The sequence below is a fragment of the Lissotriton helveticus genome, chromosome 5_1 (assembly GCF_964261635.1).
Source record: "Lissotriton helveticus chromosome 5_1, aLisHel1.1, whole genome shotgun sequence".
In the NCBI taxonomy this organism is placed as follows: domain Eukaryota; kingdom Metazoa; phylum Chordata; class Amphibia; order Caudata; family Salamandridae; genus Lissotriton; species Lissotriton helveticus.
In genome coordinates, this window is record NC_136065.1 from 239,071,814 (window position 1) to 239,215,992 (window position 144,179).

The window sequence follows — 144,179 nt, forward strand, 5'->3', positions numbered from 1 at the left end:
TAGCCAAGAAGCGCGTGAGAGTTCCGCAAAACGAATACGACAGAGTGGAGCGCGGCGCTACAAATCCGCTGCACACTGACTGCAAGCCTAGTGCTGTGGTGGGAGGTCTAAAGAGACCTTACAGAGCTACAGCAGTTCGGAAGTCCACTCAGGCTTTATCCAAGCCCCGTGCTGAGCCCGGGAAACACATTGGGATAGCGCCAAACATTTGAGACTTTCTTTTTGGGGGTGGGGGGACATATACAACAGACACAAGAAAGTGATAAGTAAAAGTGCTGCCTTCAAATGGTAACATACACATGTAGATGAAAAACCTAAGGAAAAAATGACCATTTTCAAAAACACATCTAAAAAAAAGCATTGGCAAAGCCAATTGGTCTCGCCTTGTTGACCTAATGGTTTCTCAATGCTATTTACAGAGAAAAGAAAAGGCACAACGACGCAACCCCTGCTGGTGGCATGCGTGGACATGCATCACCACGCATACAAACACTTAAAACCTGACAGAGGCACCATTTTCTTTTCTTTTTACATTTACTGATCAAAGGTGGCAGACGGTAGACAAAAGAAATAATGTTATTGTTGCAAAAGCGCTTTTTGCAATGTGGATCACACCAATAGCAAAGTTAAAAGGACTGCAAGTATCAGGAAACAGTGGAGGGTGAGAATGAAGCAACAGGGGGAGGCGTGGGGGGAGTAACAAAGGCAGGAAATCGCTTTTTGGACTGAGAAGCTGCCTGGAAGTAAATGGCAGCTGACTGGTCCACCCCCCCCACAGACACTTTGCAGTGCTACACCAACAGTGCCGAGCTTTGCAGGTAGCACAATTCTTCCAGTCTCAGCTGGTAACTCCGGACCAAAAGGAAGTAATAGATAAATCCTGAGTTTTTTTTCTGCTTGGAGGAGAGAGGGTAAAAGAGTAAAACAAGAGCGCAGGGTACCAGGGAAAAAGGATGTGATGTGTAAACGGGGGAAGAGGGAGAATGGGGTGCAAACGACGAGGATGGGTAGAAGGTAAATGGGCAATTAACGGGGATGGGAGCAGGATGCAACAGAGGAGCAAATGCAGACTGCAAACGCCAAATTAAAATGAAACAAGCATTGTTAAAGATTAAGGGGCCCATTAGGATGGCGGGCGGACTTTGTTGCCATAAGGGCGGCAGTCCCGTGGGGGCCATTAGGATGTGCCTGCCACACTGGCGAGCGCAGCCCGCATTTTTAACATTGCGGCGGGCGGTGCTGACAATGCTAAAAATGCACATTGTGCACTTCAATGCACAACGTGACAGGCACCCGTGCAACCCCCACCCCCCCACCGGAGTCCCTGGGGGCCCGCAACGGGCCCCCACAAGACATTCCTGCATGCCTTTCCGTGGCGCCACGGAAAAGCATGTCCCCACACACACCCTAATATGGATGGCGGTGTCTAACCGCCACCATATGAAACCCTTTTCCACCCGGTCAACTCGTTTACCGGGCGGAAAAGCGGTGGACGGTCTTTCCGTCCGCCGCGATCCCCGTCCGCCATAGTAATGTGGCAGGGGGGAAATGGGTGGCGGGTGGGGAAGGATGTTGTGCGGATCACCACTGCCCACATGGCGGTGGCGATCCGCCTGACATCCTAATGGGGCCCTAAGTTTGGCATATGTGTGAGGCTGTCTCGGCCCCGTACAGCCGCTGTGTGAAAGTAAATCATAAAAAAATTAACATGAAGCTCGGCATCTGTCAGTGAAGCTGCATTTTCCAACCAATAGCCTGTGTAAACAAACTTTCCTTTGTTACACTGTGCCGGCTTCAGGGACAGCTGTTGCGCTTTATGTTAATTATTTTTAATGTTTTCCTTTCGCACAGCCGCTGTACGTGACCGAGACAGCCTCACACACACTCCACACTTTGTTAAAGATGAAGTGCAGTGTAAGTGTGAGGCTATGTTGGCACAAAACGCCAAAAATAAAGAACAAGCGTGGGCGCCTCGCGCTGAAAGGAAAAGAAAACAAGTTTGAGGAGGAGGCAGCAGGGGGAGGGGGGAGAGGAGGGGGCGTGCGCCTGTTTCCCTTGCGGGAGTGAGCAGGAACCATCTGTTAATCACAAACAGATGCTTTCAAAGCTCGCTGCCGCAAAGGGAATCGCCAAACATGCACGCGTTGCCAGTCAAAGCAATGCAACGCGTGCACGTTTTGGGCTGCAAAACGGAATCGATTGCTAAAGGTCTTTTCCTATGCAGTGCACTGCATGCGCACTGTGTAGGCGAGACCTAAACAGGGCAAAACTAAATTCTGGTAAAAAAATGCTAACCTCACATTTCCCAATATTATCTTATGGAGATATGAACTTTTCGGTGAGAGAAAAGGCTTGCTTCTAGTTTCCTGGAACAATGTACGATACTACAGCATCTTTAGCACACTTTTCAAACTTTGAGCCCTGAGGAGATGCTTGATTTTTGACTGTTCTGATTTGAACCAAGGATGGAACCCCTATATCAGCTAATTTATCTAACCTTTCTAGAAGAAGACTAGCCATAACCACACACTCAACGTTTAAAAGAGCTGCAGGCAAACTAGGAATAATATAATGTGATTTTCATGGGGAGAGTGGTTCCCACTACATCAGGGTAGATATATGTTCTTTCCAATGAAGGGCAGACAACAACAATTGCATGTAAAACACATCTCCACTCAGCTCGAAACAAAATGCTTGCACCTGTATAAAAAATACTGACGGCAGAACCAACAGCTCTCACAATTAAAGACCCACAGATCAAGAGAAAACTATTATCACTGTGTCACCAATGCCTTCTTTAAGAGCTGCCACAAAGACTAGCATTCCTAATTCTAAAGTATTATATGTGTGTGAGGTGTAGTGGGTGTCCATGCAATCTGCATTAGACATATAGGGCCCGATGTAGGTAGGCAAATACCGGTCGGAAACGGCCGAAAATACCGATTTTCTGCCGTTTCCGTCCAGTATGTGGACATTGAGATGTAGGGGCATGTAAAATTACAGAATCGGTAATTTTACCGAATCTGTAATTTTACCGATTCGGAAAAATGCCGAATTTGTAAAATTACCGATTCTGTAATTTCAGATGTAGGTAGCACTGTTTTCAGTGCTACAAGGGTTTCAGAATTCGTTATTTACCACCAACTAGAAGTTGGTGGTAAATAATGAAACCCCTTTAAAAAGCATTTTTTTGCTTATTAAACAGTGCCATGTTGCAGACATACATGCTCTAAGGGCATGTATGTCTGCAACATGTGCACCCATGCACAATTGAGGGGTGCAACAGGGTGTCAAAGTGACACCCTGCCACCCTTCAATGTTTCCCCCTTTTACCGAATCAGTATTTACCGATTCGGTAATTCCCATTCATTCCTATGGTCTGAATGGCAATTACCGAATCGGTAAATACTGATTCGGTAATTACCGAATTTTACCGATTCTGTAATGAAATCGGTAAAATTACCTAAATCCCGTTTGCCAGTTCTTAAATACTGAATCGGTATGATTCGGTATTTAAGAATCGGTAATCTGGGATTACCTACATCGGGCCCATAGGCTCTGTGCTGCCTCCTGCTCTCTCTCTTACCACTTCTTAAATACCGAATTTTACCGATTCAGTATTTAAGAAGTGGTAAAATAGAGGGGGGGGCATTTAAGGTATTACAGAATCGGTAAATACCGAATCGTTAAGATTCGGTATTTACCGATTCTGTAAATTCCAAATCGGTAATGCCCATTGATTCCTATGGGCATTGAAGCCCATAGGAATCAATGGGCTTTACCGAATCGGTATTTACCGATTCGGTAAATACCGATTCCAGCAAGGGTGCAGGGGGTGTCACTTTGACACCCTCTAGCACCACAAATACAGGCATGTGTGCCATGTGGCACACAGACATGCCCTAAGGGTATGTCTGTCTGTCACATGGCATAGGTGTGCATGCACACATGTGCATGCACACCTGGATTCGGTATTTTACCACCCAATTGGATTGGGTGGTAAAATACCGAATCTCAGAAGAGTCCCACCTACATCTAGAAGTTACCGAATCGGTAAAATACTGATTCGGTATCGGTAAATTTATTGATTCGGTAAATTTACCGATTCGGTAAAATTGGCCCCCTACATCCCAATAAACCATTTACCGGTCGGTAACGGCCGAAATCGGCCGTTACCGGCCGGTAAATGGCCACCTACATGTGGCCCATAGTTTTAATATAATACCACGCTCAGGATTCAGGAGTTTTCCCAGTTCCAAACACTCTGAACATTCTGTCCTTAAAATCATACCAACCGGTGTTTTACATTGACTGGTTGGTGCAGCCCACAACAGGCACAAAACATTAATACTCTGCTGCTTGAGAAAGAGTTAAGAGGAGAATTTCAGACTCTGAATTTAAACCTTTATACAAATCTAGTAAAATAATAGGTGACACAATCACCCAAATAGCAGAGAAACAGCCATTACTATTGATCCAACAGAAAGCAGGTCTGGAAGTTCCCACTCGTTGTTTCAGATTCAGCTTTTTGTGTTCAAGAATTTAATATTAGCTTAAATCACTGGCAGAACAATGACTGCAGTTGTACGACAATTGCAGCCAACAATATTTGTGAAAAAGAAGCTCTGCTACAGAATAGTCTGCTTCTAAGGCATATGCTTACATGAAACATCAAAGTGAACACATACACACGGATGTTAATACACTGGTTGATATGACTGTATAATCAATAGTGTTATTATGAAGATGTGCAGCTGCAATTATGTTTGCAAATAGAAATTACTCAAACATTAGCTTAGCAACACAGGCACCCTTAAAAGCACAGAACCTCAGTTCAAATCAACTTTATCTCTCTCTTGAGTTGAGGAACAATACCTTCTAATTGAAAAATGCAGAGAGTGCGTGAGTCACTGACCTCAGCTGATGGTGGCACATTTGCAACCTTATTACTACTTCAAAAGTACTGGGGACATTTCAAGCAGAAGAGTTCTCCAAAATCTGTTGTGCAATGCAAAGTTTGACAAATAATTAAAACGTCTACTATTATACGACATAAAAAGACCCCCATCTATAAGGTTTCCTTGTCCTTTGAGGTGATACAAATAATAATAATAATATTGCCATTTATAGAGCGCCTGGTTACACTAAAACAGTGTGTCCCCGCGCTGTAAATTGCTGTAAGACCCTAGAAGGCAGAAGACCGGAGGGAGGGGGAAAATTAAGCTAGAAACAATAATTGTAATTGGCAGGGAAAAGATGGGTTTTAAGTTTTGAACGGAATCTTGTTTCTGAGGGCTCCATACGAAGATCTATGGGCAGTTCGTTCCAGTGTTTACTTGCCAAAAACCCAAAGGAACGGCCTCCCATCCTGGCCTTGCGAATGCGAGGGAGTTTAAACAGCATTGCTCCGGCCAATCTTAGGTTCCGGATGGGGCGATGGACGGTAAAGAGCTTTTGCAGGTATCTTGGGCCCTTTCCTTGGGCACTTGAATCATATTGCCCACTTCCTCCTGTCAACCATTGTGAGTATGTAGTTGGGTGCAGACGTCTTTAACTCTATATTTATCAGGCTCTGGCTGCAAAACAGTGCCATAGCTCCCAGTGTTGCAAAAGATTTGCTGTCCTTTGTAGTGATAAAGAAAATGTGCATATTTCACTCGGATAATGGACCACCTTTCACTTAGAATGCATTGGTTGAAGCTCTATTAAACAGGACTTTTAAGCAAGCCTTGACTTTTTTAACACCTAGCATATCCGTGATAAATACATATTAAAAGGTATAGCCTGCCCTCAATAACCTGCTGAAAAATGTTCGCCAGTGCAAGACCTCATACCAAATACTTATTGGCATTCCATGGCTCCCTGGAGGGCCAGAGTCTCACGAACAGTTATGTCTTTAACACTTATAGTACCGATAACAAACCAGAGAACATTTCCCATAACAGCAAGACTCTACACGTGTCGCCCTCAAAGTTGCAGAAGATGCTAGCTGGGCTCCAAAAAAATCAAGCACTCATACAAGGAACTCCATGAAAGCTATACATTTAAACTAGCCTATAGATCACTTGTTATTGTCACAGGAGTGAAAGCTACATGCACTGTAATTCTGCCGGTATTGCCAGGGTCCAAAAAGAGTCCTCGATTTCTGTTGACTTTGTTAAACCAGACCATGTGGTGGCATTTCATCAGAAGCTCACCATCATTGTCTAATCTCCAGCTCAGTCCTCTACAGTTTAGGACACACAGCAGATGGACAGATATCACAACTTTTTGCTTTCTATTAACACTATTTAAATACCTCCTTAATAGTCTTTCATCATAAAGCTGATCGGTTTATTCTGACAACCTACAACAAAGGAAGTCTGCTTGAAAAAAAGCATGTGTTAAAGCCAAGTGGCCTTCAAGGGTGGAATATTATTACACTGTGTTAACAGAAGAGAGTCTGTGGTGACAAGTACTTCATTACATGGAACCTCACTGATTACCATAGTAGGCTTTAGTTTTGGTGTTGGTTAATCTCTCTGCAAACCTTGGGAGTAGACGATTTGCACTGTCATATTCTCTATTACCCCCTCTTATGAGGGGTTGTTTACGTTTCTGAATAATGTAATGGTGGAACGTGCACTTTCTGGTTGGCTGAGGCAATACCTCAGCCAAGCAGACCCTACAACTTCTGTCAGGGGCAGGTGAATAAAGACTCTGTAGAACCTGCCCTTGGGCTTAGCTCGCGCTCAATAAATCTCACTTTCATTCATTCATTCATTACTCTTGGGTAGCTTGGCACTGAGCAGTCAGGCTTACCACAGAGGTAATGTGTAAAGCATTGGCACTGCACTCATTCAAGAGAAATACCTTGCACGTAACAAAAGAGACTTCACAAGGGCTGTATGTAAATAACGCTTATATCCCACACAACATGAACATCATGTACTTCTAGACATAAATCACAGTTGGAATTATTTCTAGCAGTATTAGACCCCTTCTGGCAAGAAATCAATGTATAAGGCAAACCGCCGGACAGTGTCGTTAATCATAGGCGGTTCACTGACTGTCACTCACACACACACACACACACACTCTCCGCACAGATACTCGGTGCTGTTAGATTTGAAATGTTATTTCCGTAATGCCCAGAATCGAAATGTCCCCTTTGCTATGTTCAAGCTCTATTCTGTGTTAAGTTAGCAGTCATGGCGCCATCTTTATTGGCGCCATCTTGTTTTGTAACTGAGATTGAGCTTCTGTCTCTTAATGCTTGCTTCAGCAGGCTGCCCCTGCGCCTCTTGCTTGTACTTCTCAAGGTTGAAGCTTCACTGCACTAATTAATGTACTGTCTATTGTTGCATCCTTGTGTTGTTAGATCGACCCGTTCCCTCATCTTAGAATGGTAGGCACCGGCCGAACGACCTTAGGGTCGAGAAAGCATGTACCCAGCCCTGAGCCATTGCTTATCCTTGTTTGCCTTATTTGTTCACCATGGCCTGAGTTGGAAAATTCCAGTTTGGGTGGGACTTTAGAGGTGTTGGAAATTCATATTTTGTGTTACCATGTGGACAGGAGTCAGTCACTCGGCAGCTATCCCATGAGGCTGGTCAGACCGGACTCAGCTGGAGCACACTTTTAATTAAATTGCTTGGTTTGTATTCTCCACTGTCTTCTCGACTCTTCATTTATTGGGAAGGCAGAGTGGTGGTTGTGAGTGACCCGTGTGACTCTAATCAGGTTACTTCCTTTATTTGGCGCCCGAATAGGACCTCCATCGGTTGTACCATCCTCGCCCGCAATTGGGTGTGGAGGATGGGGTCACGTCAGGTCTGACAGGCGGATTGGGGATCCCCACACGACCAAGCTTAGTTCTCGCAGCTGCCCCGCCTGTCTGATCGGGTGGCGCCTTGTCTAGTGGTCATCATGGCTGGGGTCCTGGAAGGCAAAACCCTTGGAATTGGTTGTTTAGTCCGAAGAGTCGGCAGTGGAGAATAACTTTGTTTGACCTGTGTGCGGTCTTGACTAATTTGGATTTGGTCTGGGGACCATTTCTTTGGTTTTTTGTGAATTCAATAGGTCTGCAGACTGCTTTGGAGACACACGGTGTCTGTGGACCCACTGCCAGGTGACTTGGTAATTTGGCTTTTTCTTGAAAACTCCTGGGGTTTGACTAGTGTTTGAGACTTATGATGCTGAGTCTGATTTGAGGAATCGGTGTGGTCTGCAGACCGGTTTTTGGTTTTTGAGCTTTTAGTACGGTCCGAGGACGGACCTGTGGGGAGGAATTGGTAAGTCACTTGTCGGATACAAGTAGCAAATTTGTCTCTCTACATTCCTGAAGATGCCTTGTTTTAGCAAGTTTTGCTGTTTGGGGTGCCTTTCTTGTTCTGCTGATGCTCGATTGGGAGAGAGGCAGCCTGCCCCTCCAGAAGGCACCCCAAACTTCGACATATATGTGAAGCATGGCCTTGGCCCTGTTCTGTTTAATACATTATGGCACATATATACGAGGGACAACACCGAATTACAGTTGCTTTTAACAGGTATTTTTGATGAACAGAAATTTAACTTCCTGCAGGATAAATTGTTTGCAAAAAGAAGCAGGCAGTCCATGTTTGACAATCTTCAGGTATAACAATACTGAGAGAGAAAGGGTCATAGGGAAATTTTAAAGACCTGCCCAGGTTCACATCCCCAAATACTATAATATGATCAACAGAAAACAACGGGGGCCTAAAGGCCAATACTATGGCGGGCTAACCTTAACTCCTCATAAGTAAGTTGGTACCCAGGTCACAGAAAAGCCCAAGAAACAGAATTCACGCAAGGAAGAGAACGAAAAAGTGATAAGTGGTAAGATTCAAGCCTGTATGACTGGATTGCCATCAACGTATCATTGTGATCATAGTATTGGCCTTTAGACCCCCGTTTTTTTCTGCTGATCACAATCTTCAGGTATGGCAAAAGGAAGCTAAGCAAAGATGGATAAGAGCGGGGAATGAGGCCCGGAGAGGGAAGACGCAGACAGTAACGCAAAAGGCTATAGCGTGCAAGATGGAGAAGATAGAGAATGGTATAGAGTATGCTGACCGGAAGTTTAGATTGCTATGTGATATGTCTTATGTGATACGCGAAGAAGGCAATCTTTTTGGGGAGGATCTGTTAGATGTGCGCCCACCACCTTCCTTATGCCCCGCAAAGGGTATATACAGCAGCCCCACTTACCCCCAAGCTGCCGCCTCTGGTTCCCTTTCCCCTGACTCGACCTTGGTGGATGGAGCACCCCTCATCTCCTCTTCGGCTCCATCAGCGGAGACTGCAGCAATTATAGGCAGATCTGCTGTGCCCGTTGCCCCTGGCCCTTCCCTACCTCGCTCGCTTACACCCACCACAGAGACATTAGTGTACCCAGATCCCGTAACTTCTACGAGTGTGTCCTCCCCTCACTCTTTTTCCTTGCCCTTGTTGTATGCTGGCACACCGGTGCGGGGAAGGGATGACGGGGATCGGGAGGCTGCTAAGGAGAGAATGGGGCAAGTGTTGATTCGGTCTGATGTGGGTGATGTAGAGAAGAAGATGGTGGCTGACCAGGCCTCTCAGTGGACCTCGAATCCTATTTACAGTGTGGACGATGTGTGGAGTGTACTGAAAGATTACAAGCCGTTTATGCTACAGCAAGCCCTCAAGCATATGTCGGCTACTCTGTTTGGGCTATGGGAGCAGTGCTTTAATGGTGCTGCCTCCCAAATTATTTATGATATTCGGGACAGTGTATATGCGGTTGGCATGGCTCCTAATGAAGTTTTTAGTAATGTTACCACGTTGATTGGATACCGAGGCAGGTTGATCCAAAAGAGCCAGATTGCAGTGTCTCAGTTCTCAATGAGGGAAGTACATCCCATCTACCACCCCAAAATACCAGAGTTTTGAAATGCCCGACCCTAGGAAAAATCCGATTGCTTATTACAAAGAGTTTACAAAGGCTGCGTCTTCGACGGTGATGATGCTGGCCGACATTGAGATGTTTTTCGGTTTGCTGGTGCCGGTTGATATTTGGCGACAGATGCACACTCAGGACCAGGTAGTGCAGTTGGGTGGCACTTGGGATGAGATTAGGGCATAGGATAAAGAGAGGAAGCCTGGCGAGAAGCCTAAAGCTAAGGTACTAGCTTTGCAGGGTCGAATTATCATGTATATGCACTCCTTGATCCCACCTAGAAGAGTAGATTGGGATAAGTTAACAGCATGTTATCAGAAGAAAGATGAAAGTTTATCCAACTTCTTCACTAGGTTTGAAGGGGTGTTTTGGGATTTTAGTGGACAGGATTTGTCGATGGAGGGAGGAGTCCAGCTGTTTGTTAACAGATTTGTTACAGACCTGCTTCTTGAGATCACGACTCGGTTGCAGGCTTTGGAGAGCACTTGGACTACCTCCTCCCCACCAGTAATATTAAGTATGGCGCAGTATTACGAACACAGAGAGAACGAAGAGAAGGAGACGGTAGAGAAGAAAAAAAAGGGGTTGAAGACGAAGTTGTTGATGCAGCTGGTGTCCCGGGGCAACGGTAGAGGACTGGCATTGGTCCAGCCCGGCAGCTGCCCTGCACTAGCAGGAATATTACGCCTGTGGGGCCGAACCAGTGTGCGTATTGTGAGGAGGGGCATTGGTGTAGTGAGTGTCCTACGCTGTTGCAAAGGGTTGAGGCTCCAAGCGGACGGGGATCCCAAGGACGGGGTGCAGGTGGCTATGGCAGGGCCGGGGAGGTGAGGAACAGCCAGGTCGGTCTGAACAGAACTATTTTGATGATCCGAGGGACCGACAGTATTAGTATGATGATTATGATTTGGGCAAAGTGACAGGACTTACCCACGGCTAGGGCAGCCATGGGAAGGGTAAGTTCAAATCCCTGTGGATCAGCGGGGACCCTATGTTAATGCTGATCTGCAGGGCTCAGCGAAGAAATTCTTGGTGGACACAGGCACAATGAATAGCTCTGTTTCTCATTCACTGGTCCCTGAGGCAGTACAAGATACCAAAGGCAGGAGAACTGGCACTATTGCAGATTACACAGGATTTGAGTGTATCTGGGGTTGTTGAGGAGACAAATGCTTATGTGAGCAATACCCCTTTTCTTTCCATTTTAAAAAGGGCACCATCGGGTTCCCCAGATGATTATCCCGATGTCTACTGCTTTTTGATTGATCTGCATGATGTGAATAAGCTTGTGGTCCCTCAGTTTCCTGTTGTTTCCGACATCACTGCTCTCCTGACCATGATTCCTCCCTCTGCCACATACTTTTTAGTCATTGATTTGAAGAATGAGTTCTTTAGCATCCCCATACACCTAGGTAGCAGGTATCTGTTTGGATTCTCCTTGGCCGTCAGAAGTTTTAGATTCTGTCGGGCTCCTCAGGGCTATACTGAAAGCCCCAGTATCTATAGCCAAGCTTTAAAGGGTCAATTGGACTCCCTCATCCTTCCCTCAGATAATGTCCTATTGCTGTACGTGGACGACCTTTTGATAGCTTCAGATACTGAAAAAGGTTGCAAGGATGCAACGGTTAAATTATTGTTACATTTGGCCCATCATAGACATAAAGTATCCTTTTCTAAATTTCAAATATTGTTAACAGGAGGTCACCTACTAAGGTCACCTACTGTCGAAGGAGGGAAGGAGACTTACACCTGAGCACATTGCTGCTATAACTGAGATGCCCATCTCTAAGATGCAACAGGATGTGCGAGCCTTTATCAGTATTACTTCGTATTGCCGCTACTGGAGCCCTAACTTTGCTTTACTAACGAAGCCCTTACTACGCCTAACCACTGAAGATGTGCATGAACCCCTGCCTTGGACGCATGATTGTCAGCTTGATTTTGAGCAACTAAAAATAGCGCTCTGCTCTGCAGCTGTGCTTGGCCCTCCAGACTATCAGAAGCCGTTGGTGTTGTATGTTCATGAAACGGCTGGCTGCGAGCTCTCTGTCTTAACACAGGCCTTTGGATGTAAGCAAAGGCTGTATGCCTACTTCTCTGCTCTGCTTGACTACGTCACCAGAGCCCTCCCGAGCTGTCTGAGAGCGGTTGCGGCAGTGGGCATTTCTATATGACAATCGGCAGGGCTCGTCCTTGATACTGATCTCAGAGTCATGGTCCTGCATGCCATGGACACACTTTTGAACAGAAGGAAGACGCAGCACCTTACCAGTTCACGTCTGACTGGCTATGAGATGACCCTGTTTATACCACATGTCACCATTTAAAGCTGTGCCACCCTGAACCCAGCCACGTTATTACCCCTCCCTTATGAGAGTGAGGAGATTGACGTGCATGATTGCATCTTCCGTACAGAGGAAGAGATGAAGGGATGGGCAGACCTGACTGATGTTACCCTATCTGTACACCAAGGGGAGCTATATGTTGATGACTCTTGTTTTGAATTACCAGATGGCACAACAACAGCAGCCTATGCTATCACCAATTTATGCACTGTAGTTGAGACATCACGAGGTCACTATCAATCAACGCAAGCTGCAGAGTTAGTGGCCCTTCTTTGTGTCCACTAATACACAGACTTTGTCAGCCCTGGCACTCCCTAATAAATTAGCAATAGTGAAGTGCAGTGCTCACAAGGCAATAACTGATGAAGTTGGGAGGGAGAACGCATTTGCAGACCAGATAGCGAAGGAGACGGCATGGACTAAAATGAAAAGGATGTTTGTGGCAGGTCCAGCTAGATGGGTGCCTGAAAATGGGATGTTTGAGGATACCTTGGAGAATGTTAAGCAACAATGTGAGGCAACAATTGAGGAGTTAGCAATATGGCAGGAGAGCACAGCTTATTTGGATGAAGATGGTGTTAGACGGACAAATCCGGATAGCAGGGATGGATGCTACTGTATGCATATATCCTCCCTGTGGTTACCATGGCACACGGGCCTGCACACATTAGTGTGAAAGGGCTTTGCAAGCTGCTAGATCCCGTATGGCGGAATGACAATGCCATTAGGTTGGTTTAAAAGGGTGGGAGAACCATTGATTAAAATAATTTTCTTTGGTACTCCCTGACCTGTTTTCATACTTTTTTACAGGTTATACACCTTCACATTTTCATCTACACTGATTAGGCCCCTCACCCCCACGGCACCAAACCGCATTTGGAATAAAAGATCTCCGCCAAAGAGCCCCTCATAGGGAGCCTGTCAGGTATTTAATCGCCGACCTGACAAGAAGCAGCCCATATGATGAAGCATGACACCTTGCCGGCCGTGTGAGGGCCCTATATTCCAAGAGGAGGAATACTCATCCTCCTACACTTCATGACCACACAAAACCAGTTTCCTCTTGTCTCAAAATTAGGAACAGCATACCTTTTGTATCTTCATTATTGTTAGGGCATGTATGCTGGACCTGTCTAAAAAGCCCTTAGTCCCTCCTTTGTGATCACTTTCTAGTAGTGGCATTTCAATACAAATCATGACAAAGTCGTCTTTACCACTGGAAAGGGGTTGTCACTGCAAATCCAATGATAGGAAACATCATGAAGTTGCTCCACTGCAAACCGCTATTGCAGCCTGAAGTAATTCCAAATATTCCCCATGTTAGTTTATAAGAAGAGCAAACCTCATAGGTAGCAGAAACTCACATGGGTACTCCTCACTACCTGGGCAGGGTACACACCTGTGTACATGCCCTCCTTTTCACCTACCACTCGCTTCACCCCTTAAGACATACCCTAAGGGTGCTCTGGTGGTCGTGAAAGGTAATCTCTGGATGGCTAGTAATTTAAACAGGCCAGCCTGAGTGGTCGCATAATTGCACCTGCACAGACCTGCACTGACAGGTTGGACACATATTTAGAGACACCATTGGTGCAAGTGCACACACCAAAGGAATTACGCAGCTACTTATAGTTAAAAGTTTTCTTTTCTTTATTCGGGTAATTATACCCAGAGAAACATACACAGCCAACGCGTTTCGTTACGTGTTGTAACTTCGTCAGGGCTGAAAACAAAACATGACATAATAACAGTTACTTACATTTGTTATAAATAACACATACTATACAAAATTTACAAAATCATTTTTACATCCTAACGTTAAAATACCAGGTTCTAGATGGAAGACAAAACACAAACTGTGTGTTGTGGATGGAAATTAACATTGATACACATCATATGACCAGATCTCAACAGATCTTCTGGTGGACCTTTACACCAATACAGGACATATATCAATTCATATGTAATTATAGAACCTTCATTGTAGTTCACTTGGTGACTTGATTAAAAACAATAGATCCTTTATACAGTAACATTTAAGAACTCCAAAACATACCGGGAGACTGCCCCAGTGGGCTTACGAATAAGGCAGGGGAGAAGAGAAAAAAGAAAAAAAGAGAAAAAAGAGCAATAGGCAGGAAGAACAGGTGTGAAAAAAGATGTGTCGTAATGGTTATCATCTTGATATTTTAGAAAAACGGGCAGAGATCATATACGTCTATTTAGCTTGTTAAGAGGGTGGCATCCTCGTATGGGTGACTGCTAGGAAATGGCAATTACAGTTGCAATTGTAATAAATAAAGTTAGAATTGGTTTTAATCTGTATATTTTGGTTTTAGACTTCGGTACTTAACGGCACTAAGCAAGTCGGCAGGCCACGATTCACCTTACTTTGGGAACCAGGCACACCGAGCAGCCTTACCTAGTATATTACGTGGTAAGTGCTCTCTTTTTTCGGGTTTGGTTCATTGAAACATAGCATTACCATTATAGGCTGATATCTCTATAAAATCGCGAAGTTATATCAAAAACTTATCATATACTACAACTTATGTTTCAGTGCATATTATATCCGTCCAAGTTAAGGGCCCTGAACTTCCTGGTTTTCCCGTCCTTGCACGTCTGAGTGCTTGTCATCCAGGGATTGGGCCGCAGTTAATTTTACCTAAAGATAACAGATAGGGTAAGCTACGTTTGACCTATCCCCTCATTATTTGTTAGGTCGTTCATCTATGTTCCACTATGGATAGAGACAGATGGGTGCAGACCCGGTGTTTTGGTGTTCCACCTACTGTGATTTTCAGGAAGGGGAAGGCAATCCGTCTAGCTACATATTGGTTATTGCCACTAAGGTTCGGGGTCTCTACATATAGTAGCATTTTTTGGAGACCACATCATTATATGAAATGTTTTTTCTCAACTACATATTTTCATCTGTATTTGGGTATTAACATGGTCGTTCCACGTTGTTTTGTGTTTCTGTCGGCCCATAGGTTTTTTCCTGTCCCCTGCTATTGTGCCGGTTTCAACTACGCCTACTCTTGATACCATACCGGTCCCCCATGCTGTCTATATCAACAACATAGATCTAGGTGAGCGTTTGGTGGACTGAGAGTTGATTATGGACATTTTGTCCTTGTAGGGGTATAAATAATTATTTCGCTATGGGTATGCATACCAGGATGCCACCCTCTTAACAAGCTAAATAGACGTATATGGTCTCTGCCCGTTTTTCTAAAATATCAAGATGATAACCATTACGACACAGGTTAAAATATCTTTTTTCACACCTGTTCTTCCTGCCTATTGCTCTTTTTTCTCTTTTTTTCTTTTTTCTCTTCTCCCCTGCCTTATTCGTAAGCCCACTGGGGCAGTCTCCCGGTATGTTTTGGAGTTCTTAAATGTTACTGTATAAAGGATCTATTGTTTTTAATCAAGTCACCAAGTGAACTACAATGAAGGTTCTATAATTACATATGAATTGATATATGTCATGTATTGGTGTAAAGGTCCACCAGAAGATCTGATGAGATCTGGTCATATGATGTTCATCAATGTTAATTTCCATCCACAACACACAGTTTGTGTTTTGTCTTCCATCTAGAACCTGGTATTTTAACGTTAGGATGTAAAAATGATTTTGTAAATTTTGTATAGTATGTGTTATTTATAACAAATGTAAGTAACTGTTATTATGTCATGTTTTGTTTTCAGCCCTGACGAAGTTACAACACGTAACGAAATGCGTTGGCTGTGTATGTTTCTCTGGGCATAATTACCCGAATAAAGAAAAGAAAACTTTTAACTACAAGTAGCTGCGTAATTCCTTTGAGTGCGCCTTCCATTCCGTTTCCATATCTCTTTGTTGCTTGTGCCTAGGGACAACGGGCACGGGAAGTGTGCTGCACCATCCGTATTCCTATCTAGACTAGTGTTTTGGTCGTGCTGAACCTTGGTCGTGTTGTCCTGTTGCTTCTGTTAACAAGTGCACCCACCAGCCTGCAATGGCAGGTTGGACACAGGTTTTAAAACATCAAAGGAGCAAGTGTGCACACTGGGTTGCAATGGCAGACCTGACCTATGTTTAGAAAGCTCAGGTGTTGACCCCTTCCAAACATGTGTAGGAAGGACACACAAACGTTCACACTGCATTTACTGTGGGAAATGCCCCAGGCCCTAAGGCCACAAGAGAATCAGCCACTCCCAGGAGGTGTATCATGGGTAGGGAAAACCCACATGGGGTTTCGTCCCTATCCTGGCATGTGTAGGAAGAGCACACGCACTTTCCCGCTACAGTACAGTGGGTATGTGCCCAGAGTTCTAAGGTCATGAAACAAGAGTTGGCAAAATCCAGGAGGATAAAAAGCAACAATAAAAATTTGGAAAATCTCACTAAGAAGGACCATGTTTGTAATTTTATAACTATTTGCTGACGGCTTCCTTGTGAAACAGGTTATACTCAATACAGTAGGCCTGAATTGGTTATCGTGACAATGATAAAGTTTTTTAGTTTGATTGGTTACCTGGTAAACATTTTGGCAGATGTCAAGGTCTAATCCGTTTATTATGAAACATTATAACATAGGCAGTGCGATTAACTTTTTTATAGTGAAAATATATGTTAAAGGCAATAAGTGTTGATTGCTATTACACTGTGTTAAAATGTGTAGACAGTGAATTTGTTACAATGGAACTGGTAGATTACTTTAGTAGCAAGGGCTTTCATTAGGCTTAACCCCTCTGACAATCCTGGGATAATCTGCACTAGGCTCTAGTAAGGAGGGTTCTATATAGTTTTGGAACCTGTAATTTTGTACATATTTGTAATTGTATGAATATTATTTAGCTATATTTGTGTTCCATATTTTGTTCTGTCCTAACAACGTCAGCTGTCTGCCAGACTTTTGCAATCATAAACATTCATTAAAAAATAACATGCATACACCTACATTCTTGGAAGGGCTTTGGGTCGGCCCTCTTCAACAATTAATGTATTTGAATGTCATTCAATTTCTGTTCCACCAAAGACAGCGTTTAGCATGGGGCAGTGGATCAGCCCATTTTAGCCATTGGCTCTATTGCCCTCTCAGTGACAGCCATTTGTCTTTGTCACATGGATCCGTGCGTCTGAATTATGAGTGTGCTTCTGTGCCAGGGTTTGTGCACAAGTAACTTCCGCTTTCCATATTCTCTTTTTATAGGCTACCTTTTTCTTTACTTCTGGTATTTTAATTTTGTTAGTTTTTCACGAGTCTCCAACAGCTCATTAGAGAGTGCTACGAGGCCATTGACTTCCACTCATTTAATCTGTATTGCGTCACAACCCGTGCAGACACTAGTTCTAGAGCGATGACCATCTTGACGGGTATTGTCCATAGTTTATAAATGTCGTTGTTTCACCATTTCAAGATGAACGCCACATTTAGAAGTCACGTCAGTGAATTTGACTTGATACAGAAGTTAATCACTAGCCACAAAATGATTCCAAGATGGGTCAGCGCTGCTATGTTTACTTAATTACCTCTGTTTAGTTGCCGGCGCATCCCCACCATACAGTTTTCTTTTTTTAACTTTTATTCCCTTAATATATCTAGCTTATTTCTGCATGGTGAGTTTGTGTATTTTTTTTGTGGGTGGCAGGATGAATGTTAGAATGAGTCAGTGGGTACATGATCAGATGCAAGAATGTGTGGATGAGTGACCATAAATTAATGAGTGTCTAACATCAGCAGGGACTGAAGAGACACGTTCAGCTATGAGCCAGACCTTTTAGCATTACCAATATTTGTTTTCCATTGTATTGTGGCACTTGTCCCCTTCATGTTTTCATTACAAACACAAAACCTGACCCTGAATGCAACCAAACACAGTACTGGTGAGTTTTAACATCTCTGTACTTTCCCGCCTGCATTAAAGAGCCTCTCTTAGGAGCGCTGCAACAGGGAAATGGACCACTTACGAATATAGAAAACCCGGCAGCCATGTTTGACTCACCGGAGTTACGTGTCGCTCCTCTCTGCTTTGCATGAGCTTGAAGAGTCGGCTGGGCTCCCCTATTTTTCCTGCAGGGACTGGTGTGCCTTCTTTCAGTACTTCTGTTGCATGGCCCCGGCGCAAGCGTGTTTTAATGAGATCCTGCGTGAGTTACTGGAGTTCGGAAGATGAGGTTTCTGCCTGTGGTAAGGAGTCTGTATGTTGTGGATGAGCTTCTTCGACTGTGAGCAGCATTGTGCAGATGCCATAGTGTTCAGCCGTGCTGGCACCGTGCTTGTCACACTTCATGCACTACCTGCAACTGGGCACATTGTTCCTGTTCATTGTGTTCAGAGTTAAATGAATACCAAGAATCGGCAAAGAAACCCAAATGTAATGAATGCATTGAAGAGCCAATAGGATTGGCTGATAATGCATGGGTTTGGTACCAGAATATTGTTGTCAAAATATTGTCTGACAAAAATATTGTGACCTAAATATTGTTTTAAAAAATATCATCCTACTGGGTGAAATAAAAGACAATGTACACCCAAGGGGGCAATATTTTTGTAAACAATATTCAGAATGCAAAATTTGTGGCAGAAAATATTTCTGATCTATTGCCTTGGCCAGTGGTGGCTCTTCCGCTAAGGCTGAGGAGGGTTGCCCTACTACTCGTGGAGAAGTAAAAGCAAAAATAAAATGATAACAGAAGTTATTTCTGTTACTATCATTTTATTTTCAGTATTAGTCAGGTTGGACAGGGCGGGGCGGGACGGTGCTGGGCTCCCATGACGTCCGGTAGGAGGAGTGGTTGCTGCACTCCAAAGTGGACATGACTGCTTGGCCGCAAACAGTCCTGCGCACTCTCCATGTTCCCCACCTGGCTGCATTACACAGCCTGGTGGGGAACGTGCCCAGCCTCCCATTCCCCATCTGAGAACTGAGCCTTGGTGCCCAGAGCAATCGCAATGCTGCATTGCAGCATTGTGATTGGCTTAGGGGAAGGAGCCTGTGTGCTTCCTGGTTCTGGTGGCGATAGAGAGATGACAACGGCAAGGAGGAGATATGTTTGTATTTTTAATTTTTTTTGTAAATTACCACCCACCTCCCCTATTTCCCCCCTCCACTCTCGCTCTCTGCCAGACGCTACTGGCGCTGGCCAATGATTGGCAGTGTTGGTGGTAGTGATAATTGTGCTGTTGGTGGTGATGACAGTTTTAATGGTGCTATTGAAAATGTGGACTTGTGATGTGATATTGATATTGTGGTGGTAATACCGTGGTATCAGTGGAGTATCAGTGGAGACAATATCAGTAGCGGTAGTATTTTTGTTGAATTGTGTGAATTGGTGTTTGTCGAATTGATGGCGGTGGTAGTACTGATAATATTAGTAATGGTGACCTTTGTAGTATTGGTGGTGATGCTATAATGATTTTGATTGTATTAGTGACAGTGGTATTGGTGCTGTTGGCAACAGTATTGCTGATATCAGTGGTTGTGTGGTATTGATGCTGGTGCAGTTTTGGAGGCGTTGCTGGTGGAATGTTATTGGTGTTGCTGTGGCACTAGGGGTGCTGAATAATGTGGTGTAGGCTTCGATGGTGAAATGATATGGGTGTTGATGTGGTATAGGTCGTTGAGACTGTGATATTGGTAGGGGTGTGGAATTGGTGGTGGTGTAGTATTGATGGTACTGGTGGTGGTGGTGGTGGTGGTGGTGGTATCAATGGCATTGTTGTGGTATTTATCCTGCGTTTTTTTGGGTTTGAGATATTGCAAGCATTGATTGTGGTGGTGCTTGTATTGTTGCAGTGGTTTTGGAGGTGGTGATATTGGTATTGAAGGGATTGGTGATGGTCATTTGTTAACTCACTCTTCATACACAAATGTATTCACATTTTAAATGGAGTGTGTGTGTGATCGCTGGAGACAATGAGCACTCCTGATTTTTTCATGTTGATTTTGTTTTGCTTAACAATGTCATTGTGCATAGTGGGGTTATCCCGTGCCATTCATCTTCAACACTTTGATCACCCCTTCCTCACAAAGACACTTTACAAGTGAATGGTGTCCACTGCGTAGCTTTTATTACTTGTCCAAAATACCATCTTTATTTGTTCATAAAACCTTCAACATTGACCATTTATTAAACCTACACATAATGATGCGCTTCATACATATGCGCCACAGGTTACCATGTATTTACAATTCAGCATCTCTTGAGGCGTGTTGTACCAGCAGGACACAACAACACCCCTTTTTCCACTATTTCCATTTGAGGTAACAATATGTCGTCTAACCATTAGACGCGGCCAACAGAGCCTCCAAGCACTGGCTACTAGGGTAGGGCCAGAGAGTCCAGGACCACCAGCAGGTCGGCCCCCTCTCCCACCAGCCCAGAGCTCCAATGACTGCCTCCCTGCTACAGGGTCATCCAGTTACTGCCCAAAAAAGAGTCCCCGGCCTTTTTCTCTTTTCCGGGACCCCGCCAATTCTACTATTAAAGTTAGGGATGGGTGGGTGGGCAACTGCTCCGGCTGCACCTTTCCGGCAACCCCCAGAGGCAAGAGTACAAAGAGGGCTACTGCCTCGAGACCCGCGTTTTTTATTGCCTTCGGGGAGGGATCGCAGACGCACCTCTCTGTCGTCTCGCATTACCTTGCGACCCTCCCCATGACTAATCGTGAGGAAACAAAACTGTTCCTTCAGGCCCGGAATTCCCACTAACGGCACCCCTCCCCTAGGCGCGGGGGTGCCTCTCATTGCATTCAACATTAAATGGTATCCTTCACATACAGAGGCTTGTCAACGCTTCTGACTTCATTGAGTGCTGGCCGTGGTCCATTTGCTACTCGAACTGCTGAAGCATTACTAAATGAGTTCTTGGTTTACTATTGTTCTCTGTACTTATGATTACCCGGATTCCCTGTTGCATATAGGTTACCTTTGTATGAAAGTGGAAACAAGAGCGTTCTTGCCATGCTGTTTTTTCCACTTTCAAATGTGTATATCTGTGGTGGTCCAGGGCTCCATTATCAACAAAATACGGTGTTTAGACAACATTTCAGAAAAAAAGTATTGTGTGCACAAAATATTGTGTCAAGAATATCGAGGACAAAACTATTGTGAAGGTAAATTTCTATAGGTAAGCAAAGATTTAATATAGATAACTCCACACATTGGCGATGTATATATCTTTAAGGTAAATCTAAACTTACCTATTTGCACTTACCTGCTTGATATTTTGATCCTTCATATTTTTGAAACAATATTTTGTTCACACAATATTTTGGTTTTACTATTCTGTCAGTGACGGCAAGTTACTGTTCTACTACATTTACTGTTTTCATTTCTTTCAGTCAGAGTTCAGCATGAAGTGACGTCATCTCTCCAACAGTAGGTGTCTTGCTGGTGAATGTGTTTTTCTTCTGGTGCACTTCAACCATTACTCTCAGGGAAAGGCATAAGGAGAAGGTACAGCAACCTCCGGGGTGGAGCGCGGGTGTGTAATGCAATGTAAAAGAGGCACCATGCAAGAAAAATCCAAGGAAATTGTCGGTTTAACAATTAAAAGAGGCGAAAAGAATGCATGGCAGAGAGAGAGAGAGAAAGGGTGTATTATAATAATAAATGGGTTTTCAAAAATTTGCTTAATTCTTTGGATGTTTCTAAGTGCTGAACATAATGCATGTTATTATTACCAAATTTAATGCTATTTAATTTACTGACCTCGGAAGGTTTGTTTAATCTCGCATGAAAACATGTGACGTTAGGTTACAGCTGATGCCATAAGCGAGCATTAACATGCTTAGTGGCTCAGGGAAAGGGGGACAAAATTATTTACAACAAGGGGTGGTGAGGGACAGAGTCTCTGAATTAAGCAGAATACTCTCCCCAGTCAAGAGATCAGGGCTAGATCCAACACCGTTTTTTAGCTCATTGCACCATCCCAGTTTCAGAACCTGGCTGTATGCAAATTAGTCTGTTCCTGTCCCAGTGCATGATGGGAACAGGGCAAACCAAACTACAAAAGCCAATTCTTACACTGGGAAGGAAACAAGCTTCCGGGGACCGGTTTCTGGCATTACAGCCGTCTTCGGCCCGGCTTGCTTGAATCCTGATGGTTCAATGAGCAAGGGACTCATGTCTGAGTATACCCTTCCACGCTTAGGGTGGACAAAATTATTTACAACAAGGGGTGGTGAGGGACAGAGTGAATGTGTTTTTCTTCTGGTGCACTTCAACCATTACTCTCAGGGAAAGGCATAAGGAGAAGGTACAGCAACCTCCGGGGTGGAGCGCGGGTGTGTAATGCAATGAAAAAGAGGCACCATGCAAGAAAAATCCAAGGAAATTGTCGGTTTAACAATTAAAAGAGGCGAAAAGAATGCATGGCAGAGAGAGAGAGAGAAAGGGTGTATTATAATAATAAATGGGTTTTCAAAAATTTGCTTAATTCTTTGGATGTTTCTAAGTGCTGAACATAATGCATGTTATTATTACCAAATTTAATGCTATTTAATTTACTGACCTCGGAAGGTTTGTTTAATCTCGCATGAAAACATGTGACGTTAGGTTACAGCTGATGCCATAAGCGAGCATTAACATGCTTAGTGGCTCAGGGAAAGGGGGGCCGCTTGCCCCCCCCACACATATGGCGGGGCACCGCCCCCCCCCCCCTTCCCCCTGCGCCCTCGGTGGTAGGGCATACCCCTTCGCCACGTCTTGATGACGCGGCAGACGCGCCCCACCCCCGATTGGTGCCGGCTCCTGCATTGACCCGGAAGCAATCGGATTGCTTCCGGGTCAAGAGGTAGGAGCTAGGGGGGGCGGACCAGTGGGATCTGGTCCGCCCCCATTAAGGTTAAAAGGCCGGGAGAGCGCGGGAGGCGCCCTCTTGTCCCCGTGCTCTCCAGGCCTGCACTGTGCCCCCAAAGGGCAAAATAATCTTTCTCGTTTCTTTTTCCCTCTACAGGAAACGCGCGTCGGTGTTTGCAAGTCGAAGAAGAAGTCGGCAGAGCGGAGCTCCCTTCTTCGAACCCGGGAGCGCTGGAAGCAGGCGAAGGGACGCTTTCGGTCAGGCACGCAGGCTCGGTACTGCTGCCGCCGCGGGGCATAGGGAGGTGCTGGTTCTATCGCGGTAAGGCAGCGAGGAGGGACAGGGCCGAGCGGGGCACTCGAGCACAGCCCTGGTTAGTACTTGGATGGGAGACCAAAATTAAACGCTCGTTTATTTTCCCTTTACAAAGCGTTATGAAGTCACTGTTTTGAGTAATGTTACGCGCAGCAAGGCAGTTTGTAGGGACTGTGGGCAATTTTGGTAAGGAAGCGAGCGGGGCACTCGAGCACAGCATTGATTGCCGTTAGGAGTTTTTTAGAGAAGCGAAGCAGGGTCGCCCCTGGTTAGTACTTGGATGGGAGAGCAAAATTAAACGCTCGTTTGTTTTCCCTTTACAAAGCGTTATGAAGCCACAGTTTTGAGTAATTTTACGCACAGCAAGGCAATTTGTATGGACTGTGGGCAATTTTGGTAAGGAAGTGCTGGCAAACAATGGAACATTGTGGAAAACACTATTGGGCTACCCCTTAGTTAATGCTGGTCTGGTATTTTGATCACAGGGGACTAAAATATTTTACTAGCAATACTCCAAAGGTCTGTTCTGCCCCCACGGGCTGATTTTAAGGGCGCTATGACAACCCTAATTTTTAAATAAGTTTGCACTCCGGTGCTGGGGAATTTTATGCTGATGCCCTCCAATTGTCATTGAACCTGCATTCGGTTGCTGGGAGTACTCGCTAATACCTTTTCTTTTCACAGAAACACCGTGAGGAGGGCCTTTATGTGCAGGGGTGACTGGCAGTGAACCGGTGGACAAAAGAGGACAGAGGACACAGGCAGGCCTGCATTTCACTGCTTCTGGAGAGCCGCCGGGCTAGAGTGCGCTCGTCCAACACCCAGGCTCGCTGGTGTGTCGTGGTCACAGTTGCGTGGTGCTTATGGCCAACCTGTGTGCCTCCAACGTTGATACAGGTACAAGAGCACATTGTGCTCACAAGAGTGGCATAAGTGTAGGTTGTTTATCTGTTGCAGGTAAAAGGGGGAATGTCTAGTGGGCGTGGCGCTAAGCGTTTCCGCATTGAGCTTATGCTGCAGGGCATGATGCGCAAGATGACGGCTATGGACAGAAGAATGGGGAAAGTGGACCAGTTGGGTAAGAATGTGGCAGAGCTCAGACAGAGGTTTGATGAGCAGGTGGGGCCATCTGGGAGACCCAAGCGAGTAATAGTGTCCCCACAACCCAGGGGGGAATTGGAAACTTTGCCCAAGCGGGTTAGGGCAAAGAGGGGTAGTGGTCGGGTCCACAAACCACAGCTAGTAGGGGGGTCACCTGGGATGGCCCCTGAGGGAATGCTTACACCGCCAGTGGCACCCATACTTACTCCTCTAACCCTGACAAGTTTACAGGTGACACCGGCTCCGGACACACCAGCGCCAGCCCCACCCATAGCGCCCTTGGTGGTCCCAGCGGTAATTCCAATGGTACCAGTGTTGAACCAGGCACCTACCCCGGAACCCAACATGGGATCCCTCACCCCGGTTATTCCACCTCCTGGGGTTGGTCAGGTACCCCATGAGCTGGCAGTACAGATAGTGGCAGTACTCCCATGGCTGGGGATTGGAGGTATGTTACCTTCCTCGGTGGGCGCCAAGGAGGCAGGGGAAGATCCCTCCGCAGAGGCACAAAAGATGGTAGCAAAAATCATGATTGCTAAGGGTAGCGGTGGGGTGCCAAGCGCGCCTATTTCTCCTCAAGCAACATGTTCTGGCAGCAACGCTGGAAGAGACAAGATTGTTGAACCAACGAGAGTCGCTGAAAGTGGTAAGGAGGTGGCATTGCCGGTGCAAGGGGAAGGTACAATGCCCTCCAGGAGAGAAAATCTGTCCCAGTATGTTCCACAAACAGTGAAAGAGTTGATCTGGGCGGGCAAATATGTCTATATGTGTTCCTTGCTGGTTGATAACAGGGAAATGGAGTTTGCTAAGAAGCAGAAGGACTGGATGTTGCCTAGCGAATGGCGGAGCCAAATGTCAAGATTCAGGATAGAAGAGACACTGATCAACTGGATTAGAGCTTTTTCTGTGTTTATGGCGGTCATAGCCGAGCGTTGCCCCAATTTGCAGGCAGAGATGGCATGTTACTAGAGTAGAATTACAAATTCCAGTGACAAATATGGAGGGGCTGGGTGGAAGGAGTATGACATGACCTTCAGAAAAGCAAAGGAGTTTGACCAAACACTATCCTGGGATAGGGTCGATTCCATTTCTTGGTATGGCCAGTTTACGTCAGGGCAACCAGGGAGTGCGGGCCCAAGCTGGAACAAAGGTTACCCTTCCAAACCCCAGCAGCCCTTTCGGCCAGCGCAAGGGGGGATGCGTCAGGTAGGGCAAGGGGCAGTGGGGATCGAAAAGTGGTGTGCTGGGATTTTAACAAAGGTAAATGCACCAGGGCAGCAGGCAATTGTAAGTTCAAGCATGTATGTTCCCAATGTGGCCACCCTTCCCACCCAGAAACAACATGCCGTTCAGAAGGTAGCACCTCTGGTAACAGGGGGAGAAAGAAGCAGGACTAGGGGGGCAGGCCGGCGGGTAGCTCATTCACCCATTGACGTTCTAGCTATGACTCCTTGGCTGAACAGGTACCCAGACCATGCCTCTGCGAGGATGTTGCAGGAAGGTTTCTCACAGGGCTTTAGGATCCCAGCGGTGGGATATACCGGGACACCAGAATGTAGGAATCAGCTGTCAGTTAGGCACAACCCAATTGTAGTGACCACAAAAATCACTAAAGAGCTGCGCCTAGGGAGGATAGCGGGTCCTTTTCCTGACATCCCTGTACCTAATTTTGTTTGCTCTCCCCTCGGTGTGGTCCCAAAGAAAGAGAAGGGCGAGTACAGGCTCATCCATAACCTCTCAGCACCTAAGGGTGCATCGTTAAACGACGCTATTGATGAAGACATTTGTAGTGTTAAGTATGCATCTTTTGACCAGACAGTGAATATGTTGAGGAGTCTCGGACCTGGGGCCCTGATGGCCAAGTTAGACATTGAATCTGCTTTCCGGATACTGCCAGTACATCCCCGAGATCAGCATCTGCTGTGTTTTTCATTTCAGGGGAAGTTCTATATGGATATGTGTATGCCCATGGGGTGTTCTGTCTCTTACGCCTACTTTGAGAAATTCAGCTCCTTTCTGGAATGGGTTTTGAGGCAAACAACTGGACATCATCATGTTATGCATTACCTGGATGATTTTCGTTTTCTGAGCCTGCGGGCTCACAGGAGTGTGCGTGGGCATTGCAGGAATTTTGCGTGCTCATGCGGGATTTTGGGGTCCCGCAGCACCTGGGAAAACGGTAGGACCAGCAACATCCTTGGAATTTCTAGGCATAGAGTTGGACTTAGTGGAGGGCTGTTTCAGGTTACCCAAAGGAAAAAACAGGAAATTCAGAGCAGCTCTTCAGCAATGTTTGGTTAAAGGAAAAGTGATGCTTCAGCAGCTACAGCAGACTGTGGGTCAGCTGAATTTTGCACTAAGGATAATACCCATGGCACGCCCATTCTCCCGCTCAATCTCACAGGCCATGACGGGCCTGTGGGAGAAGCACCATCGCACTAGACTGTCGGCCGAGGTTCGCCAGGACATGAGTATGTGGATGGCATTCCTGGAGGATTTCAACGGCAGGGTAGTGTGGTGCGGTCCCCCCACTATGTCGGCGGAGTTAGGTCTATGGACTGACACTGCGGGCAGAGTGTGGTTTGGCGCCATACTTAGAAACAAGTGGGTGGCCCAACAGTGGCCGGTTTGGTGGGAAGAAAGCGGATTGACAGCTAATATCGGTTTCTTGGAGCTATTTCCAATATGGGTTGCATTGACAGTTTGGCCTGAACAGTTGTGTAACCAATCTGTGATCTTCTGGTCTGATAACATGACCGTAGTTGAATGTATCAACCAACAGTAAGGTGTAAGTGAGGTGTAAGTTTATACTCCGCCTCCTGAAGGAAATTGTGCTGATTTGCATGAAACTGAATGTGCAGTTTAGGGCCAAACATGTCCCAGGGGTGTTGAATAACGCAGCTGACGCACTCTCTCACTTTAAGATGCAGGTATTCAGGGAGCATCTACCATCCGCAGAGGCAACACCGGCACACTTCCCAACAACACTCTGGCAAATTGGTGCCCCCAGCTACAGAATCTCGTGGCAGCTAGCCTAGCGACAGGACCAGGACGGCATGCGAAGGGGCATTCATGTCTTGTTGCTCCCTTTTAGGACAGGACTGGGCCGAGAAGTGGGAACAGGAGGGGAATTTTACCCAGTACATGGATACATTACATAAAGAAGGGCGCTCAGCAGCCACAGCTAGCAGACACAGGGCGGCCATTTCTTTCTTTGCGCAGCTTAAAGGGGCCAAAGATCCCACGAACAATTTCGTAATGCAGAGGGCGCTGAGGGGGTGGCGGGGCATACGAACAGCTGCCACTGATCACAGACAACCAATAGGTCTAGAACGGTTGGCATCATTATTGAATGCCTTGTCTGACACCTGTAGTTCATCAGGGGAGGTACTCTTATTCAGAGCCGCCTTTTCATTGGCCTTTTATGGGGCATTACGGGTAGGCGAATTGGTGGCTAGCAGCAAGCTGGACACGATAGGGGGTCTCAGGCTTGAACACACGAGGATACCGGACGATACGCTATTGATCACCATACTTAAATCAAAAACTGATCAGGAGGCCCGGGGGGATAGTTTGGTACTCCATCGGCACGGACTAATCCTTGCTACCCAGTGTTCCATGTAGAGTCCTTTATCAAGCAATGAGCAGGCGCAGCAGAGGAAGCATTGTTCATGCATGCAGATGGTACCCCATTGACCAGGTTTCAGTTCCAAAGAGTGTTGGCAATGACAATTATCAAGGCTGGTTTAAATCCTAAAGATTTTGGGACGCATTCATTCAGAATAGGAGCGGCCACTGAAGCAACAGCTAGAGGGTTGCATGCAAACAGTGTAAAAAGGATTGGGAGATGGTCTTCCAACTGTTATAAACATTATGTACGACTGCACATGTTGTGAGGTAACAAGTAAGTTACGCTGACGCCTGTCGTGTTGTTGTTTGTTTGTATTTCAGTTTCAAGAGCCTGTCACGCAGGGCGGAAACTATTACCGGGTCATCAACAGCAAGTAACCTCAGCACGGCGGAGTCAAGAACGAAGGAAGGAGACACAAGTGGTATGGGTGGTTGGTCACTCATACGTAAAGCGTGCTAAACCGGTTTTCTTTTCAGGCGACTATAGACAGATGGTGGAACAGGCAGGTTTCAAGGTTTCCTTTCATGGCAAGGGGGGCCTTTGCCTCAGTCTACTTAGGGGGTTCTTTACAGATTTGCTTGATAGGTACACCCCACCGCCCTCAGTGGTTATCTTACACGTGGGTGGCAATGATTTGGTTAAACTGGGCAGGAGGGTCCTGATGGAAGAGATAATCTCAGCAGTAGGCTGGTTAGCAAAAATGCGCCCAGGCTGCAACATGGGCGCAGATGATTCCTAGGCTGCAATGGAGGGGGGGACTCTGTCAGGGCGTTGAATCACTCGGTAAAGAGGATCAACAACAAGTTAGACAAATTATTTGGTCACCTCAATTGCAGAATATCCCACATGGGTGCATCTGGGTGGAACATTTCTTCTTACAAGATGGGGTTCACCTGACCAGGGCAGGCAACGAATTACTGGCAGACAATATTCTGGCATGGCTGGAAGGTTTTTCTAGGTAGGCATGACCTTTCAGTGTAGGAGGTTTGGGGGGGCCAGATAGTCGGTCAACTATGCTGGCCTGTGGCGGTAAGGTCATGATCAGTGAGCAGTCAATGTAACCCCTTCGCTGCTAACAGGATTCCCCCCACCTGGGGGGTGTGCGGGAGCGCACAGCACCCCGGTGCTCATGACGAGCTCAGCTCGTCATGACCGTGCCCGTTTAATGGAACGCTCAGCACAGCAGGGGAATCAGCCCAGCGTGCGAGCGTTCCATTAAACGGGCGCGGTCATGACGAGCTCAGCTCATCATGAGCACCGGAGCGCCGTGGCTCATGACGAGCTCAGCTCGTCATGAGCATAGGAGGGGTTAACCCCTTCCCTGCGCTGCGAATACCGCCGCAGCCGCGGGGGGCTAGGGGGTGAGAGCGGCACTTCCGCGCTCATGACGGCTTCACGTTGTCATGAGTCAAGGGCGGCATGTGCTCATGACTGCTTGGTTCCATCATGACCATGCCCGCTCATTAATATACCCGCACATTAGTGCCACGTGGGCGGAGCGGCAGCAGCATGACGGCTCCACGCCGTCATGAGCAAACGCCGCCAGTGGCTCATGACGGCATGGAGCCGTCATGAGCATGCAACGGGTTAAGGTCCTTAGGGGGCGTCACCATTCTTGAATGGGGTCGCTCAGGGGGAGGGGCCAATGGTCTCTCCTAGAACTCCAGGGGCAGGATATCCGCTTGGTTGGATGGGTGCGGGGGAAGGGGGAGTAACTCTTTCTTTGTACTAGTTAGCCACCCCACACGTACACTATGACGTCAGTACATGGCACAGAGTGAAAGGGCCCCCATCTTTAATTAATGGAGTTCAAGGAGCGTACGGGGGTAACCAGGAGGGGGGGAAGTACTCTCCCGGTAAACGGGCCCACTGCACATGCGCACTCGGACGTGAGTGTGTAGCTGGTTAATAAGGATCTGACACCGGTTAGCGACCTTGCTGTAGACCCAAAAGCTAGGATATGCAACAAAAAAAATTCATACGCAGGATGTTAGATTTGGTTAGAAAACACGCTGTATTAGACATTTGTTAAGGTTAGCCCTTTGATACCTGTCTACATTGCTTGTAATCTAATGTTGGATTTTTGCATATTAATGGTTGTATAAATATTGTTCATTTCAACAATTTTTAATTTGTTTTCATGTTTTAATAAATACGGCCGGGGGGTCGCAAGACCCCCTGCCTTCCAAAGAAAATTCCTCGCATGTCTAACTGATTTAATGGTTTAATGTTGGTGGTGCACGAAACAGGGAGGGGGTGGTCGGTAGTCCCTGACCATATGGGTTTGGTGAAGTATTTCTGCACCTGGCATTACTGATACAAAGAATGTGATAATAAGTGGGTGCAGTGTTACTGGGTCAGCTTTTCCATGTGGAAAGAGGCATTACGTACAAAGTCTGTGCATTGCTCACCGAATACCACAAGTACCGCTTCCTTCATGGACAGTGTTCTCCATTCATGTTTCGCAATGCTTTTACCGGCAAAGAGTAAACCGCCAAAACTGCCCGATGGGCGGGTCTTACCCACACAAATTCTAATCCCGCCAAAATCTGGACTGCAATGAGAATGAGCCCAAAATGATCCCAATAACCATATTGACAGTGTTTGGAGAAAGAACACTGCAAACTAACAGATATGGAAAGACAGATAGCAGAGGTTATGCAAGAAAAAAGAGAGGACGGGCTTAGTAGAGATAAAAGATCAAGATCGAATAAGGGAATGTTTTGGGAAAGAAGTTTGAACAAGTACAAATTCCTCCAAATGTAGCAGAGAGTCAGCATGGCAGTTGTGGTGGGTATTTTGCATGTTGTGAGGAGGCGTGTGCGGGTTGCATGGCATTGCATGTTTGCACAGTAGCCCATGAAATCCTTGGTACACCACTGTAGCAGGGACTTTAATGGAGTGACATTATATGACTTGGGCTCAATTGAGTAGTTTGGATGTGGTGTGCAGTTTGAGATTATACAGTGGTGGTTTGCACTTTGCTGAAACCACGGGGTCAGCTTGGCAAGAAATTGTAAATAATCTATTGCAATTCTGATTACTGAGAACTGGGCATCATTCTTTGGGGAATCAATTTAATACATGTCAAGGAAAAACACTGCACATTCCACGGAGCAAGAACCCAGATATGTAAACATCAGACCATTGTTTTAAGGTTGGTCCTCAAAGGGTCATTCATAATCCTTTCAAGAGGTGCATCATAACAGGTCGGTGAAGGGGGTAAGATGGAGTCTGTAACCGGACCATTAGTCAGATCAGAGGCAATTCCTCCCCACCTATTATGATGTGCAATCTGTCTGTGGCAGGGACAGAGAGTCCAACGCTTATTCTGCTTATAATCACCACGATGAGGGGGGTGAAAGGGAGGTTTATGCGGTGAAGGGACCCGCAATTTTAAAATAAAACTGCTACATTGATTTTTATAATATTGTGTTGTCAAAACGTAATGAGAGCACTTTTAATTGATTGCCACTGTGTACTTTGCTTCCACTTACCTACTTCCTTAATCTTTCTCCTGCTCCGGTCCGCCGCGTCCATTGTGGGCGTTTGTGCGGAGGGCGAGGAATTCTACACTTCCTGATGACGCTGCGCTCGGGTTAGCGCTCTAGTTTCTGTGGGGCTGAGGGGATATAGGGAGGAACGTGTGGGCTTGCGCGTTTGATGTGCAATCTGTCTGTGGCAGGGACAGAGAGTCCAACGCTTATTTTGCTAATAATCACCACGACGTGGGGGGTGAAAGGGAGGTTTATGCGGTGAAGGGACCCGCAATTTTAAAATAAAACTGCTACTTTGATTTTTATAATATTGTGTTGTCAAAACGTATTGAGAGCACTTTTAATTGATTGCCACTGTGTACTTTGCTTCCACTTACCTACTTCCTTAATCTTTCTCCTGCCCCGGTCCGCCGCGTCCATTGTGGGCGTTTATGCGGAGGGCGAGGAATTCTACACTTCCTGACGACGCTGCGCTCGGGTTAGCGCTTTAGTTTATTCTCTCCTGTCCCCTATAACATGACGTCTGGGTCGCGACCACGCAGCAGACGCGCCGAGTGCGCGCCGAAGGCGCGCACAAGGCAAGCACGTCTGCGCGCGTCCGTGACCGAACGCGGCTAGGGGCTAGGAGTCCTACTACTATTACCTCGAGGATACAGACTAAAACCATCAGATATACAGGTGAGCAATTGCTCAATCTGCGCACTCCTATTAAGGCCACTTGTAACCACAGTATTTATTTTATTTATTTATTTATTTACGTAATTTTTTATAGCGCAACAAATACCCTGGGGTGTCTCGGCGCTGTGGAGCTACTGGAGTCAGCCATCCTCTTACTGGTTAAACAACCATGTTTTTAAGAGCCTGCGGAAGCTCATCAAGTTCGGGGCAATTTTGATGGCAAGTGGCAAAAGATTCCAAAGTTTTGGAGTGGCCACAAGGAAACGCCTGTCTCCCCAGGTGGCCGTTCTTGTACGTGGCACAGGGAGGAGACTGGTGTTGGCCGATCTTAATTGCCTTCTGGGAGTATACAGCTGAAAAGCTTCGGTCAGGAACCTGGGTCCTATGCCATGTACTGCCTTATATGCAATGCAGAGGGCCTTAAATTTAATGCGGCTCTCAACTCTCAGCCAATGTAGCTGACGAATGCCAAGAGTGGTGGATTTGCGGCGAGGAATGTTTAGGAGGATCCTAGCAGCCGCATTCTGGATGGATTGCAGCTTAGTTATGACACGCTTCTGGGTGTGAAGAAAGAGAGCGTTCCCATAATCTATTTTAGAGAAGACTAAGGTGGAAACCAGAGTCTTCCCGGCTGAGGGGGGGAGGTAAGGTAGTAATTTCTTAATTTTTTTCAAAATAAAGAATGATGACGAGACAACCTTGTTAATGTGGAGGTCTAAAGCCAGCTTGCTGTCAAAAATCACTCCCAGATTTCTGGCTTTTTCCACTGGGACAGGTGGATGGCCGAGCTTTTCCGGCCACCAGCTAGGGGACCATTCAGGGGAGAGTTTTCCGAAGGTCATAATCTCGGTCTTATCCGAGTTGAGCCTGAGACAATTCGAGGCCATCCAGGTACTGACCTCAAGCATAGCTCTCTGGAAGTTGGCTGCCACAATGAGGCCGTCCCTGTGGATACCCAGAACCAGCTGGGTATCATCTGCGTAAGATGTGAGCCGTACCCCATGGGCCTTTATTACCCTCGCTAAGTCCGCTACATAGATGTTGAATAGCATAGGACTTAGCGAGGAGCCTTGTGGGACTCCACAAGGGAGTGCAGAGATAGGAGAGTAGAAATCTCCCAGCCTCACTGTCTGGGTACGGTTTGCCAGGAAGGATGAAATGAGATCCCTGGCCGAACCGTTAATCCCCAGGGCTGTGACACGGTCGACTAGAGTGACATGGTCGACCGTGTCAAAGGCCGCTGACAAATCCAAAAGAATGAGGACAGCCGCCCCTCCCTGATCCATGATTGCCCTGATCTCATCAGAGGCCTTTATCAAGGCGGTCTCTGTTCCATGCCCTTTCCTAAAACCAAACTGCGTTTCATCGAGAAGTTGGTGGGTCTCGACGAACTCTGAGAGCTGTCTATTCATCAGGAATTCGCATACTTTGGCAGGAAAGGGCAGACACGCAATGGGCCTATAACTGGCGACAGCTGTAGGGTCTAGGGAAGGTTTTTTTAAAAGGGGTTTTATCACAGCCTTCTTCCAAATACTGGGAAATTGGCCTGTCTGAAATGCAGTATTACAGATCTACATGAGGGGGCGTGAGATCACTTCTGTGAGTTTTGGCATCACAGAAGGAGGGCCCGATTTGATGGTGAAAATGAGTTTAGTAACATCATCATGTGAGGCAGGTGAGAAACATGAAAAGGACTCATGATTATGATGGGAAAGTAGTTCTTTCACAGTACCACCTCTGTGTTCAGTTTTAATATCCCCTTCAAATGAAGCATAAATGTCTGCCACCTTTGTAGTAAAGAAAGGGGATAATTCATTACAGAAGGTCTGTGAGGGCTCGACTCCAGGGCCAGAGGGGGGATGGACAGAGTCGTGACAACAGAGAACAGCTCTCTAGCGGAGTTAGCAGCGGTCTCAATTTGCGCCGAGAAGAAAGCCGTTTTTCGAGCCATAACCGCCTTTTTATAAATCATAAGGGCATCTTTATAAATTTGTCTGGCTATAGGGCAGTAGGCTTTCCTCCAGCGCCTTTCTAGATTCCTACAGTGTTGGCGATGAAGTCTGAGATCTTCATTATACCAGGCAGCCGAAGGAGATGCTCTGTTAGGTCTCGTGAGTTTCTCTGGGGCCACTAGATCGGCGGCACTACGGATCCAATCCTGGAAATCTGAGGCTGATAGTGCAGGAGTATATCCTCCCTGAGAACAGGAGGAGACCAGGGAATCTAGCATCTGAGGGATGTCTGCGTTTTTCCAAGCACGAGTACCCACCCTAATTCGGGGCCTGGGAAGTGAAGGGTACGCGGTCCGTATATCTAGCTGAAATATAATAGCCCTGTGGTCTGACCACGTAATGGGAATAATGTCCAGCACAGAGATGTCGGGGTCATTAGTGAACAAACCATCAAGGGTGTGTCCAGCTTGGTGTGTGATGCCCTTAACTAATTGGTGCAGTCCTAGGTTAGAAAAGTCAGTAATGAGTTGAATAGTATCAGAGTTGTCCTGCTCTTCCAAATGGAAGTTAAAGTCTCCCAATATCGTATATTTTTCTGAACCTATAACGTTATCATTCAGGTCAGAGAAAGTGGAAAGAAAAGTGTTACGGGGGCCAGGGGGTCGGTATAGTATTATACCCTTTAGAGCTTGCTTGGGGTTAATACTAATAGCAAAGGCAGCTGATTCACAATTGGCAGAGTTTATGGGGTCGAGTGTGGTACGATATTTGTCCTTGTAAATATTTGCAAGGCCACCACCTCTTCCTATAGGCCTATCATGTCTAGCGACGCTATATCCATCCGGGGTAGCGTCGCAGAAGTCCGGACCTGACCCAGCATCTGCCCAGGTCTCAGTGGCAAATAATAAATCCAGGTCATGGGCGAGAATAAACTCATTAATCTGAAAACTATGACATGGGAGTGAGCGCGTATTAATGAGCGCGGCTCGACAGCCATGCAGAGGAGCGTTATCTGGAGCATATGGCGGGACATAATTAAGGTCTAGATGGGCTAGTAAATGAAAATGGGGGAGTTGGTAGCTACAACCTGGACACGGGGGGGAACGAATGCCCATCACAGTAGTAAGAGAGGCAGTAGTACAATCCTGATGTATCTTACCAGGATTCAGCTCTTTTAAATAATGAGATGAATACAGCAGTCGGGGACCAAGGGTTATGGCCCTGGGCCGTGTCCGGCCGCTGACGGGCGCAGACGGGCTTGGCTTTGGCGCGGCTTCGGCGCGCGCCCGCTGCGCCAGCCCGCTGCGCCGTCTGGTCATAGTGTTCCTTTATTGGCCGTGAGGAGGGTGGGAGGCCAGCGCGACTAGAGCGCAGCCCCAGCCCACACCCAAGATGGCGCCCGCCGCCGCCTACACTCAACCAGAGCGGCTAGGCAAGGCGAAAGAGATCTGAATAGCGTGAAGAGGGGTGTTAGAGTGCCTCAAATACAATTCCCAATTAATCTGATAGAGTAAAAGTCCCCAAACAGAAATATTCCAGCACGAAGTAAAAACGTTATTAAAATACAAGGTCACAAGATTAAAATGCAGCAATGCGTGTGAATGATTCCAGATAGCTCGCAGCCTTAGTGCTCACACAGGGAGAGCTCAAATAGGCAGCGAGTGTCCTAAAAACGGCAAGCTAAATACTCTGGGAGGGCTGGAGGCCAGCGCGACTAGAGCGCAGCCCCAGCCCACACCCAAGATGGCGCCCGCAGCCGCCTACACTCAACCAGAGCGGCTAGGCAAGGCGAAAGAGATCTGAATAGCGTGAAGAGGGGTGTTAAGAGTGCCTCAAATACAATTCCCAATTAATCTGATAGAGTAAAAGCCCCCAAACAGAAATATTTCAGCACGAAGTAAAAACGTTATTAAAATACAAGGTCACAAGATTAAAATGCAGCAATGCGTGTGAATGATTCCAGATAGCTCGCAGCCCTAGTGCTCACACAGGGAGAGCTCAAATAGGCAGCGAGTGTCCTAAAAACGGCAAGCTAAATACTCTGGGAGGGCGGGAGGCCAGCGCGACTAGAGCGCAGCCCCAGCCCACACCCAAGATGGCGCCCACCGCCGCCTACACTCAACCAGAGCGGCTTGGCAAGGCGAAAGAGATCTGAATAGCGTGAAGAGGGGTGTTAGAGTGCCTCAAATACAATTCCCAATTAATCTGATAGAGTAAAAGCCCCCAAACAGAAATATTTCAGCACGAAGTAAAAACGTTATTAAAATACAAGGTCACAAGATTAAAATGCAGCAATGCGTGTGAATGATTCCAGATAGCTCGCAGCCCTAGTGCTCACACAGGGAGAGCTCAAATAGGCAGCGAGTGTCCTAAAAACGGCAAGCTAAATACTCTGGGAGGGCGGGAGGCCAGCGCGACTAGAGCGCAGCCCCAGCCCACACCCAAGATGGCGCCCGCCGCCGCCTACACTCAACCAGAGCGGCTAGGCAAGGCGAAAGAGATCTGAATAGCATGAAGAGGGGTGTTAGAGTGCCTCAAATACAATTCCCAATTAATCTGATAGAGTAAAAGCCCCCAAACAGAAATATTTCAGCACGAAGTAAAAACGTTATTAAAATACAAGGTCACAAGATTAAAATGCAGCAATGCGTGTGAATGATTCCAGATAGCTCGCAGCCCTAGTGCTCACACAGGGAGAGCTCAAATAGTATTGCACCGGGCAGTGGGGTGTTGAAGTGTATGACCTGTCATCTTAACTATGCTCCTGCCTCGACAATTGGGAACAACAAGGATCTATTAAAGGGGTTCCTACTTAATTGTCGATCTTTTAAAAAACATAGTTTAGACATCCATGATGTCCTTATAGATTATCAGGCAGATTTTATGTTTCTAACTGAAACATGGTTAGACGACTCATCGTCACCTGAGATCCTGGAGGCCCTTACTCTAGCATACAGTGTATTGAGAATTGATAGAGGAGTCCAGAGGGGGAGGTATTGCTATGATATTTAAAACCAAGTTTGAGTGCTCTTTGGAGCCTTTAAAAATGAGTAACTGTGAAGCTGGTCTTTTCTCCATTAAAATCTCACCTGAATGTACAATCATGGGATATCTCATCTATCGCCCCCCTGGGGGCTCGTCAGTAAGCGCAGGAAATGGAACAATTTTAGTAAACTTTTGAATCCATGCTGGTGCTAGGAAAACCGCCTCTCAGTAAAACTCTCAAGGAAGCATGGATGGAGTATGAGGATTGGGTATCAAAAGCCTTAGATGAGGTGGCCCCTTGGACCTATAAAGCTCCAGCTCGCAGGACACAGTCCTCCCCCTGGTATAACGAGGATCTATGTGCCGAAAAAGCCAGATGTAAAAGACTTGAACGTCTGTGGCGTAAAGACTATGACGCTGGCTTGAAAGAGCTATACATGAGTAGTCTGAAGGAGTACCATAGGAGTATCAATAAGGCGAAAGGATTATTCTTTAAAGAGAGGATAGAATCCGCTGATAACTCCTCAAAGGAGCTTTCTCTATCTACAAGGAGCTTACGGTTCTCACTAGGACGGAGACCAAAGACCATATCTCTACTGAAATATGCGAGTCCATCGCTGATCATTGTGTACATAAGGTGGAGAGGATTTATTTGTCTTTTTTGCAGGGTACACCTGATAAAACATCGGCTAGGGATATTACCATTGGATTGGATACTAACTCAGGTCTTAGCGAGTTTATGGTCTCCCCGCAGGAGGAACTGACTAAGTTAATCTTGACCATTCAGTCAGGTTCCCCTCTGGATGTGGCACCACCGAGGATCCTTAAGAATCATGTTCATCTCCTAACAAATTATAGAGGTAATCTGGCTTCGCTTTCTTTTCAAGAAAATCTAGTGCCTGCGGAATGGAAACTTGCACAGGTTGTACCAATTAAAAAGAAGCCCGCTTTGAGCATTTCTAACCTGGATAATCTTAGGCCCATTTCTCTCCTGCCTTTCTGTGCCAAAGTGGTGGAAAAACTGGTGACCAATCATTTGGTTAAATATGTGGAAGATAACCAGCTTCTACACCCCTCCCAGTCTCGCTTTAGGGCTAGGTAATCGACTGAAACTGCCCTCCTGTTTTTCCACTGAACTGCTTCGGCAGAAAGCGGATGAAGGTCAGACGGCCGCCTTGTTATTGCTGGACTTAAGTGCGGCATTTGATTCTGTGTCGCACCCGAGACGGCTAGCTCGTCTGAGGGAAATTGGAGTGGCCGGCCCGGCATATGAATGGATGGCTTCCTTCCTAGCGGACCGACAATTCCAAATACATTGCCCCCATTCAAATCCACTCCCCGAATTCTCAATCAAGGGGTCCTGCAGGGTTCCATCTTAAGCCCTGTATTGTTTAATCTCTACATGGAACCTCTGGCCAGGTTAGTGAAATCGTATGGAGTGGATATCGTATCATATGCAGATGATACGCAACTGGTGGTTACTCTATCTCATAACCCAGTTGAGACGGCCGGTAAGTTTACGGAATGTCTTGCGGCATTAGCAAGTTGGATGAAGCATAACTGTCTTCGCCTTAACGGCAATAAGACGGAACTGCTTGTGATTGGCCCCTCACCTTCAATCTGGTCATCAGCTTGGTGGCCTACCGACCTGGGTCCAACTCCGATTCCCTCTGACACAGTGAAGAACTTGGGTGTTCTTCTGGATTCCAAGCTTACTTACTCCCAACACATAGGTAAGATAGCGGGGAGATGCTATGGCATCTTGAAAATCCTGCAGAAGATCTTGGATCTCTTACCTATGAAAGTTAGGAAAACTTTGGTCCACGCATTGGTTACGTCCCATCTTGATTATGGGAACGTCCTACTTTGTGGCCTCAGTAAAAGGGGATTGACCCAGCTACAATGCGTTCAAAACGCCACGGCCAGGCTTGTGCTGAAGCTACCGAGAAGGTCTTCAGGCAAACGGACGCTCAGGCGCCTGCACTGGCTCCCTATGAGGGAACACATTAGGTTTAAGACCTTGTGCTTTGGTCATCGTATTGCACATGGCAGGGGCCCGGCCTATCTTCAAAAGCTGCTAACCATCCATCGCCCTAGGCGACTTCTGAGATCTATGGGCAGCATGCAGTTCACGATACCTCGCATATATAAAACACGGATGGGAGGTCGCTCTTTTAGATTCCTGGCCAGCAAACTATGGAATGACCTTCCTGTCGAATTGCGTATGGAGCCGTCGGAACCCAGGTTCCGGCAGAAGCTAAAGACTCATTTATGTCCGGAAGAATAGCTTTTTTTCTCTGAGTCGCCCCCTCTCCGTGGCCTGCTGTTGGCTCTCTGTGTTGGACCGCATCTTAGCGCGGAGACGCACTGTTCTAGTGCATTCAGGCGCTTAATAAATGTTTTTATTATTATTATTATTATTATTAGGATGGGGAGTAAAAGAGCATTACTACATGGGCTATAATGTGGGATCCAATTGACTATGTTATCTATACTAATATAATAAAGAGAGAGCCCAAATCTTTGAGGCGGGTAATCTCAGGAACCACAGCACCAATCACAACACCCAATACAGTGTTGGAAAGGGCAGTTGCAGCAGAAGGACATAGGCTATGCAGACGCCCACCATATACATTTAAAAGGTAAAAGAACCGTGCCAGCAAAGTAGTCCCTTGTGGGCGTGTCTGCGTTGTGCTGTGGGCGTGTGCTGGGGGCGTGACAAACGCTGGGGGCGCGTGGTACGTTCCGCCCTTAATGCCATTTCTCATATTGTGTGCTGTGGGCATGTGCTGGGGGCGTGGGCGTGTGCGGGGCGCAGGATTACGGAAAAAAAAGCCAGCGTTGTGCCCAATATTTAATTGTTTTTTCTTCCCAGGTTCTGTACATTCCAGCTCCGGGTGTCCACCCTGCTCCCTTTAAATACCCCTGCACACCATAATCATAACCCACCCTTACTCCTTAAAATACCCCAACACCCCTAAACACTAACCCATCTTAACCCTATAAATATACCCCAAAACCCAAACCTATCCCTAAACCCTAAAAATACCCCTGTACCCCAAAACCCAAACCTAGCCCTGAACCCTATAAATACCCCTGTACCTCAAAACCCAAACCTACCCCTAAACCCTAAAAATACCCCTGTACCGCAAAACCCAAACCTAACCCTGAACCCTAAAAATACCCCTGAACCCCAAAACCCAAACCTACCCCTGAACCCTAAAATACCCCTTTACCCCAAAACCCAAACCTAGCCCTGAACCCTTAAAATACACCTGTACCCCAAAACCCAAACCTACCCCTGAACCCTAAAAATATCCCTGTACCCCAAAACTCAAACCTAGCCCTCAACCATAAAAATAACCCTGTACCCCAAAACCCAAACCTACCCCTGAACACTAAAATACCCCTGTACCCCAAAACCCAAACCTAGCCCTGAACCCTAAAAATACCCCTGTACCCCAAAACCCAAACCTAGCCCTGAACCCTATAAAAACCCCTGTACCTCAAAACCCAAACCTACCCCTAAACCCTAAAAATACCCCTGTACCCCAAAACCCAAACCTAGCCCTGAACCCTAAAAATACCCCTGTACCCCAAAACCCAAACCTACCCCTGAACCCTAAAATACCCCTTTACCCCAAAACCCAAACCTAGCCCTGAACCCTTAAAATACCCCTGTACCCCAAAACCCAAACCTACCGCTGAACCCTAAAAATACCCCTGTACCCCAAAACTCAAACCTAGCCCTCAACCATAAAAATAACCCTGTACCCCAAAACCCAAACCTACCCCTGAACCCTAAAATACCCCTGTACCCCAAAACCCAAACCTAGCCCTGAACCCTAATACCCCTGTACCTTAAAACCCATACCTATCCCTAAACCCTAAAACTACCCCTGTACCCCGTAACCCAAAACTATATCTGAACCCAAAACTATATCTAAACTATACCCAAACCCCCAAAACATTTACCTCAGTACCCCAAAACATATACCCCTATACCCATACTTACCTTATCCAAACATTAAAAAAAACATGCTTTTACCATTCATGCATTTACAACGAATTTCGTTGTAAATGTATGCGTGGTAAAAGCATATAAAATGTAATGCCATGTGTTATAATGGCATTGCGGAGTCATGGTACTTTCGTAATGAAAGTATGCGGAGTGATGGTATGCAGAAAGAAAGTTGCGGAATAATGGGTGTTTACCCTCCCCCGGTAAGTACATTGGTAGCACGGCGGCCCACATCTCCAGCAACATACTCATATTTTTTCACCACCGATTTGAAAAATGCACAGGTCTCTCTCATTGATGGCCAGCACCGACATACACTTTTAGACACACCTCCAGCCACAAGTTCTAGAATTGCGAACTTTAGAGCTGGGGAGCTACGTTCAAATCTCGGCATCAGCTCAACCTCCTTCCAGGCAAATCGCTTTGTCTCCCCGTGCCTACCACAAACAGGGCCGGACTGGGAACCAAAACCGGCCCTGGCAAAGTGCTCGGCCGGCCCCCCCGCCCCCGGGCGGGAGGGGGGCGAGCGCTTTGCCAGGGCCGCTTTTCAGCCGATTTTGTTACAGGGCCGATTTAGCTGCAAAAACGGCTCTGCAACAAAAACGGCCCCCAGGGCCAAAAACCGGCCCCCACCCCTGCGGCCGACCGGGGGATTGCCCGGTGCCCAAAATGGCCAGTCCGGGCCTGACCACAAATGAATGTGTTCTTCTGTAATGTAAATTGTGCTCATGCCATGTTGTCGAGTTCGCGCTATATAATATTGCAAGGAAAAATAAAGTAGGTAAACTCGAGTTCGCACACTACTGAACGCTCACTCTTAAATGCATCAGCAGTGCACTGTGAATCGGAGTGTTTCACAGGCCTGTCACAGATAAGAAATGCTATCAAAACGAAATCCTACAAAACAATATACTACTGGCAGGCAGCAATTCATACCCGGACAACGTCGGGACGGGCTGCTAGTTTAATAATAATTTGTGTAGACCATAAGGTACATATATTTAGAAATGGGTACATTGAGCTGACACAATATTAATTACAGTTCTTTTTTGTCTGTGACCATGGCCCCAATTAACACATTTTTCTTGCAAAACAGCACAGCAACCAAAGCTGCTGGGCTACTTTGCAAGAGGAGAAAACACAGCCGAAAGCAATTCCTATAAGGACATCATGGTGCAGATGTGAGTGTGAGCTGCCTAGCAGAGGATTTGTACTGCAGGCATACCCTTCCAGAGCTAATTCCTATCAGTACACAACCTCAGAAGGTTCCTAAGCTTTGGATGTGTGCTGTGCTCTGCTGTTGCTGAGCAAAATGTGTTTTTTTGAGAAATGAACTATTTCCACTTACTTTGGACTGCTTCAAGTAGGAGTTAGTTTTTGATACAATGCCGATCTGGCTCACTTATTAAATCGCCCTTTGTGTCAACACATTGAGGTGTTTATGTTGATCTGACCCAGCAACCGCCTGAACACACAACAATGCAATGTCAAGAGTTAACCTTTGCAACACAAAACACCTTTTGTTCTGATTAGTAAATGCCACCTTGCATTACTTTGCATCACACGAGTGCTGGCACAAACGTGTAATAAAACATTGGAAATAAAGAGGGTGGTATAAGAAGAATATAGGAAGTGCTTACGTGGGTAGAGGTGATAACATTGTGTACACTCATTCTTCACTTATTGTCTGGGCAGTATTGATACTGTCAGATTCCATTGCCAGTATTTCCAAAGTTGAGAGTCAGATATTCAGTGGAAGTAAGGCAGAAAATAGGTACAAGGATTCAAATGCAGGATACAATGTTGGGTTTCCTGTAAGGTGTGTTTCCTGTAAGCTGGATGAATTCTTATTTATTTATGTTTGTGTTTTATAGAGCGCGAACCTGACCTGTTAGGGTACCAGAGCACTTTACAGAGTCGTAGAGTTGTACAAAAGGCATGAAATAATAAGAGTATACCATCAATAGGGAAAGGGCGGGGTGCCGGGTACATAAGGGATGGAGGGATAACATGGACAGGTTACATTACAGCTACTCAAGACAAGGTCCCAGGTTACATGGTGGGGTGAATAGGTCATCAGAGGGAGGCAAAAGCAGTGAGTTGATAAGTTAAGAAAACTTCCCATATTGTTTTCAAAAACTTCTGCTTGCTCATTTAGTCTATGTAGCAACCTTTCATGCAGTACCATGACCATCATTTCCATCAGGGTTGTATTTCAAAGCATCATTAACAAACATATTGTCACACTGGGGGTAGATTCTCTACTATGAACTTCTATGGGGTGATTTTTAAAAAAACAATATTTAGTTTTCCACTGAGTAGTTATAGTTAAGACCACGTTTCCATAGGAAATTGATTTTTTGGTAATAATCTTGAAATCCTTTGCAGAATCTTCACAAAACTTCCCCCCCCCCCCAAAAAAGTCTATTCCACCTCAGCTCTGTCTTGGAACGTTTTGGGATGATCAGTCAAGCTGGAGCAGAGAAAAAGGAGGGATCCCTAAATGCATTTTCTCTATGCAAATTTCGATGGGAAAATTGAACAGCAATACAGGAAAAAATGGCTGAATGGAAATAGACTGAAATTTCAGAAAGCAAAGCGTGCTTTTTGTGATTTCGGTGTCAATCCGTTCAGAGGTTTTTGAGAAATGTAGGTTCAAAATGTATGAATATTTCAGTCTGCAGAGGAACTGTGGACACAGTAAATCAAAAGATTAGATACGATTAGCTTACATCAACCTAAAGAAAGATGTTTCAGCAGTCAATTTAAGACTCGGGGACTCAGTCAGCTCTCCTAAATTGTTTTTTTTTTAACGTATAGGGGGAACAAGGTAGGAATACCCTAACTGCTAACCTGATTTGGGGATCACAGAGGGACCCTCACCCCAATGGGGCAGTAATGGAAATGAAAAATGTTGACCCTCAGTACCGCAGTTTTGCTGCACCACAATAAAAATGGTGGGCCTGCCCTATTTATCAAAAACAATAATAGATCAGAGAAACTCACTCATATGTTCACATCTGTATATTCACCTCATTTTTCCTACCCCTGGTTTTCTTCCTGTCCTCTGTTACTGCGCTGGCTTTCAAATGGCTGCCATGCCCCAGCGCAGGCACTCTTGTACCATGCTGCAGGGATGATTGCTTTTGTGCAGGAAGGAATGCCTTCCTGGACAAATACAATGAATGGAGCCAATTCCTTTCTATGTGTGCTGTAAAATGCATCACACATAGAAAAAGGGAAAAACGAGGAGGAATTATGTTATTTCTCCTCGTTGCACCTTCCCTATGCCTTCCCTGGGGAGGCGTAGGCTTTTGACGCATTCCACGGTTTACAGCTTGCTGTAAATCTGGGAATGTGTCAAAAGCCATGGGTGTTACGTGTATGCCGTGTACACCACAGGAACGTCACAAAAAGTGGCATTCGGCACTGCACAGGGCTTGTAAATGAGCCCCTTGCACGTTATGCTGTCTTGAAGACAATGGGCCTTACTTTTTGTGAAGTTTCGTTGGTGCACAGGGCTTAACCATGTCTACAAGGCCACGTAAAGCCACCCTGTGTGGTTTTTCATGGCCTTGTTAAAGATAGAGTGAGGTAATGCAGCACAAGTCGCTGTGTTTTCTCTCCCTTCGATCAGGTGGTGTGCCATGGACTTCACAGTGGGTGTTCCCATGATAAACCCATGGCATTTGACAAGCAGTAAAACAGGGGAATGCTTCAAACCCAACTCCTCCCCAGGGGAGTCGCAACAAGGAGAAATAACACTATTTCTCCTCGTTTTTTCCTCTTTCTTTGTGTGCTGCATTCTGCAGCACACATATAATGTGGAAACCGCCTCCATTGATTGCTTTTGTGCCGGAAAGTGTCCCTCAATCATCCCTACAACACGGACACCCTTGCACTATGGTGCAAAGTTGCCTGAATTGGCACATGGCAGCCATTTGAGTGCCAGCGCAGTAACAGAGGACAGGAATATGCAGTATCTCATAGATAAGGTGCATTTCTGCCCTTTTCTTTTGATATAGGGCAGCACAGTAGAAAGGTTTGCGGCTCTGCCCAGCGCCAAAAATTTGTAATTGAGAGAGCCAGGTTTATCAAAAAAGTCCAATGGAGTCCAGACCAGGATCAAAATCCGTATGCTAAGAGGCAAGATGGTTAGTTTTGGGGTGTTATATATCACTCAAGCCTCATGGTATCTCAGTTAAAGCAGGCTATGGTTTAGGTTTTTATATAGGACCAAGTTCCCAGGTTATCAAAGCCTAAGAGATAATGAATAAGTCGGGCTTGGGAGAGGTTTGGCAGATTCAGTAGAGAGACTCTGTATATTTAACATGCATGATGTGCAGCACATGTATGTAATTCAGAACCACATACATACATGCCATGCCAACAGACCCAGTTCAGGCAGGAACTCCTGAATTTTTAAGTCAAATATGGCTTTCTTTGAACTTTCTCCCGCCTAAAACTGCCTATGTTTCAGTATATGTCACTGGGAAAACCCCATTCCCCAGTTTGTTGTCAAAGGCATCCACCTTCTATTTGGAAAATGTTGGCATGTATGGGACCAGCATCAAGTGATAAATGAGTTTCCATACTCTAAACAAAATAACACATGGGCACTTTTGCATATTTCCTTTTGAGGGCAATGGAGGTTGGAATTTCTCAATGTAATGTCTTATCTCACTCCTTTTGTTTCAATACAAGTAAAGGAGCAGTTACAAAATACAATAAGACTATACAGTGTGAGTTGTCACCAATAACATCGTAACACTGCTCATATATGACACACTATAAACATCCCTTCTGCCCAAAGCATTCCCACATTCTCACATTTGCTTATATCATCATATCAAACTTTATTTCAGCAGATTGTCATAAAAGCCCATACAATCAAATTCATCAGTGCGATGAAACATTAAAACATCACAATAAATACAATTAAGAAATCCGGGATCAAATATGTTAAAAAAGCAGCAATGAGTGATAGTCATTCGATAAGGCCAAGAATGAATATGTTTGAAAAACATACATTGACTGGCAATCCTATAGTCCCTAGCACCCAGATTGCAGCACAGCAGCAGGAGCCAAAGCCTCCTAAAAGCGTGGTAAAGTGGGCAAAAGAATAGGACATGGTCTATGGATTGCTTGGTTTATGGACAGAAGAGGCAGCTGGTCGCTGGCTCTGAAAAGAGGTGATGCCATGTCACAGTAAATTTTCAGAGAGGCAAAGTCCCAAGATTAAATTTAAAGTACAGAGTTCTAGCTTCTGGGGGCTCAATTTCACCTGTGTAGTCCTCCAGGTGGTAACTATCTTTAAATTCCAGAAAAGCTGGGTTCAAGGCGCCTTTCCTGACAGTCACAAGGAAATCACCATTTACACGGCTCCAGTACATCCTCTTTAGCCTGGACTTGGATATGCTACATGCATTTCCAGTGTGGACCTAGAGATTCTCACTCTCAATCTGTATTAGACAATGTTTAATGTACCCCAGCCATGGAATCCTAACAGCCCCAGGGAGCTTTAAGATTTATTTTAGTCCCGCTCGATAGGGCTTTTAGTCAACTGAGGGCCAGATCCTTCTACAGTACAACAAGGGTCTGAGTCTAATTCTTTCGATGAGAGATCTAATGCCCTGATCTAGCCGGAACCAGACAAGCAGGGTATTGACGGGGAGGTTGGTACGGAGACATATAAAGCGATTATCAACCAGCTGTTGAGCATTAACATTGTTGTGGCACCAGAGTTTCCCTCCATATAATGCACCCCCGGGGCTTGTAGATTGTACATTTGCAAGATAGGGGTTACCAGGCGGAAGCTAGAGCCCTGTAGAGCTCTCAAAATGCCTCATGTATAGTGCTCCAACCTAAGTTTAAATTTTTTGATCTGGGGAGACCAGCCAAAATGTTCTTTAATGTGTATCCTTGATATTCAATGGTGTGAACCCTCTCCAATGGAACGCCATTAAAGACGGTGCGACCGAGTTGAATGACACAGGTTCAAAGCCATATACTTGGTCTTGTTAAGGTTGATCTCCATCCCTCACTGCAGAAGTCACAAAACTGGCCCAGTTTTTATTTTTTAAGAGTTTTATATAGTGCAAACTAGATCTGAGACATCGGGTATCAGAGCGCTTTACAGAAGGACACATTAATTTTTGTTAGGCACATGGAGATTAAGTAATTTTCCCAGAATCACAGGATGTTGAGCATCGTTGCTGAGACACAAACACGGTTCCCCAGCTTCGAGGTCAACCGCTCTAGCCATAAGGCTACATCCTCTCCCCCAGCTTATATTATATCCCTACTCCACCTAGATTCCCTTTTACACTAATCTATAGAGCTCACAAAGTTACTACAAACTGGCCTTATCTCACATCTCACTCATGCAAAAAGTCAGGAAAAAAACTCCTCCTGTGCGTGAAACGGTGTTGTTTCAATATTCTCCATCACGTGTGACATCCCGAGTCAGATTGACCTGTTTGTTTCACTAACGGGCCGCCCTCTTAGAAAGGGCTATTTGTGCCCATGTCACATCCTTGAGCTTTAACCCGTTAAGTGCTGCCGTTGGCCGTTGAACGTTCGGAGCACTACCCGGCTGGTGCTGCGCACGTTCAACGGCCGACGCAGCCCCGCCCGTTTTTTAAAACGGCAGCACTGCCGCGAAAAAACGGCCTCGGTTAACAGGTTAATACAGTGAAACAAGGGGGTGTTTTCGCCATCCCTTTGTGGAATTACACATCCACATTTATTACCTTTGGTTGTACGTGATACACAAATTCACGGACCATATTTGGAAAATCACTTTTCTGTAAACCAATAAGGTTCACGCAATTACTTCAATAACGGGCCGCCATTTTGAAAGGGTATAGTGGCATTGCAATAATGCTTATAATACATCGTAATGCTAAAGTTAAAAGGGGATGTTTTATACCTTCCTATTTTGAAAACCACCTCCACATTAGTTCTATTTAAGATATTTTACTTTAACAAGCGGTGATATATGAATAATCATTTGTTGTAGTACGTCAGATACAGAATACATTATTCCTTAAATAACGCCCGCCATCTTGGATAGGCCTATTATCACTGTATCGGTGCACATACTACATTATAGGTCCTCAATTATAGGATTCACATCCACAATGGATCTATCTGTAATACACCACATATTTCGGTATTATAAGGAGATACCTGGTATTTTGAGGTAAAAGATAGCAATCTGCTAGTAATACCTCCTTTCTTACTGAATTTAAATTATAGTCTACTTCAACGTATATATATATATATATATATATATATATATATATATATATATATATATATATATATATATATATATATATATTGTTAGATCCCAGATTCCAGGTATTGCAAGGGTTGCAATCAGTAATTTCAGACTATACATTACATTTAGGATCTCTGAAATACCCATAGATTTCTTTTATTTATGGATACTACGGGATCAACCTCCTTCTCTTAAATTCAGTCCATTTCATATAGAATTCAACTTGGAAATGTACCATTGTTCTCTGGCTTTACGTTTGTCATTTAGATTGCCACCCCTTCTCCCAATGGTTACTTTTTCCAAGATGAACAAGTTAAAGTCACTGTGTCCCTACTGTTGAAAATGCCCTACCAGGGGAGCGTTAGGTTTCTTAGTTCTGATAGCCGACTTATGTTCCTGCACTCTGGTTCACATTTCCCTGCTGGTTTCCCAACATAGCCCAACCTACAGAGACATCTCAACACATAGATCACATTCTTACTTAGGCAATTATTTAAGGTGTGGGAGAGTATACATACCCCATTATGTGCGGTTATGTTCACCTGTAGGCATAGGGCACAGATGTTACAGGTCCCAAATTTTGTGTTCCCTTTCGCTATATTGTTATCTATAGTCCTTTGAGTATTCTTTTGTTCATCCCTATACATGTGTACTAGTTGGTTTATTAACCTTCTGTTCTTCTTAAAAGCAAAATGGGGTTTTCCAATCTAAACTCTTACTCATCAGTAAGGATTTGCCAATTTCTGTTGATTACATTCTTGATTTTATTACTGATTAGGGATAATTGACTTACAAATACTACCCTGGTCATCTGTTTTTATTGCCTTACTGTCATGTTGGTGCCCTTCCCCTTTGGGATAGGAGTGCCCAGCTCATCCTTGTTTGGAGCAATAACCCAATGGTACAATGCCTGCAGTTGCTCCTACCTTACCAGGTGTATATCTAGATTTAGTCAGGTGAGCCAAAAGTTCTTGGTGGGAGGAAACCAACAAGCCATTGCAACTGCAAGTCGATGCGGTGCACAGGGGTTCAGTTCCAGCGGCTCCGACGAGGGATACTGGCCTCAAACACGATGAGAGGACAGGGTAGGCCTCGGGGGATGTGAAGAACCACCACCAGAGTTGCTGAGCCTTTAGGAGTCTGTAGGAGCCCAGGATCAGCAGACTGGTCAGCTTAGTTGGGGTGCATGCAGATGAAGGGAAGTGACTCCTTCACTTCAAAGGAGATTCCTTCAGGTGTCTTGGATGTCCACAGGCCCTGGACGGGTTCCTGTATGGAGAACAGACGTTGCAGCAGAGGAGTAGGGTGAAGAGATCAGGAGCAGAAGGAGTCTTCCCAGTTGTAGCCTTGATACCTAGAATGAAGTCCAGCGAAGTCCAGAGTGCCCAGATGGTCAAAGATGAAGTGGTGTCTGAATTGTATCATGTCCCACAATGAATCTACGGACCCACCAACAGGTAAGCCCTAAATACCCTAAGGGAAGGGTTGGCACGATACAGGGGCCCCTCCCTAAGGAGGGGCTGGACAAGGGGGAGAACACTCCCCTGCCCTTTGTCCAGTTTGCGCCCGAGCAGAAGCCAACGGCTCCCTGATCTGTTTTGAACTGGACTATGCATGGACGGTACCAAATGTGCCCTGCACGCAGACTATGCGGCTCTTGCAAGGGCTCCCACCCTGCCCCAATGCACTAACCCCCGTCTGGGAGGTGGCCACACCTCCCTGTGATAGGATACTTATTGTTCTGCCTTCCCCTGCTTGAGGTAGGGACAAGAAGGCTGGTACTGGTGCACTGAGGGCCTTACGGAGGGCCTTTACAGTACTTGGAATCATACCTCCCACACCGTTTACAGTGTGAGGATATGATTCCAACATGTTTGATACCAAACACGACAGGGTTCGTTACAGCCAGTTTCTAGATGGTCATCGCATAATGAGGCGGTGCCCCTCTATATGTTTTATGGCTGTCTCACTTACAACCCGGGAGAATGGACTCCTAAGTCTGTATAAGTGTCCTGTTCATGCAGGGGCACCCTCACACTTAGAACCAAGCACCCTACCCTCAGGATTGAAAAGGCCTGCTTTAGGAGTGACTTACAGGTTTTAAGGGCAGTGAGCTTAGATATATGGAAACCTATATCTTTCTTAAGTCGTGCTAGCACCAGCTTACACAGGCTGCAATTACAGGCCTGTAAAGATAGGTTGAATCATATCCCATAGGTGGCATAATACCTACTTCAGCCTATGGGGGACCTCTGGGGTACCTATGCCCTGGGTACCTTAGGACCATATACCAGGGACTGGTAAGTGTACCCCTGTATCCAATCTGGGATGTACCTAAGTATTTGCCATAAGCCTTTCTGGGAGAAATCAGATGGACTGGGATCCTTATTATCAGGCTCCTAGTCAGACTAGTCATAAACTGCACTACATCAAGCAAAAAGTGGAGGTAACCATAGAAGCAGATACTACTTTCCTACAGAGATTGGGGATTATGAGATCATTTCAACTGTGCTTTTCTGTAGTTCATCATCCATACTCAATACAAGGTTTGTGAAAGAGCAAATTCATCAAACAAAAAGAGAATTGTCCAAAAATACTACTTCTCATAATTGGGATGTTGTGACCCCCCCTTGCACTCCTGGATTCCAATGCAACTGCACTTGCCACTCTGATAATAGCTGCGGCCCTGAAAAGTTGGATATCTTCTCATTTAGCCCTTCCCCATCACTTCAATCGTGAAACAGGCTTGCTGCTCCTTTAAAAAAAAAAAAATATATATATATTCCTGCATTTAAGCTCGATTTTGGGACAAGGGTGCCCTCTGCCTTAATGCTAACAGGAACATTAGCCCACATAGCCCCTTTTTTAAGTAAAACATATATAATTGTTGTTGGACTTTGGCCCTTAGGGCAGGTTCACCCCTAGACTTTTTGCTTGAAATGGTGACCTGGAGATGGTGATTTTTGGATTCTGCGCACTTTCACTGTGTCCCAGTGGAAAGTGCGTGCGCACTCTGAGTGCATGTGCTGAGCTAGGCCTGCCCGCCCATAGGAATGCATGGGGAATGTATGTGTCCCTGGCAGTTCCTGATGCGGGGGGTGTACAGGCTTGAGTCTGGTATGTGTGAACTCGTGAGAGTGAATGCTGCGAGATGGTGTATGCAGCATGTATGTGTCTAGTAGCGAAGCGCCATTTCTAGACATGGCTGTACGTGTGCTGTGAGGGTGCTGGCGTGTGATTGGCTGGAGCTGGCTGGCATGCCAGGCTCCAGGAAGTCTGGATGGGTCTGCCCGGTGGTGAGTGGGAGATTAGCATGAGTGATGTGTGGGAGGAGTGTACCTGTGTCCTGGATGGGCTGGGTTTTCCCCACACAATGCTGGCTCCGCCCCCCTGTGGTGTGTCTAATGACCCAAGCCCTGCCAGTGAATAGAGAGGGTGGTTGAGGTAAACAGAGAACTCAAGAACCAGCTGCGACTGGTTCCGCCCCCACTCTGCACCCTTGAACAAAGGAATGCACTGTATAAAAATGGGGCTGTGTCCCCACTGAAGTTGTTCTCTTCCAGGATCCTGAGGGGGCTGTTGCTGCTGATGCTGGGCCAGAGGACCGCCACTTGGACTGTCTCCCTGCCTGGAGACCCAGTGTGCTGGCTCTGGGCCCAGCCTTGCCCCCCCCTGCCCCCCTGGAGGACTTTTGCTGGACTTTGGGCTGTCCTCTAGCGCTGGGAGCGCTGGAATTGCCTCTTAGCGCTTGGAAGCGCTTGCAGATTCCTCCGAGCGCCTGGGAGCGCTTTTGTTCGGCTATAGCGCTTTGGAGCGCTTTATTTGAAGAGGCCGGTGCCCACCCGGCATTGGCGCCCCAAGCGAGTGCCACCTCGCTTATTCTCGAGGGTTTTGTCGCCTGGCAGGTGCCCACCCTGCCAGGGACCTTGCCGCCCGTTTTCGCTTTTTCTTCGAGGGTGCCGACCCCTCGGTAACTTTAGCCCCCGCCTAAAGGTGCCTGGAACGGGTCGCCGCGCTGCCCACGACGACCCGGAAGTGGTCTGTCAGGCCGGCCAACCAGAGCGCGGCCCGACGGAAGTCCCGCCCCCGCAGCCGCGACCCGGAAGTCAGGCCGGCCGGGGGCAGGACAGAGAAGCCGGAAGCAGCCACAGCGTCCTGCCCGGGGCTCCCAAGTGTCGGGAGAGCCCCGGACCTTCCACCAGTCCAGGAGAAAGGGAAGAAGTCTGCTGCGAGCCCCGAGGAGCGGGAGCTCTCGCGACGCAGCTGCCTGCCAGACCGGTGAGTGGGGCTCTGAGTGAGGCGGTTGGGGGGTGTGTCGGGCACGCTTTCGGTGCCGCCCCCGTGACCTGGGCCCCTTCTCCCTTCCGGCGAGGAATTGTTGGTGAGCCCTGAGAGGCTCAGGGGGCATCCTGCTTATGTAGAGCCAGGAGAGGCTCCAGGTGCCCCAATTGTGCTCGAGTCCCCAGGAGGGGGACTCCAACGGCGGCCATTGTTGCTTCAGAGCCCGGAGGGGCTTAGGGGGCACAAGTGATTTCTGTGGAGCCTGCGAGGCTCAGAGGCAAGTTGTATTCACGAGCCCCAGAGGCTCAGAGGGCATTTGGTGTCTGTGGGGGAGTGGCCCCAGAAGGCCCCACCTTGCCCCCACCTTGTTGTGAGCCCGGAGAGAAGGCTCGAGGCGCCAGATTGGTTTGCGAGCCAGAGAGGCTCAGGGGCCATTTATTTCACGAGCCCAGAGAGGCTCAGGAGACAGTCAGTGGGGCAGAGCCTAGAGAGGCTCCCACGTTGGCCTCATTGATTGCCACACAGCTGCCCAGCACTTCGTGGGCAGCTGCCACGTTTAGGACCCTGGACATTGGACACAGGGCGTCCTAGCCCCAACAAGGCCAGAGGGCCTAGGGACAGTCACAAGTGGTGACTTACGTGAGTTTGGCGCAATTGTACTTTCTATGCACCTCTGAATGTATTGTTTATGCGTCATGTGCCTTTACACCTCTGAATGAATGTTATGCATTGCATCATGTGTTTTCCTCTTACACCCCTACAGGTATTGTAATACATAGGTGGTTGTTTTCTCCCTAGTACAGGTGGTGCTAGTGAGGTCCTGTTACCAGTGATTACTGGTTGTGTGCTATTTTGTGCTATATTCTATGTACTAAGTGCTATTTCTGAAAGTGCTACTTCTGATTCCTGACAGTGGTCCAGGTGGCCCTGTCTTGTACATATCCCTTGTAAATTCTGCCCGTGCCTCTGGCACATTGTAAAGTGTGTGTTTTATCTAATGTGTTTTGGTGTAATACAAAGGCTATTTTTATATAACCTTGGGTGGAGTTTCCTTTGTGGTGGGCCTTTGGTTGTTGTTGCTGGGGTGCGTGCGCAAATACTTAGCCTACATCGCCTCCAAGTTTAGCCTTTGCTGCTCGCGCCACGTTACCTAGAGGGTGAGTAGGGGTTATCTTGGCGTGTAACTCCCTTGCCCTGACTTGGGTGTGGTGGTCTCTGACTGACTTTGGCGAAAGCCCTGGCCAGCCAGGGATCCCATTTCCAACAATTGTGATGCAGTGGCTCCTCAGAGCCCTGGATCCCACTGCCACTGCACCTGCTTCACTAATGAAAGCTACTGCCTTGCGAAACAAACAGTCTCCTCTGCCCATTGTTAATAACATGCATTTCAATCTTTGCCATCCCTCTCTATGATGCCAAAACCAAAGTGTCACCTCTGCTTCAGTGTTTCCCTGCTATGGACCATCCAAAGATCAAATCAACACTGGTACAGCTGTATACAATGGTCCCCTAATGCAAGAAAGGAAAGTTGGTCAACCATTCGTAATTTTGCATTACCAATGATACCTACAGCTGTGTGAAGCAGGCTGTCTACTCTGCTCTTTCTCTGGGGACACCTGCCCTAAATCTGATATCCAAAACAGGCTTTCTGCCATTTGTGTTAAACAAACACACATATCTAGACCTCCCCCCATGCCCTTTTGCTTGGGCCATGTTCTATGTACAGCAAGGGTGACCTGTGCCCTTATAGTAGCAAGGAAAATGGAACCCCACTCCTTTTCATAGTTGGGCAGGGGATGGGCTCCTGTGCTGTGAAGCAGAAAGAGGGATAGAGTGCTAAAGAAGAAACATGGCTTCTCACCAGAGTGCCTGCTACCTGAAAGAAATGTAAATGTGTACAATGTGTTACTCCCCAAAGATAAAGGCTGCTTTGGAGCCAGTATAGACTTTAAGAGAGGTCCTTGTTTGTTACAAACATATTGTTGTTTGATTTTCTTTGTTACCACCAGAGACTTCCTTTTTCTTACAGAATGTGTGTGGAAAGGGCAGCCTGAGTGTCTTTGTAGCCAACGCAGTGTAGGAGCGAGTGTCTCTCCGCCTCCACTCCAAGTCACAGTGATGGCAGATTCCTTACTCCCTGCGCCACTGATCTCAACTTTTGCACTGTATCTAGTCGGTTTGTATTTTGCAAGCATTTCACTTAGGCACCGTGCTGGTTCTGCCCACTTCCACTCAAGCACGCCCTACCTTCTCCACTGACACCTATTTCTTATGTGTCCTCTACCTTAACCCTCCAGCCCCTCTATCCTTGCTCTAAAGTTGGCCTGTATCCTCTCTGGCCCTATTTCTGATTTGCCATTTCTTCTCCCCCATTCTGTCCGTGCTCTTTCCTCTCCCCTTCGATGCTCTACTCCTACCCCTACACCCGGCTCTTTCCTGTCTGTCATCTAGCACTCATCAGCTCTCTCACCACAGTGTCCAAGAGCTGGTCTTATCTCTCTCTCCCTTGTATTTTTGCACCTAGTCAGTGGCGAATTCCAGCTTTAGGGACTGGGGTAGGCAAACCGCTGAGTGGAAAGGGGGAGGGATAGAAGAGCGGGCAGGAGGAAAAGAAAAAAGAAAACAAATCACTTACCTGTCCAAGGCAAGCCTAGAGCAGGCAAGTAGACAGAGTGCATGTAGGGCATGGAGAAACAGGCATGTAGCTGCTAATCATTCTGCCTCAAAACATTGGAATGTTATGTGCTATAATAATTGATCTTATTTTGTACCAGGCGCTGCATAAAAGTGGACATTTGGGCTCACCTCCTGCTGGAGAGTGTTTGGTATAGCTTGGTATGTCTAATAAGTGTAGTATGACTATGGTTTTCCCTGCATTCTTGAGGAAGACAGCATTAGCAGCAGATACTTTTCAGTTTGGTTAAAGATGCATCTATGGATTTGGAGGTGTGTAGGCTGATACCAGAAAGATTGTATAAGCTGTGGCAGGTGTAACACTTCTCTATGATGATTCAGCCCACTTGGGGTTAAAGGCTCCTTGATGTAACATGCTGTGCAGCAGTTTTTGTTAATGTAGGCTACCCATGTTGCATACTGGTCTATAACCAAGCACTACTCACACTTGGGTATGTTCTGTGACTAATCACAATGTTAATCTGTTTAAAAAATACATTGACCTGGATGTCCTTTATACACATGGCCCAGGGTACTGCATTTATCAGTTATCTGCTCAGTGACAAACATGCTCTTTTAAAAGTCAGTTTTAGAAATTCATTATGTTTCATTCAAAAGTAAGCAGACCAGTGGCACTCTTGAGAAAATTGTTATTAACCTGTTTTTATTAACATTACAAAAATGTAATTTTCATCCTCAATGTAGTGGTTTAAAAAGTGTATGAAAATGGAATAAACCCTGCACACTTCAGATCCTGGGCAGATTACTGATTTAACATGTTCAAGCTGTTTAGTGGTTTCTGCTTTGTATCCTATGGACCCTAGTCTCAAAGCTTTTGTCATATTTGAATTATCCACAGGCACCAAGAAGGAAGCCAGCAGTTAGTTTAATGACAGACAGCAGAGAGAAACCCAGCAGAAAGGTTTACTACAAGCACCAGAGGAAATCAGCAGATAGTTTGGTAAGCACCAGGAAGGAAATCAGCAGATAGCTTATCGAGAGGTACAAGAGAGGAACTCATCAGGAAGGTTGTCCCAGGTCCCAGAGGAACTCTGCAGATAGTTTATTAGGAAGTACTATTTAGGAAATATGCAGGAAGATTAACAACAGGTGGTAAGGCCATATCATAGGTGATAGACAAATAATTAAGTACTGCTACTTTTGTGTTCTTGATCACATTTCTTGTTAGTATAGCTAGGGTATTTAAAGTAATAAACACTGGTGTTTTCTATTAAGTGACAATTCAAAATAGAGTTTAGGTTTTCTTTGTCCTGTTCATTTTATTGTTTGCCAAAATGAACAGTTGACAGTTTACTCACAAAATCATTTTTGCAAATGACACACGAAGATAAACTTCAGGTAAAAGCATTAGAACCGGATAAACCCAAAATAAACGTTGAACAAAAATACTGAGGTAAAGGTACACATGCAAGTTTACATGTACATGGTTTGATGAAATCGAGTGACTTACTGTCAGCACTTCTAAAAATGCCTCTTCTGTTTCCCTTGCTTGCTGTTTGGGGTTGAAGCAAGCTGGACAATAACAGGAAGTACTGACCCAAAACATATGTCAGAAAAAATAAAGAAACAAGTGTACTAACAAAGAATAGAAGAAGGACCTGCACAGCGTGGTGAATCCAAAAATTAATGCTAGTTGATGGTCTGTGGCGAGCTACCAGGGATGACGCTGTCTGTGCCAATCAGCGTAAGTGATAAAGACTAATACAAAGCTCTCTCCACTTGGAGAGAGACTCTCCGGTGCTCAGCATTCAAATGACAATGAAGTCTAAAGGTTCAAACCAGTTCACCACGCTGTGCAGGTCCTTCTTCTATTCTTTGTTAGTACACTTGTTTCTGTCCCCAGGACTTAGCACGCTTCTCAGATCAAAATTAATTACGATTCCGTTTCTAACATGACCGAACTCAAGGCTGACACTTTCGCCTTTACGGCTGGTGACGCAGATAACATTTATGGAATGATCCAGGAGGAAGTTGTTTCTGCCGCCAACACCCGCAGCGCAGAGAGCAACATCAAACAACTGCTCTACTTACTCAAGAAGGAGTCTAATCAAAAACTTCATGCTTGCACTCTCGTGCGGTATCACCGAGCCCAGCGGATCCCCGGGGCCTACGGGTACCCGTCAAACCATTACTATGTAAAAATAACGTGAAGTTTGTTGAGCGATGGTTCGCCATCCTCAACAAATGTTCGCTTGATTTGATTCTCCTCATTGTAGAGGAACTCGCCAAAACACTTGAAGATTTAGCCCAGGAAATTAAAAACGGACATATAGTGGCAAGAAGAATACTGAAAGGGTCAACAGTTTGCTGACACTTAAACATTTAAGCTATCAATATAATTCACGAACACAGAGATGAGCTTGTAGAATGCATGAAAACTATTGCAGAAAACAGTACATTTGATTCCATTTCTGTATGTGAAGCAAAGGGTTTTATCAGAACTCTAGAAGGCAGGACGTTTATTTTTTTTTCTATTTCGTTCCACAGCATAATGCCCCATGTCAATATTTTGTACAATCAGCAGGTCCAATAGGCTGCTCCATTTCTTGTCCAATTGGATACTCATCTCTAGTTGGTTTCTCTCTTGGGCAATTGTCTGACACCATGCTACGTTGATGCCAAAGGGCGGGCCAGAATTTGCTGGTGCGCTGTGGCCATCAAGCAGAGCTGCTGTATTCAGCACTTCACCCTTCTCTCTTCACCCATGCCCATGCTCTGCCTGCCCACAACTGAAGCAAAACAGTATGCAACTAGCATGCTTGTTCCCCCCTCACAGCATCTTGCGGGCAGCACTTCTCAGGGGGGGAGTGGTGGCCCTTGGTAGTATTATTCTTCACCCAGGGTGCCCTTTAAAAACCTCTCTGGACTGATTGGTTCAGTGTGGCAAAGTATTAACTTACAACGACCCACAAAATTATAAATCAGTTGCCAGAAGTCACTGTCAAGTCACCCTGCAAAGTCATTAGATATCAGATATGTTCTACGGGGCTTCCCCTTGCCTCTACCAGCCTGTGTATAATCACTTTAGCAACTGAAATGCGCACAATCAGCTCTTGTCTCTTGAAAAGTCATGCAGCAAGAGTATCAAGAGTAAATGGGGTCAAAGCAATCTTCCGCAAAAAAAACAGGGGGAACTTCCTTCACACAAACTGGGCATGGGTCTTCTTTCTTAAAATCACTTATCATAGAGCTTAATCCATGGAGAATTCAGCACCACCTTCCATAGGAATTAAGAAATACTATGAAGCACGAAAGAGTCAATCTGCAGACCCCAGGTAATCTAGCACCTGTATGTGATTATTTGACACAGATGACACCCGGCAACAGTCTAGCTTCAATCCAAATTTTGCACCCTCTAACGTTCAGTACACCAGCCAAAATTATAAAACCCCTGCCAGGGGAAATTGCTTATTTCATCTAGAGGCGGGTGTCTGCTGCCCCCTCCAGCGCGGAAAAGGGGCACGGAAAGGGCTCCAAGTGCTTGTGTAGAGACTCCAAAAGGTGCCCGAGTTCCATTGATATGCAGGCTAACCATCAAGTCATTAACCAGGTGGCGGAGGACCTGCTGACATAAACTCTACACCCCTTATCTCCTGAAGCCAAAATAATATCAGGCACAACATGCAAACTCCTATAAACCTCGCTAGTGCCAACAACAGATATTAGCCAGGGCTTCAATGAACTTGCATCCCTCTGCAGCGCCAAAACAGCCAAACCAGCCAAACCAAAAACCAAGTGTGATATTGACATCTTCTGCTCCCCTAGTGCGACCACCAGAGTGCTTGCCCAAGCCTCAAAACCTGTGTCATACACACTTCCAATACCAGTAAATACAACTAGAAATTTTTAGAACTGGGGGTCTCTAGTTGGCTGAGGTAGGTACCTTAGTCCAAATAGGGAACCTTGCTACTAGTCAGGAAAAGGAGGGACACGCTCTTAGATACCCCTGCTCACCCTCCATTAGCTTGGCACGAGCAGCCAGGCTTATCTCCAAGGTAATGTGTAAAGTATTTGCAACCACACTCCCAGTAACACAGTCATAACACCACAAATGGACACCACACTGATTTAGGAAAATAGCGGTATCTTTATCAAGAAGAAATACGATGAGACCAAACAATAAAAATATCTAGTATATGCGTATTCGTAATATTTCACTGGGCCGGTTATTAGGCCAACAATTACGATGATCTAATGCAGTCCTAATGCAATGCCATGCAGTACGTAATGTAGAAATAAGACAGTCCTTAATGCAAGTACTAATGTGGTTCGTAAAACAAGTAATAATGCAGTCCGTAATGCAAGTACTAATGCGGATCGTAAAAGCAAGTAATAATGCAGTTCGTAGTGCACGTACTAAGGCGGATCGTAATACAAGTAATAATGAAGTTCGTAATGCAAGTACTAATGTGGAACATAAAAGCAAGTAATAATGCAGTCCATAATGCAAGTACTAATGTGGATTGTAAAAGCAATTAATAATGCAGTTTGTAACGCAAGTACTAATGCGGATCGTAAAAGCAAGTAATAATGTAGTTCGTAGTGCACGTACTAATGCGGAACGTAAAAGCAATTCTGCACCAATCGCGGTGCTAGTGAAGGTCTCTATGCCACTCCTGGCTGACTCGTGGTCAGCGACTGCCAAAATATGCCCCAATACTGTTATGAAGGAAACAAAGTGCAGCTCCACAATCCGACCCTGGTACTTGCACTGCTAGGCGAGTACGGGTTGCGATACTGACTTGAGCGGAGGCTCGCGCTGCAAAGATGGGAAAGGCCGAGAGCAGTCTCTTGTAGCACGCACTCTGCCTCAGGGGCGACACACGCATGCTCGCTGAGCATTACCTGGGGGTGGGGGGTGCAGTCTCTCCCTCCTCTCCTTGCGGCTTGGGCGTCACGCTGTGCAGCTTCGGGTTGGCGGCGGCTGCTCCTCGCAGAGAGAGTCGGGCTACCAGGCAACGTCCCTTAAGCTGATTGGTTCCCGGCACGACTCTGTTGATCTTGGACAAAGGACCTCAGATCCACGATGGTGAAGTTTGTCAAGTCTCTCCTTGGCAAAGGCAGGCTCGAGCTGGCGGCAGTGATTTCTCAAGGCTCCCCCTTGGGACGACGGTCCGGGTCTATGGCGATAACGATCACAGCACTTCTGGTCACGCTGTTGATCGAAGCAGAGTGCAAGACTGCTCCGGGGCACACGGTCATGGGACAATTTTCACGAAGGTCTCAGGCCATAAAAATCACACGCACACAGCATTGCTGAGACACACTTGGAAACTTTGATGTTCCTGAGTTTCCACAACAGGGGGCCAGCTCCTCTCGGGCCCTTGGAGACAAGCTACTTCAGGACATAGCACACAGCAAAGTCCTTTCAAGCAGGGGGACACAGCACACAGCCAAGTCAGTTGCCCTCTCCTTAGTCAAATCAGCAAACTGCAGGCCAGCCACAGAACACACAGCAAGGGCAGACCTTCTCTTTAGCCTCTTCAGCTGTTCTTCTTTGCAAGAGGTTCCTCTTGATTACAAAGTAGTTTCAATCCTTTTTCAGGCTTGAGTTCAGGGGTTTCAGCTCTCACATTTATACCCCTAAATGCCTTTGAAGTCTATGTGTTTAGGGGGCTCTGAGCCTGGTCCAAACCAGTTCCGGGTGTCTTCCTGCCAGTGCACATCTTCTTTCTTTGATAGTGAGGGGTGGGCCTCAGACACTCCGCAGGAGGTGGAGCCATTTTTTTGTGGCAGCAGCACAGCACTCTTCGCATCAAAGGGGCTACTCCTCCCACCACACCAAATGCAGGCCCGCCTGTTGCTGTCTCACCTACTCTTATCTGGTATCAGGACACTCCCCAGACCCTGTCACAGCCAAACCCAGATAGTCAATACACAACCAGGCAGAGGCACACAGGCTGGTTAAGACAAGAAACCAGCCACTTCTCAAAGTGTGGTTTCTAAACACACAATTTAAAAAACATCTTCACAAAAAGATGTGTTATTACATTCTGAGTTCAGGCACACTAAACTCCATCTCTCCATTTTCTGCCTGTGGGAAGATATGCTGGAAACATTGGACACAGCATTTTCCATTTTGTCCTACGGGCAAGATAGCCTTGCAACAGTGAAAAACGAATTTTGCAGTATTTCACTGTCTGGACATGGTACACACCTCAGTACATGTCCTACCTTTCACATACACTGCACCCTGCCCAGGGGGGTACGTGGGGCCTACTATAGGGGTGTCTGATGTGCATAAAAAGGGAAGGGTAAGGCCTGGCAAGAGGGTGCACTTGTCAGGACAACAAGGCAGTTAACAAACTGCACGTAGGCACTGCAGTGGCAGGCCTGAGATCTCTTTTAGGGCTACTTGGGTGGGTGGCACAATTAGTGCTGCAGGCCCACTAGTAGCTTTTGCATTACCAGCCCTGGCACACAGAGTGCACTTTACTAATAAGACAAACATACCAATTATGGACAACCAATTACAATAACACTTTATACAGGAGGCACTTGTACTTTGACACTGATCAGCAGTGGCAAAGTGCCCAAAGCATCTAAGTCGGCAACACAGTGTCAGGAAAAGATCAAGGAGCAGGCAAAAAAGTTTAAGGAACTTTAGCCAAAAGGGCTAAGTCCAACACAACCCCCTCCCAGCCTAAAGCTAGGGTAGGCCAATTAACTACCTTGATGGACTCCCCTGCTTGGGCCGATAGAACCCAGACGCAGGCCTGCTACCACAGGGACAACCTCCCGTTCTATGCCTTCCTGACCCCAGGGGGTTCTCTCGGTTATAACTCCCTGGGCCAACTAGGCTACTCCACTGATACTTCCTAGCAGTTTGGGGCCCTCTGGGGGTGCTTATCCCTTGCCAACTCCCACCTGGAGCGGTACCCCTGGAAGAGCCAGCGGCCAGGGCACTGTTTACAGTTATCCTGCCAATCAAGTTAGAGGCAGGGTTATCCTGGTGACTTCTATGGGACCCAGCCCTTCTGGCTGGGCCCTGATCCACGGGTTTTCCTACTGGGGAACACATCCCCCTCTCAACCTTCCATTTAGACTTCAGGGCCTGCCACTTAGGAATGGCACCAACAAACTTCAGGACCGTGGGAGCTCTGGTTACAGATGCCCCATGACCTCCTGACGATAGGTGTTCTTCCTCGCACAGCTGGCAAGTAGACTCTAGACCTCCAACCAGGTGCTCTCCTAAGGAACCCTCCAGTCTCTGGGGTAGGGCTGTGGACCCCCTGGGATGCTGCTCACACTCCCTCCCTCTCCTTTGAGACAGGGTGCTAGCCTGCACTCCTCCCATTACTCTGGGACCTGACTACGCGAATCTCCCCTTCTTCCCTCCCACGGGACCGGAAGATCTCTGAGTCGCTGGTGGAATTCCCCCTTTTTTTTTTGCAGTTTTATATAGCGCAAAGTAGACCCGAACCGAATCGGGTATCAGAGCGCTTTACATAGCACCAGTTACGTTACATGAGGACACACATTCATTTTAGGCACGGAGAGATTAAGTGATTTGCCCAGAATCACAGGAGGTTTTGGCATCAATACTGAGACTCAAACCCAGATCCCCAGGTCCTTAGTGCCTCTTCAGACCCTCTGTCCCTTAACCAGAGGTCTGTCTCTGGTACAAGCTCCTGGGAATCAAAGAGCTCGTACTCTAACAGGTGTTGGCGCAACTCTGGAGAATAATTACTGAGCCGGGCTCCCTGGGGCCCAAATGGAGCAATCCCTTGATATCATTCGCAAGGCTAACCATCACCCAATCATCCAGGTCAGGTGTGTACGCATTCACACATTCCACCCAAGTACTGGATTCTAGTTTCTTGAAGTTCCTGAATTTCTGCCTGTACTGTTCAGGAGTGAGCCCATACCTGATGCATGAAGCCTCCTTCATGTTGGCGTAGGTCAGGGTTCCCGCCCTCTATAAAGGTGGTAAAACATCCCTCCCAGAAGCCTCAAAGTGTTTCCATAGGCCAGCCCCCCAATGCTTTTCAGACACCTCATTCATCCTCAGTGTGATCTTATATGCCGTGAACCACACATAAATACCATCACCCCCTTGGTAATCTCGCACTAAGTGTTTGGGAATGTGCACCTTACCTGCTGGCACTGGCTGTGCGCTGCCACCATGCAAACTGGACTCCACCTGTTTAGCCTTAATGTCCAGTTCCCTCATGCTTAACTCTTGAGGTAAGATAATCTTTTTCTCTTCCTCACTTTTCACTTTCAATGAGCACCTTTTTCTCATCTACTTGAGCCTTAAGTTCTAAAACCTCCAACTCATGCTCTCTAACCCCTTGGTTTTCCTCCAGCTCTTCTAGGGAAATGCTCCTCCCTGAATGGTTACTACCAGCCCCTAAGGTTGGTCCTTTCACCGCAAATCCCGCGGACCAAATCCATTCCCTGGGTCTTCCTCGTCCACCTCAGCATCAACTGTCTCCTGAGCCTCTTTGGCTTCCCACCAGGCCCTCAAGGCCATTTGCAGCTCCTCCTTCTTAGTGCTACTTTTCATGGGACATCCCAAAGCTCTGCAGAATTACCTCAATTGATCAACTTTGTAGGTAAGCAATGCCTCAATGTTGAATTTCAATTCTGCAGCCTCACTGGCTACTTGACTCCTTTGAGACATGATGTGTGGCTTAAAAATAGAACCAAAAAATCAAAAACACAATATGTGGTTGCGTTGTGGTCTTCCCTAAAACTAGTGATGTACACCAATCACTGTGAGTCAGTTGCAAATACAAGTTCAAATACCTAACCACTGACCACCAATGTTAGAACTGGGGGTCTCTAGTTGGCTGAGTTAGGTACCCTAGTCCAAATAGGGACTGTTTCTTCTAGTCAGGATAAGGAAGGACACACCCTTAGATAACCTCTGCTCACCCCCTGGTAACTTGGCACGAGCAGCCAGGCTTATCTCCAAGGGAATGTGTAAAGTATTTCCAACCACACTCTCAGTAACCCAGTGATAACACCACAAATGGACACCACACTGGTTTCATAAAAAATAGCGGTATCGTTATAAAAAGAAATACGATGAGACCAAACGATAGAAATCCAACATATGCGTATTTGTTATATTTCACTTGGCCGGTTATTAGGCCAGCAATCACTTGTAGGTTCTTGCAGTGTCAATGAGCAATTCGCGATCTCTAATGCAGTCCTAATGCAATGCTCTGAAGTTCGTAATGCCGTTCGTAATGTGGTAATAAGACAGTGCTTAATGCAAGAATCTGGCAGTTCATAATGTAAGAATAATGCGGTTCGTAATGCAAGAATCAGGCAGTTCGTAATGCAATAATAATGCAGTTTGCAATGCAAGAATCAGGCAGTTCGAAATGCAATAATAATGCGGTTTGTAATATTGGCTGACAGGTTAAATGGACCAATGGCGGAGTTGATCCACACGGATCAAAAATTGTTTATTCGGGGTAGGTCTTTGAAAGAGCTGTCCTTCTCGATGATAGATTCGATTGACCTGGCATCCGTTTATGAGCTTCCACTTGCGGTTATAGCTTTAGACGCTACTAGAGCTTTTCACCGGGTAAATTGGGCCTTTTTGCGGACTGTGGCAGAATCTGTAAATCTTGGCCAAATATTTTGTAGAACATTGTAGGCTATCTGCAGGACCCCAAGAGCTAGAGTGCTAGTTAGTGGCTCCTTGACAGACCCGGTTCCTATCAGCAGGGAAACGAGACAAGGGTGTCCCTTATCGCCACTCTTATTCAATGTATACATTGAGCCCCTAGCCAGGAAAATAAGGGAGAATTTGGAGATTGTACCTTTTCAGTATGAGGGCTGGTGCCAGAAATTAGAACTCTACGCTGACGATATTCTCATTTTTTCGAATAACCTACAAAACACCCTAAGCCGCATTACAGCACTAACAGACTTTGGAAAAATCTCGGGTTATGAAATAAATGGGAATAAGACAGAGGTCATGACTTGGAATTTTCGAACAGGGGAAGCACCCAATAGGGAGGCAATGAGGTATCTGGGAGTCATGATTCCACAAGACAGCCCCAAATTGACTAAAGTGAATCTGGAGAAGGCAAAGAAAGAGATCAGTGGGCTCTTAAAAATGTGGGCACACCTCCAGCTTACCTTACTAGGCCGGGTAAACCTAGTAAAAATGATGATCCTCCCAAAATTAACTTTCTTGTTTGACACCATTCCCCTCCCTTTTGACAAGGAAGCGCTTAACAAGCTGCAAGGTCAAATTGGTAGCTTTATTTGGTCAAGCAAGGGTCCCAGAATAGCCCGGAAGATATTGAGGAGGAGGGTGGAAAAAGGGGGCATTGCAATACCAGATCTGCTATTTTATTAATGAGCCTTTTTATTAAAAAATGGGAAAATGCTGCTGAACACACCCATAATTTCAGAGATTGGGAGACTGCTGGGAGTAATGGCAAGGCCGGAGCCAGGGGGTAGTGTCAGCTTTATGTTCAAATATGCAGACCCTAAATATTTTAAGAAAGTCAGGCTAAAGATTTTGAGAGGCCTGGCTGAGACCTGGTATAGAGTCAGAAAAGCCTTAAAAATACCATACTTCAGTCAAATGGCTCCTATATGGGACTCACATGGCTCACCGGTCTGGACAAAAGATGCACTAGCTCGACCTTTGAGAGAGGATGGCCTAACGAGGTGGAACCTAATCACACAGGATGGTCTTTTAATAAGTTGGGAATCGTGTAACCATCTCTCGGAACAACAAATGTCCAGATTTAAATACATAGTTGGTTTCAAGATCCAGGCACAGTGATAGGAAGATCAAATGAACTGGAGGACAGACTTCTGAATGAACCTGGACTTCAAAAGGAGCTTGTAATAATATACTGGCTGATGGTGGAACTGGAAGATGGGGCCTTCATATTGCCAATGGAATTGTGGGGAAAATGCTTGCTGGAGTCTTCGCTGGAAAATAAGTGGCAAGTATCAATGGCTGTTATTTAAAATAGTAAAACCAGCACACCGAAGAAGAAATCACCTTTTCTCCATTCATAGAGCCTACTGGATGCCACAGAGGTTGTCAAAGTTCGGGAGCAGAGGAGGCGTGGTCTGTCTTAGGTGCGGCAGTCCAAGTTTGTAGAGTGTCCGGAGATTCAGCCTTTCTGGAATGATGTGAGTAGCGTTTTGTCTACTTTGCTGGATACGGACATTAAGGTAAGCGTCTTGTTTTTTTTTTTGGATGCGTAGACTCCCCCGCAAGTATAACGGATAACAAAGTAAGGCTGCTTTTTTACTGTATTCTGTTGGCACGTAGAGAAATTTGTAAACAGTGGATAACTGTATCCCCTCCAAAGCTCTATTAAATATGTTGCTAGCCTAGACATGAAGGCCTTCAAAAAGCATGAGTTTTGGTCTCCCTTATTAGAGTGGTGTAAGCAATAAATGAATAATGAAGTCTGATGATTTCGCCTTCCTTGCCTCCTCTGGCCATTTGGTCCCCCCCCCCCCCCTTGATTCCCATTCTACGTTTCGGCGCATGAGGGAGAGCAGGGGAGTGATAACAAGGGAACATAGGATGGAGGACGCTGCTTCAAATAAACGAGGGCGCAAAAGGTTAAAGCCAGTATCCTCCCTTTTCTATCTCTGTCTCCCTGCTTCCTGCACAAAAAGGCCCAATACTCTATTCACAGGTGCAAATGGAATGGAGTTTTTTAGAGGCAAATGAGTACAAACATTTTACAAAAATAAAATAAAATAATGCGGTTCGTAATGCAAGAATCAGGCAGTTTGTAATGCAATAATAATGCGGGTTGTAATGTAAGAAGCAGGCAGTTCGTAATGCAACATTAATGCAGTTCGTAATGCAAGAATCAGAATGTTCATAATGCAATAATAAAGCATTTCGTAATCTAAGAATCAACTCAGGCCCCCCACTGGCCCCAACGCCAGAGACAATGGTCATAAGCTTCAAGGGGTGGCCCCGGTACTGCTGGGCTGGTATAGGCCGCTCGGGGACTCTGTGCGTCTAACGCAGTGCAGTGGGAGAGAGCTCGGAGCACTCCTGTACTCCTCCTGCACGCCTCCCCAGGCCACACACGCTTGTGGCTCCCAACTGAATCCAAGTCTTACCTGGGGGTGCGCTGCCTCGCTCTCTCTCTCTCCCCGATTGTCAGATGTCCTGACGGGCGTTCCCGATCATGTTGCGGCTCTGTTGCCAGGCGATGCTGTAGCCAGATGGGTTACGGTGCTGCTTTCTCCTTCGTTGACAATCTTGGGCAGATTCCTCGCGGTGAATAATGATCACAATCCCTTTCACCTTGCAGCTTTCTTAGCTTCAAGAAATCCTTTAGAATGTTGCGGCTCAGGCCTCAACACACACACACACAGCCTCAGTTACGATGCTGGCTCGGGCCACAAACAGCAATACAGCAGCATAGACGATGTTTCACGCTGCGGGGGCAATGCGATCACGGGGCACCTCGTAAACAGTACCATGGACCACACGGCAGACTTCCAGAAATCCTGTAGCACGTTGCGGCTCGGGCCAGTGATGGTCATTCTCACTCACAGCCTCAATTACGATGACGGCTCATCCACAAATAGCAATACAGCAGCGTGGACGATGTTTCATGCTGCGGGGGCAAAGTGATCATGGGGCACCTTGTACACAGTACTACGGATCACTAGGCAGTCTCAGGTGTGCAAAAGCACCATGCACCAAGCGTCGCTGAGACGCAGTTGGAAACTTTTATATTCCTGAGTTTCCACAAGAGGGGACCAGCTTTCCTCGGGCCCTTGGAGACACGCTACTTCAGGACACAGCACACAGCCAAGTCCTCACAAACAGGGGGACACAGCACACAGCAAAGCCCCTTGTCCTCTCCATAGTCAAACCAGCAAACTGCAGGCCATCCCCAGAACACACAGCAAGGGCAGTCCTTCGCTTCAGTCTCTTCAGCTGTTCTTCTTTGGCAAAGGTCCCTCTTGAGCACAAAGTAGGTTCAATCCTTTTTCAGTATGAATTTCAGTCTTGAGTTCAGGGGTTTCCGCTCTTACGTCTATACCCCTAAATGCCTTGTAAGTCTTTGTGTTCAGGGGGCTCTGACCACGGTCCAAACCAAACCTGGGTGTCTTCCTTCCAGTACACCCCCTCTTCCTTTGATAGTCAGGGTCTGGGACCCAGACGCTCAGCAGGAAGTGGAGCCATCCTTTAGTGACAACAACACAGCCCTCCTCACATCCAGGGGTCTACTCGTCCCCACACATCAAAGCAGGCCATCCTGTTGCTGTCTCTCCTACTCCTCCCTGGGTTCAGGACACTTCCCAGACCCTATCACATCCAAACCCAGGCAGGCATTATACAACCAGGCAGAGGCACACAGGATGGTTTAAGACAAGAAACCAGCCACTTCTAAAATTGTGGTTTCTAAATACACAATTCAAAAACCATCTTCACAAAAAGGTGTGTTATTAAATTCTGAGTTCAGGCACACTAAACTCCATCTCCATCTTAGGCCTATGGGAAGATATGCTGGAAACATGGGACACAGCATTCCCCATTCTGTCCTATGGGCAAGATGACCTTGCAACACTGAAAAAAGAATTTGGCAGTATTTCACTGTTAGGACATGGTACTTTTTACACACTCTGCACCCTGCCCGGGGGGGGGTACCTTGGGCCTACTATAGGGGTGTCTGATGTGCATAGAAAGGGAAGGTAAGGCCTGGCAAGTGGGTGCACTTGCCAGGACAAGGCAGTTAACAAACTGCGCGCAGGCACTGAAGTGGCAGGCCTGAGATCTCTTCTTAGGGCTACCTGTGTGCGTGGCACAATTAGTGCTGCAGGTCCACTAGTAGCATTTGCATTACCAGCCCTGGCACACATAGTGCACTCTACTAGGGATTTTAATAGTAAGGGAATCATACCAATTATGGACAACCAAGTATCATAAAACTTTATACAGGAGGCACTTGCACTTTGACACTGATCGGCAGTGGCAAAGTGCCCAAAGCATCTAAGCCAGCAAAACAAAATTCCTCACAGCATCAAAAATAAAGGAGGTAGAGGCAAAAAGTCTGGGGTATTCACGCCAAGAAATGACAGGTCTAACAGGAACCACCAATTCATCCCTGGGTAGTCTCCGAGTTCACAGCGATTCTGCATATATGATCTCTGATGGGGGCCATTTTGGGAGCATATGCAGAGTAAAACTCCACTGGTAGACCATCAGGTCCTGGAGTCTTACCTGTGGCCATACTTTTAATTGCCATCTGAATTTCCCGAGACTCAATGGGGTGACCTAAGGTCTCCTTTTCTTGTAGGTCGAGTGTGACTAGTGGCAGCTGGGACAGAAAAACTCTTTGTTCTACCTGTGGGACCTGAGAGGGTGCCTCGTATAGGGATTTATAGTAATCACGAAAGAGGTTGTTGATACTCACTGGGTCATGGACCGATTGATTCGATCTAGTTCGCACATGGGTAATCAGGGAGCCCAGCGTTTCCTGCTTAATCAGCCATTCTAGCAAGCAGCCAGGTCTCCCCTCCTCCTCATGCGCTTTACCAAGTAACCCATGTAATCATAACACCCCAGCTTTTCAAGGGCTTGGTAGTACAGTGTCTGCGTTTCCTTCAGTAGCTCTGCCGTTCGGGAGCCTGGCCCAGCATGTTGTCTAATTTGTGTAGTTCGTCTTCTAATTCTGTATTTCCTGGTGTAGTTTTCGTTGTGCCCCGATAGATTGTCCCAAGCAAAGGCCCCTTGTGACCACCTTGAATGCTTCCCATTCTACCAGTACAGTGGAGGCTGTGTGTGCATTAGCAGCAAAATTTGCATCTATGGTAGAACCCAAGAACTCCTTAAAACAAATGTCTTCCAGCATTTGTGTGTTAAGCCGCCACAATGGGACCTGTGGGCGCTGCCCTACAGGTTGAAAGGTCATCAGCAAGGTGCTGTAATTAGAAAAGGTGCATCCCAGGTATTCAGTGTGAGTGATAGTATGTTCCAGGCTGGAGAAGCAAAGAAATTTATCTATCCTTGTATGCAGTTGGTGTATTGAGGAGTAGAACGAGTGGTCTCTGTCCTGCAGGTGTTGTGTACTCCAGATCTCTTCCAACCCTAGTATCCCATCCAATCCCTAAATCCCATCGCTGTGCAGTGGGCCTGGGCTCCTAACAGTGGGGGATGTGATAGGTCCAGTGTGATGTTAGCAACACAACACAATTGAAGCTACCCCCCCATGATCTTGATTAGGTGCGTATACACAGCCGAAAAAAATCTTTTGCCCATACACTATCCCTTTCAGGAATATATATCTGCCTTCTCTATCTATTACTGTATGGTTGGGCTCAAAGGCTACCCCCGCTAAGACCCAATTTAGCACCCCCCTGGTGTATGCAGAGTACGATGACGCAAGTAGTTTCTCAGTTTTGCTGTGTATAAAGTGAGTTTCTTGAAATAGAGCAATATGCACCCCCCTCCTCCACAGGTACCTTTGTATATTATGCCGCTTTGTAGCAGTCTCCATCCCTCTAATATTCCATGTCATAAGTTTCAGCATGTGGTGTGTAGGCATCATTCAAAGAAAAACAACCTCGGTCTCTGTTTCCCACCCATCTACCGGCCGACCACAATCTCCCGTGACTGTGTAGCACCACTCCTGCAACAAAACATAGGAAAATCCGAAACAAGAAAAGCCAGGTAAATCCGAACTCCCCTTCCCCCGAGCAGTCGGCCAATGGCCATCTGTCCAAACTGCAAACAGTACATTTGACTCAGCAGAAGGCCCCACCTAGTCTAGGTGTGGACTTCTGGATGGGGGTAGGCTTTTGATCATGGCTCATGAGAGTTCCACCAGCCCACACCGGCCCGAACACCAGTAGCTTTTGCCCTCTGAACTTACTACATCTGCAGAGCGGTCCAGTCCATACTAGTGCCTCACTCCAACTAACAGGATCATCCGCTGATCTTGGGTAACCTGTGGCAGCAAAACACTGCCTGCCTGGGACAAGTCTATCTTGGATTCCCAAGACCCTTTCCCTGAGGGCGAACCAGCCTCTGATCCTGACTCTGTAGGTCTCATGATCACAGCCAACACTTGGAGAGCAGCAGCTATTACTTTCTCTGTTTGGGATGGGCTCGGCATCTTAGGAGGTCTACGTTTAGACCTCTTTCAGGTCTGCTTCCTAGCGGGAAAGTCTCGACTTACCACAGTAGAGTCCATCTTTGAGGATGGGCCAACTGATCTATAGCCTTCAAGCCACTCTCAAGCCGTGTCAGGATCATCAAAGATGTGAGTCTTCTCATCCAGGGTTATGTGTATTCTAACCGGGAATATTAGGTAATATTGCAGGCCTTCATCCAGAAGCGCCCTCTTTACTTCTGTGAACGAGGCTCGTCGCCGCTACACCTCAAGGGTTTAATCAGGGAAAATTGATACCTTACTATTATCGATCACATAAGGACATGCGGTTCTTGCTTTCTGTAAAAGGGTATCCGTGTTTCTATAATGCAGAAGCATTGCCACCACTTGGCGCGGCGGGTGCCCCATTGCTAATGAGCAGACAGGGACCTGGTGAACCCTCTCAAGAGTGTAAAAAGCAGGGAGATCCTCTGGGGCCACCACTGTGCAAAGCCAGGTCTCAAGGGAGGGTAGAATATCTTCTAACCTTCACTCTGGAATACCAACCACCTGGATATTATTCCTTCTATTGCATCCTTTGGCATCCTCTGCCCTACATTCTAGTGTGTGAACCCGGTCTGTGAGTTCCTTGACTGTGTGAGCTAGTGCTTGTTGCGTAGGTTGGAGCTCTCCGGCAGACGTTTCCACATTCCCCACTCTCTCCACCAATTTGTGGTGCTCAGTTCGAAGTAACCCTAGACCCACTAATACTGTACTAATGTCTTGGTGGAGGGTAGATTTAGTATCTGCAATGGCCTCTTGTATTTTGGCCAGTTGTTGTTGGACCGGGTTGTTTCCCACTGGGACCTCTGGGTGGTGGTCGGGGGCATCTTCCCTACGATCCATTGTTGTTCAGGTCATTCTTGCCCTTGGTTTCCCCATCTTCACCAGCATATGCTTTTTAGGCGCTTCCACAAGTAGCACCTCAGGGATAAAACGAAGATGTCAGGCCACTGGTTTTCCACTTTATCTTGTCACCTCCTATATCAGCCAGTAGCGCAACAAATAGTGAACCAGTAGCAATACACTGGCAGCTCCCATGTGCCAAGTTCCTCTGTTGACCGGGGGGTCCTCCACACCCCTCGGGAGCAGTTCAATTACAGGAGTCTGACAGGTCACTTCTCCACTCCAGACACTCGAGTGCTGCAGGCCAAAGGAGAGGGGGTGGGGAAAACCAGCAGGCCAGTGAGGCGGAGCCCCGTAGTGCCGTGGCACCATCCATAGGGTACTCCCAGACCATCTTTTAGCACAGGTCTCCGCCGGCCCTGGTAAGGCCTCAAATTAGGACCACTTCATTGTAAAGTCCACATTTGTAAAGCGCACAATCACCCGCAAGGGTCTCTAGGCGGTGGGGGCCGTCGGGAAGATTAAGCAAGCTATTGCCCAGAGTCACATGGTGCTGGGCTAACCTGCCGGCGCTGGAGCCGGGGATCGAACCGTGGTCTCCAGATTCCAGCGTCAGTCGCCCTGGCCGCAGCGCCACACCTCTACCTAGTGGACATCATGTCGATGGGAAGGGGATTGAGAACAGAAAGGAGGGCCACCTGCAGTGCCCCCACACACAGAGCAGCCTTCAAGACAACACTGGGCTCTGGTCCAGGCCCCGGGTTCCCACGGGCTCAGTGTAGTCTCAAGAGGCCTCAGCAGACTCCCACTCCCGGTGGTGCAAACTCTCCACCCGCCCCGGCACACCAAGGGATCTTCATGTGCTGCAGCCACTATTCTTACACAGGGGGACACCTGCCAAGACACTTCCATGTCCCGCATGCTGCCCGGATATGGCTGTCCACCCCCAGCTCTACAGCAGGCAGCAAGGAGATTTAGTGATTGGGGACACAACCCCGAGGGCCTAGGTCCCATGATCGGTGAGAAGAAGAGGGAAGACTCCTTTGCTGTGGCCCACCAAGTACTCGCTTGCAGCGGCAGCCGGCGGAGCCCGTGCCATCTCAGATCATGCGGGGATTACACAGGATCATCTGAGGGCTCAACCCTGTCATTGTTTCAGCCTAGGATCACTCAGAGCAGCAGCCGACCCATGAGGGCCCCGGCGGTGGCAGTGCTAGAGCATCGTTTTATTTTTTGTTTGCTGGCTCTGCACCAGGCAGTCGGGTGGCACTCCTACGCCACTGCAGAGGAGCCACCACTGATAATGGGAGCTTTATTTGTACAGTGGTATCTTAAAGTAGGGGTAATAATGGTAACATAGACAGTGAATGTTTGTACTTTACGTTGATTTTTCTTACAGATCACTTAGTTAAATATAGTTCTCTTAAATAGTGGTGGGCACATATTTCTCTTAAATAGTGGTGGGCATATATTTCCATGGCGGTCATTGTTAAAATGTGTTTAATGTAGAGAGATTCTTGGTCTAGCATTAATAAATAGATTGACTAAACCCCCCTAGTCACATGCATGCTAGCAAAAGAAGAGGAACACACATTGAAATGCAGGCCATTTCCAAACAGTAGAAGCCTATTGCCAGCATTCCTATGAGTTTAGGGTGGACACCACACACCTAAGCAAGAAATATTGGAGACAGGGTTCTCCTTAGAAATTCAATGAGGGCCTTGTTAGGAAGGGGCTGCTGATTACTTGATATCCTGAGCTGTGCGTGTTTGTTAGATGGTGAAGTTTGAGGGGTGGGAGTGCAATTTCTACTATTCAAGTGAGAAAGTGTGAAGGCAGGGCCTTTCCTTTTGTGTGTCTGGTTACTGTTACAGGAAGGCTGAGTGACAGTCGGAAGCAATAATTTACACTTCATTGTGCATATGTTGTGGGTGCTGCCTTCAGATTGGAGAAAACCCTAATGCTACCTGTCCAGAGAAGCACTACTCACACAAACACTAAAACAGACTGTTCTCCTGCATCTCGTCATGATCATCAGAGGGAAAGGGGATAAGCATCTCTACAAGAAACATTTAAAACAAAACATTCCTGTTTCCTGGTGTCCTTCCATCAAATTTTTTAGGAAAATAAAACATTTTTATTATAATTGTATTTTACCCTGTGGGTGATGGTGGTGTATGTGTGTGTTGTGGTGTTCCCATGGCCTACAGTGTTATTGCAACACATGTAAATAATATTTTCTTTTCATCCACTGCATGCCTCCTCTCTCTGAGCTCGGCCTACTCTAAATCACATGTATGGTTGCCTTAATCCCTATTATTGTATCAATACAAAATTACCCACACCTCATTTCTAAGGTCACAACCTCCTTAAAAAGTCATACCCACTGAAACCTAACAACACCTAATCTCCAGTAGCTCATCTATTAAAACCGTCAACCAGTCAATGTATTCACATACCCGCACCATCCACTTAAGAGCACACCTATCTCCTACTAATTTAATCTACCACACTGAAACTGGTGGAAACTGCATGGCCAGGCTTCCTTAAGGCTGCAATACTAATCCCAATAACCAACGATAACAAAAAAAGAAAATACTACTAACCCTGGGCTTTGGAGCAGCATGCTGCCCGGCGTAAAGCACTACAGCAGCTTGTTAAAGATAGTAAGTGCTATATAAATGCACTTACATTATAAACACAATTTATAACGCACACTAATAGTAATACCATAACTCTCAGCGGTTGAGCAGTTGATTGAAGCTCATACAGGCTGCATAATAATTCCCTTTAATTGCTTGACACGCTCCCATACGACACAACTGCTAATTGTCATGTCCATCACCCTGTATTGGAGCAGTCCATAGCAAATAAACCTCCCATAGCCAGCTGATCATGCACAGATTATCTGAAGAGACCTACCACATACTGATGGCGAATGGAGGGCTTTATTTTAGTCCACCACTGCTGTTCCCAAATAGCTACATACTATGATTGTTTCCTGACAGCTGATAACATTTTGCAAAGGCAGACCTTTGGGTATGTCTTTCTCTTTTCTGGCTTCCAGTTTTTGGAATGCACTGCCACCATTCCTTCGATCAATTTCTAGTGAAATCCTGTTCAAGGCCTAGCTGAAGCAGTGATGTTCGGTGAGCTGTATCTCTGATCCTGCCTGACTTACATAATAATAATAATAATAATAATAAAAGAATGTATAAAGCGCCTGGTTATGCCAACCGGTATGTGTCCCAGCGCTGAGGTAAGAGGAGGAAGCAGAGCCGGAAAACATCGGCCTAAATCAATACAACGTTATTAGCATGAAAACAGATGAGTTTTAAGATCCTTCTTAAACTTCATCTCGGATGGTTCCATCCGGACATAAGCGCCAGGATGCTTCTTTTGAAGCAGCAGTTGCACTCTACAAATATCTTTTCATTCAATGGCTCTCATACGTGGGAGGATTTTAACAAAGTCCATCCAGCTTCTCAGGACCATAAACTTGAAACAAGATATCTCAGAATGGACAACATGAGCAGTACCCAGCAATATAGACAATGAACATAAGAAATACCATAAATGGACCCTCAGAGCTGCACACCTGTTTTCACAATTTTTCATCCATCACACTACTAAAGGCTGCGACCCATGAAATTATAACCACACCTCGGTTTTCAGCACTCAAAATATGGAGTCCATTTCCACACAGGACCAAAACAAAGACAATACAATTCCGACCACACATTCTACACTGTGTAGCATGCTACCCATGTAGTCAAGCGCTTCAGCCCCACATGGGGTAGTAAGCACTCCCTCTATAAATATTGCAATCCAATGCAGTAGAAGGGTCAGTAAGCAACTAAGACAATATTCAAACCTATGCAGCTAGGAGTGAGTGTGTAGTAAGGAAGTAACTGCCTGTCCAAACTTCTAATGTGAAAGCCTGCTGGGGCAAAGGCACCCGTAGAACATCTGCCCAATGCCATCCTCTGCTGTGTGACATCCAGCAATGCATTCTTTTATTTTTTTTGTCTAGGAAATGAGCCAAAAAATGCTCAACGTAAAGTACAATTGCTTCATGAAAATGACAATGTACATGCTCAGTTCCTGGAAAGAATGAACCTGGGAGCCAAGATTCGAGGCCAGAGGCACACAGGAGAGCTGGGGAGGGGGTAAGAGGGAGACGTGAGGAACATGTGAGCTCTTAGGTCGCAGGTAGCAGGCTTCAAGAACAAATGTGTGCCAGTTTCCTTCCCTTGAGGTGACATTGAAGAGGCAGAGATTAACGAGGAGGGGAAGCAGAGAAGGGCTGCTCTGGCAAGGGGGCAGGCATATGACACTTGCAAAGAACATGATGAATGATCACAGCTTATATCTCTTCTAAGCACTTCATAATTACAGATAGACACACGTATACATATATCATCCTTTCGCAGAAGGGATTTGCTAATTGCCTAACCCATCACATTACCACCTCTCAAGAGACTGAAAAGAACTAGTCTGATCTGATGCTGCACAAGAAGCTCTGGATTTCAGGCCACCGGGAAGTTTTGTCTCACCAGAAATATTGGAGGTGAATTAAACAATGTTTATCTGCCTCCATTATAACATTGCTCTGTGTGTTTTTTATCTTCCTGTTATTGCCTCGAAGGCTTACACTGTTACCTGCTTTTGAAATTTACCAATCACCTACAAGTTTCCGGCCATTTAAATGCTGCCAGTAGTTTTATTACATATGCACGTTAATTGCCTGGCACGTGCTAACTAACTTTTTAAATACGTCAAAACTGGCTTCTGGGTAATCAGCAGTGCCTGCCCTGTTTTTATTTCTAGCAACCAGACCATTGGCCCAAATCACAAAAACAATTCTAATTTTTGCCATACATAGCTGACACTCAAAGGTTTTTGGAAAGCACTGACATTACCCAGACTGGCACCCTTCACGGCACTATCTGCACTTAGATTGATTCATTTGTGTGCGAATTTCGGGGCGTATTTGTGAGAGCCCTGCGTCACTTTTGCACCATGTAAAATGGTACGTGCGTAACGCAGGGCTCTGAATCCAATTTATGAAGCCACGCAAATTCAACCTGCGTGGGGTTGAGTGACCTCATAAATCTTGAGTACGGCAATACAGCACAAATCGATGTTTCACCTTACACTGAGCACGGGAGGCATTCCATGGGTGTTGCAGTGGGTTTTCCCACGCAACACCCATGGACTTAGGCTCTGCCCCAGTTTTACAAAAACATGTAAACCCAGGGAAGTGCCAAATCAGCACTCCTCTTGGGGTGTGGTGTAACAAGGAGAAATATGTTTGTTCTCCTTGTTTTTAGGTCGAGCGACCTATCTCAATGCGCATGCGCATTGAGCGGGAGCGAGATATATAGGGGCTTATCGAGAGTTTACCTAACTGGCGATCCCACTGGCGATTCCTTGCAGTGCATGTGCTTTTTAGGTCATTGCGCAAGCGCAAGCCCTAAAAAGCGCGTGCACAATGCCACCAGCCGCCTGCCTGCCTGCCTCGCATTACCACATCAAAGGCAGCCCTCCCAGCGCATTTCTCACCCCCTAATTATTCACGGCCGGTCGGCCGTACTTTCAGTTTCACGGCCGCGTCTCAAGCATCTAAATATTTATTTCAATTGGAAAGTTGGAGCTTTTTCATAATTTTATTTGAATTCTAAAAGACAAATCAATCTGCTAGCCTCTTTTGGCTCCTGATGCCTGTGCTCGTTTTGTCGTCACAGACCGGCGCTTCATTTAAAGCCGCCAGTCGTCCATACTGGATTCTGGCTGCTGTGCTTGCTCTGCTTCCACAAATCAAGCCAAGTTACAAGCTTCATTTCTTTGCCTGTAATTTCACATTTATTTTCATTTATAGAGGTTATTTTTCTTCAATGTGGCTATTTAATGTGCATTTTTATTTTATCAGCAAGTTTATATTGTTTAATTTTAAAGGACCCCCTGAGTAGGTGCTGTGGACCCCACTTTAAAAATCGATTTTACATTAAGCAAATGATGCTCGAAATTCCCAAATCTAAAATAACCCAAAGCAAAAAAGTAAACCATTTCTTTTCTCTCCTACTCTGTGGATCTAATGTCCCCATCTCCGGGTGACACATTGCTTTGAAATGTTATAATCTCAAATATCTGTTTTTCTCTGTCAAATCCATCCCTACATTAATCTCCTTAAGCCTCGCGTTCCTTTTCTTCTTTGCCGTCAGATTTATCTCTCTGACCACTTGTAATTTTACAAATCAGCCGATCGATTCCAAACAGTGTTGGAGAGAAGGGTTATGTGGCGGATATTTCTGGCTCAGTAAAACATGCTGAATTTCTTCTGGTGTCGTTTTCGGACGCTGGGACATCATTCAGCAGTGCCGGCATTTGTCTGTATTAACCTGCGTGGAAGGGAGGGGGCTTTATTTTAACATCCAGCTGGGCAGAAACAAAGGCCTGATTTAAAAGACCATCAGCCCGTCTTTTGTTCAAGCCATCTGAGCCTAACACCTAGATGCCAGTGCAATGGAAGAAAGCAGAGACAGACAGCTAATTACTTCACACATACTTAAGCAAAACCTTTGGAGCCAGTTGTTTTAACTTTGTTTAACTCCCTACGAAAGAGATGTGCTTACACATTTTTAATCTTGCCTCCCAAAGCAACACAACTTAAGATACCACGCCCCCTCATGTGAGACCTTCACACCCTCATCGCCGCTCTCCCCGCTCCGCCCCCTCCCCTGCCCGCCGTGTCGCATTTCTCCTACCCCCAGCAATGCCCTCCGTCTTGTTCTCCTCCGTCGCTTGTTCCTTACCCCAGTTTCCCTTCCTCCTCGCCTCTCCTATTTCTTTATCTAAGCCCCTCGTATTCACTATAATACAGTCCACGTTGATTGAGCACAGGGTCAAAGAAAGGATTATTGTCATTATAATGGAAATGAAAACAAGGCATGCGCAACCCACCATCTACAACCCTTACATTAACATCGGTCAGTGATTGGTACAAAATAAGTACCCCTCTGTATATAATAAAAATGTCATGCCACATCCACCACCACATCCACCACCACATCCACCATCACCACCACATCCACCACCACATCCACATCCACCACCACATCCACCGCATCCACCACCACCACATCCACCGCATCCACCACCACCACATCCACCGCATCCACCACCGCATCCACCACCGCATCCACCACCACATCCACCACCACATCCACCATCACCACCACATCCACCATCACCTCCACATCCACCATGACATCCACCGCCACATCCACCACCCCATCCACCACCACCACCACCGCATCCACCACCACCACCGCATCCACCACCACATCCACCGCATCCACCACCACCGCATCCACCGCATCCACCACCGCATCCACCACCGCATCCACCACCAGATCCACCACCACATCCACCATCACCACCACATCCACCACCACATCCACCATCACCTCCACATCCACCATGACATCCACCGCCACATCCACCGCCACATCCACCACCACATCCACCACACCCACCACCACCACATCCACCACCACATCCACCACCACATCCACCACCACATTCACAACCACATCCACCACATCCACCACACCCACATCCACCACATCCACCACCACATCCACCACCACATCCACCACCACATCCAACACATCCACCACCACTTACACCACCACAGCATCTACCACCACCACCACCGCATCCACCACCACCACCACCGCATCCACCACCACATCCACCACATCCACCATCACCTCCACATCCACCATGACATCCACCACCACATCCACCACATGCACCACCACATCCACCGCATGCACCACCACCACATCCACCACATCCACCACCACATCCACCACCACATCCACCGCATCCACCACCACCACCGCATCCACCACCACATCCACCACATCCACCATCACCTCCACATCCACCATGACATCCACCGCCACATCCACCACCACATCCACCACCACCACATCCACCACATGCACCACCACCGCATCCACCAACACATCCACCACCACATCCACCACACCCACCACCACCACATCCACCAACACATCCACCGCATCCACTACCACCACATCCACCACCACCACCGCATCCACCACCACCACATCCACCACCACCACATCCACCACCACATCCACCACCACATCCACCACCACATCCACCACCACTTTCACCACATCCACCACCACTTTCACCACCTCCACCACCACCTCCACCACCACCACATCCACCACCACCTCCACCACCACCTCCACCACCACATCCACCACCACATCCACCACCACATCCACCCCCCACATCCACCCCCACATCCACCCCCACATCCACCACCATCACCACCACATCCACCACCACCACCACCACATCCACCACCACCATATCCCCCAGATCCACCACCACCACATCTATGTGTGTGTGTGTGGCTGTGTGTGTGTGTGTAGGTGCAAATGCAATGTTCTTGGATTTTCGTCACAATAAAATACACTGAAAATAATCTTCACAAAAGTTATTTACAAACGTTTAAGCTATTGCCATTATAAATTACAATACATTTTATTTAAGTATTAATTATTTACAAAATTAAAAGCCATTGTTATTTGCAATATCAATACATCTAAGTCACGTAAATACAACACACATTGCATTACAAATGCTATAGGTGTCACATTTGCGAAAGTTAAAACTATTGACATTGTAACTGACAAAGCTATTACTTTTGCTATTTTCAAAACCAACACATAAATAAAAAGTGTCATTTACAATACCAATTGCTCAAACTTTCCTAATGCGAGACCTATTGCATTTCCAATGCTTGTTTCCGCTTTCTATCTGTGCTGCATTCTGCAGCATGCATAGAAAGAGGAAAGAACCTCTATGCATAGTTTTTGTCCAGGATGGTGCCCCTTCCTGCAAAAAACGATCCTGCTAAAGGTTCTAGGCTGCCAAAACTGCACCAAATTACATAAATACGAGGCATTCCTGCCCTTATACTTTAGCGTAGGCCAGCACAGCAAGGTGCCTTGCTGCGCTTCTCTACACTAAACTCTCATAAATGAGGGACTTAGTAAGTGCAATAAAAGGGAGTCGGATGTTTTGTGAGCGGCACCCTAATGGCATTATTCAAAGGAACTTGGCCTTCATTTATGAGATTTTGGTGTAGGGATGTGAAGCAAGGCATACATTCATATTTACTCAAATTACTTTAATCTGACAATAAAGTGTTCCAATATTGATTCTAGTCCACACAAAAGAAGGGGTGAGGGTACGGACTCACCTACCCCGAACCCCCTGTCAAGACTTAGTACACCAGAAGTAGTAGGGAGTAATACAATGTTTATATCTCTTGATGGCACATGCTGTGTCTGCTAATACTGCCCTCACTCACACAAATGTGTGACATGCTTCATCATTGGGGTGCTTACAATACACCCCGGCGTCGCCACGCACAGGGTGGAGCAATAGGGTGGGGGAAGACAATACAACACAGAGAGAAACAGTCTATTTCACAGTGGCTGGGAACAACGGTAGTGAAAGTGCAGTGTTGTGTGAGTTAAAACTGGCTCGGAAGTGTTGCTGTGCCTAAGACTTTATTCCTGGACCCTCCGGCCAGGGGTAAAAACATTGGTGGTGATTGGGAGATGCTATGTGCTCCTACCGCCCCTCTTTTACTGCCAGGTGGTCGACATGTTTCGGCCGTATGTGTGTGCCCCACGTTTAGGGTCACGCCGGCCTTCCTCAGGACTCTACCTGTCCCAGTGTATTGACACTTTCATCTCCAGTAGAGATAAGAAGGTGTCTTAAAAACCTGGCGGTGGGCAGATGAAGGCGAGCAGCTTTGGCTGAGCACCACCCTTGGAGTAAGTGCGAATAGAGGGGGTCTCTCCTTGCCCGCTGCCAGTTCTAACTCGAAATAGGGGTAAACTCGTAATTCCACCACTTACAAGAGGAAATCCCTCAATACGGAAGAACAGGTTTTTAACCACTTGGCTGCTAAGGCACCTGATGATCTTCCATTGACTTTCCATTGAAATCAATGGAAAGTCCATGACGAGTTACCCTTGTCATTAGCGCTGAAGTGGTTAATGTTGGAGCTCCAGGCTTATAGCAGCCATTATAAGCCCGGAGCACTCCATTGTTTTCAATGGAGCTACCAACATTCCAATGTTCTAATAACATTTATATCACAGAATGAAACTCAGCACCACTGGAGATCAAATCTATTGCCCAAGACGAAATGAGCAGTGGCCTCCAAAGAAGAAAAAAGAACCACAGATGACACAAATAATTTAAAATAATGAATGTCGTTGGTCCTGGCATATTTTGGTGTGGATTCCCCTGACTTCTTTGCCTTCTGACCCCTGTTTTGACTGTGTGCTGAACTTCATTTTTGCTAGCTTTACGACCCTGTGTACTTTTTCACTGCTGACAAGTGATGAAGTGTATCTGCTCTGTGTCTAAAATATAATGCCATTTGGTTTCTCCATGATTGATTTGCTGATTTGCTCTTAGTACAGTGCACTATATGCGCCCAGGGCCTGTAAATTAAATGCTACTAGTTAACCTGCAGCACTGATTTTACCACCCACATGAGTAGCCCTTTAAAACATGTCTCAGGCCTACCACTGCAGAGCTGTGTGGCCAGTCTTAAACTGCCATTTCGACTTGGCAAGTTCACCTATTTGCCAGGCCCTAACCTTCCCTTTTATTGCATACTAGCAGCCCGTCCCGACGTTGTCCGGGTATGAATTGCTGCCGGCCAGTAGTATATTGTTTTGTAGGATTTCGTTTTGATAGCATTCTTATCTGTGACAGGCCTGTGAAACGCTCCGATTCACAGTGCACTGCTGATGCACTTAAGAGTGAGCGTTCAGTAGTGTGTGAACTCGAGTTTCCCTACTTTATTTTTCCTTGCAATATTATATAGCGCGAACTCGACAACATGGCATTAGCACAATTTACATTACAGAAGAACACATTCATTTGTGGTAGGCACGGGGAAACAAAGCGATTTGCCTGGAAATACAGGATGTTGAGCTGATGCCGAGATTCAAACGTAGCTCCCCAGCTCTAAAGTTCACAATTCTAGAACTTGTGGCGGGAGGTGTGTCTAAAAGTGTATGTCGGTGCTGGCCATCAATGAGAGAGACCTGTGCATTTTTAAAATGGGTGGTGAAAAAATATGAGTATGTTGCTGGAGATGTGGGCCGCTATGCCACCAATGTACTTACAGGGGGAGGGTAAACACCCATTATTCCGCAACTTTCTTTCCGCATACCATCACTCCGCATACTTTCATTACGAAAGTACGATGACTCCGCAATGCCATTATAACGCATGGCATTACATTTTATATGCTTTTACCACGCATACATTTACAACAAAATTCGTTGTAAATGCATGAATGGTAAAAGCATGTTTTTAAAAAAATGTTTGAATAAGGTAAGTATGGGTATAGGGGTATATGTTTTGGGGTACTGAGGTATATGTTTTGGGGTGTTTGGGTATTTTAAGGGTTCAGATATAGTTTTGGGTTATGGGGTACAGGGGTAGTTTTAGGGTTTAGGGAGTGATATGGGTTTTGGGGTATAGGGGTATTTTTAGGGTTCAGGGCTAGGTTTGGGTTTTGGGGTATCGGGGTATTTTTAGGTTTATGGGCTAGGTTTGGGTTTTGGGGTACAGGGGTATTTTAAGGGTCAGGGCTAGGTTTGGGTTTTGGGGTACAGGGGTATTTTTAGGGTTCAGAGCTAGGTTTGGGTTTTGGGGTACAGGGGTATTTTAGGGTTCAGAGATAGGTTTGGGTTTTGGGGTACAGGGTTATTTTTATGGTTCAGGGCTAGGTTTGGGTTTTGGGGTACAGGGGTATTTTCAGGGTTCAGGTGTAGGTTTGGGTTTTGGGGTACAGGGGTATTTTAAGGGTTCAGGGCTAGATTTGAGTTTCGGGGTACAGGGGTATTTTAGGGTTCAGGGGTAGGTTTGGGTTTTGGGGTACAGGGGTATTTTTAGGGTTCAGGGCTAGGTTTGGGTTTTGGGGTACATGGGTATTTTTAGGGTTCAGGGGTAGGTTTGGGTTTTGAGGTACAGGGGTATTTATAGGGTTCACGGCTAGGTTTGGGTTTGGGGGTACAGGGGTATTTTTAGGGTTTAGGGATAGGTTTGGGTTTTGGGGTACAGGGTATATTTATAGGGTTAAGATGGGTTAGTGTTTAAGGGTGTTGGGGTATTTTAAGGAGTATGGGTGGGTTATGATTATGGGATGCAGGGGTATTTAAAGGGAGCAGGGTGGACACCCGGAGCTGGAATGTACAGAACCTGGGAAGAAAAAACAATGAAATATTGGGCACAGCGCTCATTTTTTTTCCGTAATCCCGCCCCCCGCACACGCCCACGCCCCCAGCACATGCCCACAGCACACGATATGAGACATGGCATGAAGGGCGGAACGTACCACACGCCCCCAGCGTTTGTCACGCCCCCCGCACACACCCACAGCACAACGCAGACACGCCCACAAGGGATTACTTTGCTGGCACGGTTATTTTACTTTTTAAATGTATATGGTGGGCGTCTGCATAGCCTATGTTCTTCTGCTGCAACTGCCCTTTCCAACGCTGTATTGGGTGTTGTGATTGGTGTTGTGGTTCCTGAGATTACCCGCCACAAAGGTTTGGGCTCTCTCTTTATTATATTAGTATGGATAAGTCACCCCTAAGGAAGGCGCTAGCAAGCCGCATGGGCAGGGTGCAGAGTATTAAAAAAGGTGGGTCTTGCACTGTGGAATTTTATATGTCCTGGAAGTGAAAAATGGCTAATTTTGTTTTTCACTACAGCAAGGCCAATCCCTCCTATAGGCTAGCATTGGAGCTGCCTTGTAAACCTTTACAAGTATATCTTTGAATTGGGAAAAGATAGGAAGACTACGTTTGGTGTCTCTGAGCTCACAATTTAAAAACAAATCTTTTAGTGAAGCTGATTTTTAAATTGCAAGTCTGAAACTGCCTTGCTTAGAAAGTTACTGTTTTCTTACTGTAACCGTTCTGTGCCTCTGCCTGTCTCTGGAATATATGTCTGGGTTGGGTGACTGCTGGGTTTTGTGCATTCCCTGCAGACAGTCACACACAAAGGGAGCTGAGGTGTCCCATGCATATCCAGATGTCCCTTCACCAGGTTGATGGGTCTTCCTGAGCTAGAGTGAGAGGGAGGAGCTGACACTTGCACCTGAATAGGGCTGCGCACACAAAGAGTTGCATTTTCCCCCTTGTAGTGTGTCTAGAGCCAGAGGAGGGAAAGGCAGTCTTGTGCACTACAAAGATCTTTCTTTGAAGTCTTCCCACTTCAAAGGCTAATATGGGTATAAGTACTGCACCTCTGACAACAAATGCTCAGAACACTTTTGGAACAGGACATTTTATCAGGAAGAAGAGCAGTTGTACTGCCAGGATGGACTGCCAATGTCCTGCTTGTGTTGCTGTTTGGCCTGCTGCCTGCTGCTTCTTGACTGGAAGTGAGAGCACTTGACTTGAGTCTCTACATACTGCATCTCTAAGGGTTCTCCAAGGGCGTGTTTGGCTTGTCTCCTGTTTCTGAAGTCTCTGGCATATCAAGGACTTCCCCTGCATCTTGCTACCAGCACCTGGGCTCCTCTGCTGTGAGGCCTGCTCTGCCATGTGGTGCCAAATCCAGTCCTGAGCCCTTGGAAGGGAATGTTTGGTGCTGCAACCCAAGAAACCAACCCCGCAACACTGAAGCATTGTTCAGAGCCAGTGCATTTCACTGCAATATCGATGCATCGCCGATGCCTGGACAAAGCCGTGGACACCACTTGCCGACTGCTCGATGCAATGGCCTCGACTTACAATGCAGCCCTGACCTTACTGACAGAGAGCCTCCGAATCACCGTTGCTGTGTGAGTCTCAGACACTGCATCAACGATTTCTGCGCAGCATAATCCCTGATACATCACCGGCCCTGCGCGACTTTCCCCAAGGCATCACATACAGCCCAGTGGTTCCACATTGGCACCTCGGAACCGAGGCCTGGTGCTCTTAACATCTACGCATCAATGATGTTGCCCAATTTCAGAAACAACGCATTGCCTTCCACAGCGACGTATCCCCTCAATTTTTCAACTCATCAGCCACGAGCTTTGGAGCATCCAAGGTACTGGTAGCGGGTCTACTTGACTCCTGTATCCGGCCCACACTGCATCACGGACGGACAGAACTTTGGACCTTGCTGACAGAGAGCCTCCGAATCACCGTTGCTGTGTGAGTCTCAGACACTGCATCAAAGATTTCTGCGCAGCATAATCCCTGATACATCACCGGCCCTGCGCGACTTTCCCCAAGGCATCACATACAGCCCAGTGGTTCCACATTGGCACCTCGGAACCGAGGCGTGGTGCTCTTAACATCTACGCATCAATGATGTTGCCCAATTTCAGAAACAACGCATTGCCTTCCACAGCGACGTATCCCCTCAATTTTTCAACTCATCATCCACGAGCTTTGGAGCATCCAAGGTACTGGTAGCGGGTCTACGTGACTCCTGTATCCGGCCCACACTGCATCACGGATGGACAGAACTTTGGATTTGCCCCGATTAAGCGTGACCAGATATTCCGTGTTGGAGCTATTAACTTCTAAGCACTGCATTTTGATTCTATCTTCCAAAATTCATAACTTGATTTGTGTAGATTTGATTTTTGTCCTTTTGGTCTTGTGTTGCACAGATATATATTGCCAATTTTTCTAAACTGCCATGGAGTACTTTTATGGTATTTTCACTGTGTTACTGTGTATGTGTGTGAGTGTGTGCACAAATACTTTACACATTGCCTCTTCAGTGTAGCCTGACTGTTCTGTGCCAAGCTACCAGAGGGTGAGCACAGGTAAACTATTAGTCTGTACCACACTGACCCTGTCTAGGATTGTGGTACCTGCTTGGGCAGGGGGCCTACCTCTGCCAATCAGAACCCAATTTCTAACAAATGTTATAATGATATGTACAGACAACATATGATGAAAAATAATACAAGCATTAATAGCTGGCTAATTGTGATTGGCATCCAACACAGTTCTTAATAGATACTGTTACGTTATGGAATGTTATGACACTGGTAATAAGACATTAGGACTAAGGGATAATGAATTATAGTAATAGATGTTTGCATTCTCTTGCAGTGGTTTAGCATCTTCAAATCTAAAAACCAATGCTTGAACTGATGGTGGACAATACACAGTAGGCTGGGATCTAACCTCAAGTCGTATGATGAGCAGCCTCCTATCCCACATGCTTGTGCACAAATCAGATGTAGACCTGTTTTAAGTCCTGGGAACATACAGCACCTTGACCACTAAGTGGTTAGCACCGACCTGCATAGAAGTAGGTACACATCCTACAATTGCAGGGTAGCAAAGAATATGTACTCACAGGTATTCCCCTCAAGTGTGCAACTGTGTACAGGGTCAGTGTAGATTGAGCAACTCCTATCACATTATGTTTTTATGTTAAAGCGGTCCTGGACAAACTGTTCAACACCAGCGACAGGCTAGCAGAACAGCCACGTGGCAACTATAAACCACTCTTTTCACACTTTCTACACCCTCAGATTCCATGCTATCTCAAAAGCCTCCACTTCCACTTGATTTGTAAAACGCTGCATGAAAATTGACTTTGAATTATATCTACTGAGTGTTCCTTTCCCATTCCCTTCTTTGGAATCATCCTCACCTTATCCGCCATCCTCTGCATGCCTTCTTGTCTGAGTATACCCTCATCTATTGCATGCCTAGCTGCTTCACACTCTTCCATATTTCTGCTTTCCAACCATACCTCTACTGACAAAACACAAACTCTCCTCTGTAACCATCCCTTGCAATCTAACAATATCTAACCTCTATCTTCCCATCCCTCTTTCAGTTTGCATCTGTTCACATTAAGGGTCTCACTTAACTCCTTCTAACTAATCAACCACAAAGAAACTAGAGAAAATGCATGGAACCGTTTCTAAAGAGCTCAAGACTACCCCCAATAACCAACAATAGCTAACAACATTGGAATAACCACCAGCCCTGGGTAGCCAGAGTAGGGTACTGCCCACCACAAAGAGCTTGAATGCCTCCTCAGAGGGAGTAAGCCCTATATAAATGTGATTATTATACAGTAGCAGGCAAGTGGCATCCTTTTTGCAGTCTCACTACAGACAGTTGTTTGTCGCAGATAGCAGTGCACAATACTACATAGAGTTGGCTTTGGGTTGCTTCCTTGCTTATGATTGGATGCTGCTGTTATCTTTCTCAGTTCCCTTTTCTTTACTGAATTGCTTTACTCCCAATTCTTGTGTTTGTCCCTCCCCTGTAGCATTTCATCCTATCCCTTGCGTTTGACTGGATGAGATGCACTATTCCACTGCCGACGTCATGGAACTACTTTTCTTTTTTAACCTTCAATTCTTATTTAGCACTCTGTGGGAGTGCATATATTGCTTCTTTTACTTCTGCGAGAGTGCCCTTGTGTTCTTTCCCTCAAAAGAGCATGAGCCTCTCACAGCACTTTTCTCACTCTCACTCTCACTCTTTAGCCAATGGCAACGCCTGGCCATATTAAAAGCAGAGATATCTTTGTTTCATCAGCTCTGATGAGCGTTTCCAGAAGGCCATTGTAGATGATGCTGCAGTTCGGGGGCCTAACATGATGGGGTTCTCATCAGTTCCATGCAAGGGTTGGTTTGGAGTAAAATGGGTAATCCAGAGTACGTCATTCCGATGGATATGTTCCTAGACCCTCGAAACAGCTGTTTGATGTAAAGGGTGAGGTTGAAGCTTAGGCAGTGAGGCAATCTGATACAAGAGCACTTATGGATAAGGTGTATAGTTTTTGTCCTACAAACAGATATTCCTCTGGCAGATTTTGCACCATTAGCAGAATACCCACCAGCGCAATCTCCACCATGCCTGAGTGACATAAAAGTCTAGATATGGCAAGTTTGCACCACACACTGGTGTTTTTCCACCCGTCAGCGATGCAAATCAAGCCTTTTCTATTCCTGGCCATGGAGTTCACTTGGCCCATTAAAAGTATGGGCCAGCACAACTCCAAGCAGCAAAGTTCAATTAATGATGACGTCAAGCATGACATGGTCTGTATGGCATCTATTATGTGTGCACTGCACAGTGCACGTCAGGCAGGAAATGAGCAGTGACTGGAGCGCTTCAGAGGACAATCCACTGCGATAACGATGTTAATGCAGCTGCGGCCCTGGAGTCACGGAGACAGAGAGAGGACCAGCTGCACAGAGCGCACTTCACTTCCCCCGATCATTCAGCCTTCAGAAGCCCCGAGGAGCCGGCGCAGCCATCTAATTACGGAGGGAGTCTTTTTCCCGCGCAGACGGGGCCCGCCGCCTCTCACGAATGGCGGGGGACCGACCTGACCTGCTTTGGGGATCGTCCAATGCGACTCCCAAAAGCTGCCCTAATAAGCAGAGCGAGAGAGGAAATGAAGAAGATGGCGGCGTATATCGACCGTCCACGGCTTTCTCCTTCAATGGCTTCTCATTTATTTTCAAGGGTGGACACTGCGTAGGGCAGACGCGGAGTGTGGGCAGGGCCATTTTAGGGAGCCTGCTTCTGTGGTAGTCTGAAAGCAAACATGGCCTGGGAAAAGGCACCGGTCTTCGAGGAGGGAAGTAGGGCTACATTTCTCCCTCCTCAAAGGTATCCTCACGGACCACTCAAGGAAAATTCTCAAATAGAGCAAGCATTGACAAAGCCAATTGGTCTCGCATTTGGGTTTGACAATGCTTTTTGGCGATACTGAATAACATCAATAAAACAAACTGCTTTTTGGAGAAGCTGTTTAGTGTTGGCAACAGAGGACAAAGACATGGCTGCTGTTGGCAGTTCATAACATTTGTAGGCACATGCATGTGTACCATGCATGCACAAGCGAACAGAATGACTTGGATGCCATTTCTTCTTTTATTTTTATTCACCAATCCAAGATGGCAGGTGCCACTTGGATATGTCAATTAAAAAAAAAACATTTTAAGTGTGCAAAAGCAAATTTTGAAAGGCCGGTGACAATTTACCAATTTTTTGTTATAACCTTTATTTTTATTTTGCAATAAGAACACAAAGGGTGCACATTGTCCAGCGAGCGGGCAGCGAGGGACAACCGCAGCAGTTTACACAAGAGACAACAGGGCAGTTGACTTCAAATCATACATAGCTTCAAAACTAGAGGCCTGGGGATGATTCCCTCTGGGGATGCCACATTCGTCCTGTTTCAGACCCACTGATGGCCACCTCAGTCATTCTGTTGGCTCTCAGCCCTTTCTGTTGTTAGGAGGTCCCTATAGAGCACTCTTCATGTCATGAGACCCTCAGCCAGCTTCTCGTCGATCCTACTAGCCTTCATGTGTACTTCTTCAGCAATCGACTATTCTTGCATGTCTCTCCACCAATCAGTCATCAAGGGAGAACTCCTACCCATCCATACATTGGCAATCCTACGTCTAGCTAGGACCACGAGTAACCAACAGTTCTGCATTCCAAGCGGCCCGTGCCCTGTGGGGGAGGACTACAGCATCGGGCCTCTTGACCCTGTACAGTAAGGAGACCAATCGGCATCCACCGCCACCCCTGAGTATAATGTCCAGAGTTTGAGTCGTCTGTGGAGCATCGGGGAACGTGAGCCATGTCTCCCTTGCTAGATTCATGAGGGCTGCATGCTGAAGGTATTGGCCCGACCCAGGCCACATGCCTCGCATGCCTGTTCGTAAGAAATAAAGGTCTCATTCGGGTACAAGACTGCCCCCTCCAGGTCTGGAATGACAGGTGCCCCGTAATCTTTCGTACCGGGGCCAGGGACCACACACTCAGCTCCCAGTGAAATTGCGCATGGCTGAGAACGCGCACCACAAATGCCTGCCACACAGTTGTGGTCTGCCTGACCACGTATGGCAAGTCACCTGTAGCACCCGTTTCCTTCATCAGGGCGACCGAAAGCCTCTCCAACTGGGCTCTGCTTCCAAACAGAAAAACACCTATTTTAAAAAAGAACAGTGGAAGTGAGGGCAGCATAGGAGCAGTGGTGGGTAACAGGTTGAGAGGAAGCAATAGGAAGTCGGTAGGGCAGGATCCAGGCGCGGACAGCACAGGCAACAGCAGTGGGGTGGGTGGTGGGGTAGTTGACAGGCGACGGGATAGGGAAAGAAAAATAACAAAATAAATAAAACCACTTACCTTGAGCTCGCCGTATCGCCGACTCATTGATGTGGGGAGCGCAAGATAAGTGGTTTTATTCATTTGTTTATTTTACTTTCCCTATCCCGTTGTCTGTTGACTTTGCCCTCCACCCTGTTACACCACCCCACGGTGGTATCTTTGCCGGGTGCACCCGGTAGGAGCCCGGGAGGGAGAGAGCCATACAACGAGGAGGGAGAAGCACACAAGGGAAACGGCAACACAGGATATGGTGGATAGACACGAGGGAGACAGAAACACAGGGCACATCGATGGTACAGGAATAGTGCATGAGAGAGCAAGAAAGTGAACAGCTATGTGGACAGAAAACCCACAGTATGGGGAGTGGGAGTGGGTGCAGGAGAGATACAGAAAATGAGAGCTTGAAGCCATATGCACTCTGATGAAGTGTTTAACCAAAAAGAAAAAAAGTAGTTCCCAAAAGGTGGGCAGTGAAAAGATACAAGTCAGCAATTCAAGAGGATGGTACAGAGTGTATGCTCAACAGAGGAGTCAAACAAAAGATAGTTTAGGAAAGCTATTGAATAGGAAGCAAGTAAATGAGAGTGACAATAAAGCCACCCAGTGGCCAGTATCTAAGCTGATGTGAGTTGGTGGTAAGCCCACATAGGCATTTTGCAGCCAGACAGCTTGTACTGTCTTGTAGGCTCGACCTAAAAAACACTTACTGTTAATAATTTACCGGACCTGCAAGCTCGCTCTCTCAGCTCAACTGTTTAACTTTCACGATTAACACCAATGACTGGGGCTGACTGCCTGGGGAGAGGTGTAAAGTCAGTACGAGAATAGTGGCATCTGGACAGCAGGAGTACCTAGGACTCTTCCATTACATCATCACACAGCAATTAAAACAAAAACAACACATGGTAGAGACAATGTAATGTCATTTTGTCTTCCCAAGAAAAAGTGTGCATACTATCAAGATGTATAGCATAGTAGCGGCTTGTTTTATTAAAAATGTCTTTGTACTTTGTTGCTATTTCTAACACAACAGAGAAACAGCATGGCCAGGAGCAGCACACGTTTCCATTATACAAAGAACAGGTACAGGGCAGCAGGAAGGCAAGGTCCAATTCTGCACACCCATGCACCCATACAAGCATACACCACACCCACTTGTATGGTAGGCGTTTGATCTTCCTTTACTTACACAAAAACATTAACCTATAGACAGCAGCATTGAAGGAGAGACTGACAGAAGAGAGTGAGATGGAGAGTGTCAAAGGTGAGGTGGAAAGAGGGGAAGGAGAAGCAGAGACGAGAAAGGTGAAGCATGGATGGGAGGGTGAGAAAGAGGAAAAGTGGATATTGAGGAAGAAAGAGAGGATGATCAGGCAGAGAGAATGGGAAAAGTTAATTGGAAAGACTGTGGAGGGTGAGGCAGAGTGTCGGAAGAGGGTGAAGCAGAGAGCGAAGATGAACCATTGAGAGAAGGGTGAGGTGGAAACTGAAGGGTAAGATGAGAAAGAGGAGGCTAATGCACAGTGAGAGGATTGCAAGGTGAAGAGAAGAGAGTGAGGCAGAAAGGAAGGGAGTAGGGTGATGTGAGAGAAAGATGAGGGCGGGGTGAAGAAAGGTAGGTGACCTAGGGAATGAGGACGATGAAGTAGATAGAGGGGAAGATGCAGCGAATGAGGAGGCTAAGGTGGAGACAGACTAGGGTTGGGTGGGATTTAGGAGGGTGAAAAAAGAAAAAGGAGGGTGAGGCAGAGTAAGAGGAAGGTGAGTCGGAGAGAAATGAGGGTGAAGCAGAGAGAGCAGAAGATATAAATAACAGAGATTCAAACCCCCAGAAATACAGAATTAAGACTCTAAACTCAAGCCCGATAGCAGGTAGCTCATCCCCTTACAATAGGTGGACCGCCCAGCATGGAGGCAAATTCTGGGCAGTGACTGTACAAATCAGGACAATGTATCAAAATTCAGGACACAACTTCAGAACAAAAGGACAATGTTTCTGACACATCTGAGGAGATCGAGCAATAATATAAAAGTGCATAAATAGACAACCAATATAAGTACAATTCAAAATAGATTATTATAATTTTTTAGCTTAATGCATTGCAGTTTTGATCAAACAGTCATATATTACTGCGCGTATTTAAATATTTAAAGTACAGAAAACATATACACTCTAACCAAAATGTGCCAACTGGCATAAGAGACACTAGTTAAAAGATTCTGCCCCATACCATGATTGACAGCACCAGAAGCAGTGCTATGATGTTGAGTGGGGTCTTTGATAACTCTACTAGTTTTAGTCTTTCTTTTGAAAATGTTCTCTTTATTAGAGCTGCCAGGCTTCAGAAGATCATTGTTTCCGAGGGAAAAGCAATAGAAATCTGAGCATGAATATGTCATATTAACATCAGTAGTTGCACTTAACACGTTCAACATCACACCTATCACTTTGAAATGTTCCAGAGGTGGAAAGAAACCACAGTAAGGGGCAAATTCATCAAAGTGTGATGCGAATAGGACGTATAATAATATATAAGAAAAGCCGGACTGGCCAATCTGCCCCTTTGGCAGGGTAGTGGTCTAGTTTCAGAGCAGGTTGGGCTGTCTACACCTGGTAATGTTCTGATGGCCCCATTCAGTTTGCGCCTTCTGCAGCGAGGGGCTGGTTTGAATGTTTTTGCCATTGCTGATTTTGGTTTCTCATCCGGGCTTGTAAAATAGTAGAAATCAGAGGGCTAGGAGTGGCCTGAGAAGGTTTGGTCATTCTGATCAGCAGTCTCCAAACCTTAGGGTAGCATCAGACTCACCTAGTGCGCCAGGACTGCAGAGCCTTTTCGCAATCATGGAAAGTTATGCAGAGTATGGCTCTTGTGGTTCATGTGATATTTTGAATTAGGGGAATTCTCTGCATTTCTTGCACTGACACTGAATCCCTAGTCAGTTGAGCACCGAAGATGCAGACTCACCACTGACAGGGTGCATCCATGGTGAATTTATAGGAAAAAGCAATGTTGGAGGAAAATGTAGAGATCTGGTTTCCACTAAGCATGGGCGTAAAATCCGTTCCGCTCGTGGAATTTGCGGATTTTCGGCAAATTCGCAATCCGCGAACTCTAGCGAATTTGCCGAAAATTCGTAAATTCGCACGCAGCGGATTTTTTTTGCTTGGTGATACAATTTTGCAGCGCGCGGCGTTCACTTACCGTCATTCAGCGTTTGCCGAGTTGTTTTTCTCGATATTTTGCGAGTGCTGCGCCATTTTGGATCTTGCTGCGGGATCCCGCGGGAGTTTGTCGACCGCGATTACGTCATCGCGCCTTGCCACCTTGCACAGCACGCTTCGCGAGAGTTCGCAATTGCGAACACGTAGGTGCGGCGGGCAGCAACAATCTCGCACTCGCGAAATACAGATTTTGCAATTCTGCACAAGAAATCCACCAGCAAACAGCATAAACCTTCAGAAAATGATGATTTTTATCAGAATCACTCCTCAGGTTGACATTTGCCTGCACTTTTTTTAGCAAGGAGTCCATTTTGGGGGGGGGGGGGGAGGAAGTGCCCCACAGTCTCCAACTTCCTGTTCCTGTCCAGCAGGCTCCTCCCAGTGCTTTCTTCATGTGCTGGTCACTTTCATTAGGACCTTGACCTGGAAGGATTACTCTTTGTGGATGCTGCTGGATATTTGGATTTGAGGCCTTTTTGACTTTCTTTGGATCACTTTTGGATTAGAAATCAACTTTCACAAGTAAGTTTGTTTGGGGCATTACAGTTGGTGCAACTACAATTTTGGAACTTTTTCAGAACATTCAATATAATATATTGTGGGTAGCCACAGTATCCAGTAGGACCAGGGTTAGTTATGGGTGCATGATACAACTGTTTTGTTGAATTTAAACATCATTGAGGCCATGGATGGGCTGGGATTGTGCTGAATTTTGTGTTTTTTGTCGATTTTTTGGGGCTGCTGTTGTGGCCTTTTGCCCAGGGGTAGTGAGTGGTGCATGGACTGAGTCTGCCTGTGGGGTCTCTTTAATGTAAACATCCTGGATGGCAATGTATTGTGGTGATTTTTGTGTGTTTCTCCTTTTTTTTGGGTGTACTGTTGATGTGGACTGGCCATGTGGGTGGTGGTGGCCATTTTGAGTGCTTGTACAGGCAGGCCCTCCACATGTGCTTGGGGTGCAAGGGGCCATTTTGAAGACAGGCAGTGTCTGAGGCCTGCACCAATTTTGCCTAGCTTTCATCCATTATGCCCAGGGGTAGTGAGTGGTGCATGGGCCTAGTCTTTCTGTGGGGTGTCTTCTTGAACTTAAACATCATTGAGGCCATGGGTGGGCTGGGATTGTGCTGAATTTTGTGGTTTTTGTCGATTTTTTGGGGCTGCTGGTGGGGCCTTTTGCCCAGGGGTAGTGAGTGGTGCATGGACTGAGTCTGCCTGTGGGCTCTCACTCTCTTTAATGTAAACATCCTGGATGGCATTGGATTGTGGTGATTTTTGTGTGTTTTTCGTTTTTTTTGGGGTGTACTGTTGATGTGGACTGGCCATGTGGGTGGGGGTGGCCATCTTGAGTGCTGGTACAGGCAACATGTGCTTGGGGTGCACCCATTTTGCATAGCTTTCATCCATTATGCCCAGGGGTAGTGAGTGGTGCGTGGGCCTAGTCTTTCTGTGGGGTGTCTTCTTGAATTTAAACATCATTGAGGCCATGGATGGGCTGGGATTGAGCTGATTTTGTGGTTTTTGTCGATTTTTTGGGGCTGCTGTTGTGGCCTTTTGCCCAGGGGTAGAGAGTGGTGCATGGACTGAGTCTGCCTGTGGGGTCTCTTCAATCTAAACATCCTGGATGGCATTGGATTGTGGTGATTTTTGTGTGTTTTTTTTTTTTTGGGTGTACTGTTGATGTGGACTGGCCATGTGGGTGGTGGTGGCCATCTTGAGTGCTTGTACAGGCAGGCCCTCCACATGTGCTTGGGGTGCAAGGGGCCATTTTGAAGACAGGCAGTGTCTGAGGCCTGCACCCATTTTGCCTAGCTTTCATCCATTATGCCCAGGGGTAGTGAGTGGTGCATGGGCCTAGTCTTTCTGTGGGGTGTCTTCTTGAATTTAAACATCATTGAGGCCATGGGTGGGCTGGGATTGTGCTGAATTTTGTGGTTTTGGTCGATTTTTTTGGGCTGCTGTTGTGGCCTTTTGCCCAGGGGTAGTACTAGTGAGTGGTGCATGGACTGAGTCTGCCTGTGGGCTCTCACTCTCTTTAATGTAAACATACTGGATGGCATTGGATTGTGGTGATTTTTGTGTGTTTTTTTTTTAGGTGTACTGTTGATGTGGACTGGCCATGTGGGTGGTGGTGGCCATCTTGAGTGCTGGTACAGGCAACATGTGCTTGGGGTGCACCCATTTTGCATAGCTTTCATCCATTATGCACAGGGGTAGTGAGTGGTGCATGGGCCTAGTCTTTCTGTGGGGTGTCTTCTTGAATTTAAACATCCTTGAGGCCATGAATGGCCTGGGATTGTGCTGATTTTTGTGTGTTTTTTCGACTTTTTGGGGTGTATAACTGATGTTCCTCTGTCTTCCATTGCTTTTAGGTGCACAAGAGAACCACCAGTGCCAGGAAGAAGTCCTGCTGCGGTGTGTGCAGCACAACGTCACGTGTGGCCACAGACAACTCTGCAACTTGTGCAACTGCGGCCTGCTGTTCTGAGTGACATCTGAAGAAGATGGCCCCAAAAAAAATTCCCCGTAGCTCCTCTAGCAAGAAAGTTGCCAGAAAGGAGCAGAAGAAGCAAGTTACCAAGCAGACTGGTGTGCCGCCCGCCACATTTTTTGGGAATAAAAAAAAAAAGTACGCCTGCAGCAGCAGCGGGATCTGCTGGGGACCAAGCTGGGAGCAGCACCCCTGCTCCATTGGGCTCAGTGCCACCACCCCCACGCCAACTTAAGTCCAAGCCCTTGAGTGCTGCAGAGGCAGCCAGTCTACTTGTTCAATCACCATCGACCAGTGATCTTGTCTCATCGCAAGAAAGTAGCAGCAATGTCCCTCAATCAACACAGGTTGTTGTAACTCATCTGACGATTGTTGAACAACTACAGCCGCAACAACAACCACATGTGCAAGTACAAGCCCAAGTACATGTGGAAGGAGAGGCGGCGCAAGGAGAGGAGCAAGCAGAGGTGCATGGAGGGGCACAACAAGTGCTCACAATAGTTGTTCCTCCAGAAGTAGGGGCACATCTGGAAATCGACAATCAAGCCGAGGTATCATTCGAGGTAGCCACTCCTCCTGATGATCATTCATTGTCTTCCACACCCCGAGCAAGGAAAAGATCAAGGGTGGTGGTGTCTACATCTTCTTCAAGCCCACCTCCTTCTGATGATATGGATCTTACTTGGGAACCAGCACCACTGCCGTCTGAGAGTGAGGCTGAGGCACACCATGATCTGACAAAGGTAGCTAAGCATAAAAAGAAGGTCGTCGAAACTCTCATAGTTATGGAGTGTGATGACGCTCAACAAGAAGTGGCGTATACTCCTGCTGCTGAAGACTCTCACGACGATGACGCAGTCATCACTAACGGCACTGAAGCCCCAGCGGGCATCCAGCAAACAGACATTTTGACCCTAGCCCGACAAGCTGCTGAGCGTGATGATGAAGTCGACGAGGAGGCAATGGGAACACCACAATCATTGAAGTTAACTAGTACACCACCACCTACCGCTTCCATATTTCTTCCTCGCCAGAAGGGACCTCCATCCACCTCGACCTCAATTAGTGGTGGGAAAAGTGCACAACATAGTAAAGTTCAGCAATACGCATCCTCCACTTCATCTGGCATTAGCAGCATGACCACCACCAGTATCGCCTCCTCTGGCCCCCCAGACATTTCAAGTCCGCAGTTTGGGACTTCTTTAGTATTTGCCCAAAAAAGGAAAACCTAGCCATTTGTAGCATTTGTAAGCTTGCAGTTAGTCGTGGTAAGCTTGGTACCAACTATGGTACCGGACGCCAGAGAGGTCATCTTAAGAGACAGCACCTTGTCCAATGGCCTGCGCACCTAAAGAAGATCAAGGAAGCCCGAATTGGAAGTCAAGAAAACATTGATGTTCCATCTGATGATGACGAGGAGGAAGAAGCATCACACACTTCACTTACACCCAGTACCCCTGTCAGCACACCACCTGTGAGCCACACTAAGAGTGTGGGACAGAGCGAGACACCAATGCGAAAAAGTTCATCAGCGAGCGTAACTGGGTCGAAGAAGTCATCATCATCCCGTAAAATGGTCCAGGGCAACATTAGAACCATGTTGTTTTCAGACGCGCCATATGAATGCAACCACCCAACGGCGCGTCTGTATAACACTAAGCTGGCTAAAATGCTAGCGCTGGATCTTCTCCCTTTTTCTTTTGTAGAAGGGGTTGGTTTTCTAGAATTAGTGGCAGCGCTCTGCCCTAAATGGAAGGTTCCTAGCCGGTTCTATTTTGCCCGAGTTGTGGTTCCAGCACTACATGAAGATGTGCTGGAGGTGATTGGGGCAGCTTTGCAGAAGAGTGCTGTTCACACTATACATCTGACAACAGACATGTGGACCAGTGGCGCAGGCACTGATTACATGTGCATCACTGCACACTGGGTCTCTTTTTCAGGGGTTAAAGCAAAGCTAAACGCAGGTGTTGACCTGGACCAAGTTTATAAAGCTGCTCGGAAACATGCAACACTAGCCATGTTTGGCTTGGAGAAACGTCATACAGCAGAAAACATTTTGAATGAGTTTAACACAAAGGTCTTTCACTGGCTGTCCCCAAAAAAACGTGAGATTGGTTATGTTTCCACGGATAATGGCGCCAATGTAGTTAAGGCCATGGATCTGGGTCACTATTTCAGAGTGCCGTGTTTGGCGCACTGTATAAACCTGGTTGTTAAAAAATTCTTGGATAAATACAGTCCAGCGTGCGAGTTAGTGGCCACCTGCCGAAAAATGTGCAACCATTTCAGCCATTCTTTTAAGGCCCGGAAGCATCTGAGGAGCCTGCTACATGAACGTCGAATGCCAGTGAAAGCACTCATCCAGGAGGTGCCAACACGTTGGAACTCAACCTTCTACATGCTTGAGCGTCTGTATGAGCAGTTTACGGTACTCGATCAGTATTTCTTAACACTGGGTACAGCTCAGAAGGACCTGAGGCTAGATGCGGCGGAATGGGAGCTAGTTAAAAGCCTGACAGACATGCTTCGTCCTTTTGAGGTCTTCACACGTGCAGTCAGCAGGGAGGACTGTAATTTGGGAAAAGCTATCCCATTGTTGCACATGCTGGAGCACAAACTGAAGGCGGTGTCTTCTAAGTTTCAAACAGATGAAGAACAGCAAGAAGCTTTTGTTTTGGCGGAGAAATTATTAGAGCGCCTACTTGGCGATGAACGTCTTCAAAAGATCCACTCAGAAAAGCATTACATTTGTGCTACTATTCTGCATCCACGCTACAAAAAGGCGCTGGCAGGCAGTGCATTATTTCCTTTTGGTGATGAAGATGTTACAAAGTACAAACATTGGCTAGCCTTGTCAGCCATGAGGTTTGAAAGAGAACGGCAGCAAATTCAAGGAAAAGGCAGTACATCAGCATCAGCAGGCCATCCCCAGTCAAAAGACTCCACTTCTGCACCTGTGGCTGTGGCAGAAGTGGCCTCTCAGCCGTTAAAGACACCGGCAACCGGATCATCTGTACCAGACACAACAGAAATATCGGGTGATGATGGTGAAGAGGATTGGCTAGCTGAGCTTGGGTTTGGTTCTCAAAAGGTCCGAGCAAAAAGTAAGCAAAGTGGAGGAACCGTGGAGAACCTTGAGTCGATGGTGCAGGACTATCTGAATGACTCAACAGAGGTCTATGTTAATGCTGACCCATTGGCGTATTGGCATGGGAAAAAAGAATTGTGGCCAGAGATCACCAACCTGGCTCTAAATTACTTGTCTTGCCCACTCGCAAGTGTGTCTTCTGAACGTGTTTTCAGTGCTGCTGGTGGCATTGTAACTTGCAAACGGACCCGCCTCTCACCCAAAAATGTGGAGAGGTTAACAATGATCAAGATGAATCAGCACCTCATACCACCAGATTACAAAGTACCAGATTACACGACGGAAGAAGACGAGGAGGACAGCAACTTAGATGAGGGAATTTCTTCTGTGTTACGTGACACTGACCTACTCCTGCCTGAATTCGCAGAGTATGAGGACGAACTCTTCTTCCCTGACACCGAGCCCTGAAAATGAGCCAATGAATCAAGAACTTTCTTTTTCGTACTTTTTCACTTTTATTCCTGTGTGTCTGTCTTTCTTTGTTTTGCACAGTTAATATAATTAAAACTTTAATCACCTGTACTTTTGCTTTTTGGCTGTTTGGGGGTCTTCTACTTGTTTTCGCCTGGGTTGACGGCTCTGGGGCCATTGCTGGGAAGGTCTAATACCGGATAAAACTGGTTTGGACAACATCCATGAGGAAAAAGTTTTTGCATTTTCTGACATTTTGCTCAATGTAGCGTTTTCGGGGGCCTGTTTGGGGGGCTTCCTGGTGTTTGTGGGTGGGTTTCGGGGTCTGGGAGCACTGCTGGGTATGGATAGTTTTGATAGCAAGAGGTTTGAAGGAAATCCATGGAGGCAGAGGGGAGTTAGGGCCTAGCTGCAGAGCGCGCACTGAGTGATTTTGGAAATTTTCAGAAAAGTGACAAAGTCCCCATTTTTGTACTTTTGCTTTTTGGCTGTTTGGGGGTCTTCTACTTGTTTTCGCCTGGGTTGACGGCTCTGGGGCCATTGCTGGGAAGGTCTAATACCGGATAAAACTGTTTTGGACAACATCCATGAGGAAAAAGTTTTTGCATTTTCTGACATTTCGCTCAATGTAGCGTTTTCGGGGGCCTGTTTGGGGGGCTTCCTGGTGTTTGTGGGTGGGTTTCGGGGTCTGGGAGCACTGCTGGGTATGGATAGTTTTGATAGCAAGAGGTTTGAAGGAAATCCATGCAGGCAGAGGGGAGTTAGGGCCTAGCTGCAGAGCGCGCACTGAGTGATTTTGGAAATTTTCAGAAAAGTGACAAAGTCCCCATTTTTGTACTTTTGCTTTTTGGCTGTTTGGGGGTCTTCTACTTGTTTTCGCCTGGGTTGAGGGCTCTGGGGCCATTGCTGGGAAGGTCTAATACCGGATAAAACTGGTTTAGACAACATCCATGAGGAAAAAGTTTTTGCATTTTCTGACATTTCGCTCAATGTAGCGTTTTCGGGGGCCTGTTTGGGGGGCTTCCTGGTGTTTGTGGTTGGGTTGCGGGATATGGGAGCACTGCTGGGTATGGATAGTTTTGATAGCAAGAGGTTTGAAGGAAATCCATGGAGGCAGAGGGGAGTTAGGGTCTAGCTGGACGAAATCCATGCGGAAAAGCCTTTTGGCACTTTTTGTAACTTAGGGTTCGTTAGGGTTAGCCCTAGCAGCAGGATTGCATGTGTTTCGGGGTGTTCTTGATTTTTGCAACTGAGTTCTGGGGTCTTAGAGCACTCGTGGGAATGTGTAATTTTGGTTGCAATGATTTGAAGAAAATCCATGGTGGGAAAGGGGGGATCACTTACTCTGTGAGAGGCACTTAGTGTTGAAAACAATTTGGCCATTTACACTTAAAGGAAGAAAATGACACAGACTTAAGTTTCAGGAAAACAAACTTACTGTTAAACCCCCACCCACCAGACTCAAAAGCAATAAAAAACAGGTATGCTCAGATAAAGTTTCAAAAAGTACATTTGTGTAGCCCTAACAAAATAATCTCCCGCAAGACCCTCCCTAACTCCAACGATTGTCCTTCAAACGTCCCCAAAACAACCCAACTCCCAATTCCCACCCCCCAAAAGTCTCTAATAAAGGGGCAAGGGACACTACGGCAGGATGCTGTTCACCTAAGCGGCCAGGGCATCATACTCCTTGCGGAGGGTGGCATGGTCGGAGCGGAAGCCCTCCACCAAGTTCTTATAAGTTAAGACCTCCTGCTCCAGGTAGGACACTCTGAGGCATAAGCGGCGCTGGCGTGCCTTGCAACTCCTGTGGGGGGCAGCTGCTGTCTTTGCTGCTCGGCGGTGGCGGTTGGCTTTGGTAGCCCGGCTCCGTACAGCTGGAGCACTGCGCTGGCTGGCAGCCCGTGTGGGCCCGGAGGAGGATGCAGCTGTCGCAGTGGATGTAGCAGTAGACTGCGTGTCCTCCTCCTCCAGGGCCAGCAGCCGCCGATATTCTGCGACAGTGGCATCCAGCCTCCGTTGCCGGGCCATTCGAGCCTGCTCCTTCCTTGATGCTTTTTTTGATTTGGAAGGAGCAACTATATGAAGAAAGAAAGACATAGTCTGTGACCAATGCTCCTTAAGATTAACACAAAATGATTGAGCAGAAAGTTGTGTCACAGTACAACTAGCAACTTGAAAGCACAGTACATAACTATTGAGGCCAGTATCTATCTAACCTCCCACTTCTTCATCCTTGCTCTAACATTAGTGGGAGTTTAAGGAACAAATTCTACGAGCACTATGGACTTCCATTACAGTCGACTATAACAGTACACCAGTCTTATTCTTCTTCTTCTCTCTTGTTTAGGAAAATTGGTACGTTATCTTCTGCAAGCCAGCATAATGCCAGCGCAGTGAACAGTGAACTTGCACCCGAGAAAAACAGACGCACAGCATGATGAGTGAGACAGACTTGCGTTACTGTACCGGTCCAGTACATGCAGGTGGTGAAGCTCTTACTTTTCTATTACGGGTGGCACTGAGAATACTCTGTTAAAAGGGCTACTGCTTAATTAATTTAACTTTCACCCTACAGTGCAAATGAGTACTAGAAAAGGAAAATGAAGAAGCTAAATCATCTGATTATCTATCACTTCACATGGGATGTATTTGATGACATATGGGTTGACCCTAGGTGCTTTGCTTATTATTGAGTATACAGTGTGATACACCCAGACATGAATGACGTACTGCTACTAAACTAAACTTATTAAGAGAGGTAGGGAGTGTCCATAATAACCGGATATATGCTGTGCTTGCAGTTGCAATACAAACTACTGCTACTATTCATGGTAGTATTTGGACAAAATTACAACTTCTTTTCCTTGCCTTTCCTACACTGGAACGGACGTGCGGGTGCGGTGTTACATGCTCTTCAAAGTAACACTTAGTTCATCCAGTGACCGTCTACTCTCTCTAGATACACATATGCTATCTAAGAGTCAGATAGTACCATGATCCAGGCATCCATCCATTCAAAGTATATGCACACATACAGTTTCTGTTTCACCCACCCAGGCTGTTCTCCTTCCACCCATCCTTGCTTTATCATTCACCCAGCCATGCACCATACCATATTCTTTCCTTCCCAGCCACCTCGGGGACCAAGCAAACACATATCATTCTTCTTTGCCAGTCATCATTAAATTTCTCGTCCTTCCACACTTACTTACACCCTTCTTTCGCTTTTCGTTCATCCCATCCATCAAGTTCATCTCAGATCTGATTGGGATTCTTCTCGCCAAAAACTTCACAGCTAAGTCAAAGTACATTTAGAGGAGGCTACTACCTGGTTGATTTATAATACAAAAATCGGGTGATTCGAGCACTGCAAAGTTATTTTGTAGTATTAAAATGATCACCGTGCTCCAGGAACACCCTCTACTCCGGGGTGTGGCGTATACTCAATGAAAATCACAAGTTCATAATGAACTCGTATACCTGGGCACAAGTATATGCTGTATATCAGCAAAAATTTCCAATGAAGTGCTTAGTTACTGAAGTTATTGTAAATTTCTTCTTTATTAGTAATCCATAGATCATCACGACATCTTAATGTTACTCCACATTAAATGTCTCCATCAACAAATTTCTTTAAATTTCATTCATTTTAATCGCCAAAACATGGCCTCCAATGGCCTCCCAATGCATTTCGGCGCAAGCCAGCGCCTTTGTCAAGGGATCTGCAAGTTTAAATAATGATAATTACCACTGGATAATAAGCAGTCAACAAAACTACATGCATTAAAGTAATGCCAATATACTTTTCCAAAATAACCTAAATATCAAGTTATTTAAACAGTAGTTATACTAGATGCTCACAAGAGACTGTCTGAAAACGCGCTGCGTGTGCCTGAAAATAACTCAACCGTTCCTGGTGTGAGGATAAGCTCAGTAAACATACTGAACACGCTTGGTGGTGCACAGTGAAACTTATCTAAAGATGGCTCGTCTAAACAAATCAGTACGAACTACGCGATTACGGGTGACTCTGTGGCAATACTGGCGGGAAACAGTAATATCTGCTCCAGTGCTTAAACAGATGTTTAAAGGGTAATAGCGCATTGCTATCGCTTCTAAGGCTGTTAAAGTCATCACGCTTACCGAAATGAGTTGAACTGCCGCTCTCGAAGGTCTGCTACACTCCTGTGCTTCCTACGCGGAGTGGCGGGGACGGTTAAGAAATCTAGGGGGAGGAGTTAGGATTCTAGCCTAGCGCTATGAATCATGGTACTAGTATGCATGTGCATCAACTGTGGCCGCATTATACTACGTGTACGTGCGAGACAAAGAAAAACAGTTAAAACAGGGTAGGGATTTACGCTGCGCAATGCATTGTGGTATATGTATTTAGACAAAGAATCAAAGCATATCATGCAAAAATTATGTACATCAAACAATCATATGATATTACAGATAACACTGAAACTCCACCCTTTCATTGAGACCAAACGGTTTTAAAGTCCTAAGACGATATATCCAGTGGTTTTCTCTCTTGAGCAGCTGGACTTTGTTGTTAATGCCTTCGTGTTTCTCCACATTTTCCAAAATACATGCTTTCAAATCACTAATTTGATGACCAGCTTCCATGAAATGTGCGGCAACCGTAGATTTGAGCTGTTTAGTACGAATGTTACTTTTATGCTCATTCAAACGAGTTTTGAGTTTGCGCTCTGTGTGGCCAACATAGTGCAATTTACAAGGGCAGCTTAGAACATAAATCAAATTCATCGAGTCGCATGTGCCATTCACCTGCAGATTAATATTTTCTTTGTGTTCTGGGGGTGATAGCTTATTGCCCTTCTTAATGTTCCCACAATTGCTACAATTCAAACAAGGTAGAGTTCCTTTCCAAATCATGTATGGGTTAGCTTTAGTTCGGGTTTTCAGTAGTTGACCAATATTTTTCGAGCGTGTATGTGCAAACAATGGATCTAGTTCAAAAGCTCCCTTGAAATCTGGTTCAATCCGCAAAATAGACCAATGCTTCTTAATAATGTTTTTAAAGGCTTTGCTGGCTGTAGAAAATTTACTGACACATGTTATCCGCTGCTCCTTAGGACTGGGTTTGCTACTCAACAAAGATTCTCTTGATATCTCCTTTACTCTGTCTGTAGCCTCTTTCAGAACAGATGGGGGATAACCTCTTTTCTGAAAACGTGTGGACATTTCTGCCATCTGAATTGCTGCTTTTTGTTGGTCCGAGACGACTCTTTTCACCCTCATAAGTTGAGAAAATGGCAGATGTCTTTTAAGCGCTGGGGGATGAAAGCTGTCAAAGCTCAATAGGTTATTTCGATCTGTGTTTTTTCTATATAGAGTCGTGTCAAAGCTGGATTCTCCTCGAGTGACATTCACATCTAAAAAATTGATGGTTTTGTCTTGGATGTCCCAAGTAAACTTGATACGTTCATCTATCAGATTCAGTTTAGAGATTTCTGATGACAAAGTTTCTTTGGCACCTTCCCAAACAATAAAAATATCGTCGATAAAACGAACATATAGTTTAATATGCTGTTTCCAGATATTTTGGCTCAAAATGTTCGTCTCTTCAAAAATCCTCATAAAAATATTGGCATACGTCGGCGCAGCCGAATTTCCCATGGCTGGACCACTCTTTTGGATATACCATAGTTCACCATGTTTGAAGTAACTGTGCATGAGGGTAAACTCTAGAAGTTCCATCAAAAAAACTTTTAAAGTATCTTCATAGTTGCTATATAATAGCACTTTTTCCACTGCCTCAATGCCTGATAAGTGGGGTATCGACGTATATAGTGCTTGAACGTCTATTGTGGCCATGTAGATTGGTTGTTCTTTGCCAATTTTGATATCCGCCAATTTTTAAAAAAAATGTGTGGTATCCTTGATGTACGAGTAAGCTTCCACTGCAAATGATTGGAGGTATTTATCGAGGAATTTCCCCACTGGTTCATGTACGCTCTTCACAGTAGACACAATGGGTCTACACGGAGGTTGGTACAAATTTTTGTGGATTTTCGCCGTCATATAAAATGACGGGCTCCGTGGGTCTGTTTGCGTGAGGTATTGTTTGGTCTTGTCCTTAATGGTGCCATTTTCTGCTGCTTTCTTCAAAATTTGAATCAGAATGTCTTGTATTTCTCTAGTCGGATTGTGTGTGATACTCATATATAGATTGGTGTCGTTTAGATGTTCACTGACCATTAAGTCATAATATAATCGATCCATAATGACAAGTGCGCCACCCTTGTCTGCTTTCTGGCACAATATACTTTCATCCTGACTGATGTTTCTAATGATCTTTAATTCCCCTGGTGATATGTTACAATGTTTTTTGCGGTGAGGGTTGATCATATGTAAATCCTGCTTACAAAGAGTTTCGAATAGATCAATAGCTTTATGGCTAACTGGTGCCATATATTTACTAGATGTTTTGAGGCCTTTTAGTTCATCTGGTTCTGTACCTGTGGTTTCTGTCACAACATTGTCAAAGAAGTTTCTGAGGCGTAATTTCCGAGTGAGCTTGAATAGACTCACCTCAAGTTCAAGAACATCAGTTCCCGTGGTGGGTATAAAGGACATACCTTTCTGTAGTGTTTGCAATTCTTTATTGGTAATGGATTTATGTGATATGTTGATGACTAGGTTGTTTTCATCCATATCCCCTGTACTTATTTCCTCCTCTTGGGTTTGTCTCTCGTCGTTGGTTGCTCTTGCTCTTTTTCTACGTTTTTAGCCCCTCCTGGGTCTGCCCTTTTGTCTGGGCCTGACTCTAAAAAAGACGTTTGTGCAGAAGTAGACGGAGTTTCTTTTGATCCCTGTGCCTGTGTCTTCTGTTGTCCACTTCGTGTAGACGCCTCACTCCCTGTAGAGGAGGCATCCATTTGTGAATCGTGTCCTCTATTAATCCTTCTTTTTGCATAGACTTCCGCCCATGAATAAACTTCCTCAAGTTTATAATCGAGGGTGTCTCGACGGTACTTTCTGATCTTACGCTCGTTCACTTCTTGTGTGTTTAACCAATTGTTGGTTAATATCTTCCAATGTCTTAGCAAGTTCTTCAGAGCTCATACATTTCTTAAGTTCTTCCTGGACTCCCACGATTTCAGTGCCCAATTCTTCTAGTATTTTCGATAACTCCTCAATAATTAACAGGATCAAATCTAAGCTACATTTATTCAGGATTGCGTACCATTTATCAACAAATTGTTTGCTATTTTTACATAATGGAGCATTTCATTGGAAATTTTTGCTGATATACAGCATATACTTGTGCCCAGGTATACGAGTTGATTATGAACTTGTGATTTTCATTGATTTATAATACACCCATGCAGAAAGCACACTCTGCAGTCTTCAATCTCAATAAGTAAGGAATATATAGCTTACCTCTGCCCGCCACCACCGTGTGAACCCTCACAGGCACATTGGTGTCGTCTGGCACTTGCACCGCCTCCTCCCCAGAAGTGTTCTCCTCATCCAACACCACCACCTCCGCGCTGGCCCCGCCACCAGATGTTCCACCTACAAAGTACATTTAAGAATGTTAGAATACACCACTCACTACTATATAATATTTGGTCTAGGAATAAAGAAATGTGAAAAAAAACAGAAAACGATGTAATAATTTGTGACTGTCTAATCTAAAGTAAAAATGTCCCTTTTTCCAGGGAAGGCTCAGTGCATAGAGCTATTGCTGACTAGAATGGGAGTCCAATGAAATTGCCAAATGTGCAATCTTAGTTAGCTACATAGACAAACTAATAAGAATAATCTAGTAATACCACAGGGAGTCATAGTCGAGGCAGGATAAGAATTTAGATACAGTCTACAAGAAGATCAAAGACGATTTAGAAAAAATCGAATGAGGAACGCTAGGAAAAAATAGGTACTCTATATTAAAATGAAAACTTACTGGGGCCAGCAAAGGAGCCCTCGCCTGGCCGATCCTGGCCTTCTACAGCAGCAGCAGCAACCACCTCCTCCTCTGTCCTCTTGCCCATGGGGGGAGCTGATGTACAACATGAAAGAAAGAAAGACCCGAAAAAATGGATGATTGTTGTCAACCAAATCAAACATTTCAAAAGAACAATAACAAAATATTTTGGCGAAATAGCAAATAGACAACTATTCCACGGGATATATTGACCTATCTCATGTGGTCTACTACGTTATTAGTATTGCTTGATTTGCGGACCGTCGACTTGGAAAGTTCTTATGTAACTCACTAAACAAACTACTAAAAAGGTTCGCCTAGGACTGGCAGGCAGCAGTTTGCAGCACGCAAAGTGACAGACAAAGTCCATCGTGATTGCAGATCAGCGACAACACTAAAAAGTTTCCTACTACATTAACCAGTCATTAAAATACTCAAACTATCAATCCACCACCACTATTTCTTCTTATCGCCATGTGTACAAAGGAAGGACTGGACTTGAGTCTGTAGGGGCTGATTTAGAAGCCCCTTGCGGCTCTTTTGCTCCATTGTTGCGTGACTTTTGTGACGCAGCGGCAGAACAAAAGAGGCGCCATGGTGCGGCGTATATTAACAACGTGACGCATATGGGAGATGCATCACGTTGTAAAGCCCTGCGCCATCAGGGGGCGTTCCGGCGCAAGGGAGGGCGTTCCTGCGCAGGATTGCATCCTAAAAGTGGCTGAGGGACATCTACAAGATTTTAATCGGTCACTTTGAGGACAATGATGCGTGACTCAAACCCTGCGCCTGCTTGAAGCAGACGTACGGCTTGACACAGCATTGGGGAGATAGAGCACCCCAGAGCATTGCTGGAGCTGCACCATCGTTGCGACGCAACTCCAGCAATGCGCCGCCTTTACGGCACAGAAGCGTAACGCTTCGGTGACTTTTTCGGCACATGGTGCGCTGCATTGTAAATACGGCGCACCATGGGTGGTGGTGGCGTGGCGCACAATTACTGGCGCATCCCTGCTACTTTGCAGGGATGTGCCGGTAATTAAATATCTGACCCTTAGTGTCTAGCATTACACAGTTCTTTAAACTACACTCATGCATAATTTCACAGGCCAATGAAATGAACACAAAATCGAAAACAAATAAGCACAGTAGCAGCGCTACTGAGAAGGAGAGCAGTGCACCTGAAATGCACAGAAGATTTTGAAATATAATTTACCTACAATGTAATCAGCAGCATTATTGCTCTTGGTAAAAAACTAAAATTTGCAAGATAATAACACACAGAGCAGGAGAAAACAGAGTAGTAAAGAAATAGCTACTACTACTCACCAAGCCCGGGGATCTCAAGGCGGAGCAGGTCCAGCAGATCGCGTTCCCGGTCCAGGATATCCGTCCAACGGTGGGTGACTTGGTTGTAGGTGCGCCGGACCCGAGATTGTTGGTACATGGCCCGGCACACCTTCTCCCACCGCTTCCGGCGCTCCCGGAGCCCGTAGCCGCTAGCGATCTTTCCGCCTGCCATGATGGTCCTGGGGAGGCGGCGCTGAACATAAAAAACTAGTGCGGCCACCTCCTCCGCGCTGAAGATCTCCCGGGGCGCGACATTCTCCCCCCTCAAACGCCCGCACGGGAGCCGGGCATGGGGTGCGGGACCCTTCCCCTTCTCAGGATGCTTCCCGGCTCCCTTTACCATGGTCTGGGCAGAAAGGAAGCTAAATAATAAAGAAGAAATAGAATAGGGAAGAAGAAAAGAAAAGAGTTAAAAAAAGTAGTGATGATGAACCAGACGTAGAAACAACATAGTCGCGGCCGTTGCGAGCCGACAAGTAAGTTCGCAATTGCGAACTGGTACACAAACCTCGTGAACTGGCAGAAACCCTTGCGAACAAAAAAAAAATTTAAAAATCCGCAAATTCGCGGGAGTTTGCGGATTTTGCGGATTGCGAATCCGTAAATACGCAAGTTCGCGGATTGCCAATCCGCAAAATCCGCCCATACTTAGTTTCCTCCAATACTTGCTTTGGGAATGGCCCAATCTTAAGCGACCACAGGATGAAATGTTGGGTGATATTGGCCTAATGGTGAATGTCAAACTCATCAGATCCCAATCTACCTCAGAACTAGCAGACAGGTTCTCCTACCCTCTGAGAACTCTAAGGGGAGGGCTCATCACACTACCTCCATGTGTTGCTGAACGAGTCATGCTTGCACCAAACCTGGTGACTTATTGGCTTGGAGAAGATATCTGGGACACTTGAGCAAACGGGAGACCCTTCGAAAGATCGTGGAAACCAGGCCTTTCACTAATCACAACAGAATTTAAAGAAGCAATCTGCCACAAACACCGCAGAATGCTACATATCATAGCTTAATCATACCTTCAAGCAACAAGTGATTGACAGTATAAGAGGTAATAAAAGGCAGATTAAAGAATTACACAAACAGCTAGAGACAACATTGAACATTTGCATTGCAAGTTCTACGAGGTGTGGATTTGGGGACTTGTTCACATAATATTGATAGAAAAGAATTGTTCATAAAGGAATAGGGGCCATATGTATCATTCCAAATTGCAATTGCAAACGCCGAAATTCGCAGAATTTCGGCGTTTGCGATCACAATTGGGCTAAGTGGGATGTATGAATTGAAAACAGCCTCGCAAGATAAGGTAACGCAAAAATTGCAATTCCCTATTTTGCGATTGCATTTAAGGAATCGCAAATTGTGATTCCTTAAATGCAATTTAAGAAGCACAGAAAAAACGCAATTTAGCCATAAGGAATCGCAAATTACCACCAACTTCAAGTTGGTGGTAATTTGCGATTTCTTTGAAAAAACACCTTTTTGTATTTTTCAAAGTGCCATGTGGCGCACATGTGTGCCACATATGCACACATGCACATTTCAGGGGTGCAACAATGTGTCCTTTTGACCGACGACGACGGCTGAAATGCCAGAAACCGGTCCCCGGAAGCTTGTCTCCTTTCTGGTGAAGGATTGGCTTGGTAGTTTGGTCTGCCCTGTTCCCATGATGCACTGGGCCAGGGACAGACTAATTTGCATATAGCCAGGTTCTGAGCTGGGATGGGGCAGTGAGCTAAATAACGGTGATGGATCAAGCCCTGATCTTTGGACTGGGTAAGAGTGGTCTGCATAATTCAGACACTCTGTTCATCACCACCCCCTTTTCTGAATTGTTTTTGGCCACTATAGGTGTGGCAGGGTATACTCAGACATGAGTCCCTTGCTCACTGCTCCATCAGGATTCAAGCAAGCCGGGCCGACGACGGCTGAAATGCCAGAAACCGGTCACCGGAAGCTTGTCTCCTTTCTGGTGAAGAATTGGCTTGGTAGTTTGGTCTGCCCTGTTCCCATGATGCACTGGGCCAGGGACAGACTAATTTGCATATAGCCAGGTTCTGAGCTGGGATGGGGCAGTGAGCTAAATAACGGTGATGGATCAAGCCCTGATCTTTGGACTGGGTAAGAGTGGTCTGCTTAATTCAGACACTCTGTTCATCACCACCCCCTTTTCTGAATTGTTTTTGGCCATTATAGGTGTGGCAGGGTATACTCAGACATGAGTCCCTTGCTCACTGCTCCATCAGGATTCAAGCAAGCCGGGCCGACGACGGCTGAAATGCCAGAAACCGGTCCCCGGAAGCTTGTCTCCTTTCTGGTGAAGAATTGGATTGGTAGTTTGGTCTGCCCTGTTCCCATGTTGCACTGGGCCAGGGACAGACTAATTTGCATATAGCCAGGTTCTGAGCTGGGATGGGGCAGTGAGCTAAATAACGGTGATGGATCAAGCCCTGATCTTTGGACTGGGTAAGAGTGGTCTGCTTAATCCAGACACTCTGTTCATCACCACCCCCTTTTCTGAATTGCTTTTGACACCCAGGCACCCTTAAAATTGCATTCTCAGTTAGCGAATCTCTAATTGAGAATCGCAAATTGAGAATGTCTTCCCATTCATTCCTACATAGGAATAAATGTGGAGGTATTCCTTAATTGGGAATCACAATTTGTGATTCGTAATTAAGGAATATGTAGGATTCACAAAATTATTTGCAAATCCTACCTACATAGCATCTTGCGATTCTCAAATAGCGATTAGCAAAAAATCGCTATTTGAGAATCGCAAAAGAACATTTTGATACATATGGCCCTAGATTCCTTACAATTTGCTCCAATCGGCAGATCTAATGATACAGATAAAGCAATTATTATTTGGCCTAGCGTTTGAAAACCGGTAGCCCTTTGCTGATTGAGGAAGCATCAAAGTGGCTTGTACGTCTCTAACCTGTTACCCTGCTGCTATAAGATCACACAAAGGCCAACCTGTTTCTGAAATGGTTGCACTTCGTTTAAACTATATTGCTCTTAAGGATGGGTGAAAACGTATACCGTCTATCCTTGCAGCACCGTAAACTTGTAATATAATTTCCTGGAACTCAGTATAGCTTTAGCAACTTTGCATGATGGTGACGCAATAAAAATTTTCACTACATATGAAATACTGTGCCTGCAGAAAACATGGGCTTTAGATAATGTTCAGAACTGGATTTTAGGGAACTGTGTTCCTGTTCCAAACTGAAAACATCGGCCCACCTGTCAGGACGTCTTTTAATAGATGTGTCAGCAGAATGATACCCTAAAGTTACGCTGCACCACTATTCAGTGCACCATATGAAGGTGTGTGTGTATATATATATATATATATATATATATATATATATATATATATATATATATATATATATATATATATACACATACATATGTGTGTGTAGATTTTCTAATCCTAACTGAACATCTGAATTTATTGTGTCTATCTATCTATCTATCTATCTATCTATCTATCTATCTATCTATCTATATATATCTATATATATATATTATCAACTCATATAGATGCTGTGTATATCTTTTAACTTCACTGCTTACACACAAATCCATCCTCTAACTCCTTTCAGGGTACATTTTAACTCATCTAATGCCGTAGGTTCAGCAAAAAGAGCCCTATTACCAACTTTCACACTGTTGTAATCCAAACTGTTACTTCATTATGTGATTTTCGTTGTATGACAACTGGAGGCAGCACACACAGAGTCAATTAACATTATAAAATACCTCTGACAAAACGCTATAACTATTGGCTTTGTCAGTGCTTAATATAGAGTATGGCCCTTGGAGCATCTACTTCTTGGTCCACACTCTCCATCTGCTAATGTGCATATTGAACAATGCAAGCATAATTTACGCATGAATAGTTAATGCAGTTCAGATTTCACATATGCAAAGTTTAGACCCGTGGTTCTTAATCTGAGGCCTCAGAATCCTGGGACTCCCACGCACTTACTCAGGGCATCCATGATTCTGTACAAAATTAAATCATATTGGCAGATCAATAAGCTATGATACATAAAAAAGCTAAATTGAAAATGTTATATTATAAAACGCTGAAGGAATTTGAAATTGAAGGCTAAAATAAAGTAGGTACCCTTATTTTGATTTGTGAGGGCAGCATAAGTACAGCAAATAGAAATTAGTATAGACTTTTGTGACCACAATTGAACTGGCAGTGGTATGTTCAGAGAAAACGACAGCATGAATTAGGAGCAAAAACAGACCATGTTAAATGCTAGAGCAGAGGTCTTAATTTTTTTTTTCTTTGAACCCCCCTAAGCAAGATGCTTTGAAGTCGTCCCCTTTCCAAAACTTTATGACAAGGAGGGGGGCAGAAGATACAGCGCTGAGCGCAGAGGGTAGGGCTTATATGATTAGTTTAGTATTACCTTTTCTGTAGCTCATAGTCCACACTAAATGTGAGACTTATAAAACAGCAAATGTATCAAACAACACCAGTAATTGACCCCAAACTACAGCCCCCCATAATTGGGGTGTTGTGAGCTTCTCACACTCCTGGGCCCCAAACCAACTGCACCCTTTGCACTAATAATTACTGAAACCCCGAGAAACAAGCTATCACCTCTGCCTCTTTCATCTCTTTCCCACCTTGCCTGACCATCACCATCCTTGACAACCTAGCAACAGGCTCTCTGTCCTTTCAAGAAAAAAAGGAGCTCCCACATGTAGTCCCTCTTTTTTCTGCAAGGGTGTCCTAATGCTAGATATGAAAATAAGTCCCTTTGCCCCCTTTTTAAAGTGAGACAGTCATAATTGTGATGCAGTGTGCCCCTCAGACTCCCCGACTCAGTGCCACTGCACCTACTTCACAAATGATAGCTACTGCCCTGCAAAGTGGGCTGTCTCCTCTGGCATTTGTTAAAAACAGGGCTCCCATCTGGCCACATTCCTCTCCCTGCCATCTCCCTGAGGCTAAACTAAGGTGTCTTCTCTGCTTCAGTTTCCCCTCCTTTGAGCCATTACCCAACCAACACTGACATAGCAAGTGTGCATTGGGTCCTAATGCAAGCAAAGGACAGTAAAACTGCCATGATTGGGGTTTAGTTGGCCCCGGGGCCACTATACCTGCAGCACCGAAGCAGCAAGGGTGACCTAGACTCTAGTGCTTGAAGGACAATGGGTCCCCACTCTTTTTTTTATAGTAAGAAAGACATAATTGCGGTACAATGATAACTTACACCCTTGCCTCAGTACCAGTTACACTAATGATAGTAATAAAAAAAATGTCCTTCTCCACAACCTCCTTCCTCGGTGGTATCTCTCTGCGGAGGCTGTTTGTGTTCATTCGTAAATGAAAAAATGAGCCCCCCACATAGTGCCCCCTCATCTGTCCCATATCTTTGATACTATCCATGGATCTAGCTCCTATCAGTGTTTCTCGTCTGCCATTACTCTGAGGCCAGAAGGGTCTGTAGTATCCTGAGAGACACGTTCTAGTGTCCCGCAGGAAGTTGTAACACCAGCCACTCCCTCGAGGGCTGGGCACACTGCACCCTGACACCCATCCATCACGGGTGTCACGAGTGACGTGACCCCGCCAATAAAAGGGCCCGGGTGCCAGTTAATTCACCATATTGCCAGTTGTCCGTGTCCCTTTCTTCCCGCCATGTGGGCCTGAGGCCCGACGCCACATTGGCGACGAGGCGGGTAGCCAACCCCGTGTGCCCGCCGTTAAACGCTCCCTCGTCCCGCCCTCGTGGGGGGGAAATGGACACCACCGCCCGCGGCTGCAGTGAGGGTCAAGCTCCGTTCACGACACAGCCCTCCACCTGCGGGGACAAAGGCACAGAGACTGGCTGGCCCCCGACCTCTTCAGGTCCGATGTTCAAAAGAGCAGACAAGCACCGCCAAGAACAGCACCCTCCTGCGGAACTGTGAGTCTCCCACCTGCAAAAGGACATGGCCGCTGCTGCTCTCAGGCACTGCCGCCGCAACGAGGCGCTCAGCGTCTCACCACACAGCAACCGTGAGTGGCCCCACTACCCCGGAGCTAGACAGAGCTCCGCCGGTGGCGACAATGCATCTTGCTGCACCCAAATGCAAAACAGGAGGGGACGCTCCTAGCAATCACTCGGGAGAACGCCGACACCCCCACAGTGCTAGCAATGCGCCTGCCGCCGCGCCCAGAGGCAGCCTCCTGCGACCCCAACGGGCGGCAGTAAATAAACATTCAAGTGCCCGCCTGCTCCCTAGTACTGCACAGTCAAGCCCCTGCATACTGACGGCTGACCAGCGGGAGGTGCAGCAGAAAGGAGCAGCGACACGGCGACAGGCCCTCCACCGGCTGCAAATGAAACGGAGGCCGCGAGAAAGAAAGTACCGGCGGACAGCGCCACCTAGCGGACGCCTGCCCACGCCACACAGCAAGCTGGCAGTACTCGCTCTAGGGGGAAAGGACGGCTACACTCCCGAGGCCGCAAGCCGCATAAAGAGGGGACACCACCACCGGTAGAGAAACTCCCAGTGCAAGACACGCCTGTATGAGGTCGCGCTGGAGCACAGGTGCCAACCTCTCGGACAGGACAATGCTCCCGCAACTTGCCTCGCACCAAGGCTCAGGTGACATTGCCCCAGCATCCTCAGCACTGCTGACGCTAAGACTGTCCCCACCTCACACAGCCAACTGCCCGCATGTTAGAAGGGGGAGAAGTGCGCAGCTACCAAAAGATAAAGCAGCGCATGCAACGGATTTACCCCTGACACAGCACAACATCGTGGGTCCAGTATCAGGCCAGCACACACACAGAACTACTGGAACCAGTAGACCCCAGTTCTAAGAACAAGACTGAGTGGTGAGGAATGCCTCAGACACCCATACAGGCAGCGGATGCAGTACACCTCCCCTCACGCTAGCACAAAGTGAATCACAATGTTCCCTGCTCCCACCACGTGGTCACAGATAGATACACACTCTGACAGACAGTCACCGAAGAATGGGGAACTCGACAGAGACACTGTCCAGTCAGGCTTCAACCAAGTGCTTCCAGCAACCTTCCTAGAGACTACTGCGTGCACCACATGCGTCGATGGGCTGCCTCTCCAAGATGCCCGAGTCGCTCCAGGCACAGCAAGTCAGGCCCCCAGATGGCAACGCGAGAAAGGTGGCCCTCTGCACCCCGCAAGTGAACGTAGCCAGCACCCAGTCACAGGCCAAGCATGCTGAAGAGCCTTAGCACTGCCCCTAGGGCCACTACGGAGATCAGCAGAAGAACGGCCACAACAGGTCAAGGAAGAGGACCAAACCCACACCCAACAAAGGGAAACCAGAAGGCCAAGACCACCCCGGCACAGGAACGCGCCAAGAAGCAAAGGACTGCGAGACGGCAAGTCCCAAGAGAAACACACGAAGACAAGGTGCCTCCACAGTCCTCACACTACAGCGGCAGCTCACCCTCGTGACGGGTAATCTGCACGGACAGAAAAGGAACAAAAGCGCCTGCAATGCTCAGCACAAGGTACAGCGTTTCTATGCCTCAGGACCCTGGCAGTAGAAAGGGGCACTGCCTGCCACTCCTTGCAAAACAAAGGGAGAGACTGACAAACGCCACAGAGAGCCGCCAGAAACCCAGACCCAAATGCAAGCAGTGCCACGCAAGATAGCCACTGCCAGCGAACGTGAGAGACCAACCAGACGGCAACCCCACGAGGTAGCTGTCCCCACCAAAAGTACAAGACAAGACTGGTGCAGAACAGCACCACCCGTGGCCACTCAACGCCACCACCGGCAGCGCTGACATTGCGTCATCTGCTCCTCCCGGAGTACGGGCACCCCAAGTGCCAGGAAAGCATCCAAGAAGAAAGAGCACACAAATCCAGAAGCACAGAAAGCAGCGCCAGTGCACCTGACTGCACAGTCAGAACCCAGGAAACCTCTCCACACAGAAACACTGCTGAACGCAGGTTGGAGAGTACACACATCTCCACCGCCACAGCGAAGCCCCGCAGTAGGTCGAAGACCACACACACTGACCTCCCTCACACCACCTCAAGACGGAGTCGGCCGCGACCCAAATCGGCAAGAGAGGAGTCGCACACCCCACGTGGCAGGCCGCCACAGCACCATGTGCTCTAACGAACAGCGACACAAGACCGGACGTCACGTCGCCCCAGCAAACAAGGAGCACCTCACCAAGTGACTGGTCCAGACAAGCACGCCAGAGCCAAAGCAGAAGCCGGCGCCACGACAGCACCGCCTCGAGGTCCAAACGCAACGCCCTCGAAGAAAAGAAGAAGAGTGACAGCTCTGTCACCCCGAAGACCGGATGAGCACAGGTGGGCTGAACAAGCCAACAAAGGGAGAAAACCGAGGACTCACAGCCAGCCAAGAAGCACACCCTGACACGCCAGACAGCCACCAACACGGACCAACGTCCCAGGATACAGCCTCACGGATGAACCAAACATAAGCCGCAGCAAGCGCAGTCCACGTCTCATCCCAACGCTTCCCCAGGCGCCGGACCAACGTACCAGGACACAGCCTCACGGATGAACCAAACATAAGCCGCAGCAAGCGCAGTCCACGTCTCATCCCAACGCTTCCCCAGGCGACGGACCAACGTCCCAGGATACAGCCTCACGGATGAACCAAACATAAGCCGCAGCAAGCGCAGTCCACGTCTCATCCCAACGCTTCCCCAGGCGACGGACCAACGTCCCAGGACACAGCATCACGGATGAACCAAACATAAGCCGCAGCAAGCGCAGTCCACGTCTCATCCCAACGCTTCCCCAGGCGACTGTCCGTCCCCTAGCGTCGGCAGTCTGAGTCAGTCGGCACCCCTGCTCCTGTCCGCAGATGCCATGGGCGAAGACCGGCACTGAGCCCTCTCACCGCCTCAAGATGGAGTCGGCAGTGGCCCCACCAAGGGAAGAGAGGAACCGAACACTCTACGTGTCAAGCCGCCAACTAAAGTCAACATCAGCAAAGCGGAGGCACATGGCTGCCAAGTTCCCCCCGGACATCCCAACACTCCCACCAAGCCACCACCTGTCATCCCAAGTCACCACATGGCTGGCAACCGCCATCAGGACAGCCATCATCACCTGCGTCAAACATCGCCACTCCCAGAAGATCGGCGGACTGGAGTCCTGCACCGTCGCCACACCAGCAGACAAAAGAAACCAGAGGCCACCTGTGAACCTGGCATACACCGAAACCGAAGCAGCAAAGGCATGTCTTGTCCACGACTCATCCACCCGTGGGAGTTGGGCGTCGACTAAGTAACGGCTCCGCAGTGGTCCTGCAGCTGCCACCAGATGGCACACAAGCACCCCTCAGCGCAGCCCTCCTACAGTCCCGCAGCAACCCCGACAACGGGCCTCCCCAGGCGGGAGAGTCAGTAGAGACTTTCACCGACAGGTTTCCGGTCACAGCCAAGCCGTTCAACAATGACAGTCAGCGCAGCCACACCTCTGCGAACTCTCCTGTAGGACTCTATCCATCTTTATGACGCAGCCCATTACAATGAACTGTTAGAATCCACCACGGACCATCACGGATGTCAGCAAAGTGGAAACCAGGCAAGGCAGCAAGACATATCCCCGTCAACGAACTGTCGACACGCAGAGGACGTCTCCCAGCCAGCGGTCGTGTCCTGAGGCCCTCAGGTTAAACTACGGATGCCGGCCGAGAAGGTTTCTGCTACAAGCCAAGTCACCAATCCAGGTCTGCTGTCGTCCTGCCACCTGACTCTATAGACTGATGGACCCTGTGGTAACTAGTTAACTGTTTCTTTTATCCCCACAGGTTGGACTAGCATTTTTTTTGTTCCTCAAATAAAGTTGGGGAGGAATGTAGTATCCTGAGAGACACGTTCTAGTGTCCCGCAGGAAGTTGTAACACCAGCCACTCCCTCGAGGGCTGGGCACACTGCACCCTGACACCCATCCATCACGGGTGTCACGAGTGACGTGACCCCGCCAATAAAAGGGCCCGGGTGCACGTGCTCGTGGCCAGTTAATTCACCATATTGCCAGTTGTCCGTGTCCCTTTCTTCCCGCCATGTGGGCCTGAGGCCCGACGCCACAGGGTCCAGAAGATTAAGGCTCTGCATCTGAATGTAACTCTGTTTACCTCTTCCCTGCCATCCTCTGGACTCATTTAAAAATGCAGCTGTCCCTGGATGATTACTGCTGGGCTTGAGGTGCCTTTACCTGAAAGCGAAGGGGGCGGAGGGGTACAAAGAGGAAAAGACAAAAGTGGCCTTCTGGACAGCCTTTAATTGATGGAGTCCTTTTAAGCTTCATGGTTTCAAAAATTGCAGTTTTTTTAAAGAGGTAATGTAAGTTTATCAACCGAGTTTAGGATTAATTGAGACACTAACTAAAATGTTGGCACTAGGTATTGTCGGATTACTTATTGCTAAACTATACATCATGAAAGCAATTTTTTACCTCAAACACTACTTCAGGATGTGGAGCTACGGCTAAAGCTGCTGACTTTGAAACTGGGGAACCAGGTTTGAGCCCCGGCAGATATTCAACATCCTGTAACTCTGGGCCAATCACTGAATCACTCTGTGTCTAAAAAATATTGTGACTTTGTGTAATGTAACTGGTGATCATGAAAAGTGTTCCAATAACTTTGGGTGGAGTTTGCACTATATAAAACTGCAAAAAAAGATTTGTGGCAGCCTAACTTATACTGTGTGTAATACTATTTTAAAGTAATGACTAACGTATTCACAGAGCTTTCTGTCACAGGTTGAGACTTCATAGCACTATAAATACACCAGTGAATGTTACACACTGCACCAACTAGGATTCATTTCTGTGCCTTTCTGGTCTCATACACACAGACATCTGTGATCACAGTAACCAATTGATGTGTCACATTTGCCAGCGATTATTTATTTTGGTACTTTTATATAGCGCAAGCTTCACCTGAAGTATCGCAGCTCTTTGCATGATCACTAATTACATTACAGAAGGTCAAATCCATTTTGGGAGATTAAGTGATTTGTGATAACAAAAAGGGCTGTGCTGTTCCTAGAGATTATAAGGAATGTACAAGACTCTAGAAGTGTGGGATGTTGTAGGGTCTCGTGGAGTCCTACGATTGTGCATCCATTTTGTTGGATGAAATGCCCTCACACACCCTTTCAGGTGTCATGCTTCATCATCTGGGCTTGCTCCTCGTTGGGTCGGCGGTGCAATACCCAACGGGCAACACCTCAAAGAGGGGCTCTTTGACAGAGATCTTTTATCCAACAGCCGTTTAGATGAAGTGCGGGTGGGGGGCCAGAAATGCGTAGACGTGTGTAAGTGATTTAAAATAAAGCTAGGAGTACCGGGAATGACTTTATTCTGGAGGTCCCCTACTTTAGTTAAAATCAAACTAACTAGTACTCGCTGGGATATTATGCTCCCAAGTAACGAGTCACAAATTAGTGTGTGCTGTAGTTGGTCGACATGTTTCTCGCTCTGGTGCAGTAGCTAGCGATTCTTCAGGACCTACAAGTGAAACTAAGTATTCTAGTCAACTGTCTACGTAAAAGTGATTAGTATCTTATTCAGAATATATTCAAGTATAGTATATACACAGAAAAAATAGTGTTTCCTGCATGATACCTGTGTTGGGCTGCTTCTACCTAAATGGTTAAATGTGCAGACACCAACAGTATCCGGCGGGTACAACAGCGGGTAAAGTCATCCAACATCTGGTTGATCTTCCCGTGTAGTCGCGTCTAGCACCTACCCCTCGCCGCCGGAACCGGTTTGCCTAGATCAATGGATGCTTAACTTGTATTTATTTTTAATTTCACTGTGTGTGTGTTATTTATATGCAGTTACATGAAGGCAAAGAAATTACAAAATGCTTACAGAATATTTGGTTCTCATTAGCCACATATTTGACCCTGCACCAACCTCAAAGACCCCAGCCCCATTACCCCCTCTTCCCTCTCGCTTAGATTCCTAACAATGTTAGCCCTCCATGCCCCTCCCGACCATTTCCCATGCATAAAAACAGCCCCTTCCAGCCTCCATACTTTCTGTTTCTTTTTGTCATCTCCAATTTGGGGGGTGCAGTGCTCTCGCTCCAGCATTCAGTACAAGGGTGGTTCCTGCACCCATCAAGGGGAGACTAGGTGTGTGCGGGATGCTTCTCCTGGGTCAGGTTTTGGCAGGGAGCTGTAGTGCGCTTCTTGGCTGTGCCAGTCTACAGGTGATGTGGTCCCTTTTATCCGTGGCAGGGCTTCCATTTGTATGTTTTGCCTTCTTTTTAGTGTCTTATAGGGCATTGTTTAGATTCCACCAGTGGAAAGTGACATACTCCAACTCATGTCAGTAGTCAAGTAGGGTTCCCCCATGGACACTATCCCCCCAAATATGTTACTGCGAGGGTGGGAAACTATTGCACCGGTGCTCAAAATTTGCTGAATGTGTCTTTCAACTTGGGGCAGGTTCCAAAAAATTGGAAACGCGCAATGGTGGTGCCGTTACTAAAGAAACCACCTTTAGATTCTGCGCTCCCTGAAAATCTGAGACCAGTACCTTGGCTTCCATTATTTGCAAAAAATGCAGAGAAATTGACTAAGTTCATGAAAGAAAACCAGGTACTCCAAGAAACTCAATCTTGCTTTAGGGCGCTTCACAGTACTGAATCGGCCTTACTCCTGGCTTCTGAGGCTCTAAAAATAGCAGCGGATGAGGGAAGGACAGCAGCACTGATATTGCTGGATTTTAGTGCGACGTTCGATGCGGTCTCCCACAGCCTCCACTTAGAACTGCTATGGGAGAACGGTGTTAGAGGTAGCACTGAAGAAATAAAAACCTTCTAAAGGGTTCACTGATACAACTGGTCCTTTAAACCAACAAAGAAGAAATTGGCACAGAAGCTGTAATATAAAAACAATGCATTTATTAACCTCACATGAGGGAGACTGCCTCATACGGTACCCTCAGGCCACTGTAAGAGCCAGTCTAAGGAGCACAGAGAACAGGGGCCTTATATATGCATAGGTTACAAAGTCAGCATAAAACCAAGGGGAGGTCCTGGCACATACACGCATGCAAATGGACTAATATGGGTTTACAAAATGTGCTTGCTCAACAAAGTGGGAGGGTAGACTAAACTGAACACATCAGTAAGAATAGCCTGACAGTTCTATACTAGGAGCAGATGCATTCTTCCAGCTAGGCCTTTCTGAGCATGTGCAAGGCTCTGGAAGATGGAGAAAGCACACGGCGAGCACATGGCTAACTAAAATGGCTGCCAAGAATAAAATGGCTTTCAGCTCATGCTAACAGTGATTCCTGCAATCTTTAACAGATAGTCCTTTTAGCATGAGCAAAAGACATTCCTATGACCTAGCTGGAACATAGAAAATATTTTGCTCATTTGTTCTCATAAATTCATCAAGCAAGGTGGGCATTTTTCTTTCTAAACATTTCATTAAGCGGGTTTATATATAAGGTATAAGCAGGCGTACAAAGGGTACAGAGCATTGGGTCATAATTAACATACAGATAGCAGGAGAGAGTAATGACTATAATTAGAAACAGAACTATCAATATTTTTCAAGATTGTATGAATTAAAAACTACTGCCTAAACCACGACTTCTGGAACAACGAAGGCTAAACCACGACCATTAATTAACCACTACATTTTAAACCACTACTCCCTAAACCACGTAAAAATTAGATTTAATGCCTTTTTTTCTCTAAAATACTAGTTAAGTTCTGTTTACAAAAACTTGCACACTGATCATATTCTTTTCGTGAAACAAAAAAAGCAACACTGCCATCTCCTGACATAAACCGGTAATTTAAATGTAAACTAATTTCCTTAACAACCTTAGCTGTATGTGAATTTTAACTATTACGATTTTAATCTTCACGTATATTTCTAACTATATATTTTTTTATCGTATTTGTGTGGGGAGTCCCCCCCACACCTCCCATCTACCCTTTTAAATGTTTTCCTAGCATGCTCCGGTGTTCTAAAAGTCGTGGTTCCATCCTTCGTTGTTCCGTTGTTCGTGGTTGTTACCTTCGTGGTTCAGCCCTCTTCGTTGTTCACTGTTCGTTGTTCCGGTAAGTCGTTGTTTATACATCGTGGTTAAGGATGTTTCCCCTTTTTCAACCCTAAGCAGAAAGCAAATCCTAGAACCATCTAGTTCAATATGTAAAAAACATTTTCAGTAGACTTTTCCAGTGTTCCTTTTATGAGGGCTAGAGTATCATTTAATATAGTCAAAAACAATCCTGGCCCCAAGGGACCAAGAGGACCACACAGGGCCTTAGAAATTAGGACGAGGAGCCGCAAAGGGCTGCTCCTCCTCAAAAATGGGATGACTAAAGGGGTACATTACTAACAAAAAGAAGTCCTTGGGAAATTGAAGCCGCTGTACAACCAGCCAGAGGGGAGTCTTCTTCCTGTGTTCGTTTGTGCCTCACAAGCAGGCTCTTGTTGTTTCCACGGTAGAGCTGCACAACTCGCAACTCAAGAATCACGGCCCAGTTTGAGAAGAATTTAGCATTTTAGTCCTAGTTATTGCAAAGCACACAATTTAGTTTTTCCCCTTCCTTTCTATGAGACCTATATTATTCCTATTGAATGTGAATTCTAATTTTATCTTTAGCATTGTGGCAATTTGCACACATGTATAGTTTCTTACTTTGTCAATTTAATGGTAGCGTGCAGCTATTTAGCATATGTTACATAATTCATTGCTGGATTATTTTAAAATGTATTTTATTCAATGACATTTTGCATAACAGAATGATGACAAACAAAAGAAAACACATTGAGCTAATTTCAGGCATTTTCAGAAGGGGGTTATGCACTCAGAACATACAATACAGCGCACTTAAGGCTAGCCATTCTTACCACATAGACATTCAATACACAAAATTAACCCACAAATCAACACTTAGGACAGAAACAAAAGACAGCCCACAGACTGTACTTAAACCAAACCTTGTAAATACTAATTGTAAGTCATATTTACAAGAAAAGCTCCCAAAGGTAGTCCAAGCGACTGCACCAAAAACAGCCCAAAAGACTGTGCCATGTTTAAGAGGGTGTACAGTCATAATATCGAGTCAATTATTTCGACTGGACAGAATATCGAGTAAAAAATATAGAATGGACATAATATCGACTAGACATAATATAGACAACAAAAATATCGACTAGAGAAAATTAATATCGAATAGAATGGACATAATATCGAATCAAAAATATAGAATGGACATAATATCGACTAGACATAATATAGACAACAAAAATATCGAATTTAAGGTAAGTTAATAATAATTTTTATTTTTTGTGTAATATAAGTCTGTAGCGGGTTGTGGGTTTATAGGGGAATAGGGTGGGAAGTAATTTAATTCTAATTAATTAAATATGTTAATTTATTTATTGATATATATTTAGAATTAATTGTTAATTAATTATTAATTGGTAATTAATTAAAATATAATTGGTAATTAATTATAATTGATTAATTGATAAATATTTTAATTTTAGTAATTTATTTTCTGTAGCGGGTTGTGGGTTTATAGGGGAATAGGGTGGGAAGTAATTTAATTATAATTAATTAAATATGTTAATTTATTTATTGATAATAATTTAGAATTAATTGTTAATTAATTATTAATTGGTAATTAATTAAAATATAATTGGTAATTAATTATAATTGATTAATTGATAAATATTTTAATTTTAGTAATTTATTTTCTGTAGCGGGTTGTGGGTTTATAGGGGAATAGGGTGGGAAGTAATTTAATTATAATTAATTAAATATGTTAATTTATTTATTGATATTTTTTAAAAATTAATTGTTAATTAATTATTAATTGGTAATTCATTAAAATATTATTGGTAATTAATTATAATTGATTAATTGATAAATATTTTAATTTTAGGGTTCAGGGTCAGTTGTCAGTTTTTGGGTAAAGGGGTATTTTTAGGGTTCAGGGTCAGTTTTCAGTTTTTGGGTAAAGGGGTATTTTTAGGGTTCAGGGTCAGTTTTCAGTTTTTGGGGTAAAGGGGTATTTTTAGGGTTCAGGGTCAGTTTTCAGTTTGTAGGTAAAGGGGTATTTTTAGGGTTCAGGGTCAGTTTTCAGTTTTTGGGTAAAGGGGTATTTTTAGGGTTCAGGGTCAGTTTTCAGTTTTTGGGTAAAGGGGTATTTTTAGGGTTCAGGGTCAGTTTTCAGTTTTTGGGTAAAGGGGTATTTTTAGGGTTCAGGGTCAGTTTTCAGTTTTTGGGGTAAAGGGGTATTTTTAGGGTTCAGGGTCAGTTTTCAGTTTGTAGGTAAAGGGGTATTTTTAGGGTTCAGGGTCAGTTTTCAGTTTTTGGGTAAAGGGGTATTTTTAGGGTTCAGGGTCAGTTTTCAGTTTTTGGGGTAAAGGGGTATTTTTAGGGTTCAGGGTCAGTTTTCAGTTTGTAGGTAAAGGGGTATTTTTAGGGTTCAGGGTCAGTTTTCAGTTTTTGGGTAAAGGGGTATTTTTAGGGTTCAGGGTCAGTTTTCAGTTTTTGGGGTAAAGGGGTATTTTTAGGGTTCAGGGTCAGTTTTCAGTTTGTAGGTAAAGGGGTATTTTTAGGGTTCAGGGTCAGTTTTCAGTTTTTGGGTAAAGGGGTATTTTTAGGGTTCAGGGTCAGTTTTCAGTTTTCGGGTAAAGGGGTATTTTTAGGGTTCAGGGTCAGTTTTCAGTTTATGGGTAAAGGGGTATTTTTAGGGTTCAGGGTCAGTTTTGGGTTTTTGGGGTACAGGGGTACTTTGTAAAAATAAGGTAAAATTACATTTAAATTACATTTATTTAATAAAATTAAATTATATTAAATTATATTATAATATTTTTTATTAATTTATATTCAAAAAATTATTATATACTTACCAATACTTATGTTGTAATGGTATGCGTTGTAAAGGTATATGCGTTGTAAAATCTTGCGTTGTAAATGTATGCGTTGTAAAAGTTTTTGCGTTGTAAAAGTTTTGTTGTAATGGTAGGCGTTGTAAAAGTATGCGTTGTAACGTCATACATCCCTGGAGTGGGAATAGTAATTTTAACCTCTACGCTATCCAGCGCTTTCCCTACTGTTGCACCCACTGGAGTGGGAGTAGTAAATTTTACCTCTACGCTATCCAACACTTTTGCTAATGTTGAACTCACTATAGTTGTAACAATAAATTTTAAACATTTTCTAAAATGTTATATATGTTTATTTAATAATATGTTTAAATATATATATATATATATATATATATATATATATATATATATATATATGTGTGTGTAATTTTTGGTGATATAATTTTTTTAATTATATAAATTATTTATTAAAATTATATTTTTTTAATAATTATTTCTAAGTTTATATTAAATATATTTATTACTATATTAGTTTTAACTTACTTTTAAGACATTTTAAAAAATCGATATTTTGACAGTCTATATTTTTGTAAGTCGATATTTTGGAGTCGATATTTTGGTACTTACCTGTTTGAAGATAGGGAGTCGATATTTTGTCAATCGATATTTTTGACTCGATATTTGTGTATCTCGATATTTGTGTCGTCGATATTATGTCAGTGATCCGTTTAAGAGGCCAAAATATACCAAATTCAACAGTTTTGGCTGGCAGAACACCAAAAACAAAAGAAAACGTTCTGCATATCACCACCTATGAAAGTTAAAATGCACAGATCAGGATCCTTTTTTATGTACATATTTCATTCCATGGGGTACTTAGTCACCAAGGAAGAAATATGTTTTTTAATATACCTGCACCTATTCAGGTATCCCCTCTAGGGGAGCCGGCGGATTCCATTCTAGTTCCATATTGGCACCTCCAAGAAAGCAACACATTCTATGAAGGGTTTTAAGAACATGCATGCCAAGAATATTGCAGCATAAACAATATTATTTGCCAAGTGGCACGTAACTCAATGTGTGCCATTCAAGTTTTAAAAAAGTTAGAGAAGCATCTCCTCATTACCTGTCTATATTAATTGCAATTCATAAATATCCAAGCAAGTTCCAAAATTTTTGGCCAAAACAAGCAAGAAAATGTCGACATCCTTACCAAGAACAAATCTCCAGCCTCTCACTGCCAATAGAATACTCACGCCAAAGAGGTTCTCAGTCAGGAGCGGCAAACACTTGGAGAACCAGACCAGGGAGACCCAAATTATACTAGGCTGCAAAGACAAAGAATCTCCGTGCGCAGGGTACCTCCTTAGTAGATTCCTGTCCTGTCCTTCTCAATAGATTCCTGTCTCCCATCAAGACCACTACCTTGGATAGCCACTTATCCGATGAGGTCCACGTTTCGGGCACCATTTGAAGAAATAAAAACCTTCTAAGGGGTTCACTGATACACCTGGTCCTTTAAACCAACAAAGAAGAAATTGGCACGGAAGCTGTAATATAAAAACAATGCATTTATTAAACTCATATGAGGGAGACTGCGTCATACGGTATCCTCAGGCCACTGTAGGAGCCAGTCTAAGGAGTACAGAGAACAGCAGCCTTATATATGCAAAGGTTACATAGTCAGCATAAAATCAAGGGGAGGTCCTGGCACATACAAGCATGCAAATTGACTAATACGGGTATACAAAATTTGCTTGCTCAACAAAGTGGAAGGGTAGACTAAATTGAACACATCAGTAAGAATAGCCTGACAGTTCTATACTAGGAGCAGCTGCATTCTTCCAGCTAGGACTTTCTGAGCATGTGCAAGGCTCTGGAAGAGGGAGAAAGCACATGGCAAGCACATGGCTATCTAAAATGGCTGCCAAGAATAAAATGGCTTTCAGCTCATGCTAACAGTGATTCCTGCAATCTTTAACAGAACATGGGAATGGATCAAACACTCCCTACAGCCCCTTCAAGTCCAAAACATGTCCTCTGTCTCAAGGGGTACTACAGGGTTCTGCCCTCAGTCCAACATTATTCAATGTGTATATGTGTCCACTGGCAGATATTGTGTTGAAACATGGGGTGAAACTGGTGTCATATGCTGATGACACTCAGCTGATTGTCACATTAGAGCAAATGGATGCAGAGGCTGCCCCAAAATGTAAAGCTTGCCTGAGTGATCTGGCGAACTGGATGAAGTTCAGCTGCCTGCAATTGAATGCAGGCAAAACTGAGGTCATGGTAATTGGCAAACAACCCTCCATCTGGTCCCAGCTGTGCTGGCCAGAAGAACAAGGACCAAGCGGATTCCCGACCCTAAGATAAAAAATGTGGGAGTCTGGTTCGATAACACCCTATCTTTTGCAGATCAGATATCAGCCCTGGCAGGCACATGCTTTGGCATTCTAAGAATGCTACGCAAAATCTTAGATATTCTATCACTAGATGCCAAAAAGACCATTGTGTAGGCCCTTATTGCATCTCCTCTGGATTACTTCAACATCCTATATTTAGGAGTTACAAAAACCAACTTGAATATGTTACAGAAGATCCAAAATGCAGCCACCCACATGATTCTGAACATTCCGAGGCACACCCCGGAGGGAGCTGCCCTGAGGGAGCTACACTAGTTACCAGTAAAGACAAGAGTCACTTTTAAAGCTCTATGTATGCTTGTTTCTGGTCCAGGGAGGACCTGGCTTGGCAGTTCTGGCTGGACTTTTCCCATGAGGCACAGGGTCAAGACTGATTTGCATATGGCAAGGTCTAAACTGGGGTGGCATGGTGAGTAAAAGAACAATGGATTTAACCCAGATCTCTTGAATGGGGGTGAATGTTTGATTTGCTCTGCATTCCGTCCATCATCTGTGTATCTTCGGATTGCCATTTAGGGCAGTCCGTCCCTTGTGCTGGCACGGGCCATGGCTCCCAAGCTTCCCGCTCACAATGAGTGCGCATCTCTACCTATGGTTGTCATCTTTACTACGGATTTTGTTTCTTCTTTGAAGTGCCAGGAGCATCTGGGGAGACACTTTGTTTCCATGCTATGTTGGGTACTTTTTGCTTTCTCAGGGCTATTCTGGAATTGGATATTTCACCGACTATTGCAAGGTGATCTGGAGCTTTTTTGTGCTATCACTGGGGGCTGCATATGCAGCTATGTTTGGTGCTGCTCCTTCTGGTGCTGGGGCAACATTCTATTCTATCAGTCTTTGGTGCTCCTTCCACTCCACCAATTCTGACACCCAATTCTCTTCTTAGCACAATTTTGCGATACCATGAATTTCAGCCCATTTCTATATTTTTAAAGTATTGCCTGCCCAGAACTGCCAACCTTATGTGGTAGCCTGTTCCGAAAGACTGTACATCGACTGCAAATTTACTCATCAATTTTGCCTCTCTGTAGTCATCATTGCCGGACGGTGCTCTTGGTTTGTTCTGCATGCCATCATACGTAGCCACCTCTTTCGCCTGGGGGGTCACTAGATGAGTCCGTCAAGGCTAGCGCATCTAATCAGCTGTCTGTACTGCTCGGACCCTCCGACTTTGGGTGTTGTCGAAGGTTGGCTGATGGAGTGTCCTTCTTTTGAACTCCTCTATCATGGAGGCTGGGTTCTGGAGTTCGTTGGCACAGGGAATCTCTCGACTTCATCTTTCTGCCTCAGGCTTCGGGTTCGTTCTTACTCCTGTCCTGTTCGGGGGTGGCTATGCAATTGTTCCTGTTCCTTTGGACAGGAGGGTGTAGGAGGTGTCTTCCTATTTTTTTTAATGTGGCATGTGTCAGGTGGCTATCCTCTGGTGCTAGCTCTCATCAGACTGCTTCTCGCTCAAGACTCTTCATTTTTGCATGATATCCCTGTACAGCATCATTGCTCTGGGCCTGTCATGTGCCTTGTTGTCACCCATCGCTTTGCAGGTCGCATCCTTCCTGGCCTCTACTACGGACCTTCTGCAATTTCTCCTCCAGTACATGTTCCTCTGATGGTCTACTCGTCAACATCCCTCTGATTCCTTGTTGTGACTGCATAGCCTCTGTTGCACCTGGAGCTGAATTGAGTCTTTAAGGGACCTGAGTACCCTCTGTTCTGGGGTTGGTTACCCTTCTGGCCAGTGGGGTGCAGTGTATTCGGTCTCCAGTGTCGCCTCTCCGGATGGCTTCACCTTCCATCATTTTTTTGGTTCATCTCTTCTTTTGGTGCCAGGCCATCTCCTTCTTGGATGGCCCTTTCTATTCTAAGTCTACTGTCCCCTCTGGCGGACTGGTTGAGCGGGGTGTTTTCCCTCTCCTGTGACGTTGACCTTCTCCCCTGTAGTTTGATCAGTACTATCTGAGGTGGGTATGTCCGTTTGCATATAGGTTTACACCGTCCCTCACATCTCTTCTTCTCTGCTTGTTGCTGTGGGTGGTGGAAGCCTGCAGTGTGGGGGATAGATGCTCTGTCCTGTCCTTGGCAAGTGGACCTCCTGTTCCTTTCCCTTTCACCTTGAGGTTTTCTGATCAGGGAGTTGGAGGTAGGTGTTCTGGTGTTTCTGGTGGCCGAACATGGGTCCGCCCACTCTCCTGGTTTCCTCTTCTTGCAGGTGGAGGAGCAGGTGGTGGCTATTTCCCCATGGTTCTGTCTCCTTTGGTTTTTTCCCTTCTCTGAGACATGTTTGTTGCTCATTTTCACTTGCCTGTCTGGAAACTATGCAGGCAGATTTCGTATTTCTGGGTTCTTCTGTTGCTCTCTCCTCTTCTGGTTGGGCTCTCAGAGTCCATCCACTGAGCTTGTTCTGCTCGTCATTGGTTGTCATTAGGGCAGTGATGGTGTGCAGTAGCAATTGGTTTCTCGAGAGGCTCCTTTTCCTCTGGCTTTGTAGTTCCTACTTCCTACCAATGGTTTTGTCCTTCACCCTTGTCACTGCCATGGGCAGAATAAGGGGCATTTGGGTCTCTTTGGTGTTTGTTGAGGTTCCTCAGGAACTGGTACCACCCTGGTTCCATTTTTTTATTTTTTTATTTAGTCAGCAGACAGCCAGATCTCATCATTTACAACATAAATTCCCACATAGGTAAGAGTGCATCAAAATACATTATACATAAATTCACAGCCAATTGGCTAAAGGAGACCATAGTTTCTGGCCGAATAACATTTACTTATTCCCTTTGTTTTATATACAGCAGTCTCTAAATAGAATATAGAATGTAGCCTGGATTGCCAATTACTAAAAATTGGCAGTTCAACATCTAGCCATTGGGTTGTAACACACAAACGAAAAATTGACATACAGATAAATAAGAATCCCTCCTCTTCTAATGTCCTATTTCTAGTTACATTTGTCTGACGACCCATGATTATCAATTCAGCTGATAACTGAACCTGTATCCCCAAACTGACATTCAAAAAATATTCTACATCAATAATAAACTTAACTAAGTCATCATCTAACTCTTTGACAAGGAATTGATAGATTGGACCAATTTTAGTTTGTGTTCTAATTGCTTCAATGATGCTAACTTTTTCAGTCATTATTTGCTTTTGTGTTTTCCTTTGATCCAGAAAACGTCTTAATTGAAGATATTTAGAAAAGTCTGTCCTTGTCAAATTATAGTTCTGCTGTAAATACAAAAAAGAGACAATCTGATTTCCCTGAAATAGGTCTCCTAATATACGTATTCCTGCTATGCGCCACCTGGTCATTACCTGATCCCTGAAAATACTTGGTAATAGGAGGCAGCTATTAAGGGGTGTATAATAATTCAAATTTAGGCTCAAACCTAACCTACTTTTAATTTTCTTCCAGTTTTCATATGCAGCCCACAGAATTTTGAATTTTGTCTTTTTATAATAACTCGGCTCAATTTCTCGAACCAGACATTGCTTGGCCTCTTCACCAAGTACCATTTCATGAATTGATGGCCTGACTGCTTCTTCTATTATGATATCTTGGTTAATCAGTACGCCCATATATTTTAATAGTGCCGCCCAGTAATACAAACGAAAGCTGGGAATGCCCCATCCCCCTCTCTCGCTAGGTAATATGCACCACTTCATCGCTCGCCTAGATCTACGGTAACTCCAGAGAAACCTTGAGCACATTCTATCAGCCTTAACAAAAAAAGATGTAGGAAAGAAGAGAGGGATTGTGCGAAATAAATACAAAAACTTAGAAAAAATTAACATTTTTAAAACATTACTCCAGCCATATAACGACAAATGAAGATTATTTAACCTCTGGTTCAGAGGTTTTTGATCTTCATTCTCATTTTGGTCAGCCTGGGCTTTTCTTTTGGTTTTCTTGGCTCTGCTCTCCCCATTTTCTTGTGGGTACTATTGCATTGGCAGTGTTTGTTCTGCTGACTCTCACCTCAGCAAAGAAGTTTGGGGACTTGGGGTTGCTTTCTTGTGGGCCTCTGTTCCTGCAGTTCTTTGCTGAGTGTGTGGTTTGCACCTGGGACTGGCTTTTTGTTCCCGGAATGCACTCTTATTTTTAGTTCCAGTGGTGGTTCTTCCGCCATTTTCTGCCCAGTTCCTTAGCCTCCTGAGTTAAGTCACCTGCTGTCCCTTCTCATCGAAAGAGCTGGTCTGGTTCTTCTAGTGTGGGTAGTGCCCTTCCAGTGGAATTCCTCTTTTGTTGCCTCTGGGCCTGCTAGGTACAGTCATCACCCTGATGCCCCCTTCTTGTGCTGGTGGCTTCAGTCTCTATCTCCTTATCTTCCTCCTGGTTTGGTGTTCCTTCTCCTTTGGTTGTTTGGAATCGGTTGATTCCAGCTTTGTTGTCTGCCCTTTCTGAGTTTCAGGGGACTTCTTGGTCTGCCTTTTGTCAGGCGGCTGCTTGGGCATTTCCCCCTACTTTTCTCACACTTTCTTGAGTCTGTGGTTCTGTCTGAGGGGAAGTGTGCTGTTTACTTCTTCCTACTTCTGTAGGTTGTTTCTACTTGGGACCTAATTACAAGTCTGGCAGTTCATGGACCGCCAGACTCATGGGGGCGTGGCGGTGTTGGTCTTCCGACCACCCTATTACAATTAAGGCGGTCGGACCATCATTGCCCCACCTCAGCCGCCAGGGTACTGCCATTCCCCGGTGGTTTTGTGATAGTCAGGAGGCCGCAATATGCTTGGCAGGACAGCCCCAGTCATGCCAAGCATATTGCGAGTTTCTTCTCCTCCAAGGTTTTCATGGCGGTTCCACCACCCTGATTACCATGGCGGAGAGGAAACAAAGGGCCCCCTGGTGCCTCACGCTATGTGGATGCACACTACAGTCCATTCCATGCAGGAGCTGTTTTTGGCGTTCCCATTGCAATTAAGCATGGGCGGATTTTGCAGATCCACGATTCGCGGATTTGCGTATTCACGGATCGTGGATCCGCAAAATCCACGGATTTTGCGGATTTGCGTACCCGCGGTTTTGGGGCGGGGCTTCCATGCGAGTGCACATGCCTCTTGTGTGTATTAAAGGTCAGAGACCGATCAGAGCAGCAGATGAAGATACAGAAGCTCCTGGCCACAGGAACAGCACGAGGATTGCGCTCGTGAAAGTCATTGGATGCAAAGGCCTCTGTCCAGCATCACAGCTGATTTCCGATGGTATATTTGGGAAGAAGGCACATCTGCCCAGCCTTGACAACGCTCACGATTGTTTTTTGGGCCGATGAATGAGTCACTGAATGTAAGCTTCAACTAGGGCACATGCTTCATAGATATCTGTAAGTGCTTCCGGTTGAGGTTTAATTTTTGTGCCAGGACCATCGTGCCAGAATGAACCCTGCCCTTCATATTTATTCAAGAAGACGCCACCGTTTTGTGCCATACCTCGTTGGGTAAATGTATAGTGCTTTTACTACACTACAGCTGCCTAAAGTGCCAGAGAGTTGTCTACAGCGACCAGGTGTGTGTTACTATGCAATCGCGCCGAAGGGCGCAGGGGTCCCTAAAGTGAGCTATCATAGTGGGTGAATGGCGGGAAGACGGTGCCCACCGCGAGTGTGTGGGCGGGGCCAAACGGACGGGGCTTCCATGCGAGTGCACACATGCCTCTTGTGTGCATTAAAGGTCAGAGACCGATCAGAGCAGCAGATGAAGATACAGAAGCTCCTGGCCACAGGAACAGCACGAGGATTGCGCTCGTGAAAGTCATTGGATGCAAAGGCCTCTGTCCAGCATCACAGCTGATTTCCGATGGTATATTTGGGAAGAAGGCACATCTGCCCAGCCTTGACAACGCTCACGATTGTTTTTTGGGCCGCTGAATGAGTCCCTGAATTTAAGCTTCAACTAGGGCACATGCTTCATTGATATCTGTAAGTGCTTCCGGTTGAGGTTTAATTTTTGTGCCAGGACCATCGTGCCAGAATGAACCCTGCCCTTCATATTTATTCAAGAAGACGCCACCGTTTTGTGCCATACCTCGTTGGGTAAATGTATAGTGCTTTTACTACACTACAGCTGCCTAAAGTGCCAGAGAGTTGTCTACAGCGACCAGGTGTGTGTTACTATGCAATCGCGCCGAAGGGCGCAGGGGTCCCTAAAGTGAGCTATCATAGTGGGTGAATGGCGGGAAGACGGTGCCCACTGCGAGTGTGTGGGCGGGGCCAAACGGACGGGGCTTCCATGCGAGTGCACACATGCCTCTTGTGTGCATTAAAGGTCAGAGACCGATCAGATCAGCAGATGAAGATACAGAAGCTCCTGGCCACAGGAACAGCACGAGGATTGCGCTCGTGAAAGTCAAGGATGCAAAGGCCTCTGTCCAGCATCACAGCTGATTTTCGATGGTATATTTGGGAAGAAGGCACACCTGCCTGGCCTGTTGTTACTATTTTACGATGGCGCCGGCAAGCTGCCAGCGCCATCCTAAACTAGTTACTAAATTAGCTTCAACAGGAAGCTCGAATAGATAAAATAAAGCAGATGCACGAGCACCTGCTTTATTTTATCTATTAGTGCTTCCTGTTGAAGCTAATTTAGTAACTAGTTTAGGATGGCGCTGGCAGCTTGCCGGCGCCATCGTAAAATAGTTACAACAGGCCAGCAAGGCTTGAACTTTTGCCCTCAGAATCCGCCGCTCGCGGATTTGCGAATTTGCGGTAAATTTGCGGGAGTTCGCGGATCGCGAATTTACCGAAAATTCGCAAAATCCGCGAGCGTAACGGATTTTGCACTCATGCTTAATTGCAATGCCAATTTTTAGAGGCACTGCTGAAGGAACACCAAAATAAAGACCACCAGCCATGAGAAATACTCGTCATATGTTGAGTGGCCTGACCACAGGTTTGGTGGTGCAGCAGGGGGCGGACCATGCGCCGCTCTGCTAACTCGTAATCAGGTCCTATGTGTTCAGTTGTCGTGCCTTTTCTTGGCTTAGGTACATCTCATGTTGTTAGCAGTCTAATAGAGAGGGACAAGGGGGTAATGCTTCCAATATTTACTGGTCATTACGTTACTCTGAGTCCTCTCACTTAGATTCAAACCTTCCTCGCTTCCTGCCCTATATGTCCAGGCCAACTATGTGTCTGGGGCTTGTTGACAAAATAGGAAGTATGCAGGGGGGAAGTTTGGGAGAGGCACTGTGGCCTCAGGTTGGTAGGAATCTAAGCGAGAAAAAGACTCAGAATAATGTAATTACTGGTAAGTAATTGAAGAAATAGCATTCCGGATTACGGTTCCTATACCTTTGTTTATGCAATTCAAAGCTGTTTGTAAATGAAGATGTTTTGTTAAATATTATGGTAAAGGTATTTATTGAGCGCACATACACCAAACGGTTTCATGCCGCTAAGGTCTAGGGAGTGCTGCTGCTAAGTGGTTCATTCATATGCCTGGCAAAAAAGCCAGGTCTTTAAGAGCTTCCTGAATTGAGGATACAAAGTTGTCGATCTAATATCTGGAGGAAGATAATTCCGTAATTTTGGAGCCAGGACCGTGATCTTTGATCCCCCGGTTTCTTACCTTTGAAAGGAGTAACAAATAGGTTGAGTTGGGAAGGCCTAAGATTCCGAGTAGGGGAGTATCTCTGTACCCGAGAAGAATCAAACACTGGACCTTTGCCATAGAGCGCTTTAAATATGATGCATCCCAACTTGAATGCACTGCGTTCAGCTACCGGGAGCCAGTGTAATTTTTTCCTAATCGGGGTGACATTGTGCCATCCCAGCTGGTGATAAATTAATCTAGCGGCCTGATTTTGCACCAGTTGCCATTGTTTGGATTGATATGCTGGTATACCAAAGTAGAGAGAATTGGCATAGTCAATATGAGAAATGACTAAGGCCAGTGCTACTTGGGTCAGGGCATCGGTAGTAAGAAATCTGCTAATCTTCCTGATCCTCAGGAGTTGAAAGAAGCAGGTAGAAACCACTGTCCCAATAGATCTACATGGAAGGGGGGGTTCCCAACTCTGGCGGCCAGAAGTTGGAGTTCCAGGGGTTTGAGGGCCCTCCAATCAGGATCAATTCAGTTTTATTTGGATTCAGCTTCAAGTGATTACTGTTCATTCAGTTACTAATGTAGCTCATAGTTGTTTGAAAGTTAGAGACGGAGTTAGGAGAGCTGTCGAAAATCAGTTGACGATCATCAGCATTAATGAAGGAGCATGCCTTCTTTTCACCCAGGGATTGAATAAGGGGATAAAAATATAATTAAAAAGGTGCGGCGAAAGGGAGGAGCCCTGCGACACCCCACATGTCAATTTGACTTCAGAGGAATGGAATTGAGTGATGTATACCGCTTGCGAGCGATCTACAAGAAAAGATCTGAGCCTCTTGCGGGCCAGGCCCTGTATCACTGCGTCGCTGACGCGGTTGACCAGGAGTTCATGGTCGACCGTGCCAAAAGCGGCAGAGAGATCGAGAAGCATCAGGGCCTGTGTGTTACCCTTGTCTGCCCCATTCTTTAATTCATCTTGGACCATCAAGATAGCCTCAGTGGAGTGAGAGGGTCAGAAACCCGCCTGATGGGGGTCAGGAAGGTGGGATTGTTCAATAAAAGAGCTGGGGCAGTTTGCAGCGTGAGCTTCCAGGATCTTGACTAAGAAGGGAACTAAGCAGATGGGGCTATAGTTTGTGAGGGTTAGCGGATCTGCCCCTACCTTCTTCAGGATGGGGACAATTTCCACTTCTTTAAATGCTTTGGTGACTGTCCTCTAAGTAAGGGAGTTATTCAATAGCACGAGGGGAGGGTCGGGACATGAGAGGAAAACTTCCCTTAAGATGTGCAGGGGGCAACAGTCCACTGGAGAGCCTGATCTGACCTTCATTAGTAGGCCTGAGAAGGCTTCTCTGGTGATGGGAGGAAACTGCTTCAAGGAGTGAGAGTTCCTGTGCAGGTGTGGCCGAACTTTAAGGGGAGCGGGAGTAGGGATACTAGTCTTGATGGTGATAATTTTATAAATGAAATAAGTGTTGAGTGAGTCACATAGTGCTTGAGTGGGCTGGAAATGTGCCAAATAAAGAAGGTCACACTTCCAGTGGACCTTTATTTAAACTTCTTTGCTGAGACATTTGCGCTCTCCTGGGAATGGAGCCGCGGACCCAAAGGGGGTGCGTCCCACAGTTTGAAGACCTCAGTGCTAGAGTCTAGTATATGCTTTCTCTTTTAAAATGGAAACAAAATTGTGAAAAGCACATTGTTCACCCATTAAAAGTACTGTTTTGCATATTTTTTTCTTTATTAATTAATACAAATATTTCACAATTTGTGTATTTATTTGAGGTATTGTTGTTCCTCTATTTTTGTGTATGGTTTTCAGGTTCAAATTATAGAGGTTGTTGTGGCTGGTGTCCCTGGTGCTTTCAGTAGTGATTCGTTGTGAGTCAAAAAGTTAATAATCACTGGCTTAGACGAATCTTGCATTGTGAATCATAGTAAATTATTCTTGATAGAACTGTGATTTTTCCAAGTTTCAAACTGATTTATGAATGAAAGTGCACAAGTGAAATTAGCAAAAGGTATAAACGTGGCTCATGGGCAGGATTTATTTTTCCAAACGCTTGTCCTACGTAAGAGTTTCTTCTCGATTTCGGCTGAACTTTTTCATTCTGACCACGAGATGGCAGACTAACGCAAGTAATGTGCAAAGAACCATGCTAACAGTTTTTCCCACTTGCGAGCTGATCTGGCCTCACTGAAAGAACTTCTCTCCATTGACTGAGGCTAGAGCCAATTGGATTATGCACTAGGGCGAGGACCAAATTATGCGGCAGTGGCGATTAAATTATGTGCAAGAAAAGGCAAATTATGTGGCGTAATACACTACATTTTATCAATCAATCGGGGCTTTATAGAGCAAAGCAAATCACCTGTGCGGGTCTCAAGGCGCTGGGGATGCTGCTGCCTCATGGTGGAGTGTTCATTCGAACAGCCAGGTCTTGAGTTCTTTCATGAATTGCTGGAGCGATGGTGCGGACTTGAGATGCAGGGAAAGGTTGTTCCAGGTTTTGGCTGTCAGGTGTGAGAAGGAGCGCCCTCCGCTGTTGGGTCTGCGTATCCACAAGGTGTTTGAGAGGAAGTGGGAGGCGGATCGAAGGGGTTTGGTTGGCTGGCGTAAGGTCACCATTTATTGATGTAAGCTGGTCCTTTGTTGTGCAGGGCTTTGTATGTGCGGGTTAGCATTCTGAACTGGCATCATTTCTGGATCAGAAGCCTGTGTAGTTTCTTGAGGTGGGGTGCGATGTGAGTTCATCTGGGGAAGTCAAGAGTCTGGCTGCTGAGTTTTCTTTTGTCTGTAGCCTCTTCATTTTGTGGTAGTATTACCATTTTATTTTGGCATTTTTATATGTTAACACTTTCTGGGCAAAATTTTCATCTCATTAGTGCCACTTTGACACAGGGCATGACTGGTAACCAAAAGCAGCCTTTGGAACAAAAGTTCAAACCAGCCCTGCACCCTTCATCCTCGCTCTCATCCCTCTCCTTCTTTCCTTTTTCTCTCTCGTTCCTCTCTCCCTCTCCTGAAATCTCCCACTTCCCCCTCAGCCGTAATTACCAGTGGAAGCTGGAGAAAGTGACAGAGGTTATAGCCGCTGCCCTAACTGGCATTCAAATGCTCCAGCTTGCCAGAGAAAATGCCCAGTGAAACAAATGGGCATTCTGGTCCTGCTTTGACACCTAAATATAGAAATAAGCAATAGAAATGTGACCATTCAACCTTTATGAAGGACCTTCCACTGCGCAACAACACACGTTGGCTTGTTTTTAGAAACTTTTCATCCTTTTGAGTTACAAACTACACCTTTCTTGATGAAATCTGCAAGAATATTCAGCAGATGACAGAATATGTGGCAAATAAGGCATATCCATGACAATGCAGACAACATCATGGTTCCAAAAACACATAGGGCCTCATTTATGAGACTCTTTGCGCCCCCAGAAACGTCACTTTTTGTGACGTTCCGTTGTGCAGAAGCCTGCATGATATTTATCAGGCAGCACTAAGCCACTTTTTTTGGCTTAATTCTGCCTGATAAATATCAGCCCCTTTAACACAGTGTTCTGAGTTAAAGGGGCATGCAATAGGTGTTGCTGGGGGCGTTCCCAGCAACATCCATGGCCTTTTGACACTGCCTCAGATTTACGAGAAATCGTATATCTGAGACAGTGCCAAAAGCTTACCCCTCCCCGGGGGAGGCGTAAGGGAGGAACAACAAGGAGAAATCTTTTAAATTCTCCTAGTTTTTCCTTTTTCTACATTTGCTGCATTCTGCAATGCAGGCACCCTTGCACCATGGTGCAAAGGTGCCTGCGCTGGCGCACGGCAGCCCATTGTGTGCCAGCGCAGGGGAAAAGGACAGGAATACCCCAAATCTTATAGATACGGCGCATTCCTGCCCTTTTCTTTTGCCGTAGGGAAGCACATCAGGAAGGCCTGCTGCGCTGCCCTATGGCAAAACCTCAATAATAAGGCCCAGAGTTCCAGTGGCCCTGACTGAGGCTAAGCTCTCCAAACCTCGTCTCAGTGCCTCACCCTTGGGCCTGTCAGACAGCCTCACTTCATTCTTATTTTTAATGTTATTATATGTAGGGATGTCCAGGGCATACGAGGCTCTGACAACGAGGTGAGTTTCTGACATTTTACACACTGAGGGCTGTATGTATGACATTACATGCAGGATTGTTTTTGTGCAGGAAGTGGCGCCTTCCTTCACAATAACAATCCTGAAAGGCATAGTCCTCTTTTTATGTGTGCTGCACATATAACATAATACCAATATTTGCCATTGGTATTGTTTTATCCATGATATTTTCTTCATTTGGAGGGGACCGGAAGAACAACTCAGTGAATTCACCTTGTGGCTTAATTTATGTGATCCCCACCTCAAATTTAGTACCAACATGAGTAGGAACCGGATCGAATTCCTAGATATATGGATTCAAGCTACTGTATACTATGTTTATAAGCTACAAATTACATGCCGGACACCCACTTGTACTTCCACCCGACCATTTGCCCATGAAAGCACGCAGAGGGAGGCAGCCATGGCGAAACTGCACATATAGTTTCCTTCCTAGTGCCGGGCGGATCTCATCGAGACATGCCTCCAGCCTGCAAGTGTCTTTTACTTCCAGGAAGAATGAAATGAGGGTGCAGTGTGAGGGTTCTGCATGAAGTTTTGCGGACATTCTACCCCAATAGCTAGTAATCAGAGACTTTCGTGTTATGTTCAAACAGGCTGTGTCGGGATTGTCCCATAATTGTTTAGGCTCTTCCTGACAAAAAGAAGCCATGGCAGTTTCCCTGAGCCAGGGAGTTTCAGAATTTCCGAAAGCTCTAGTCTGTACTCTGATAATTCAGGTGTTGCCCAAAGGCGCCGCCAGAAGAGTAGTGGCCTGCAGGCAATTACCTCAGCAATGGATCTAACCCCTAGGTCCATACGCAATGGAACCAAGGGGGAGCTTATCGGTAGCCCAAGCAATTGTCTAAGGAAGTTATTCTCTGTAATGGCTAAGAACCTGTGATTAGAGGGCCCCCAGAGTTCAACCCCATATAAGGCAGCTCTCCATGCCTGGCTTTTATAGATCTCCATAACCGGGCTAACTGGCTTGTGGAAAGTCTTTCTAAAAAACGTAGCCAGGCCGCCTGTGGTTTGTGTCAATTTGAGGGGATGTACGATGTTACAACGCGATCAAAATGATCGCGGTATATCACAACACATCTTTTAAAACGCAAGTCGTTACCCTGTAGGGTGCTGGACTTAGGAATAGTAAGATTTACTATTCCAACTCCAGCCTACGTACAGTAGGGAAGGTGTTGGAATAGTAAATTTACTATTCCTTAGTCTAGAGCGCCCTCCAGCGCAAGTCTTGGTAACGACTTGCGTTGTAAAAGACACGTTGTAATGGCACCGCGGTGTTTTGACCACAGTGTAAAGGTTGTAGACCATTTGAGGTTGGATTTCTTAATCTGAGCCCCCCATGTCATATTTTCAGTAAGGGTTAGGCCCAAATAGTCAAATACAGAGACCTTGCCCAAAGGAATTCCATTCATATGTGGGTTTGGGCGTGTAGATTTACTGGGGTTGAAGATCATAAATTTAGTTTTATTGATGTTAATCTCTAATCCCCTACTACTACAAAACTTGCAAAACACATCTAGAATTCTTTGGATGCCCATCGGCGACTTGGAGAGGAGGAGAGTGTCATCTGCAAACATCATAGCAGGGAAATGCTTTTGGGCGATTTTAGGAGCATCTGTGTCTTTGCATGATCTCAAAGCATCTACCAACCCATTGATGTAAATGCAGAACAGGGTGGGGGCAAGCACACATCCCTGCCTGACTCCCCTATTGACAGGGATGGGCTGCGTTAATTCCCCATTCTTCCCAAATCGGATTTGGGCATATTTTCCATTATGTAATCTACTCAGTATAGTTAAGAGATAAGAGGGAAGTCCCAAGTCACTTAGAACCCTCCATAGTGCATCTCTGGGTACCAAGTCAAAAGCACTCATCAGACCAACAAAGACCAGAAACAGGCTGCCCCCTTCTAGTTCGACTGTTTTCTAATATAGAAGTTGTAGCCTGAATATCTGGTCCATAGTTGATGTTTTCTCCCTGAAGCCAGTTTGCAGGGGGGTCAGGATCTTTTGTTCTTCGAGCCAGGATTGCAACCGGTTCAAGAGGATCCTGGCAAAAAATTTCTGCAAGACACCAATCACCTTCTACACTCCGCTGACCTCGCCCTCGCCACCATTCCACGCATCCACCAAACGACCACCGGCGGCAGATCCTTCTCCCACGTCGACGCCAAGACCTGGAACACCCTCCCCATTCAGCTGTGACAGATTTAGGACCTGCTGACCTTCAGGAGACTCCTCAAAACTTGGCTGTTCGAGCCGTAGCTGCCACCCCGCCCCCCCTCCCAGCGCCTCGAGACCCTCACGGGTGATTAGTGGGCTCTACAAATGCTTAATTGATTGATGTGATGGGAGTTGTGTGGGAACACCCACGCGATGCCCATGTAACGCCTCCCTGGTGCAAAGTAAGGCAGCACAGCGATTTGCTCTGCGTTGCGTTGCATTACTCGAGATTTATGAAGCCACTGGGGGCCACGCAAAGTGACCTTGCATGGCTTCATGAATCTCGTTTTTCAGTTGTGTTGTACATGTACCACATTGCGTGGTGCAAGCGTGGGTTATAAATATGGCCCTGATGTGAAAACAACTGTGTCATCTGGGATTAGAAAGGAGGGTTGGTAGCCCCTTTTTTTCCTCAGGAGTAACCTAGCAGAAATAGTTTAAAGATCAGTCCCTTGAGGCTTTCATAGGCTAAACCTGCTGAGCGAGTGCTGAGTTGCATCATGGTGTAAAAATCCAAGTGTACTTTGCCCTGTGGAAGGAAGGAAAGGTTGGATATTTTCCCCTTAATGCAGTTTGATTTTCTGTTCGACTGAGCAGAAGAAATTTAGACTGATGCGTCTGCTGCGATGGCAGTGAAG

The 144,179-nt window shown here is 46.0% G+C and overlaps 1 protein-coding gene across 1 annotated transcript; it reads right to left on the bottom strand.

Moving 5' to 3' along the window:
* Nucleotides 1-57,816: 57,816 nt before the first annotated feature.
* Nucleotides 57,817-117,427, bottom strand: LOC144752437 (uncharacterized). The gene is made up of 7 exons (XM_078640367.1): nucleotides 116,346-117,427; nucleotides 110,291-110,673; nucleotides 108,941-109,036; nucleotides 108,415-108,549; nucleotides 102,799-103,079; nucleotides 64,040-64,137; nucleotides 57,817-57,913 (listed from the first exon to the last, which is right to left on the bottom strand). Exons 2-7 carry the CDS (start codon nucleotides 110,652-110,654, stop codon nucleotides 57,817-57,819), a joined length of 1,071 nt encoding a protein of 356 aa, XP_078496493.1. The 5' UTR covers nucleotides 110,655-110,673; nucleotides 116,346-117,427.
* Between the last annotated feature and the right edge of the window lie 26,752 nt (nucleotides 117,428-144,179).

Coding starts and splice junctions, on each gene's coding strand:
- LOC144752437 (XM_078640367.1), bottom strand. CDS start 110,654: ATGGTAAAGGGAGCCGGGAAGCATCCTGAGAAGGGGAAGGGTCCCGCA. Junction 108,550..108,940: donor GGGCTCCTTTGCTGGCCCCA/GTAAGTTTTCAT, acceptor TGTACTTTGTAG/GTGGAACATCTGGTGGCGGG. Junction 57,914..64,039: donor TACAAAGTTGATCAATTGAG/GTAATTCTGCAG, acceptor CTTCACATACAG/AAATGGAATCAAATGTACTG.